Raw genomic sequence first — 121,896 nt, 5'->3', positions numbered from 1 at the left:
ACTAGGCAATAGCATAGGAATAGCCAACACTTGTACAAAATATTACTGTGTCAGGAACTTTTCTCACTTAATTCTTAAAACCTGTGCCCCCAACCACTGTGCTTTATTTCTCTCTACACCAGCTACTGATCTAAAAAATCAGATATGTAGCCTTCCTAACCTTAACTCATTGTGGGATAAAAAGTATCCTTTGACTCCAGTTCACCTAAATCTATAAACTACTCTTAATTTTGAGTCACCTGATTTTATTTTGCCATTTCCCCAACCTACACTTTGCCATTATGTTGCTGCATTTAATCTCTGCTTAGAATAGTCAAAATGAAATAAATTATTCAAATTTGTTTGTTCAAAATAAGGAGTTAAACACTTTCCCTAACTCTATTCTTATTAAGCTTTCTTTTTTCTATATATATATTTATTTTTTAGTTATAAGTGGACACAATATCTTTATTTTATTTGTATGTGGTGCTGGGGATCGAACACCAGTGCCTCACGCATGGTAGGCGAGTGCTCTACCTCTAAGCCACAGCCCCAACCCTCTTATTAAGCTTTCAAAGACTTGCTCAGCAAAGTATTGCTGATGGCTGATAATCAGAGCATACTATAGGAGCACACTGTGCACTGGGCTGCAGTACTCTCAAACAATGCCTTCCAGTCTCTACTGTATAGACAATGCAGAGCTAGTGGTACAGGGGGTTTTGGAGTGTAGAAATTATGGTGGTAAATGTGTAATATATTTTCTAGAAGCATTTCCACTTCATGGAAATACAATATTAAGACCATAGCAAGCCACATATGGAAAGTGAGAAAGTTTTATTTATCCAAAAAAGCCTACACTATACAGAAAATTGAAAACCATATATAAAGAAATTTCTAAAACAAAGTTTTATTTGTAAGATTATTTACATATTTGAGGTCCATATTTAAAAAGCATGGCCCCCCAGGTCTAATATAGACAAAAAAAAAAAAAAAAAAAGAGTCTATGTTAACATACTTGGGAAGAGGTCTACTGTGGTATTTCCCAGTACATGACATAAACCAACTGAGGAAACCCCTAGAAGATAACTTCGTTGTGCAGAGGTTTTATAATCTTGGTTTTGATGATTTTTGAAGGTAAGAAATAAAATCAAACTGACTTCTATTGGGATACAATATGGCCTGTAGTTAGTAATTACAATCATAATGCTTCTGCTCCATGTGGGGACAGAATAATTTGCACACATGCTGTTTCCTATATCAATATAATTACTACATTTTGTTTTTTTCTTTTTTTAATGCTGGAAATGGAGTCCAGGACTTTCCTTTTGCTAGGAAAGTGCTCTACCACTGAGCTAACACCCCACTATCTTATAAAGAAAAACAGTTGTCTTTAAACTTTTAAAATATATAATAATCCATTTCCTAAATATTAAAAAAAGTTCATATTTAAAGACGAGCAAAAAAATCCATAAGGTCACTTTCTTCCTTTACTCCTACTTAAATGCAAATGCTGACAGCTTCTGATTTGTAGAAAGATCTAAGGGTTTTTGCTTTTTAGGCAAATTCAGATTCTCCTTTGCTGCTTCCTTCTGGTTTTCTGCTTCAAGACTTTCATCAGCTGCATGTTTTCGCTTCTTTCCTTCCGTTTCATCACTTGGAGTTCCTCCCTTGGCCTTGTTAGTCCATGCCTTTGGAAAATATTGGGGGAGACGAGAAAAGACTTTTTAACAATAACAAGGAAATAGGATGGGAGTTATTACTTTTCTAGGAACACTTATATATATGTATATGTATATACACATATATATAAAAAAACAGTTGTCACTTGAATTGTTAAGTCAATCATTAAAGCTTCTAATTGTTAACAAATCTTTTATTCTCTGGGAGAAAATATTTGCAAACTGTCCACCTGACAAGGTGTGATATTCAGAATACTTAAAAGAACTTAGAAAACTCAATAGCAAAAAACCCATTAAAAAATGGGCAATAGATTCTAAATAGACATTTCTCAAAAGAAGACATATAAATGGCAAACAGGCATATGAAAAAATGTTCGACATCACTAATCAGGAAAATTTAAATTAAAACTACAATGAGATATCACTTTACCCTAGGAAGAATGGCTATTATCAAAAAGACCAAGAATAACAAATGCTGGAGAGGCAGTGGAGATAAAGGAAAGCTTTTACACTGTTGGTGGGAATTTAAATTAGCACAGTCACTATTGAAAACAGTATGGAGGTTTAAAAATAGAATTGCCACATGATCCAGTCATCCTACTACTCAGTATATAAAGGAAATGAAATCAGTATATTGAAGAGATATCTGTACTCTCATGTTCACTAAAGCATGATTCATAATAGCTAAGAAATAAAAACAAGTGAAGTGTCTATCTGTGGATAAATAAAGAAAATGTGGTACATATACATACACAATGGAATACTACTCAACCATAAGAAAGAATAATAGCTGTCACTTGTGGCGACATGGTTGGAACTGAAGATCTTTTTTTCTCTTTGGTACTATGGATTCAACCTAGGGGGTGCTTAACCACTGAGCCACATCCCAGCCCTTTTTGTTTTTATTTTGAGACAGGGTCTCGTTAAGTTGCTTACGGCCTCACTAAGTTGCTGAAGCTGGCTTTGAACTTGTGATCTACCTGCCTCAGACTCCTGAATCAGCTGGGATTACAGGCATCTGACACCATGCCCAGCTGGGCACAGAAAGACAGGTACTGCAGAATATCATTCATATATGGAATTTAGAAAAGCTAGAAATGTATATCAGTGGTAGAATGCTTGCCTAAAATTCACAAGGTCCTGGGTTTGATGCCCTGCACCACACAAACAAACAAATATATAAATACATTAAAATTTTAAAAAGCTGATCTCATAGAAGTTGAAAATGGAATGCTGATTACTGGAGGCCAGGAAGATTAGGGGCTGGGGAAAGAATAGGAAAATGTTTATCAATTGGTACTAAACTATAGATGGCTAGGACAAAGGAGTACTCTTGAACAGGAGAGTAACTAGATATAATAATAATGTATTGTACATTTCAAAAAGCTCAATGTAAGGATTTTGAAAGTTTTCTTCATAATTGATAAAAGAGATAAATGCTTAACCTGGTTTAAACACTACACAAGGCTTATATGTATTGAATCATCATGTCATCCCATTAATATATATGATTTTTGTTTTCATGCATCCCTTAAAAATCAATTTTATTTAAAAATTTAAAAACAAAACTCGATGGACATCATTACCCTAGGTAGACGTATGACTGCATGTGGTGCAACGCTACATCGTGTACAACCAGAGAAACGAAAAGTTGTGCTTCAATTGTATAAAATGAATCAAAATTCATTCTGCTCTTATATACCTAATTAAAATAAATATTTTTAAAAAAAATTTTAATTGGAGAACACATTAAAAATTTTGCATTCTATTTGTTATTTCAATCTAAATTCTTCTTCTATTCAATCATATTAAGTGCAAATAATAAAACTGCAGGAACTTTTTGAGATAATTGTGATTTACTTGGGATTATAGGAAAGATCCCAAGTAGCCTTTACCTAGTTTTCCCAAGTGGTAACATCTTGCAAAACTACAGCACAATTAGCACAATCAGGGTGTTGACATTGATACAATCATCAGTTTTACTTCTACTTATTTGTTTGTATGGGTATATCCATTTAATTTTACTGTAGGAATGTGCATTTTCAAAGTCAAAATACAGAAGAGTTCCATTGCCAAAGATCCCTCGTTTCCCACCCCACCAAATTTCTACCCAGGTTCCAGCCCCAGGCAACCATTATTCTGTTATTCATCCCTATCACATTGCCAATTTACAAATGTTAAATAAATGTGTTATATAGTATGTATTATTTTATGATTGATTTTATTCACTCTGAAAAAGTCAAATAACATCCACATCTATGAAGTCTCATTTAATCTATAATAGTTCCTTTCATCTTACTGTATTTTTCTGGCCATTTATTTCTTTGAATATAAAGGAGACATTTGACCTGTAGAATTTGCTACATTAATAAACTGGATTAAAGAGAACATTTAGTATTTACCTTAAAAATATTGACTACACCATGATCAAAATGGTTCAAGAAGAAAAAAAATGTTGACTTCATTTTTAAACATTCAAAAACATAATCACAGGTAGGGATACAGCTCAGTGGCAGAGTATCTGTCTAGCATGTACAAGGCCCTGATCTCTGGCACTACAAAACACCCCACAAAAAAAACAGAACTGATCACAACTTTTGCCCCATCTCTTCCCCTTTTGCAATATAAGGTCTTATACTTTCATCTGCTAATTTATCTAATCCTTGAGAATTTTAATCCCTTTATAATAATTAACAAAAATAAGACACACAAAACTACTAAAGAAGTTCTAAATGAGGTTAGAAGTGATTAGACCAGTTTCTAGTTTCCTCATTATACAATACCTTCATTCATAAAACCCAATTCATTAAAGCAAGTATCTGTCAGTAGGTGCCTATGTGGCACAATGCCTCCCTAGGGAAGTGAAGCTTGAGGATTATTGGTATACCAGACACATTCCTTTCCTCCTTTCTTCACAGTGCAGCAATTCACAGGAGGTGTAAGCCACCAGACTTAATTTACAATGAAATGTATTTTCCCCCCATCAAAAGGAGAATACTTATGTGTAAGTAGATAGTATTTGTCAAAATTCTACTTGCAAGGACCCTGAGGTAGTAGTCTGAAAGTATGAGTTAACTTTGTATTCAATTTTCCAAACATAGAAAAAGGCATTTCTATAAGAATTTTTTAAGCCTGGAAAATTCAGTAAGATCTCAATCTCCGGGGTCTGGGATTATGGCTCAGTGGTGGAGCACTTGCCTAACACTCGTGAGGCACTGGATTTCCAAGCATCACATAACAAACTAAATAAAATAAAGGTATTGTGTCCATCTACAAGTAAAAAAATATTAAAAAAAAAAAAATCTCAATCTCAGCACAATTTTCCTTACCTTTCTTTCTTCAGTTGACAGTACTCTAAACCGAATCATTCCTTCTTTTATTATGTCTGCTTCATCTGAAAAGTCAGGATTGTCAGATAAAATATTACTTCTGTTTTCTTCCAGCCACATTTGGAACCCAGTCTTTGGCCTAAAATAGTAATTATGAAATAAATTTATGCTTGATATACAGTTTAAAGTACTTTATGGGTTTTTAAATTAGCAATTAATTCGTTTTTTGCAAGCCTATATAAAGGGAGACAATTATCTCTGTTAATATTCATATTACTTCAAATTGACTGGAGACTGCTGGATTAATTAAATGACAAAATCTACCGCAAGGCCAATTCAAAAGGATTACCCACATTTGTACTTTCTAAGTGCAGCAACAACCTTAATGTCATACTTGGAAATTTTTATGAATGCTGACAGGCTCAAGGTCTCCAAGCTCACTTAGCCCCTCTGGTATGGTAAAACCCTTCCAACTGTCCTTAGAAGGCTCTTTCTCCATTTCCAACACCAGCTATTTGAAATCTTTCTGATTTCTCTCAAGCCCCTTTCCCATTGTCTCACCCTTATGCTCACAGCTGACCTGGGTCCTCCCCTATATTATCTTTATGTAAAGCATGGACAAAAAACACACTTGTAAATTTTACTAGATTCTGCTCGTGACACAGATTGTCTTTAGGTCTTAAATAAAAGCTTAATATAGCCATTTAATAATTTCTGAGCACTTATTTCTGCCAGTCATTGTTCTAAATGCTTTATGTGCACATTACCTCATTGGTATAGCAACAACCTTATGAATATTTGGGAACAATTAGTTATTTCCATTCCACAGATGAGGAAATTGAGGCTTAGAGAGATGAAATAACTTACCCCACATTAGAGATAGTAAAAGTTTCTGAAAATATAGATCCCAAGTAATCTTTTAATGTAATTCTTTTTCCAGAAAAATAATACAAACAAAAATCAATGCTAAAATAATTGCTGAACAAAGATTCTTGAATTTGCAGAAAATAGTAAAGACTTATTTTAATTAAATTTGGGGAAATGTCACAAGTCTAATAATATACAATCATCTGCCTCTAAATAGAAGTTTTAAATTTTTTTAAAAAATATTTCTCTTCTGATTTATTTTTTCAATATCTGTGACAGAATATTTCGTTAAAAATGGTAATGCCTTGGGGCTGGGGTTGTAGCTCAGTGGTAGTGATTGCCTCTAATGCATGAGGCCCTGAGTTTGATCCTCACCACCATATAAAAATAAATAAAAAAAAAGATACTGCATCCATCTACAACATAAAAAAACATATTCTTTAAAAAATGGTAATGGCCTTAATGATATTCCAAAAGATATGTTTTCTGTGTAATCAGTTAATATGAAAAGATGAATTATTGGGGCTGGGGTTGTGGCTCAGTGGTAGAGCATTTGCCTATCATGTGTGAGGCCCTGGGTTCAATTCTCAGCACCACATTAAAAAAATAAATACAATAAAGGTATTGTGTCAACTACAACTAAGAAATATTAAAAAAAAAAGATGAATTATCAAATTTTTTTTTTTGTGGTACAGAGGATTGAACCCAGTTATCCTTTATATTAGGTACACATTCCACCACTGAGCTACATCCTCAACCCTGTCTCAATTTCCTTAAATAATAAAACTTTCACTGTTTAAGATCTAAATCAAATTCAGAACAAAACGGGAAATAATCATGAATTAAAACCACAGGTACTATAAGACCCAATTATCCCAATACACTGAGGAGTATTTATCCAAAATAATTAAAATCAGCATACTATAGTGATATATCCACATCAATGCTTACAGCAGCAAAATTCACAACAGCCAAGTTATGGGACCAGCTCAGATGTCTGTCATTAGATGAATGGATTAAGAAAATGTAGTGTGTATGTATGTATGTATATATATACACACACACAATGGAATTATGCTCAGCCTTAAAGAAGAATGCAATTATGGCATTTGCTGGTAAATGAATGGAAAAGGAGAACATCAAGCTAAGTGAAATAAGCCAGACTCAAGGTCAAATGTTTCTCTCATATGTGGAAGCTAGAGCAAAACAAGGGGTAAGGGGAGGAGGTGATCAGATATCATAAAGATATAGAAAAGATCAGTGGAACAGGAGATCAAGAGGGAGGGAGGAGAAAAGAAGGGTGAGAAAGGGGAGGAAATATGTAATAAATTTAACAAAATTATCTTATGTGCAAGTATAAATATACTAAGTGAATTCCACTTTTATGTAGGTCTATAAAGCACCAATCAAAAATAAACAAGTGAAAGGAAGACCAGTAGACTAAAGGAAGGAGAATATGGGGAGGCAAAAGAAGGAGACACCAGGGATTGAAATGGAATTCCATGCACGTATGATTTTGTCCAAATGAACCCAACTATTATTTATAATGATAATGTACTAATAAAAGAAGGGAAAAAAAAAGAATTATCCCTAAAAAATACAAAACCAAGCTATTCCCTTTGTTAAACTGGTTAATATAAAGTCATTAGAAAAATTAGATATTCAATGCTGACCTTTTAAATTTAATCAATGCATTTAAAACAAATCGAGAAAGCAGAGATCAAAATATTTAGTAAGCCATGTGTCATGGTTTATGCCTGTAGTCCCCACTATTTGGGAGGCTGAGATAAGAGGATCACTTGGGTCCAAGAGTTTGAGACCAGACTGAACAACATGGTGAGATCCCCTCTCAAAAAAAAAAAAAAAAAAAAAAAAAATTTAGTAACACACTGTGTTGATGAGTAAAGAAGATATGGGCAAACAGAAACTCTTACATTAATAGTGGTATATAATAAGACATCATTGTAGAACAATTTTGCATTATCTATAAAATTATCAATATTAGTGCATATTAATTTGAACCGTATTTTTTGCAGTACTATTCATACTAGCAAAAGTCTTAACAACCACTTTTCTGTCCACATGAAGAGATCTAAATGAATTAGGACTTATCTATTCAATGGATGCTAAAAATTAAAGTTGTTCTTTATGATCTGTAAAAGCTATTAAGTAAAAAAAAGTAAGGTCTGTTATCATTTGTGTAAACATTTTAAAAAACAAACAAATGTATTTGCACATGCAAAGAATAATTTTGGAAAGCTACATAAGAAATGTGTTACAATGATTGTTTTTGGAAAGAGAAATGGGTGACTAGGAAAGAGATTTATTTTCCATAATTTATCTTTTTGTATCTTTTGCTGTCTACCTTCCAGTATAACTACATTATTAAAAAACAAATAAAACATGAATTATAAAATAGTGTCCCAATAAAATGAATGTGCAATTTAGAACTTAGAAGTTTATTAAGGCAAATTCTAATAAGTAATGTAAACAGCCATTAGTCAATGTTTACTTATGTCACAAGTATTTAAATACCCACTATCAGTGATTATAAGAATAACAGAGTTGTAAAAATTTGTATTTTGAATAATGGGTGCCTACTGTATGCTTTTTTCTGGGATACTTAGAATACAAGTCTCCCTATTACTGACCTTTGATTTTCAGTGTTTTGGGGACAGATAGCTGGGGTTTCAGATGATTCATTTTTAGGATTTTCTTCTTTCACTTCCTCAGTCTTACTGGCTTGAGAAGTTCTTTTCTGGAAATAGGATGCTGCAGATGCCTATAAAAAACCAACCATCTTAAGTATCACATGTAGCATTTTATGTTACAAGAAAGTTCTGAAATATGTGAAGAAACATTTATAATTATTTATTATTTAGAAGTATTATACCAACAAATAAATCTTGAGTTCTCAGTTGAAATTAACATTTACACACATAAAATCAAGAATAAAGAAGTACTTTATTTCATGTTCTGTTTTTCAAATTACATGAAATGGAAAAGAAAAATAATGAATGTATTTAACTGATAAGAATTTTGGGGTGAAACACATATGAGAGTGGATAGAATCAGAATACAGAAGAAAGATTAGGTCCGTATACTAGAATAGTCATTAATAAACAGGGATATGCATCAGAACCACCTGGGAGGTATTTTTAAAGTATAGGTAGATAGCTAAATCCCTGGGGATAGGGGTGTGTGTGTGTGTGTGTGTGTGTGAGAGAGAGAGAGAGAGAGAGAAAGAGAAAGAGAGAGAGAGAAACACACACACACACGATTCTGGAAAAAAACCATAATTAAATCCATTTCCATACTAGAATGATGAAATACTGGTTCCTCCAATCCTATACCTGAAACAGCAAACAACGGTGAAGACAAACAGTTCACATGCTCTTCATTGAAGATATGGGGAGATGAAACACTACCTGCTTAGACTTTGGCTTTGGAATCAGAGGTTTTATAACTGGAGACCTTTCATTATTTGCTGCCCGATTAAGTGCAGAAGATTTCTTGGATGATTTGTTCATACTGTCCAAAATATTAGTTGAACGTGTTGAATTCAATGACACAGCTGGCTCTTTGGAACTGGCTAATACCTAAGAGCAAACTAATGTTAGCACTTTATGTTTAAAGAAGAAAACAAAAATTCTAAGAGGTTTATTTTTCCTTTAAATTTCTGTTAAGTTTACATTGTGGTCTCATCTTTGGAAATGAATACATATAATATGATTCAAATTAAGATTGATGCATATATTCTCAAATAACATCTCAAAGAAAAACATGGAGTATCTTTTAAAACCATTGGTATATAATTAGAACATATAATTGTTTCAGATGTGAACCAGGGCTGCTTTCTTCTTTGTTTTCATAAAGGTAAGGCTTCTGTGCTTCTAAGGAGGGTCATCTGATCATTTGGAAATATTTCTTTCATGTATTTAACAGAAAATAATGCTGGAAAAAAATTTACCTTGAAGGGGTTTACTCGTCCTTGGTTGCTAGAGATAACTGCACCTTTCACAAGAAAGAAACCCTCACTTAATCATGGCAAAAACTAGATGACTTATGACTTTTAATACTAGAAGAAATATTTAAATCTGTATTATATGAAAGCAAAGGCACTTTGTAACTTTAAAACTTAGTAACAAATATGGATGACTTTTGTCCTACTTCCCCAGGCAAAATAATCTCAGATGGGAACTAACCTAACTTGCCACTGTGAAATATACCTGATATGTACAGACCTATCCTTTTCTCCCATTACTATTACCTTATTTTAACTAAGGTTAGTAATCCCTTTACTCTGGATTCCACCCCCTCCTGCTTTGTCAAGAAACTTGACCTATCAACCCATTTTTCATCTTTGGCTTTTTCCTGTTATAGTATCCTCAAGTCTCTCAACAAACAAATAAAGATACCCCACATTCCTTCCAGCCACCACTTTCTCTTACCACCCTATCCAACCAAATTTTTCAAAAGTTGTCAGCACTGCTATTCCCATTTCCTCCCTGCTCATACAACCTACCATATAATAATGTAGCTTTCAGCCCTATAACCATACAGAATTTCTTCTTGCTAAGGCTCCCAATAATCTCTGTATGATCAAATATGGTAGATACTTTTCAATCATCTTATTTGACCTCTCAGTGGTATTCCATAATTGTGAATATTCCTTTCTTCTTCATACTTCCCTTGACTTCTGAGATATGGCAACCCCTGAGTTACCTCCTTTCTCCTTGGAACAATGTGCTCATTCTCTTTCAACAGTTCCCCCTACTCCTCTATTTGATGCTTACATGCTGCGGTTTTCCTAGGCCTAAGTTCATTTTTCTTCTTGCTTCATATACTCTCCCAAAGTGTGCTCACCCATGTCCTGGTTTAAACTGCTTTGCTACTCCCAGTGATTTTAATGTACTTTCCTAAATTTCTGATCCAAATATCCAACTGTCTTTGTAACATTTTATGTATCTCATAATTCATCATCATACTATCTAAATCTGATTTTTCCTCATGTTTCCTGACTCAGTAAGTGGTATTCACTCAACTATTCAAGAAACAAGTCACCAGCTACAGGGGCTCAGGCTGTGATCCCAGCAATCTGGGAGGCTGAGGTAGGAAGATTGTGAGTTTGAGGTTAGTCTCAGTAACGTAGTGAGACCCTGTCTTAAAGGACTAGAGATGTTGCTCAGTGGTAAAGTAGTCCTGGGTTCAATCCCCAGTACCAGAAAAAACAAAATAAAAACAAAAATACCTAAGAGTCTTTCTTACACTCTGAACTCCTGTACTCTCTACATCAGAAACACCTCTATACTCTACCCATTCTTTCAACCAACAGCATCACCACCCTAGTCCAAGCCACTATTCAATCTCACTTGGACTGCTTCAGCAGTTTTCTTATAAACCCATTCCTCCTCCTCAGCAGTGTGCCAGGCTATGCCCCTGCTTAAAACCTCCAACAGCCTCCCAGTGACCTTACAATGAATATAAAAATCCTTAATATGGCCTACTATGCCTGCAGAATTTCTCTCCTGCCCAAACCCCTTCAGCACCACTTTCTCCTTGCTCCCTGCGCTCTTTGTAACTTCCTCTACTCCTGCTCCTGTTCACCTTTGCCTGGCTGACATTCATCCCTCCAGTTTCTGCTTTAAACACTCCTTGAGGCCTTCTTTGGGATCTCTACCATGGACTGGATTATGGTCAACTGCTATATGTTCTTTTAATAATATATACATGTTTTTAAAGTTAATATTTTTACATAAGTTAATATATGTACACAATTTTAAAAGCATGAAATGTAAATAGTTTTAAAAGTCATATGGCAGTAGAAGTTTTTTTTTTTTTTTTGGGGGGGGGGTACTGGGGATTGAACTCAGGGGCGCCTGACCACTGAGACATATGACATATCCCCAATCCTATTTTATATTTTATTTAGAGACTGGGTCTCACTGAGTTGCTAGGGCCTTGCTTTTGCAGAGGCTGGCCTTGAATTCGCAATCCTCCTGCCTTTGCCTCCCCAGCCACTGGGAGTATAGGCATCAGTATAAGTTTTAGATTAAAAAAAAAAAACCAGCAGTCCCCTATTCCAACCTTCCCTATCTCCCAGTCCCACTTCTCAAAGTCAACTACTTTCAACTGTTTCTCCAGCATCCTCAATGTCTCCTTAGTGATTTGCACATCTGTCTTCAACATGTTGTGCCAGCTGATCTGGAAAAGCATTAAGGCAGGGATCAACCATGCATGTCTGCTTGAGTCCTGTACCATTTAGCAAAATATCTAGCACACAACAGACATTTTAATAAATGTGTTCAATGATCAGTTTCACAAACATCTCTGATAAAAACAAAAACAAAGCAAGTTCTGAAAGGGAAGGTGTTTTTGATTTAAAAAAAACCCTTTAAAAAACTATCTGTAAAATTTCCTTGACATTACAAATTTACAAATATTTCTCACCTGACTTAATAGCTGACACATCAGAGGAATTTGAACTTTTGGCAAATGAGTTCTGCACTATAATTAAGATAAAAAAATACAATATAAATGAGGAAAATAATCATACTTGATAGTCAACAATCACACAGCAAAGATGCCTTGAAAAAGTATGGGAATTCAATTTTTAGCCTAGAAAATATATCTCACCATGCTTATGTAGTTCTGGTTTTTCTTTTGTATCATCAGCTTCTTCCTTATCCTCAGCATCTTGTTCAATTTGATTTCTAGGCCTTGGCTGGCTCCACTCTGTAGCAGTATTACTGTAACTAAAGGCAACAATATTATTCAATAACAAGCTAGTCAGAGACCAACTTAATATTCAGAATGGTAAAGGAAAATTCAAATGATTAAGTAGATTTTACCCAGCATTCAGCTTTTCCCTGAAATCTTCTTCTTCCTCCTCTTCTGCCTGGATTGCTGCCAATTCAGCTGCCTTCTCTACAGCAAGTTCGCTAAGTTTTTGGGCCAATAGTAATTTCCGAGAACGAGAAGCATATTTAATGGCTAAATTCACAGCATTTTGAGTCATTAGATCAGCAAGTTCCACACAACGAAATTCTCGCTCCAGTTTACAAGAAAGCTAACCCAAAAGGGGGAAAATCATATTAGATTAAGCAGAACTTTTAAAACACACTGATACTACTAGCAAAACAGAGAAAAGAGTTTTCTAGATACCTTATCTCACTGATGTAAGATGCATACTTTTACATATTTTAACACCTCTAAAATTGGAAAGCATTTTACAATAAATGGCTGCATTTCCCCTTTCTTTCTCAGCGGCTAAATGAAGAAAATAATGTGAAAAAAATTTACAATTAAAAGCTTAGGTTTGATGAAATATAATTTTAAGTTGTGAATTGCAAGGAAAGTAAAAAAATTGATTAAAATTTAAATGTGGCTCTCTTAAATTTATTTTCCATCAGCCACCCACCTAAATAGGGTAATAAATTCAAAGAAAAAATAACTGTAAAAAGAATCCATCATCATTTGCTCAGAACTAGCAAATAAATAATAGTAAGCATATTTGGTGGGGAGAAGTTCTATGATCTTCAACGATCAGAAACAATTATATAGCTTCTAAATTAACATTATTTCATTTTGTTCTATTTTTCATGCTTACAATATTAAACAAAGAATATTCATGTAAAATGTCTTTAGAAAACATTGACTCTTCTCCATTTTTTTGAATTTTCAAAATTTAAAGTGGGACAACTCTAGTTCAAAGTGAAGCACACTCTTGATACTTTGAAGACCCCCAAGGGTCCTGTAATTAGAAGAAATTTATTACTTAGATATCCCACATCTGACCTATTAGCATAGAAGCTTTAGAATGTCCTCAAGATTTCTGATATCATTTGTCTGCAAAAAGTAATTCCTTTTTCTTCTCCCTTTTGTTTCTTTTGTACTGGGGATTGAACCCAGGAACGCTTTACCACTGAACTAGTTCCCAGCCCTTTTTATTTTGAGACAGGGAAACTATTTAAGTTTCTTAGGACCTCACTAAATTGCTGAGGCTGGTTTTGAATTTGTAATCCTCCTGCCTCAGCCTCCCAAGTTACAAACATGCGTCACTGCATCCAGATGTATGCAGTAATTCTTAAACAGAGTGGAATTCTGCCTCACAGTATTTGGAAAAGAAAGGAAGACATGGTTACTGCCCTCAAAGGCTGACAGTCTAGCCAAGTCCAGAAGAGGAAAAATATTATATTCTTTCCCATAAACCAACATGGAGGACATAATCATATGAACTTTAAGATACTTACACCAAAAACAAATATACTTAAAGTATACAATGCACAAACCTGGCCACTGGCTATAGCAAACTTTTACTACATGTAGGTAACTCAAAGATAGTAATGGGCATAGCCAAAATACCACCCAACCCTGCAGATCTAAAACCAGCTCAAACCCAAACTGAAATATGGTTTGTACAGGAGCCAGAGCACAGGTTCTCAAACTTTATTAAGCTTCACAGTTACCTGGAGAGCCTGCTATAAAACACAGGTTGGTAGGTAAAAGCAAAAGGGATGTAGCATGAGCTACATCCAAAGTCTAGGTCAGCCTGTGATCTCAGCCACAAAGTAATGTTTTAAAATATTTTAACTGAAACATCAAGTGGAAAACAGAATTTGTAAGGGAGAAAAACACCACCAGATAAAATTTGAGAATTCCTCTTAAGAAATTCAACATATAGAAAAGCATTAACTTTCATTTTTTCAATATATTTATTGAACTCACCGCAAGCATTTTCATTAAAAGTTCCTGTTGCTCTTTTATTGCTTGATTTTTAGTGCTTTCTTCATATTCATAACCATTTTTAGCTAAGTACTCAAGGTGGTTGTGAAATAAAACTGAACGCCAAAATTGTTCCTACAAAAATGGATAAAATTACTTAAAGCCAAACATTACTTTAACATCAGGCAAATGTTAAATACTTATCTCAAGATACCAGTTTTTGAATAAAATATTTTCTGAAATTCTTTCTTTATTTTATAATTCAAATTCCAATGTAATATTACAGCTTGACTTTATCTTTGGTTCTTAAAAATGGAGGATATATGTATATATATGGTACAGTACAGTGTTCCCAGTGCCTCACACGTGCCAGGCAAGTGTTCTCCCAATGAGCCACACCCCAGCCCTAATTGCAAGATTTTATTTTTTTTTTTTTTTAAATATTTATTTATTTTAGTTTTCGGCGGATACAACGTCTTTGTTTGTATGTGGTGCTGAGGATCGAACCCGGGCCGCACGCATGGCAGGCGAGCGCGCTACCGCTTGAGCCACATCCCCAGCCCCTTGCAAGATTTTAAATGGCATTTAATGGCACAGCGCTAGGACCAAGGTGGGGCAAACCAGGTGTTTATTGCACAAAATGTATGGAGGACTTGCCTAATCCTGAGAGGGAGGGCCTTACAATAGTGATCCTGATGGTTATAACCATTTATCTTGTAGATAAAGTCCCTAAAAGCAAATTGAAGAGTACTAAATACTGAACACTAGACATCATAATAATTTTAAATTGTCTGTGTCACATAGATAGTGCACTGTCAAATTCAGAGTGACAAGGTAAGGCTTCCACATACCTCCATTTGTCCTTTCTCGGTTGCCATCTGACAGTATGGAATCTTAAAGGATAATATAGCTATAGCAGGGCGTGGAAGGGTGGGAGGAAACCGAGAACCTTTACAAGGGATGCACCTGTCAGTAAAGAAAAATTTCTATCATAAAAAACTTCTAAAATGTCGCAAAAGCTGCTAGAGATACATAATTTTCAAAAGTCAGCAACTCACTTTAGCTTTATTAAATAACAATGACTCAAAATGAAATCAGCCCTCTTTATAGTTTCCTTAGCAAACCACCCATTTTTAAAAATCTATGAACTGTGCCATAAATACATGTCATAGGGCTCATGTAATCAGCACTTTATCTTGGATATTCACCTGATCTCATTCATCTGTTACCCATGGCAGAAAAGGTCAAATAAGAGAAGATGATGATGAAATGTCCAAATACAGGTGTTTATTAGATATTGGTGAGAGTGGCACAGGAAATGCAATATCATAAAGTTTTAATCTAGACCCAACTCTGCTAAATCAAAGGTTGCCTTTAGATGGTAACACACTTTGCCTAGTTTTTTTCTGACAAGGCTACTTATAAGACATTTGAAGACACTCATTAGAGTAAGACGACTAAGGTTATGTAATTAAAAAGAATTCAATACACAGAATAATGTGTATATATGTATGACAATCTAACTTATGCACTCAAAATGATTTCATAAAGAATACCATGATTGTATACTCTACCACACACACATTTTCTATTTTCATAAAGTCATTTTAAAAAATAGTACTTTGGTCAATGCTTACAAATAGTCATCCACTTAAATTATAGTAGAGTTTTTTTTGGTCAGAGCTTTAAGTCAAGGAATTCCTGAAGGCATTTAAATGCAAAATAGAAATTAGGCCCCTGGGTTTAAGACTGCTTTCATAAACATCTCCTACTATTATTAAATGCCCAGTAAAGTAATTAAAAAATTAAGCAGCAGCTGAGTGTGGCGAGGCACACCTACAAACCCAATAATTAGAGGCTGAGGCAGGAGGATCACAAGTTCAAGGCCAGTCTCAGCAGCTTAGTGAGACCCTGTATCAAAAAATATATTAAACTGGGCACAGTGGCGCACACCTATAATCCCAGTGGCTAGGGAGGCTGAGACAGGAGGACTGCAAGTTCAAAGCCAGCCTCAGGAACAGCAAGGCACTAAGCAACTCAGTTAGACCCTGTCTCTAAATAAAATACAAAATAGGGCTGGGGATGTGGCTCAGTGGTTGAATGCCCCTGAGTTCAATCCCCAGTACCTCCCAAAATAAATGAATGAATGAATGAATGAATATTAAAAAGGCCAGAGATACAACTCAGTAGAAGAATGCCACTGAGTTCAATCTCTGGTATCTCACCTAAAAAAAGAAAAGAAAAGAAAAGGAAAAATAAAGCAAGCTCCAGGTGGGCATGGTGGCACGTGCCCATAATTCCAGCAGCTTGGGAGGCTGAGGCCTTAAGTAACTCAGTGAAACCCTATCTCAAAAAGAAATGATGAAATGTCCAAATACAGGTGTTTATTAGATATTGGTGAGAGTGGCACAGGAAATGCAATATCATAAAGTTTTAATCTAGACCCAACTCTGCTAAATCAAAGGTATAAAGTATAAAGAAGGGTTAGGGATGTGACTCTGTGGTTAAGCACCCCTGGGTTCAATATCCGATACCAAAAAACAAAAAACCAAAAACAAAAACAAAAAAGTAAGCTCCAGTACCCAGAATTTTTTTTTTTTTTTAAATATTCACTTTTTTAAAGTTTTCGGCGGACACAACATCTTTGTATGTGGTGCTGAGGATCGAACCCGGGCTGCAAGCATGCCAGGCGAGCGCGCTACCGCTTGAGCCACATCCCCAACCCTCCAGGAATGTTTTTGAAACTACACTGGAACTTCTTCTCATGAGACTTGAATACTTTTCCTTTTTTTATGAGACTATACAATAAAAATACAAATGTTTTCAAGGTTCCAATTTTTTTTGACATATAATCTTATTTTCTTTCTACTTTCCTCCCTCTTATGATTTTATAGAAACCAGTGATTTTCAGAACAGAGTATAAGGTGGCAGCACAAACACCTTGATTTTGAAAAATTTCTGTAGCAACTGCCATGCAACTATCCACAACAACACAACCACCACGGACTTAATGCTTGGGCCAAATATAGAAGAACATGTGCATTCACAAATGTAAGTATAATTACATATATACATATACATTAACAAAATTAAAAAGGTTGCTAATTTTTGTCTACACACTCTTTTTTTCTATAACATGATATATTTTGTTTTAAAACATTTTATAGCTCAAATACTCCATTAATTTATACACAGCAAACAATGATTACAAAAGATGCTGAGATTTTATTAACACTTTAACCCACATTTACATTAAAGCAGAGTACCAATTCATATTTCTTATAATTTTCTTAGCTTTAAAGACTTGAACTAAAGACTTTTTCTTCATTAAAAATCCCTCTGATGGAGAAAACAGAGGGGAAAATAAAACATATTTTGATTGTTAATTTGATGGGTTTTGCCTACTATGAATGAATTTCTTAGAAACCATGAGCCTAAACCATTTGGAAGAGGAAATGTGAAAAAATAAACCACTGTTACTAAGGAGACAAAATTACTTCAATTTCTTTGCAAAATAATCACCAAATCTGTTTTCTTATTATATTAAAGGGAGAGTTAAAAAACAAAACAAAACAACAACAACAACAACAAAAACACAGCAGATTACAGAAAATTGGGGCTAATGTCCAAACCAATCTTCCCTAGTCAGAAAGTTTTGCTTTCTATTCTGTGTTACAAAGGACTTTCTTCACAACTTTTTTTTTTTTTTTTCCTGACAGTACTGGGGATTGAACCCAGGGAAGCTCCACCAGTGAGCTATAACCCCAGCTCTTTAATTTTCATTGAGACATAGAGTCTCATGAAGTTGCTGAGGCTTGTGATCCTCCTGCCTCAGCCTCCCCACTTACAGGCGTGCACCACCACCCCAGGCTGTTCACACCTCTTTTAAAGCACTTCGTTCAGGATTAGCATAATGATTTTACAAACCTACCTCTTCAGGGTTGCAAAATTAATTTTTGTGTAGTATAATACATATAGTCAGTACTATACTATAACAAAAGCTTGTTAAATGAACACAACTAAAAAAATCTGATATTCATGTTCAGAGTTTCTAAAAAGAAGAAAGGAAGGTGGCTGTTTATACAGACCAAGTAAGACTGTAGCACAGCAAAATCAGTTACCTCTGTTATATATTAACCAGTTGCGATCATGACACAAGAAATGCAGTTTTCCTAAACTGAAATTCAAGTAAAAGTGGGTAGAGGCGACAGATCTATAGATCAATAATTTCTTATTTCATAATTAGAGAGAAATTTTTTGCACCGGCAAATGAATTTTTAAAAAATTACTTTTAACTAATTATACTCCCTTTTAAAAGATCCTGAACAAAAAGAAAAATTATGAATTGGGTTAGAAAATGCATGTAAAATGAAAAAACTAAAGAAACAAGTATCATTAACATGAACTACAAAGCTAACTGCCTTTTAGGAAGAAAACCACTGTTAAATTAATAGCTATCATTCAATGAACATTCACTAAGGGTGAGTGTTATACAACTTCATCTTCATAGCAATTCTTTGAGAGGAACACATTTTGATATTAGAAATGAGGAAAAGAGGCTCAAAGAATGTAACCAGCATGGCCACGTCAAATAAAGAACAGAACAGCAGAGCAGTCACACCATATTGCGACTTGGAGTCTGAACTTGGGACTACTAGGACATCTTGCTTTCCAGAGAAACACCAACACTAACAAACAGAAGCATCAGAAATTTAAATAAACAGAATAAATTTCTTGATAACAAGAACAGGTAAACACAGGACTAGACTACTGATGGTGGGTGTAGAAACCCTAGACTTTCATGTATCCCTTTCCACAGGAAGGAAATCAATCATCTCTGAGTGTCTCTAAATATAAGACAGCTGGTATGAAAAGTGCAATAGACCATACTGAGTAGTATAATTTCCAACCTTTGAAAAATATGCAAGCCTATTTTTCCAGAATAAACCTGGAAAAAATGAAAACACCCTGAAATAAATCAATTTATTACAGTAGATAAAATTAAATACATTTTCATAAGCAGACTTTTTAGGACATCTTCTTGGTGTTTCAAATGTCTGCTTTATAACACTCTCCTAAGAAATTCAACTATAATAGACGGATTCTTAAGGAAGAAGTAATGTACATATCAACTCAACTGCTATTGTACCTTTATTTTGATACAAAACGATGTGTTTTTTTTTTGCCATTAACTGTGTGATCTCAAATAAGTTACTTCATCTTTTTTGAACCCCAGTTTTGTCATATATAAAAACTGGGGTAAATGCAAAGATAAAGGCAGGGGGTGCAGGACCTGGACCAAAAGAAAACAGTAGTTGGGGCTAGGGTTCTGGCTCAGTGGTAGAGCGCTTGCCTACCATGTGTGACGTGCTGAGTTTGAGTCTCAGCACCACATACAAATAAATAAAGGTCCATTGACAACTAAAAAAAAAAAAAATCCATGAAGGGCAATTGAGTTATTCATACAGGAATCATGAATTATTCATAGACTCAACACAAAACATTTTCCACGTTATGTACTGGAATTTTCATATGCATATAAATGATGTGATTTATAAATACAAATTTATATTAACATACAACTTTGAGCTGGATATGGTGATACACGCCTGTAATACCAGCAACCTGGGAAGCTGTGGCAGGAGGATCAAAAGTTCCCGGCCAGTCTTGGCAATTTAGCGAAAGTCTGCCTAAAAAAATAAAAACAAAGGGCTGGGGTGTAGCTTGGTGGTTGAGCACCCCTGGGTTCAAGCCCCAGTACCAAATATTAATTAATTAATATAGCACTTCTATAGGTCTATAGAAGCTGCTATTATTATGAATTATCTACCAGCTGATTGTAGAACTACTCTACCATTTGGAGGTCAAGAATGTCCAATATTTAAAAATGGCTCCTATATTTGAAAATGTCAGGAACCATTGGCACAGACAATTTCTAAAATCTTCCCAAGTCTAAAAGCTATAATTTAAAGTCCATTATTTCTTTATCTCATGTTAAATTTAACAGTTAAATGTTACCAGCTGTAATTACCATGGATTCTAATGACAGTTAAACTCTTTAAAATCTTAAGAGAAAAGCAGGCAAGAAAAGGCTTGTTGTATAAATACTAGGGGTTTAAAAATTGAGCTAAAAACAACAACAAAAAAACCTTGATAATTTATAATATTAAATTAAATGAAAAACCAAAATTACTCATGGCAATTGAATAATTTCACATACCTCCTTAAGATAATAACATTTGGGCTGGGATTATGGCTTAGTGGTAGAGTGCTTAACTAGCATGCGTGAAACACTGGGTTCGATCCCTGGTACCACATAAAAATAAAAACAAATAAAATAAAGGTATGGTGTCCATCTACAATGAAAAAATATTTTTAAAAAAATCTTTCTTAAAAAAAGATAATGAAATTCACTAACAAAATAACTTAAGGATGAGGAAGGATAGTAAAAATCCTCATAGGTTCAAACCTTAACTCTCTAATAAGATAGCACATAAGTTCTTTAATTCAAATTCTAAGCAATATGATTCCTAGAAATGAACATGCAAAAAACTCCTAAGACCAAGCTATAGCCTAAGACTATTAACTAATATAATCTTTCCTTATTTTTTGTACAGTACTGGGAATTGAACCCAAGGGTACTCTACTACAGAGCTATGTCCCAGACCTTTTTGTTTATGCTTTTTGAGACAGTCTTGCTGAGTTGCCCAGGCTGGTCTTGAATTTGTGATTCTCCTGAGTCACTGGAATTACAGGTGCCAGGATCTTTATAATGCTAAATATGTCAATAATGTAATATCTGGAGACTCTGTAAAGACAAAACATTCATAAAGAACAATTCCTCTATAGTTCTCTATGAAGTTTTGCATTTGTGCCTATCTTTTTCCCTCTCATTACAAGTGATAAGATGTCTATCATTTAGATAGGTAGTCTAAAATCTATCACCTTTCTTTTTCTTTATTAAAGATTTCATTCCTTTGGCTTTCTCATGTTCTTACATTGTCAATCTCACCTTCTTTATTAAATTCCATGGCAAAAGATCATAAAAATGCTGTAAAGCTGGACACAGTGGTACATAGCTGTAATCCCAGCAACTCAGAAAGGTCCTAAGCAACTTGGTGAGACCCCACCTACAAAATAAAAAGACTGGAGATATGGCTCACTGGGGATGTAAAAAGTCCGTGGGTTCAATCTTCAGTATTCCTCAAAAAGAAAAAAAAAGAAGGTAGGCAGACCTGCGACCGACCGGCGGAACAGGCCCAGCGGCCTGCCGGCAAGGTAGACACGTCACCCCAATTGGAGTAGGGGCAGAGCAGAGCCGCCACCCGCACCCGGAACAGGCCAAGAGACCCGCCAGCGTGGTAGTCACGTCACCCCAATTGGAGTAGGGGCCGAGCAGAGCCGCCGCCCACACACGGAATAGGCCCAGCGACCCGCTGGCATGGTAGTCACATCACCCCAACTGGAGTAGGAGCAGAGCAGAGCCGACGCCCGCACCCGCAAGGTAGGCAGACCTGCAACCGACCGGCGGAACAGGCCCAGCCGCCTGCCGGTGTGGTAGACACGTCACCCCAATTGGAGTAGGGGCAGAGCAGAGCCTTCGCCCGCGCCGGGAACAGGACCAGCGACCCACCAGCGTGGTAGTCACGTCACCCCAATTGGAGTACGGGCAGAGCAGAGCCGCCGCCTGCGCCTGCAAGGTAGGCAGACCTGCGACTGACTGGCAGAACAGGCACAGTGGTCCGCGGGCGTGGTAGACACGTCACATCAATTGGAGGAGGGGCAGAGCAGAGCCACCGCCCGCGCCTGCAAGGTAGGCAGACCTGCGACCAACCTGCAGAACAGGCCCAGCGGCCTGTCAGCGTGGTAGACAGATCACCCCAATTGGAGCAGGAGCACAGCCGCAGCCCGCACCTGCAAGGAAGACTTTTCAACTATACAAGAGCAATATAAATATATAGGGGGAAAATTCCAATAACACAACAGTTTCACCAAGCAGAAAGAAACGCGAGCAGTATGAAAAGACAAGGAAAGAAAGGACCACAAGCAATGCAGGTCAACTCAACTTTAGAAGAGGTAATAGCTGCAGCAGATGGAATGTCAGATAAAGAATTCAGGATATACATGCTTCAGATGATCTGGAGTCTCAAGGAAGACATTAGACAGCAAAATCAGACAATGAAAGATCACTTCGACAATGAATTACATAAACAAATCCAAGAAGCAAAAGATCAACTATACAGGGAGATAGAGGTTATAAAAAACAAACAAACAGAAATCCTAGAAATGCAGGAAGCAATAAACCATCTTAAAAACTCAATTGAGAATACTACCAGCAGAGTAGAACACTTAGAAGATAGAACATCAGACAATGAAGACAAAGTATTTCAACTTGAAAAGAACACAGACAGCTCAGCAAGACTGTTAAGAAACCATGAGTAGAACATCCAAGAAATATGGGATAACATAAAGAGACCAAACTTAAGTCATTGGGATACAGGAAGGTATAGAGGTACAAACCAAAGGAATGAGCAATCTATTCAATGAAATAATACGAGAAAACTTCCCAGACTTGAAGAATGAGACAGAATCCCAAATCCTAGAAGCCTACAGGACGCCGAATGTGCAAAATCATAAGAGATCCACACCTAGACACATTATAATGAAGATGCCCAACATACAGAATAAGGAGAGAATTTTAAAAGCTACAAGAGAAAGGAAGCAGATTACATTTAGGGGTAAATCAATCAGGATAACAGCTGATCTTTCAACACAGACTCTGAAAGCTAGAAGATCCTGGAATAACATATTTCAAACACTGAAAGAAGAGGGGTTCCAACCAAGAATTGTGTATCCAGCGAAATTAAGCTTCAGGATGGAAGATGAAATTAAAACCTTCCACGATAAACAAAAGTTAAAAGAATTTGCAGCTAGAAAACCATCTCTTCAAAATATCCTCGGCAAAACATTACAGGAAGAGGAAATGGAAAATAACAATGAAAACCAACAGTGGGAGGTAGGACAGTAAAGGGGGGGAAAATAATCAAAGAGGAAAACAAACCATATTTACTAACATAAATAAACAAATATGGCTGGAAGAACAACCCATATCTCAATAATAACCCTAAATGTTAATGGCTTAAACTCACCAATTAAGAGACATAGGCTAGTAGAATGGATCACAAAACAAGACCCAACAATATGCTGCCCACAGGAGACGCATTTGATAGGAAAAGACATACATACACTGAAGGTGAAAGGTTGGGAAAAATCATATCACTCATATGGACTTCGGAAACAAGCAGAAGTGTCCATACTCATATCAAATAAAATAGATTTCAAGCCAAAGTTAATCCAAAGGGATAAAGAGGGACACTACATACTGCTCAAGGGAACCATACACCAACAAGACATAACAATCATAAATATATATGCCCCAAACAATGGTGCAGCTATGTTCATCAGACAAACTCTTCTCAAGTTCAAGAGTCTAACAGACCACCATACAATAATCATGGGAGACTTCAACACACCTCTCTCACCACTGGACAGATCTTCCAAACAAAAGTTGAATAAGGAAACTACAGAACTCAATAACACAATTAATAACCTAGACTTAATTGACATATATAGAATATACCACCCAACATCAAGCAGTTACATTTTTTTCTCAGCAGCACATGGATCCTTCTCAAAAATAGATCATATATTATGTCACAGGGCAACTCTTAGACAATATAAAGGAGTAGAGATAATACCATGCATCTTATCTGATCATAATGGAATGAAACTGAAAATCAACGATAAAAGAAGGAAGGAAAAATCATGCATCACTTGGAGAATGAACAATAGGTTACTGAATGATCAATGGGTTATAGAAGACATCAAGGAGGAAATTAAAAAATTCTTAGAGATAAATGAAAACACAGACACAACATATCGGAATCTATGGGACACATTGAAAGCAGTTCTAAGAGGAAAATTCATTGCTTGGAGTTCATTCCTTAAAAAAAGAAAAAAACCAACAAACAAATGATCTCATACTTCATCTCAAAATCCTAGAAAAAGAAGAGCAAAACAACAGCAAAAGAAGTAGAAGGCAAGAAATAATTAAAATCAGAGCTGAAATTAATGAAATCGAAACAAAAGAAACAATTGAAAAAATTGACAAAACTAAAAGTTGGTTCTTTGAAAAAATAAATAAAATCGACAGACCCTTAGCCATGCTAACGAAGAGAAGAAGAGAGAGAACTCAAATTACTAGCATACGGGATGAAAAAGGCAATATCACAACAGACACTTCAGAAATACAGAAGATAATCAGAAATTATTTTGAATCCTTATACTCCAATAAAATAGAAGATAGTGAAGGCATTGATAAATTTCTTAAGTTATATGATCTGCCCAGATTGAGTCAGGAGGATATAGACAACCTAAACAGACCAATATCAATTGAGGAAATAGAAGAAACCATCAAAAGACTACCAACTAAGAAAAGCCCAGCACCGGATGGGTATACAGCAGAGTTTTACAAAACCTTTAAAGAGGAACTAATACCAATACTTTTCAAGCTATTTCAGGAAATAGAAAAAGAGGGAGAACTTCCAAATTCATTCTATGAGGCCAACATCACCCTGATACCTAAACCAGACAAAGACACTTCAAAGAAAGAAAACTACAGACCAATATCTCTAATGAACCTAGATGCAAAAATCCTCAATAAAATTCTGGTGAATCGGATACAAAAACTTATCAAAAAAATTGTGCACCATGATCAAGTAGGATTCATCCCTGGGATGCAAGGCTGGTTCAATATACGGAAATCAATAAATGTTATTCACCACATCAATAGACTTAAAAATAAGAACCATATGATCATCTCGATAGATGCGGAAAAAGCATTCGACAAAGTACAGCATCCCTTTATGTTCAAAACTCTAGAAACACTAGGGATAACAGGAACATACCTCAATATTGTAAAAGCAATCTATGCTAAGCCTCAGGCTAGCATCATTCTGAATGGAGAAAAATTGAAGGCATTCCCTCTAAAATCTGGAACAAGACAGGGATGCCCTCTCTCACCACTTCTGTTCAACATAGTTCTCGAAACACTGGCCAGAGCAATTAGACAGACGAAAGAAATTAAAGGCATAAAAATAGGAAAAGAAGAACTTAAATTATCACTATTTGCAGGTGACATGATTCTATACCTAGCAGACCCAAAAGGGTCTACAAAGAAACTATTAGAGCTAATAAATGAATTCAGCAAAGTGGCAGGATATAAAATCAACACGCATAAATCAAAGGCATTCCTGTATATCAGTGACAAATCCTCTGAAATGGAAATGAGGACAACCACTCCATTCACAATATCTTCAAAAAAAATAAAATACTTGGGAATCAACCTAACAAAAGAGGTGAAAGACTTATACAATGAAAACTACAGAACCCTAAAGAGAGAAATAGAAGAAGATCTTAGAAGATGGAAAAATATACCCTGTTCATGGATAGGCAGAACTAACATCATCAAAATGGCGATATTACCAAAAGTTCTCTATAGGTTTAATGCAATGCCAATCAAAATCCCAACGGCATTTCTTGTAGAAATAGAGAAAGCAATCATGAAATTCATATGGAAAAATAAAAGACCCAGAATAGCAAAAACAATGCTAAGCAGGAAGTGTGAATCAGGCGGTATAGCGATACCAGACTTCAAACTATACTACAGAGCAATAGTAACAAAAACAGCATGGTACTGGTACCAAAACAGGCGGGTGGACCAATGGTACAGAATAGAGGACACAGAAACCAATCCACAAAACTACAACTATCTTATATTTGATAAAGGGGCTAAAAGCATGCAATGGAGGAAGGATAGCATCTTCAACAAATGGTGCTGGGAAAACTGGAAATCCATATGCAACAAAATGAAACTGAATCCCTTTCTCTTGCCATGCACAAAAGTTAACTCAAAATGGATCAAGGAGCTTGATATCAAATCAGAGACATGGAGTCTGATAGAAGAAAAAGTTGGCTACGATCTATATACTGTGGAGTCGGGCTCCAAATTCCTCAATAGGACACCTATAGCACAAGAGTTAATAACTAGAATCAACAAATGGGACTTACTCAAACTAAAAAGTTTTTTCTCAGCAAAAGAAACAGTAAGAGAGGTAAATAGGGAGCCTACATCCTGGGAACAAATCTTTACTCCTCACACTTCAGATAGAGCCCTAATATCCAGAGTATACAAAGAACTCAAAAAATTAGATAATAAGATAACAAACAACCCAATCAACAAATGGGCCAAGGACCTGAACAGACACTTCTCAGAGGAGGACATACAATCAATCAACAAGTACATGAAAAAATGCTCACCATCTCTAGCAGTCAGAGAAATGCAAATCAAAACCACCCTAAGATACCATTTCATTCCAGTAAGATTGGCAGCCATTATGAAGTCAAACAACAACAAGTGCTGGTGAGGATGTGGGGAAAAGGGTACACTTGTACATTGCTGGTGGGACTGCAAATTGGTGCAGCCAATTTGGAAAGCAGTACGGAGATTTCTTGGAAAGCTGGGAATGGAGCCACCATTTGACCCAGCTATTCCCCTTCTCAGTCTATTCCCTAAAGACCTAAAAAGAGCATGCTACAGGGACACTGCTACATCGATGTTCATAGCAGCACAATTCACAATAGCAAGACTGTGGAACCAACCTAGATGTCCTTCAATAGATGAATGGATAAAAAAAATGTGGCATTTATACACAATGGAGTATTACTCTGCATTAAAAAATGACAAAAATCATAGAATTTGCAGGGAAATGGATGGCGTTAGAGCAGATTATGCTAAGTGAAGCTAGCCAATCCCTAAAAAACAAATGCCAAATGTCTTCTTTGATATAAGGAGAGTAACTAAGAACAGAGTAGGGACAAAGAGCATGAGAAGAAGATTAACATTAAACAGGGATGAGAGGTGGGAGGGAAAGGGAGAGAGAAGGGAAATTGCATGGAAATGGAAGGAGACCCTCAGGGTTATACAAAAGTACATACAAGAGGAAGTGAGGGGAAAGGGAAAAAAAATACAAGGGGGAGAAATGAATGACAGTAGAGGGGGTAGAGAGAGAAGAGAGGAGGGGAGGGGAGGGGGGATAGTAGAGGATAGGAAAGGCAGCAGAATACAACAGACACTAGTATGGCAATATGTAAATCAATGGATGTGTAACTGATGTGATTCTGCAATCTGTATACGGGGTAAAAATGGGAGTTCATAACCCACTTGAATCAAAGTGTGAAATATGATATATCAAGAACTATGTAATGTTTTGAACAACCAACAATAAAAATTAAAAAAAAAAAAAAGAAGAAGAAGCTATAGAATCACTCAAGCTAAAGAATCCCCTGCTTGACTTCTTATCCCCTTTTAGGTACCAAAATGTACTCTTCTTCACAGCCAAACTTCTTGAAAAGAGTTGTTTACATATTCTACTTTCATTTCCTTACATCTCATGCCTTTCCTAATCTGGAATTTAACATTTTATTATGCCACTAAGACCAATTTTATGAGTCAACAATAACCTCCATGTAGCCAAAATGAGAAGTTTTTTTGAATTTGACTTCTAGCCTATGTGATTCAGCTTATTGAATTGTTGCTTTCATTTTTTAAAAGTTCAATTTATTTAACTTTTGAATAAGAATACATTTATATGTTGAAAGAGTATAAAAGGAATATAGGTCCAGCACAGTGACACACGTCTGTAATCCCAGGTGCTCGGGAGGTGAGGCAAGAGGATGCCAGATTCAAAGCCAGCCTCAGCAATTTAGCAAGGTCCTAAGCAATTTAGTGAAACCCTGTTTTAAAACTGGAAAAAATTAAAAATTTAAAAAAATAAAATAAAAGGGCTGAAGATATGGCTCAAGTGATTAAGTGCCCCTGGTTTCAACCCATAGTACCAAAAAAATAAAAAAAAAAGAAAGAAGAAAAAATACAGAAGTTCTCTTCTATATATTATCCCATTGAACTTTTCTCTACCAATTAACTACTTTCCTTTCTAGAATTTCCAGAAATTCTTCAGCATATATAATCAAATAAAATTATGTATTCTTATGCACTCCTCCCTTTCAAACAAAAGGTATTAATTTCACTGCAACACATCTTGCAGATCCTTCCACATCACCACATAGTGTCCTTATCTTTTTCGTAAGTTTTACTGAGACATAATTCACACATTAGAGTTCACATCAAATGTACCTTAGTTGTGTCACACCACAGAGCATACAGGTCAGTAGTTTCCAGTAGATTCACAGAGTTGTGCATCAATTATCACTAAATATAAAATATTTTCATCATCCCCAAAAGAAATCTCATACCCATTAAGTTACTCCCTATTCTGTGCTCCACTCTTCCTCCCAACCCTCTACCCTTTGGTAACCACTAATATATTTGTTTCTGGATGGCCTATTCTGGATACTTCATCTAAATGAAATCAAACAGTATATAGCCCTTTGTGTCTAGTTTCTTTTACTTAGCATAGTTTTCAAGGTTCATCTGTTGTAGTATTTATTTTTACTTTATCTTTTATAGTCCAATAATAGATTCACTTTTTATTTATCTATTCATCAGTTGATGGACATTTGCATTGTTTTTTCAGCTATTATGAATAAATCTACTATGAACATTTACATGCAAGTTTTTGTATGAATGTGCATACACATTCTCTTAGTTACATACCCAGGAGTGAGTAGCTGGGTCATATGGTAACTCTACATTTAACCTTTTGAGGAACTACCAAACTATCATTTTGTATCCTACCAGTAGTGCCAGTGGGTTCTGATTCTCCCACACTCTCATCAACACTTATTATTGTGCCTTTTCTGATTACAATTATCCTAGTGGATATGTAGTAATATTTCTTGGCAGTTTTATTTTCATTTCCTTAATGACTGACAACAATGGATTTATTTTCATGAATATATTTGCATTCTTATCTGCCAGTGAATAGCTTTTCTGGAGAAATAACTCCTCAAATCCTTTGCCTATTTTTAAATTGGGTCTCTTTTTCTGAGTTATAAGAGTTCTTCACATATTCTGGGTACAAGTTCCTTATTACATATATGATTTGCTTTATTTTTCTGAGTTATAAGAGTTCTTCACATATTCTGGGTACAAGTTCCTTATTACATGTATGATTTGCTTTACTTCTTTAAAAAGCGGTAGTATTCTAGGAATCAGATATACAGAATGTATTTGGAAATTTAGGTTTCCAGTCTTCTGCTAATAACAACCCTACCTGTAGGATACCATTTTTGTGAATCACACCTCAGATATGTTAATAGTAGTAGGTTCCCAAACTTTCGTGTGTACATGAATCACCTTGGATCTTTTTAAAGTACAGCTTCTGATTCAGTAGGTCTGACACAATCCCTCATATGCAGCATTTCTAACAAGCTCCCTGGTTAAGTTGATGCTGCTAGTCTGTGGATCACACTTTAACTAGCAAGTACTACTACATGTGTAGGACAAATTCTAAAAGCAGAATTGATGGGTCAAGGAGCGTGTGCATTTCTAATTCTGGCAAATTGTCCTCCATGGGGATTATACCAACTTATATTACCATCAGGAATGTATGAACACGGTTACTTCCCCCAAATATTTACCAATGAAGAATATTACCAGGGGCTGGGGTTGTGGCTTAGTGGTAGAGGACTTGTCTGGCATGTGTGAGGCCTTGGGTTCGAGCCTCAGCACTGCATATAAATAAATAAAATAAAAAGATCCATTAACAACTAAAAAAAAAAAGAATATTACCAAACTTTCAGATCTCTCTGATAAATGTTTAAAAATTCTTTAGTTTTATATTTATATTCAATGATATTAATCATCTTTTCATATATTTGAAAGCCATTTGTATTTTTCTTCCTGACTACTGTGTCTATTTCTTGAATTTGTCTCCCCTACAGCTTCTATGATTTGACTCCTTTTAAGTAATTTTTTCCTTACTTCTTGGTATCTCAATTTGGATATTTCTCAGGCATTTCAAACTTTTAACATCAAGAAAGAATTCCTTTCCATCTTAAATGGAAAATGGTTTGACATCCAGCTGCTAAAACAAAATCATTATTAATTCTTCTTTCCTATTTCTAACCCTTAATCTACTATCAAGTCTGATGTTTCCAGCTCAAATCTGCTTCTCTTCATTTCCACTACATTCTAAATTATAGTCACAGGAGTTGGGGTTTTGACTCAGCAGTAGAGCACTTGCCTAGCATGTGTGAGGCACTGGTTCGATTCTCAACACTGCATATAAATAAATAAACAAAATAAAGGCCCATCAACGTCTAAAAATATTTTAAAATATAAAAAATAAATTATAGTCAAGAGTTAGATGATTGCAAAAATCGCCCTCAGTGTTTCTCGGTGAAGGCCCACACAACATTTGGGGAGGGACAAACTCTAGCATGGAGCTGTTCTGAATACTACAGCATGTTTAACAACTCTGGCACCACAGCTCCAAATGCTAGGGTGGCCCCTGGTCACCACTAAAAGAGTTAAAAATAATACCCCACATTTCCAAATATTCTTGAAGGAGGGGCTAAATCCCCTCATTGAAAACCATCTCTCCAATTCCAGTCTTTTTTGTTTTTGTACTGGGAATTGGACCCAGAGATGTTCTAACATTAAGCTATGTCCCCAGCCCCCCTTTTTAAAAAAAATTTGAGACAGAGTATCCCTAAGTTGCTGGGGCTGACCTTGAACTTGCAATCCTCCTGCCTCAGTCTCCTGAGTAGCTGGAATTGCAGGTGTATGCCACCATGTCCATCTGCAATTCCAGTCTTAACCCTTTCAATCCATTTACTACACATATAGTTTTCATTTTGTACCATAAATCAGATTACACGATTTCCCTGGATAAAGTCCTTGATTGTTTTCTGGAAAAATGACATAAAATACAAACTACTTAAGTATGACCTATAATACAGCCTCTAACTTTCTGATATCACCTTGGATTTATGACTCCATTATCCCTTGTTTCTTGTATCATAGCCACATTTAAATCTTTTCAATCCTTTTCTAACTTCAGAGCCTTTGTCCATGTTGCTTACTCTGCATGGACTACTTTTACTTTATTCCACAAATAATGTAGTCTCCTATAAAGACTCGTACTGCTGGCCATAGTTTTTCATAATCACCCTTCCTGGAATATACCTTTTTATTAATTCTCCATCATGGGTCTGGGGTCTGGTCAGATTAATTAGTGGAATGTATCCAAAGCAGTAATAAATATTTTACTTATTTCTGTTATCTGTCTCTCCAAACAAACTATAAGCTCCATGAAAACAAAGATCTCTTAAGTCACCAAATACCTATAAAATGTCAACTGACATTCTTTGAGACTAAGACATCAAATGTCAAAAAAAGAGGACAATCTTCAATACAATACTGAGTTGAGTCTATATGAACTGAGAATTCTACATTTATAATAAACAAATTTCTACTAGCCCTATCCCCTACATATGATAATTAAGCAAACAACAACAACAACAAAAACATATATATCTCAAAAAGGAATAGAATTATACAAATTCCCAATTTAATGACTATGTGTTATGGTTTGGATGTGAGGAATCCCCCCAAAGCTCATGTGTGAGAGAGTGCAAGAAGGTTTAGAGGAGAAATAATTGGGTCATGAGAGCCTTAACCCAATCAGTGAATTAATCATGATGGGATTAACTGGATGGTAACTGAAAACAGATAGGGTATGGCTGGAGCAGATAGGTCACTGGGGGCATGGCTTTGGGGTATATATTTTGTCTCCAGCAGTGGAGCCTCTCTGAATGGAGCCTGCTGTCTATGGATTGAGACCTCTGAAACTGTGAGCCACCAAATTAACTTTTCTTCCTCCTTAATTGTTCTGGGGTCTTTTAGTTGCAGCAGCCAAAAAGCTGACCAAAACACTATGGAAAACAAGTAAATTCACTAAGATGAAAGATAAAGAGCCTTTAAGAAAGAATTCAAAGCACTTTTTAAATAATGGCCTACCTTAGCTGCTGGGGATTTTCATGGATACCAATCACCCAGTAGTGATCAGACTTTCCTTTGCAGTGTTCTCTTGTGTTACACACAGGAGTCCATGTATTACCAAGCCCTCTGTTAAGCATTCGAACATAGCCTTCAGAATCCACGTAGCAGGGGGTACCTATATTCCAACAAAAAAGAAATTACTTGGAGATACAGCACATATTTGTTAAATAAACCCTGTTTCAAAAAAATACATACCAAGGATTTAACTTTTTTAAAATATCTTTATTTTATTTATTTATTTTTATGTGGTACTGAGGATCAAACCCAGGGCCTCCCATGTGCTAGGCAAGCACTCTACTACTGAGCCACAATCCCAGCCCCACCAGGATTTAACTTTTATTTCAAAAAGCAAAGTGAAAAAAGGAAAATAACCCAAGACTGCCCTCTGTGAAATTTCATGAACCACACAGACTATGACCTAACAGAAGAAAAAAACTGCATGCGATATGAGTGAAATTTACCCAAATGAAGAGAAAAAAAACACAGTTCAAATGAAAACTCTGCCATCTGCTGGAATGTAACAGTAACTACTTTAAGCCAATTACAGGGAAAAACAAGAAAAACATTAACGACAACAAAAAAACCTAACATCTGAAGGCTCCTTCCAGGTAAGAGAGATTTGATAAAATGATTAGAAACTGATAGAAGGTAATGATATAAACAAATGCCTTTATTACTCTTTTCTTTCATAGCAAAAATGTTACCTACTTACTATGCTACTTACCTCAGGAAGTGCATGACAAATTATCTAATTAACCCTTTTCATACCTGTAGCTTCATACCTCTCTCACTCTGAAAACATTAATTTCCTCAGGGATTACATATGATTGGAACTTGGGAAAAGAAAAAGCTATATAAATGGGAACTATTATTATTAAAGCATAAATGACTAATAATATCCCAATAGAAAACAAATCCAAAAATGGTCAACACTTTAAAGACATATAAACCGGGTATAGTAGGGCATGCCTGTAATCCCAGGTACTTGGGAGGCTAAGGTAGGCCAGGTTTGAGGCCAGTCTGGGCAACTTAGCAAACCCCCGTCTCAAATAAAAAAATGAAAAGGGTTAGGTTTGAAGATAAGTAGAGCACTTCTGGGTTCCATCTCTGATACAGCAAAACAAACAAACAAACAAAATTGATGTTTTCAGTGATGTAAACAAAGACCATACATTGCTAATAACAAAAATATTTAAGCCTCTAAGAGAAGGATAACAAATGCTTTAAAATATGGTATTCTTCCCTGTCTTTCAAATCATATCATAAGCCACTATAAATGGGTCTAAAATACACCATCCAACAGAAACACGTTGAGTCACAAATGTAATGTATATAACAAATACATACATATGTTACAAATATATGTGTGTAAACACATTGCAAATTTATTATTTGCAGTACTAGTCCAGGGCAATCACTGCCCATGCTAGGCAATTGCTCTACCACTAAGCTACTTCCTCAGCCCTACACAAATATGAATTTTTAATTCATAATGCCTCTTTTAAAAAAGGAGGGATAGTTAATTTTAATGTCTTATTTAATCCAACATATCCAAAATATTACCACTTAAAAATGTAACAACAGAAAAAAGATTAGAGTTTTTTACATTCTTCTCTAATACTAAATTTGGAGAATATACTTACAGAACATTAGCCACATTTTAAGTGTTCAATAGCCACATGTGGCCAGTAGTTAATTGCAATGGACAGGACAGTTCCAGAAAATTCTTAATTTTGTGTACAATCTGCTAGGAAAGATCCTATTTTACTGTTGATTTGTATTTCCACCTTGCTGTCTAATAAATAAATATTAGGAAACCATTTCCATTAGTAAGTTTCTAATGTGAATTCTCATAAAAAGAAATCTTGTTCTTTACACATATTACTTTACCTAACAAGTGCAGTTTCCAATTCTACCAACATGTTAAAATACAGAAATTAAATGTAAAATATAGACAACTTATCTTTAAGGAAATTAATTAAATTCATTAATGATTTTCTTCTTGAAAAGTGAGCTTAATATAAAGAAAAAATTAGCTTGCCTTCAGCTGAAAAACCAACCCAGACAAGGTAGGATTTCCTTGTAAGAGGAAGAGGATCACCATGTAAAATTTGTTTTTTCTTTTTCCCCAGCTCTAATAGTTGAACTCCAAGGCACTGATCTCCATCAAATCCTGTACCTAGTGAGAAAATGTAAATATAAATCAAGCATTGAAGGTTATTTAGCAATAATGCAAAAATTATTTTCTTGATTGATTTTATGTTTCTATTTTAGAATAACTAGTACTATTTTTATAGACAACCCATGTGAGGCACCATTCAGGTATTAGAAATAGAATAACATGTTACATGGACTATTTATATAAAATGATTATAAATGATATTCACTTAATTAAGATTTATTTATAAAGAACTTATCATGTAACCCTAGGCACTGGTCTAGACAATGAAGCTACAATGGTAAACAGTTTTTTGGGTTTTTTTTCCCCATGAAATTCATACTCAGGTTGAAAAAGAAATTTAAAAGATTCAAGAAGAGCAAAAAACGCTACCAAAGATTTGAAGCAAATATGTGTTAGAATGAACTGAGAGATTAGTTTAGATTATAGTTAGAGGTGGCCTTTATGAGAAAGTAAAATTTAATCTGAGATATGAATTGCAAGTTGGGGCAAGCCATGCAAATGTTAAGGAAAGGAATACTACAGGAGAAAGAGGGAATCACTGATGGCAGGTCCTCTGGCAGGGGCAAGCTCACGCTGTTCAAAGTACACAAAGTAGCAAGTATGGCCAGAACATGGCAAAAAGAGAAAGTGGCAAGAGATGAGGCTACAGAGGGCAAAGTTCAGCTCGTGTAGGATCAGATCACCTTACCAGCTACAATAAGAAGTCTGGCTAAAAGCGAAAGAACCTCAGAGAGATTTGAGTAGAAGAGGGAGATGATCTGATTTTCATACTGCTGTGTGAAAAACAGACCTTGAAAGGCCAAGAATGAGAGCTGGAAGAATAGATAGGCTATTATGGCAGTCTGACATGACATACCAGTTGGTCCAGGGTATGAGTGGAGAAAATGAAGAGACAGATTTGGAATCTGTTACTCCATAGAACTGACACGACAATATAGCTTTTCTAATGGGAAGTGAGGGAAAGAGAAGAATTGAGATGCCTACATAGAGGTTTCAAGTGAGCATACTATAAAAGATATAACTTTATTTTATTAACATTTTGTTTTTAATTTCAATAATATATGAAAATCTAGACATGCAATAAGGTACTACTAGTGATATCAATTTAGAAGTCACAAACATACAGGAACTTCAGAGAAGCCAAGAAAGTATATCTGATGGAATTGTTAAAAAAAAAAAAAAAAAAGTGCAAATATATCAGTGGTAATCTTGGTAAGACCAGTTTTAAGACCACATAGTGGTGGGGACTGAAGACAACATGAAGTGAGGAAAAGGTGTCAGCAGCTTTTGAAAAGTCACATTCAAAGTTGTTTTCGTCCTTTACACTAGAAGTGAGTTAATTTTTGAGTTTTTTTTTTTTTTTTAATTATGAAAGTTCACTGACACGCTTGGCCAAAGATGCGATTTATTTATTTTTATTTTTAAAAAGAGAGAGAGAGAGTGAGGAGAGAGATAGAGAATTTTTTAATATTTATCTTTTAGTTTTTGGCGGACACAACATCTTTGTATGTGGTGCTGAGGATCGAACCCGGGCCGCACGCATGCCAGGCAAGCGCGCTACCGCTTGACCCACATCCCCAGCCCCCAAAGATGCGATTTAGACATGTAAGTAATCAATCAGACTTGGAATTCTCTTGACAATACCACGTAAGTTCTATAAAGTTCTCATTTTCTTTGCTATTAGTACATACAACAAAATTCTCCACATTCAAAGATTACACTGATGCAATATTAAATAAATGCAAAAGCAAGCCCAAAAGTACCAACAAAAAGCTCAATAATTTCCATATTACTGCAGGTCATAATTTAATTTATGAAAGACTGAAAAATCTACCTCTGTGATAAATAATGAAAAGCTGTTCTCCATGTCCTGCCATTGACACCACAGGTCCAGGAAGGCTGAAGACCTCTTTTTGAACACCTCCAATAGTAAATAATCGAAGGAGCAAGGCACTAGTGGCAGCAGCAGCCCATCCCTGACCCAAACATATGGCTTCAATATCCTCATTCTGAGGCATGTCTACTATCCACTCTTTGCTTGAATCCCAAGAACTAAAGTGCAGGCAGTGAAGCTTGCTAAAAAATAAAAAAAAAAGAGAGACAACCCAACTTTTATGAGATGTTTTATATATACAACTAATCATGAAACCCAATAACAAAAGTTTATTTTTCTAGTATATACTTCAGTATAAAAACTGTTTTAAGAAAATAATTATGAAATATCCTGAAAATGAATTATACTAAAACTATTAAACCATATTTTTTATGAATATTCAAAGATATAGGAAAATGCTCTATAATATAATGTTAATTAACTAAAAAGGCAAGCTAAAACCATTAAATGTGATTCTATGTTGCAAATGTAAACAAAAAAAAACACAACTAAGATTTTTTTTTATATTGATTTTTAGTTGTAGTTGGACACAATACCCTCATTTATTTTTTATTTATTTATATGTGGTGCTGAGGATCGAACTCAGGGCCCTGCACATGCTAGGCAAGTGCTCTACCGCTGAGCCACAACCCCAGGCCCACAACTAAGATTTTTAAAGATAGTAAGTATGAAAATATTAAGCAACAGTTCTCTTACTGAAAAAAGTAACCAAAAGGGAAAAAAGAAAAAATTATTACACATAGTAGAATCAGAGACTACCAATCACTGCCAAAAATTTCACGTTTCAGTTTTTTTCCTTTGAGCATACATATATAAATGTAAGTTCTTCTTTTTTATTTTTTTTTAAAGAGAGAGAGAGAGAGAGAGAGAGAGAGAGAGAGAGAGAGAATTTTAATATTTATTTTTTAGTTCTTGGCAGACACAACATCTTTGTTTGTATGTGGTGCTGAGGATCGAACCCGGGCCGCCCGTATGCCAGGCAAGCGCGCTACCGCTTGGGCCACATCCCCAGCCCAAATGTAAGTTATTCTTTAAGCTTCAGAATACAGATACCATAAGTATTTGGAATCACAAACAGCAGTGACATTCTGAACAGTAATTTTAATATCTAATCTTATAAAAAAGGTAACATTGTCTAGGGCTGTGAAATATATTTAAGGAGAACAAAAAGGATATCTAAAATCAAAACTGCACATGGAAATATATGTTCTAATTATGCAAGACATTCTGTGTTGGAGTCACTTACTCAACAGTATTTTTGTATTATTGTGGTTATTTTTGTGGTGCTAGGGATAAAATCCAGGGCCTTGTGCATGCTAGCCAAGTGTTCTACCACTGAGCTATATCCCAGGCCTGTGATTATTTGAATAACCTGATTTAACTCAGTAATAAATGCAGTATTGAATTGATTTTATAATGTGTAAATTAGCACACTAATCAAAATGTTAAAATGACCTAATATAGCATTCACTGGATTTTAATTAATGTATTCAGTCCCATGAGGATCTCATTAAAATGCAGATTCTGATTCAGAGGGTCTGGGTGAGATCTGAGATTCTGGGTTTTCAACAAATTCCAGGTGACCCACAATGCTAGGTTGTGAGCTATACTTTGAGCACAATAAGCAATTATGTATCATTAGATGCATTTTAATTTCAAATCACCTAGGAGAAGTAAAATCCATCCATCAAGTATATCAAGAGTATCAATAAAAGAGATCAAGAAAGACTAATCTGGCTATAATATTAAAAAAAAGAGAAAGAAAAAAAATTTTTCCTTAAAAATGAAAAAAACCTCAAAAACATAGCTGCATCTAAGGCCTTATCATGATTTTTTCCTAGCTACCTACGTATTAACTACTATCAAAACATATAAAGTCCAAAATATATTAAAAACAGCAAATTAATAAACAGTACTTTTGTTTTTCCTTATTCATACTTTTTTTCCCCAAGGAGTAGATTTCAAATCTAATCCATAGCAACCGCAAAAGAAAAGAAGCCGGGCTTGGTAGTGCCCTCCTGTAATCCCAGCAACTCCAGAGGCTGAGGCAGGAAGATCTTGTGTTCAAGGCCAGCCCCAGCAACTCAGTGAGACCCTCTCTCTAAATAAAATACAAAATAGGGCTCGGAATGTAGCTCAGTGGTCGAGTGCCCGAGTTCAATCCCTGGTACCAAAAAAAAAAAAAAAAAAAAAGAAAGAAAAATAAAACAAACAACAACAAAAAAAAAACATGTATAAATAGTTGTAGTAGTAGTTACACATTTGTCAAACCATCAAATCATATACCTAAAATAGGAACACTTACTGTACGTAAATTACACTTCAACAAGGTAAATTTTAAAAGGAGGGTTCATACTGATAGATACTTTCATTTTCTAAAAATTCTGTTACTTTTTTTCCTAATGAATATGTTACCCTTATAACAACACTAACAACGTAAAAATTAATCCCATCTTTATTAAGCTACAAATTTTGTCGTGTCATTTTGTTTGATATGTAGTTAAGAGAATGTAATTCGGAGATAATTAGAGCAAAATCAGACACATGTTCTGAGGTATTATGTGTAAGCCAGTACTTGTACCAAATGCTTTTTATCTGAAATTTCATACTATAAAAGATATAACTTTATTTGATTAACTTTTTGTTTTTAATTTCAATAATATATCTAGCAGCTCACCAGTGCCAAATTCTTCCTAATAATCTTGAATTTACCTTGCTAGTTCATCAGTGCTTTCACATGCCAACAAAATAGCTTCATGGGATAGATCTGCTACTGTATAATTCAAAGCATTTGACAAGTGTGTTGCATGGTGTATTGAGGTATCGTGGAACTCCACATCTATGGCATTGTCATGTTCATCATTATAGCAGCGAATAATTCCAATTGAGTTCCACACCTACAAATATGTAAGATAAAATACAAGTCTGAGGAAAATTGAAAATAATAAAATCAGTAGGCTACAGGAGTATGAATTAACAATACTGTAACTCAATCTGTATCAAGGTTTAAGTTATAGAAGCTATCACATCTCATCTAACTCTAGTTTCAGGTAGCAGTAGCAGTATCAGAACTACAATTACTAATTATTCTTTTCTTCCTGAATTATAAGCATATTTATTAACAAGTTGAGTATTTAATGTTTAAAAATAAATTACATGACTTTTTAAAAACCTCAAAAGAAACATTTCAAAACTTTAATTTATTTATGCTATGTATACAAACAAGAATTTTTTTTTTCTGTTCCAACTAACTGGTTTACATTATAGGATAAATAATATATTTTAAGGCAACATAAATTGACAGCATTTGGAAAACTAATCTTCCACTAATGTCACTACAGGCTCACACTATGCCCTAGTATTTCTAATAAAATTATCGCCAATACTTAATTTAATTATATAGTCATTTTGAATATACCTATGTATTTATAACTATAAATACTTAACTAAATAATTATACATAAAGTATCGACACTAGTAAGATGTTACTTGATGATTACTGATGGCAGCAGTTTTGTGAATATTAAACATCACCATTTTTATCTACAAAAAAAAATTATGCCAGGTCTTTATCTTTCAAAAAGACAATAGGTAAAATTCCTCAGAGAATAAAACCTCAAATATTCAATAAACAGGATACTAAACTTCTTAAGCTCTCAAACTTGAAGCAAAAAATAATAGTTCATCAATTCAAAAAGCATATATTTAATGCCTACTGTGCAATATCTTGTTTTAAATGCTATCAGTTTAAAAAAACAAGGTTGGGGGTATAGTGCAGTGGAGAGCACTTACCCAGCATGCTAGAGGATCTGTGTCCAATCCCCCACCACCACCACCACCACACACACACATACACACACACACACACACACAGAGAAACAAAAACCAGAAAAATCTCTATCCTTGCAGAGCTTACATTCCAGGAAAGTAGGGTGAGGAAAAGGGGCAGATTCCCCATCTCCATTAGTACTTATCACTCTTTAATACATTACTAGGAGTCACCATCTAAAAAGTATCTTCTAACTAATAAATACACGAGAAACAAGGTTTGGACATCCAGCCATGAAGTATTTCAAGATATATAGTCATATTTACTTAGGTTCATTATGTCATTTTGCAAAACAGAATTTTTTAACATAATTTTCAATAATGTTGAAATAAGAGTAAAACTGAGTTAATCATAAAATAAATCAACCACAAAATTATAATCAACCAAAGTGTTCCAATCCATTTAATCAAGGTTTTGAAAAAAAATGTTTTTTTTTTTTTTTTAAATCCAACACAATAAATTATCATTAGAAAAAATGCTGAGAAATTATTTTAAAAGTTAAGTGTAGATCCAAGGCTTACCATGAATCTGTGAGTGAGATGTAAGGGTGTAGAGCCTGACTGGAATGGCTTTTGCCGGGGAGTTGGAATGGGCCCATCATAAAATGGCCTTTGGGATGTTACAAGTGGTAGATTGTGAATGCTACCTGCCTGATCTTCCTCCTCCTCTTTGAGAAGACCAGTTTTTAGCATTGTAACATCTGCAATACAAAGAATATAATGAAAAGAATCATAAATACCAATAACCTTGGAAAAGAAAAGCATTATGGAATCTAATAACCTTTCTATTCATACTTAATGAAAACTGACACATTTGTCTCTCTCATTATTGAAGAGATGTAGAGATGATGCAAAAATACTGTTGGGATAAGACTGCTGTCTGCCTTAGTGTAAATCAAGACAGTGATACCAAAATATGTTAGTAGTTACTGCATTATTAACTACCACTCACAGTAATAAAACACTAATTTTATTAAATATTGATCCTTGCATAGTTTGTTTTAAAAAAACAAAAAAGTTCTGGCACAAAAATGGTTAATGTGCATAAAAGAAGTATGATGGTTGCCTTAAAGTTTTTTGGAAACTATTTAATGTTTAAAAATAAATGATAAACATCAGCTAACATATGGTTATGCAGACATGGATATGTGGCAAACATTTTCTTGGAAAGAATGAAGTGAGACTGTCATTTAAGAAAAATAACTGACAGAATTTGTTGCCAGTGATTAAAACTGAGAAAATCAAAATATTGGAAAACTTGTATTTGCTACTATAAGCTTGACAACTTCCTAATATTTAAAAACTTCTGATGAGGATTGGGGATAGCTCATTGGTAAAATGCTTGCCTAGCATGCATGAGGCCCTAAGTAGACCTAGTACTACAAAACACAAACAAAAACTTCTGATGAGATTGGTTATGATAGTAACAAATATATTTTATTTATTTATTTATTTATTTTTTGGTGCCAGGGATTGAACTCAGGGGCACTCAGCCACTGAGCCACACCCCCAGTCCTAATTTGGATTTTTTTAAATTTAAATTTAGGTTTCACTGAGTTGCTTTTCCTCGCTTTTGCTAAGACTGGCTTTGAACTCGGGATCCTCCTGCCTCAGCCTCTCTAGCCTCTGGGATTACAGGTGTGCACCACATGCCCAGCTATATAATTTTTAATGTGCCAATGAGGAAGGTCTATAAACTTCAGTGAACCATTATTTTCCAAATTACAAAGCATGTGTTAAAAGTTAAATATGGTTTAAAAAACAAACAAACCATTCAAAGTTCAAGTTAAACTAACGATTTTATTTTTTAATATTTATTTTTAAATATTTATTTTTTAGTTATAGGTGGACACATATTCGTATGTGGTGCTGGAGATCAAACCCAGTGCCTCACGCATGGTAGGCGAGCACTCTACCTCTGAGCCACAGCCCCAACCCTAACTAATGGATTTTAATAATAACAGAGCTGAAAATCAGTTCACTGAAGCTTCCAGATTCCACACTGAAAATAATCTTAAAGACTATCATGTAGGCTGGGGATGGAGCTCAGTGGTAGAGCACATGAGGTTCTGGGTTTGATCTACAGCACTACAAATAAATAAATCACACACACACACACACAGTATCAAAAACTATCTATAACTCTTTCAACAGGCTATTAAAATACTTCTCCCTTCACGTATTACATCTTTTGAGTGAGGTAAAATTTTCTTCATCCCACATACTTCAAGCACAAGCAATACATGGCAATAAATTTAGTCCAAGAGCAGATGAGAGAATCTCTCTTCTACATTAGATACCACAAACATTGTGATGCCACCATTCTTTCTCTATTTTTTTAATTAACAAAAATTTCTTCACAGGGGGGCTGGGGATGTAGTACCATGCTTGGTACAATGCTTGCCTTCCATGCACAAAGCCCTGGGTTCAATCCCTAGCTTTGTCTCCCCACCATTCCCCCCACCCCACAGGGCACAGTGGCACATGCCTATAATCCCAATGACTCAAGAAGCTGAGGCAGGAGGATCATGAGTTCAAAGCCAGCCTCAGCAACTTCATAAGATCCTATGTCTAAATAAAATATAAAAAAAGGATGGGGATATGGCTCAGTAGGAAAGTGCACCTGGGTTCAATCCCTAGTACCCGCCCCACATGTTTACACTTAATAAATTTATTAATGCTATTTTAAAATTTGTTTTTATGTCCAATATGGTAAATAAAAATAGACATAACCCCATAAACAAATGTTCTTTAGAGATCTTCAAGATTTTTTTAGAATGTAAAGTGCTCCTGAGACCAAAACTTATAAAGACTGCTATTCTATAAATATTATATGACTTAAATGCAGGAAAATTCGCCACTGTACATTGGCATTTTACTAGTTATGTTCAAATGTATTATTTTAATATATAAGTTGTTGCAACAGGCACTTTATTTGAAGGTGATAAATTATAATCTCAACTTATTTAACAGACATAATAGTATTCAGTTTAGCTACTTGAATTAGCTTAGTAGTTTGCATCTTTCAAAAAACTTATTTATCTAAGTTGTGGAATTTATGAGCACAAAGTTTCATACTATCTTCAAAATCTTATTTGGTTGTATTTTATACTTTTAATGAACCTCAATTTGAACAAGCCATATTTTGAGACTGGGGATATAGCTCAGTAGTAGAGCAATTACCTAGCATGCATGAAGCTCTCAGATCAATCCTCAGCCACACACACACACACACACACACACACACACACATAACGCTAGCCATATTTTAAGTGCTCAACAGCCACACATGGCTAGCATCTACCATAGTGGGTAGTATAAGACTATAGATACTATCTTTGGTAACTATTCCTTGTTCATTTTTTATATTAATAATTTGTGTCTTCTCTTTCTTGATCAGTCATGATATACAGTTTTCTATTTTATTGACCATTTCAAAGAAGTAGGTCTTAGTTTCAGTAATTTTATGTTTTTTTTGTTCTGTTTCACTGGATTCTGCTCATTATTTCCTCCCTTCCTCTTTGGGGTTTAATTTCTTCTTTTTCTAGTTCACTAAAGCAGAGGCTTAGATCACTAATTTGAAACACTTTTTTTAACATAAGGATTTGTTGCCCTACATTCCACAAATTTACTTTATCGGCTTTAATAAAAAACTGAAAAATTAAACAAGGTAGATTATCACATGCATACCAACTGAATTTTCATCATCTTCTAGAACATGACTTCGTTGCCTAGCATGACTGGAAGCCAGCATGAGGTCATCATCGTCGTCATCATTTATAGCCCCTCTTGAAAAAGAGGGCATCTCAACTGCATTATCATTTAGAAAATCACCAGCATTACTTGTATTATCACCATCAAAAAGATCGTTGTATTCCTCTTCCACTCTGCTAGATACCTTGAATAAATTAATATAAATTAGAATGCATTAGTGAATTATTTGGGGAAAATTACTCAAAAGGCATTTTTTTTTTTTTTTTTTTTTTAGTGCTGGGGATTGAACCCAGAGCCTCATTCACACTAGGCAAGTACTCTACCACTGAACTATATCCCTATTCCTCCCTTCATCCAATGCTGCTCAACTGTACTCAGTATTCCTGAACGAAGGAACTTCTCTGTTACTTTTTCCAAAGAACAAACACATCTCTAACATTCTGCCAGAATATATGTGGGGAGGGCAGTTACCCAGCTGTGCACAATGATTCCAATATGTACTTATAAACCATGGTAACTAAGCAAATGCCTGAAATATAAGCATATTATACTCCTTAGATAAGATATATTTGCTTTAAACCACCTCAACTAAAGTGGTAAAATTAAAGAAAAACAAAGGAGGCAAAGATATTCAACATATTTAATCATATTTCCTAGAATTATGAACATACCATTGCAGGAATTGGATGCCACTGTAAACAAGTTTTTACATCATTTTACACAAAGTAAAATAACAAGCAGATTCGTGGCAAGAGTTTACAAGTTACTCCTACAGGATAAAAGAAACTGCACAAGTACTTCTAAATATATGTAATCATATAATTTGATGAGTAATTAATAACTAAATGTTATATTTAACCATTCCAGCTACAGTCTTAAAAGTTTATGTACTAAAGTTGGCCAAAAACTTTTTAAAAAAATTTTCTTATTGGAAATTGAGAGTTGTGCCTTATATTTATGATGAAGGCTATAAAATATTAACAGGTGTTGTGACAGAAATATGTGAAGAGTGAAAGCAAAAAGGAGAGAGTGGTCAATTCTAGATAGCAGGATTTAAACATTTTATAAGAGGTAACCTTGGAATTAAAAAATTTTTCTTAATTAACATTTTGTTTTATTAATGTTATACATGCTTATGTACTAGTCAGTTTTATAGTTTAATAAATAATATCCTAGTATTATTTTTAATTTTTAATCATATATAATAGATCCTATTAATTTCCTTCTACAGAAAATGAAGATTTGGTGGCCTTTTACAATCACCAAGTTCATTCATGTACATTATTTTCCTATCCTAATCCTTCCAATACAGATAGGTTCTCATCTTCATGTAATCGATGCACAGTATTTACATTATTAAAATCATGCAAGTGAATAGAAGGAAGACTAATAGAGTATGGGAAGGGAATCAGAGAGAGGGAGAACAGGAAAGAAAGAGGACATGATGGGGATTAAAATAAAGAAAACTATATTCATTTATGACTATGTCAAAGTGAACTCCACTATTATGTATAACTACAATGGATGAATAAAAACTAAATAAATTTTTAAAAATTATATAAATGCTATTCATGGCTGAATAATAATAGCCAATTCTTACAAAGTCTTCTAGATACTCTTCTAACCTACATATTCATTTCATCCTCTTAATAATGCTAAAAGGTAGGCACTATTCCTATCTTCCTTTTAGAGATGTAATATATTAGGATTGCTTTTCCTTTCTTTTACAACTTGTTGTCTTCCCTGTAATTAAGAATCTCTTGCCAGGTGCACTAGTACATGCCTGTAATCCCAGAAACTTGGGAGACTGAGGCAGGAGGATTGCGAGTTCAAAGCCAGTCTCAGCAAAATCAAGATGCTAAGCAACTTATGAGACCCTGTGTCTAAATATAATACAAAATAGGGCTAGGGATGTGGCTCAGTGGCTGAGTGCCCCTGAGTTCAATTCCCCATTACCTGCTCCCCCCAAATCCCTTGTCTCTTTCGGTATTTTTTTCTCATTTTTTGTGTACAGATTTTTTGGTACAGATTTCCAAAGAAGATTCTTCCAATCTCCTGCCTCAAAAGCATAAGACTGGCTGACAATATTTTGAGAGTCAATTAGAAGTGATCAGGGAATTTCAGCATTCAAGTACCTACACTTTGATTTAAGTCTGTGTTTTCAGTACAGTATTCCCTATTCCTCCCTTCATCCAATGCTGCTCAACTGTACTCAGTATTCCTGAACCAAGGAACTTCTCTGTTACTTTTTCCAAAGAACAAACACATCTCTAACATTCTGCCAGAATATATGTGGGGAGGGCAGTTACCCAGCTGTGCAGAATGATATTGAGGCTGAAAGGATCTTTTTGCTTATTAAATTAACCCTGTTGTCAGTCCCACTTTTAGAAGTCCCTATTGCTACCAAGATATGCCAGGGGATTTAGTCAGGCACTCCAAAAGTTTCACCTCATTTTCTACCCATTGAGGTCTTAGAATCGAACTTTTTGAGAACCTAAAGGTAGTTTCTTCAGAGATCAGACGAGATCAGACGCGTTCCCGGTGGTATGACAGTAGACATAAAGGTAGTTTCTAATCATCCTTCTATCTTATAGTTTCCCAAATTCTGTTTAACTGTTTTTTGTTTGTTTGTTGTTTTTTAAACTTCAAGAGATTATTCATTTCAAAAGCATTTTTTTTCACCCAGGTCAAGAACTTTGTATGTTCTGGCTATACTAAATACACTCACCTACCTTGTAGATCAAGACATCACCTCCTTCAACTCAGTATGGACCAAAAGAGTGACCAGAACACAACATTCTTTAAACAAATAGCAGTCAGGGGTACAAGATGTATTTCAGCAACCATCTACCAAGAAGTGGAAAACTACCTAGGGTCCAACTACTTATTCCAACTGTGGGACATAAGGGGAAGTTTCAGCATCTGGTTCTTGATTTTCTTGTACCATTATTTACATGGTCTCTGTATCTAGCCTATGGGACTTACTGCTATACATGTGTTATTGGGTGGCCCAGTCTTAAAAGGTGCTTTGTGAAGTTTGGACTCATACTAAGAAACCCACAGAAAAGCACTATCCATGTAGGATTAGAAATTTCCTACTCAAGACTGTTTCAGAGAAATCTTAGGTTTTTCTGCTAAGGCTTCCTATATTTACTTGGGACTGTTCAAAGTGTCTTTTCTATCCTTTTAGCTTGGGTCAGATTGTGGTCATATATGTGCAAAATGCACTCCTTCTACCTTGGGGTTAAGAGTAGTATACCAGGAAATTTAAGCTAATAATTTTATATAATTTGAAACTAAATTACTATTTTATTACTAAAGTCAAAATTTTATATTCCCAGTCTACATTATTTCTAATTATATTTGACATAGAAATGACAAGACAAGTTTGCTTATTTTTTAATGTTTTGCATTTCTGGTTGGAGTCAACTTTTCTAAATGAAAATACTTTTTGATCCATTTATGTGTGTGCGTCAAGAAATTAGGGAAACACACATCAGAATTTTTAGCAAAATACTAGATAATAAAATATGAAAGCTGAAAAAATTTTTCTTTATTGTAGTTTTAAAGAAGGCTTCAGGAGAAGCAGAGATAAATGGATGCATTTAGTCTGCAACTAACTGGAGGTCTAAATTAAGACTTGAAATATGAAAAGGTATATTTGTCACATGGGGTGAATAATGAATAAAGGCAAGGAAATATAAAATAAGGTGGCTTATTTAAAGCACTGTAGCAAAGCTATATGACTAAGCAGAAGAGTTGTAGAGGGAACTGTAATAGCTTAGGCTAATTCAGAGCAGAAAAAGTTTACAAACCAAAATGAGACCTGTTACAACTATTAACTCTTAAGTTTTAGCTATAAAACATTTACCTAACAATCCTCAGAATACAGGATACTAAAATAGTATTTAACAAAGAAAATTCCTTGGGAAGACATACAGAGGGAAACAATTTCTAATACATTTGGAAAACACTAGGTTACACAAGTTGAAATGGTTACATAAGCTTAATTATTATTAAACACTAATAAATAATGTTATTACTGAGCATCTAAGTTAGTAACATGAATGGTACTTTTATAATAAAGTAAGATAATTTGTGATGTCTTCCAAAGACCCAAAAACACTCTGAAGAAACTGTTTGACCATATTACTTATTACCTTCCTGCTTGACATCTTTCCACTGGAGTCACATACATTTTCCAGGAGTCCAAGGTTTCCCTCTGCATCAGTATAAGATATCTGACCACAAGTAGGATGCCAGGCCAGGCCACAGATTGCATAACCTTTCTCATGTTTCACCCTAAAAACAAATAAAGTGGGCTCTTAAAAACTGTCAAGAAAACATAAACTATACAGTTATTTAGATAATTTTAATTAGAAAGGGTGAAATGACTTTTTACAATCTAAAAGCTACTATCTTCATTCTCATTAATAATTAAAACTTTAAAATGTTTCAAAATAAAACAAAATATAGAAATGAATAAAAGCAACATGTACTGAATCATACCTTTCCATGCAGTCTTTGGTTTCCACATTCCAAACTATAATTAAACCATTAATACTACCTGCAGCTAAGTATTGCCCACAGGGAGACCAGGTTACTATATTGAGGGTCTATAAAAAAAAGAGTTAATAAATAAATAACAATTGTATATAACTTGAAACTAAATTATTACTTTATTACCAAATTTAAATTTTTATATTCCTATTCAATATTATTTCTAATTTGACACAGGAATGACAATACCAAGTTTGCTTTTTTTGGTGGGGGGCATCGTGGATTAAACTTAGGGGCACTTAGCCACTGAGCCATATCCCCAGCCCTATTTAGAGACAGGGTCTCAGTGAGTTGCTTAGCACCTCACCATTGCCGAGGCTAGCTTTGAACTCGAGATCCTCCTATCTCATCCTCCAGAGCCACTGGGATTACAGATGTGCTCCACAGCACCCAGCTTCAAGTTTGTTTATTTTCAAACTTTCTTTTTCAATAATATTCAACTATTGCTAGCAGGTATTACTTTGTTTATCATGAACAAACTATACTACAACAATTTTAAAAGTAAAATCTAAAAAATTATTACATTAAAAAAACAAAATACCAAGTATCTTCTTAGCATTCACCATCAAGATAAGGAAACTAGTACCTGAAGTAAATCTTATAAGCCATTGCTGAACTATTGGGGCCTATGCTTCCTTCATTGCAAAATATTTGTATGCATGCATGTAAGAGAGAGCGAGAGAGAATATAGATCAATAACCTTCCTTGCTCTAAAATTTCAGAGACTATGATCACAAGTCTCAATGAAACTCACTTAACAATAAAAGCCAATCAATGATAATTCAAGAATAACTTGTTATAATTCTCTGCTAGCATTAAATTTAACTTCTTATAAATTAAAAGATTTTCTTATCAAATCTCACAAAGGATAAAGGTAAGATAAGACCTATATATATCCAGTTATTGATAGAATGAAAAAAGTTCAGGGGATAGAAGGTAGACATAAGACACAGCAGACTGTAGCTGTTCTTCACTTCCAATATTTAACTGCTACTGTATTTTGTGAAGTTTTCATTAAAAACTCTCTGTAGCCTACTTAGAATGTCATTTACAAAACCTACCTGAGAGATGAAACTGTCTGAAAGATCAAATTGATTATTCCAAGTGTCTCTTCTATATAATTTTACAGATTTTTCCACAGGAACTGCCAATAACTATTAGAAAAGATAATTTAAACAAAAGTTTGTATTAAATTCAATGTGAAGGGGAGAAAAAAAGGCATATAATTCATCCAGATAAATTTATAAGGTGTATAAGCAAATTTATTCAACCCCAGTACCAGGGGTAAAGTTCTTGGGACACCAAAGGGTATGCTAAAAGTCTCCCTCCTGTCCCTAAATTCTATTTCTACACCTCAATGGCAATTAAGCATAGATTACACAAGAATGTGTACATATATTTAAGTATATATATAAACATTTAAATATATACACACACTCCCACTCTTTTTAGTTAGTAAACATTTAAATATATACACACACTCCCACTCTTTTTAGTTAGTAAACATTTAAATATATACACACACTCCCACTCTTTTTAGTTAGTAAACATTTAAATATATACACACACTCCCACTCTTTTTAGTTAGTAAACAGTAGCATCATACATATACCTACTATTCTACAGCTTGATGTGTTTTACTTAATATATCTTAAAGATTATTCCATTCAAGGACATAAAGATATACCTCATTCTTTTTTTTTTTAAATTTTAATATTTATTTATTTTTTAGATTTCGGGGGACACAACATCTTTGTTTGTATGTGGTGCTGAGGATCGAACCCGGGCCGCATGCATGCCAGGCAAGCACGCTACCACTTGAGCCACATCCCCAGCCCCAAGATATACCTCATTCTAACAATTAGAGAAACTCACTTTCAGAACTACCATAATTGATTTTACCAATTCTTGTAAATAAACATTCAGAATGTTTCCAATCTTCTATTATTAACAACAGTGGTGCAACATTTTTTTCATACATATTTTTAGTGCATGCTATGAACATGCTCATAATATATACACTTAGAATTATTAAGTCATCTATTCTGATAAAAACTACTGAATCTTCTTCCACACTGTATCCAATTAAATTTTTCACTTTTGACCATCTCTGATAAATAAAAATAATGTAACCCATTATTTTAATTAGTACTTCTGATAGTATTAAAGGCTGCATATATTTTTAACTTTAAAACCTATCTGTGGGCTGGGGTTTTGGCTCAGAGGTAGAGCATTTGCCTCACATGTGTGAGGCACTGGGATCAATTCTCAGCACCACATGTAAATAAATAAATAAAATAAAGGTCCATCAACAACTAAAAAAATATTAAAAAACAAAACAAAACAAAAAACTATCTGTATGGGGTTGGGAGTGTAGCTCAGTGGTACAGTGCTTGCCTAGCCAACCTGAGGTCCTGGGTTCAATCCCTAGTACCCATCTTTACTAAACACTAAATTCTCACATATACTTTTGTCTATTTCTGTTTAATAGGTATGCGACTACTCATGAGTCAATAATGAATTTCTAATTCTCATAGTATGTTTTAATATCTGATTGGTTTAGAAGCTTTCATCACTTTTCTTTTCAATGATTTACTTTCCACATGGACTTGAAAATAAACTGTCTTATCCTGCCAAACACCTGACTGATATTTTATATTTGAATGCTGTCAAAATTGTGAATTAATTTAGGGAGGAACTGACATCTTTATGTATATAAAGAATTCCCTTCTAAGAATAGGATTTGTTTTCTCTGCTCTTAAAAGCATGTCGAAGTTTTCTTTACATACATCTTTCACATTTCATGGTATTTTAACCTGGCTACTTTATCATTTTTGGTTTAACAGTAAAGGAACTATTTACTTTCATTATGTTTTCTAAGTGGCTACTGTTTGTATAAAAGACAGCTATTGGTTTTTATATTAATTATGCTTCCAGTTACCTTACTGAATTTTCCTTCTTCTTCCTCTTTCTTTTTTTCCCACCAGTGCTGACGACTGAACCCAGGGCTCCTTGTACACACCAGGGAAGTGCTCTACCACTGAATTGTCCCTGGCCCCTGAATCTTATTGTTAGAAAGTTTTCACTCTCAGTTGATTTTTCTTGGGATTTCCTCATACACAAGCATCTCATTTAAAAAAAACAAACACTGTCTTTCTTTCTTTCAAACTTCTCTTAACATTTTGTTGTCTGTGTCAGTATCTCCAAAACATTAAATACTACCAATAAGAGTGGACATAACAAGACTGTTTCTGTAGTTCTTCCATTAAACAGAATGTAAAGAAAAATATGCAATTAATTCAGGCAAAACATATACTTCAAAAACAAGCTCCAAAAAATTTAAATATTTCTTAAAGTATTTCAATATTTTTTGACATATGGCTCAAAAATCTACAATCTAAATGAAACAGTTGAAATTTAAAAAACTATTCTTACATTGAAAGTTGACAAGGATCAAAAGAAATGATTCAAAAACTGAAAAATAAAAGTAATTTACCTTCCCATTTTTTGGCTGCCAAGCAAGTCTGCAGATGGATTTTGCATTTATCATATCGTTGCATTTTTGTAGGAGTGGCCAACTAATAGCACATGTCTGAGTTTAGAAAAAAGAAAATTTATTTCCCCAAAATATATGCAGAACTGAGTATAACTAATAGGTGGCTTCTTCAAATTGATATATATTTCAAAAAACAAAGCAACTTAATGAACTTTAATTCAATTATAATGCCTCATTAACCTATACTGTTTTAAGATCTTCAGAGGTATGAAGAGTACAAATTTTTTAAATTAGTATTTTCTATGTCTAATGAGTAAATAACATACTGAATGAATAAACACACATACACAAGTCCTCAGTATGCTAAAATCTTAATGTGTCTCAAAGAATAAATAAAATTTGAAATGTCTACCCTAAAATATCAAGGTGTTAAAGTCAGACCAATGGGAAGAAACTAAGGCATACCTATTGGGAATATTTTTCCCATTAGCCATATGTTATTTCTAGAAATGTCAAGTCCACTTTGATTGTTTAAGGAAAACTTAACTGTTCCTTCTGCCAATTTGGAAAGCATTTTTCATAAGGCCTTTAAAGCCTTTATCAGGCTAAGTTGGAATAAGTTGTACATGTGACTCTTCAAATCAAGCATAGCCCATGCATTATTTATTTTTGTCTCCCCAACTTCTAATACTAGGCGCAACACATGGTATTATCTATAAAAATATGATGATTAAATCTTTTTTATTTACAAAGCTTTAAAGTGAAATTAAACTGTAATTCCCCTTGTGATTGACAACAAAACAATAAATCTTTAACATATATATTCATTTTACATTAGAATATTCTGAAACTTGATCACAAAAACAATACTTAATGCTACTTAAAGAAACAACTACAGGAGCTGGGGTTGTGGTAGAACACTTGCCTAGCCCATGAGAGGCACTGGGTTCAATCCTCAGCACCACATAAAAACAAACAAACAAACAAATAAATAAAGGTACTGTGTCCATTAAAAAAGAAACAAACAAACAAACAGTCGAGCCGGGGTTGTGGCTCAGTGGTAGGGTACTTGCCTAGCATGTGTGAGGCACTGGGTTTGAATCTCAGCACCACATATTAAGTAAATAAAAGGTCCATAGGCAACCAAAAGAAAATTTTTTTTAAAAAGAAATAACTACAGTTGGCTGTGGTGGTACATGCCTCTAATCCAGCAACTTAAGAGGCTGTAAATTTGAGGTCTCAACAACTTAGCATAACCCTGCCTCAAAACGTTGGGGCAGGAGACAAACAATAAAGAAAAATAACTACTAATTTGGCCCAACAATACAATATGTAATACCCACATTATAGAAATGGTCCAAAAGTTTTAAATTCAAATTGATGAGTTTACCTGATCTGAAATTTCCCAAACTCTGACAGATCCATCACAACTAGCTGATGCCTGCAAGGATAAACAAGATTTCTTGTTGTAGCCAGAATATTACATGAAACTGATTCAACTCATTCACTCAAATGACTTTTTTGCCAACTGGGTGAAATTTTCCACTAATTTTAAACACATTCAAGAAAGCCACAAAAAGAGAGGAAGGAAAATTAATTACCAGGAAGACACCCTTAGGGTCAAAAGAAAGACTTAAGACAGGGGCATCATGTCCTCGAAATGTCTTCTGTTGGCTGCTATCCATCACATCCACAATTTTGATGAGAAAATCACTATACACAATAGAATAATGCACATGAGTAAATGCCAATACAAACCCTCTCCTAAAAGTTATACTCAAATATTTCAAAATCACAAGAGTGAATGCTGTATTTTCTGTACTGCAACTTGCAAAATCTGACAGCCAAATATAATTTACCTTTTAGTTTTGCTCTATAAAGATATCAAGATTTGGGGCTGGGGATGTGGCTCAAGCAGTAGCGCGCTCGCCTGGCATGCGTGGGGCGCTGGGTTTGATCCTTAGCACAACATAAAAATAAAAAATAAAGATGTTGTGCCCACCGAAAACTAAAAAACAAATATTAAAAAATTCTCTCTCAAAAAAAAAAAGATATCAAGATTTCCCATTATGTTAAAATACAAACACTTCCTAAATGGCTCCTTTGTTACATCCTAAGTTTTCATTATTTGCTAATAACAGCCACATGCGTTTTAGAAGGTACGATACCTTTACTAAATCTCACAAGTGTAACAATTACATGTTTTCCCTGTGACAAATAAACTTCAAGAGATCTACAGAATTCTGGTTAAAACAGTCCCATTTATACCTAAAATAATTTTTTAAAATTTGTTTGAAGCTATCTCCTTTCTCCAGTCTTTTGCACCATTTACTCAATAGGCTATCTGCAAAGCAATATATGTCAATTCACAAAATACTACAAGTTTGTCTTCAAAAACCTCCACTAAATAGAAGACTTGCATATAAAAGTAAAATAACAATAAAAAACAATAAGCTAACAGGGTCCTGGAAATATCAGCCTAAAACAAATGAGGTTTTTCTTCTAACATTATTTCCTTTCTCTGATGTCAAAGAGTCTTACCTTGATCCAGCAGCAATTTTAGTGCCATCCTCATTAAAGACCACATGATTTGCATTTGTAGTGAAGCGAGTCAATATACCATCTGGAACTCCTTCAGGAAATGTGTGAACTTGAACAGTATTATTAGAAACTGCAGTGACCAATTTTCCATTCTGAAAAAAAAAATAAAGGTAAGAAACACCGACATAACAAATTCAAATCAGTTGGGAATGTCTTCATAGATAAAAATCCTGTGAAAGGCAAAAACTTAATAATTATAGTTTACATCAAGAGAAAAATTACCACTCAATGTTCAACTTCCCTGAAATGTATATTAGTAAATTTTGTATTCTGTAAGAAACATTTCAGTAGTATTTTTATGGACCCCAAATGTCATAAAAATGAAGGAGACTCCAGAACTTTTTGGAAAATACACAATTTCAATGAGGAAAGAGCACATCAGAAGGCACAGCCACAATGGCCACTATAGAGGTGCCCTATGTTTCCATAATAAATTCATTGTATCTTTCTGGAGTGGGATAAAATCTAAATGCTGAATCCATCGGAGAGATTAGAATGATGTGTCTACAAGTCAGAGAACACCAAGGACTATCACAATCTTCGGAACAGAAGACAAGCATGGAATGGATACTCCCTTGGAGCCTGGGAAGAACCAAGCCTACTGACATGACACCTTGATTTCAGTCATCTTGCTTCCAGAACTGTTGGGCAATAATGTCCTAATGTTTTAAGACAGTAAGTTTGTGGCAATTTGTTACAACGCACTACAAACTAATACAAAAGTTCTTACTTTTTTCTTCCTTACAGTCTTTTTCATACACAAAAGCAACACATGCTTACTATAGGAGAAAAAAATATGAAGGTGACATGAGGAAAGAACGAGTTTCCTTACTCTTTTAAAGTAATTGCCACTAACATCCTGGTGTTTTAGTATTTTTCTATACTCATGAAAATACAGTAATAATAATATATGTGTGTATATATGTGTGCATATACATATAATTTTAGCAAACAACACTATACTATAAAATGTTCTGCAACTTTCTCATTTTCAACTTCTAGCAAAATCTTTTTCAGATGGGGGCATATAAAACTATATCTTTTCTTTCTTTAGTGGTTGCACTATATTCCATTGTATAGCTTTATCAAATGTATTAACCAACTTCTTGATTAATGGAAATATTAATTTTTTATCTGTTGCTATTTTGAAAGTTGATATTTCAAAAATAACAAGTGTTTTTTACTAATCCTTGTCCACATAAACTAGAAAGTATATATTTTCCTAGAAAACTAATCAGAAATGACTGTGAATATTTTAATTTTAATATAGTGTCAATTTAAGTATTCTAATTTTGATACAGTGTTATCAATTTCTGTTTTTAAAAAGTGTCTTATTGCCAGCTCCCTGGCTCATGACTGTAATCCCAGTAGCTAGGGAGATTTAGGCAGGAGGATTGCAAATTCAAAGCCAGGTTTGGCAACCTGAGCAACTCAGTGAGGTCCTGTCTCAAAATAAAAAATAAACCTATAATCCCAATGGCTTGAGAGGCTGAGGAAAGAGGATTGCAAGTTCAAAGCCAGCCTCAGCAACTCAGTAAGGCCCTAAACAATTTAGTGAAACCCTGTCCCTAAATAAAACATGAAAAAGGGCCCAATGGTTAAGTGCCCCTGAGTTCAATTCCCAATACCAAACAAACCAACTAACTGGCTGGGGGGGTTGAGTACCCAAGGGTTCAATCTCCAGTACCAAAAAAAAAAAAAAAAAGCCAGTCCTGATGGCACATGCCTGTAATCCCAATGACTTAGGATACTGAGACAGCATCAACCCAAGTTCAACATCAGCCTTTCAGCAACTTAATGAAAACCTGTTTGTATGGGGATACAAAGAGGGCATGGGAGGTACCAGGGATTGTAGCTCAAGGGTAAAGCATTCCCAGATTCTATCACCTTTAAAAGTACTGCAAAAATTTTTAAAATTGAACAATTAAAGTTTTTTACTTATATTTCCAGAAACTAAATATAGTCATACTTCTTTAAGCCTTCACTGTTACTGGGGATTAGCAATATATTTTATCCTTGCCAATCTTTTCTTTTTTTGGGGCACCAGATATTGAATCCAGAGGGACTTAAACACTAAGCCTCATCCCTAACACTTTTTATTTCAGTTTTTTATTTGGAGATATGGTCTCACTAAGCTGCTTAGGGCCTCACTAAGTTTCTGAGGCTGGCTTTGAGCTTGTGATACTGCTGCCTCAGCCTCCCAAATTGCTGCTTTTACAGGCATGCACCACCACGCCCAGCTTCCTTGCTGATCTTATAGGCGGGGGAAAAACCTGACTGTTTAATGTACATTGGTCATTTATATTTATTCTTATGGAATGTATCTTCTATTATATATGACCTATTAAAAAGAATATATAAAATGTCTTAAGACCATCTCCTCTACTTTAATGAGCCTGAGTTTGGAAAGATATTTTTCTTTTACCCAAACACAATACACCCAAATTAAAATTCATCACAATAAAAATTTTAGTGGTTTTTAGATTCTTAATTTTCTGAAAACATGTCTTCACTCTCTTAGTAATCTATATCACATTCTCTTATTTATCTCACACAAGACATTGGAAACATGTGAAATGTGCATATATTGAAAGTTAGTGAAACATTACTATTTTCTTTAATAACTTCTTAAGTTATCTGAGTTAGTGTCTGAATCCATTTTGTGCTGCTATAACAATATCACAGACTGGTAATTTATAATGAACAGAAATTCACTGGCTCATAATTTTGGAAGCTGAGAAGTCCAAAATCAAGAGATTTGCATCTAGTCAAATTATATTATTACACTGTGTGCATGTATGAACATGTAACAATTCCCATCATTATGTACAACCATAGTGCACTAATAAAAAATGTGGGGGAAAAAAAAAGAGAGATTCGCATTCAGTGAGTGCCTTCTTGATGTGTCATCCCATGACAGAAGAGCAAAGAGAGAGCAAGTAAGAGGACTCAACTCACCTTTTAAAATTAACTCAGTTCTGCAATGACAAATTCACTCCCACAGTAATAGTATTGAACTATTCATGAGGGCAGAGTCCTTGTATCCTAATCATCTTTCATTAGGCCCCACAACCAACTAATGTGGTGTTGGGGAGTAAGCTTGCAACATAAGCTTTCTGAGGGACAATCAAATCATAGCGGTAAGCCAAAAATCCCATTGATGTTCCTCTCAAATAATAAAAGGGAACACTTTAACTTTTCTTAAAAGCGCAATTCTCTTGTAAATATCTTAATTTGTTCATCATTAATACCCATTAATCACCTTCAAAAAACCATTCCCATTTTACCCTTAAAATTTTGGGGCATTTTGTGGCATTATTATGCATCTTTAAACATAACTTCATAAGAGAAAAAAACAAAAAGGCTCATCAGAGAAAAAAACAAAAAGGTTCATCTACATTTAAAACTTCTATAAAAAAGATTTTCACTCAAGCAGAACTATCACATGCCAGTATCATTCACATCAGTTGATGTGACTGTTTACTACCTTCAAAGCACATGAATATGCCTTTTCTCCAACATTAATGGACTTAGGATCATCATCATCCAAGTCTTCCCAAATTCTCACATCACCGTCACTTCCACAAGTCACAATACAACTGTAAAGGAAACACATAGTAAAAAGTCACCCAGTTTCAGGCATATTAATTTTTTTTAATGGTACCTTTCTATGTAATTTAAATAAAATTAAGGTATTAGCCAATATTTCCCCCCATTTTATACAAACAAACCTCAATAATAAACATTGATAACTTCCCATTCTATAAAAGGAAGGTGAGTTTAATATTCTCCACAGTTCTTCCTTGGCATAAAATTATTCCTTTTGCCATAACATTAAAAAAAAAAAAAAAAAAAAAAAAGATGAGTGTACAATCTCTGCAACAACAGGGACCATTTATCTTGTTCATTATTGTATCTCCAGCACCAAGCAGTCTCTGACACAAAGAATCTTTAATAATAAATGTTTACTGAATGAATAAATGGATTAATATATGAGTTGTTATCCAAAGGTGATTATCCCAATGGCTACCTGTATCTTGTTTTTTGTTTGTCTTTGCAGTGCTGGAAATGGAATTTGAGGTTTTACACATGCTAGGCAAGCACTACACAGCTGAAGTACACCCCTGCCTCATAAGTCATTTTAAATCTCTAATCTTCCCAGTGCTTTTATTTTTCCAATGTATGTCCTACCTGGAAATACAAAAAGTAAACAAAATTAAAGTAGATATAATTTTGATTATAAAATTAATATGTGGCAAAAAAAGAAGCCATATAAAAAACTGCAAATTTCAGAAGATCAATTCCTACAGAAAAATGGTGTTGAGGAGTCTAATATCACGTGATTTAGGCAAGTAATAAATTTTCTGTTCTTTTTCCCAGAGAGAGAGACAGAGAAGAGGCAATTATATTGGAAAGTCAAAAGGACAAGTAGGTTACCCAAAAGGGAGTGCTCCTGTATATCCTGTCTGCCCCTTATTTTTTACTCAATGAAACAACCTGGAAAACACTCCACATATGCAAAAATCTTAACTTTCAATGGTGTAGATAGACCAAAGTTGGAACTAATCAAATGATGGACATTCAGGCTATTTCTGAACTTCATTTCTTAACAATATTCCTGTATTGAATAGCTCTGGGAATCTATTTTATATTCTTGCAAATGTACATTCAATGTTCAGTCCTGCAAGAAATATTGCTTTATCAATGGCTATTTTTTTCATAATTTCAAATAATAAAGCCCAATTCACTGGGGGAAAAAAAAAGGAGGATGTTAAACCAAAAAGAAGTGCGGACTACTGAATTTGGCAAGCTAGCAATATCAAGTGATCTGACAAAATTCACAATGTGAGATGCTGAGAAAATGAAAGAATACGGGCTAGCATCTTTCCAACTCCTTTGGAAATAAGATTTTAATTTTTCTCATGGACTAAAAAGTAAAGTCCTAATATCTACACCTAAAAACGTTCTTTTTCTCCAAGAAGCTTACCTTCCAGTATCATCAAAACAGACGTCTGTGTGTCCTTCGGTATGTCCATATCTCATCGGCTTCTGTGTTGCAGGCATGTTTTCTTTTCCCTACCCGAAAATGTCTTATAACGATGGTCTATTTTCAAGGCGAGGAAAGCGGGGAGTGGGAGGGAGAAAGAAAGGTTAGTCTCCTCCCGAGCACGCTCTCCACAGCCCCGATTCCTCCACCCAAGCGACGCAAGTGGGTGCAGCAGAAGGTCTGTCACACAACAAGCCGGGAAGGGGACACGCTTCTCTGCTGGCGCTAGCAAGGCGGGCGAGGACTCACTGTGGCGATGGAGGCTCCGCGCCTGAACCAAGAAAACCCAGCGCCCGCGCAGACCGGCTTCCCGCGCTCTGGCGCGCTCCGCACGCTGCGCCTGCGCGGCCCGCCCACGCCCAGCGCAGGTCTCGACCGAGGTCGCTGATGGTGGCGTCAGCTGCGCGCCGGCCGCGAGGCAAAGAACCGGCTGCTGGGGCAGTGAGCGTGGAAAAGAGGGAGCTGAACGCGGAAGTGGTGCAGCGCCCGGGTAGCCGGCGGAGGCGGTGACCGCGAAGTCTGAGACGGGAACCGGTCCTCGAGGGGAGGGGCACGGGATTGGCAGGAAGGCAACCGCCTGGTAGGATCTACAGGAGGTGCGAGGAGTGGCTGGGCCTTCTTTTTCCACTTGAACGCGCGCTGAGAGCCACGGCTGTGGTGATGGCGGCAATTACTCGGTCAGCCCCAGTTAAGCTGCCCTTTGGGAGGTGAGTGGGGGAAGGGTGGCCGCTGCCGGGCTTTGCAGCCGGGGTCGTGCTCGTTCCTTCTTGGCTGTCCTCCCATGCGACGGATCCAGCCCTTCCTTGGAACACAGTTAGAGCCAGATCTTTGAATTTCTTCTCTAGAAAAGAATAAAGCGAGACCTTGTCGGTCCTTTAATCTTGGCATATTTCGTATCCTCAGCGTGTCACTTCTGTAGAGATGAAGAATTAATACTTAATTTCTTGAGACTCTATCCAGGTATCCCTTTTAAAAAGTATCTTGTGTTTCCCGATTCATATCCCACTAAAGTTCACTGAAGTGTATGTTTAGATCCAAAAGAAGAGTTAAAATTAAACCACCTATTGTTGTAGGCTTCATTTGATCTTGACCATCAAGTTTATGCTTTTCTTGTCTTCACGTTTTCCGTATTGATAGACTGGTCTGTGATGAATATCTTCACAATGACAATCTCTCGTTAGTATTTATCTTTGAGAATTTTTCTGTTTTTTTTTTGGTACCCACCTTTCAATTTCAGTCAGACCAATTTTTTTGTTTACCTCAGTGAGACGTCTTTTCGTTGCAGAGATTTCCCTCTTTTCCAATATATCTTTTGTGAAAAGTTGAAAGCGCAGTTAGACAAATTGGTGTTCTTGCCTTGGTGGAATCATAAGAGGGGTTGTTTTTAGTACTAGGGCTCCAAATAGGCTTGCTAGACACCGAGGTTTGTGTATGAATGAAAAGGATGAGTGATTGGCTCAAATACAACTTGGGATTTTCATTCATTTTTTAGGTAGACTGATTCATAATTTTTTGTCCAAGTAATTTAATATCATTGGATAGATTGGATGGTTCAAGATGAACTCATAATATTCATCTCTATATTGAATAAATCATGAGATTTCAGAGTAGTACTGTTCAGAGCTCAGCATAAGAAGAATCTGCAAATTGAAACAAGAGTTATAGCTATAAAATGTTTTAAATGGAGTATCTATAAATCTGTCCATTTTTTTGTGCCTTAGCAATCAAGCCATTTGATTCACAGATTAAAGAAAATTCTCCTTTGTAGATTTCACGTGTATGAATGAGATTCAGCTTTAGGATTGAACAATCCAAGGTTTTAATTTTACTCTTGACACATTGTGTGACCTTGAGTATGGTTCTCTTCCCGAATGTCAAATTCCTAGTCTCTGAAATGGAGATGGTACTTAGTAGCACCCAATTAGAGTACATAGGAGATACTAATGGATATATAAAATTCATTATTATTAATGTCTTGTGTTATTAGTGGGATACTTTGGGTGAGTGTGTAGTAGTTTTGTTTAAAGTGGGTTTAAATCATTATCCAGTAAAATGTTTTAAATATTAAAAGATTTGTTCCTGCTTTTGATAGTATGTTTTCATAATTCCATTTGCTTAAGTCAGTGCCTTTAGTGAGTTCATGATTCTTTTGAGGGAAATAGATAACTGAAACAACATATACAAGATGATAGTGCATTTATGAAACCTATGTAAATTAAATACTGTATTAGTAAAATTGTCTGGTAATTTGAGATAATATAGCTGTTTAAAAAGAAACCAATTTAGCTGTGTCACTGATATAGGTGTCAAAATTTTCCAAAGGAATGTGTTCATCCTTATTAACATGCATATCTCATAGGAGTAGGTAACTGAATGAACTGGCTGAAAATTAAGCCAAGGTCAAAAATTCATTTGCCGTGAAGGTTAGTTTGCTATGTTGTCAGGACTTTAGTACCCTTAGGCTTACAGATATTGTTGGTCTCAAGGGCAGTAGGGTGAGAAAACTGATGTATCACCATTCTACCAATGGTAATATTATCTAAATCTTACAATTTATCCAAGAGGATATATTGGTATTGCCTTATGGAAGGAGTTTTAAAAATGCCTTTTCAATAAAATATGTACTCCATGTAAAAATTAGTAATCCTTTGAAAGATAAGACTAGAAGAGAGGATAACCAGAGCTCAGGAGAAGAAAGTATTGAAAAAATAACATTGAAGGCAGATTAGAAGTCTGAAAATTTCTATCTCTGAATGTATCCTGAAAATTACTAACCTACTTATTTTGGTGGTAGATATTATTGCACATGTATAATCTTAGTAAGGTGTAAAATGGTATGATACAGTAAAAGTCACCTTATTCCAAATACCCAATTCTGGCAAAAAAAAAAAAAAACCCCACAAACAAACAGTATTTAAATCTCATGTTGACATTACTAGATTGATTTTTACCACTGCAAGACAGATATAATAAATATTTCATAAATGAAAAACTTAAGAGTTGGAAAGATCATGGTTTATTTAAAATCACACACCTAATAGGGGTGGTGGTACATGCCTGTAATTCCAGCATCTAAGGAAGTTGAGGCAGGAAGATTGCAAGTTCAAAGCCAGCCTCAGCAACTTAAAAAAGGCCCTAGCAACTTAAGGAGACCCTTTCTCAAAAATAAAACATAAAAAGGGTTGGGGATGTGGCTCAGCCCCTGGGTTCAATGCCCTGTCAGAGCATAGGTCTTTTATCTAATCCAAGATATTCTACCACAGTCTCTCCAAATAATAGTTATTGCCATAAAACTTAGAATTTAAAAACATCAGGACATAAAAACAAATTTTATTTAAATCTAGAATTCCCTTTTACTAGTTTGTAGGTGAAACTTGTTACTCAACCTTAAATGTAAGTAAGCATATGTAATTGTAAAGTAGTGAAAAGAATAATCTATAATCAGTTAAAAAAACAAAAAACAACTTGCTTGTTATTTCAGTACCACTACTATTAGTACTATTAGTTAGCTTACGTGAAACTACAAATTTTGGGTCATTAAAAGCTTGTGATTTTCACCCATGTTATTTTTAAGTAATTTAAAAGTGTAAAACTTTTTTAATGGACTATAATATTAGGAGTAATAGAAAAGGTTTTATGACATTTCAGAAATTCTGGAATCTCCTAAATTCAGATTTTTAAGTATGTTTTTGTTCAGATTTTCTGCCTTATATATAGCCTTTATTTCCTCTCTTTCCTTTTTCCTTGATTTTGGCACTTTTATCATGTCATTTTTAGAAAACTTCTGAGTAATAACATTTTCATTAATCTCAGTATGTTTTTTTCATATGTTTTAATCCTGGCAGTTAAAACATGTCCAGATTTTACAATGAGAAAAGTGAAGCCAAATGAGGCAGAGGTTTTTTGTTTGTTTGTTTGTTTCCCCTTCCTGCTAGGGATTAAACCCAGGGCTTCACACGTGCCAGGCAAATATCTTACCACTAAATATATTCCCAGCGCTAAATGAGATTTTTTTAAAGGAGGTAACATATTTATGAATGGCAAGGTCTGAGTTTACCTACCATTTTACAATTTAGCAACTCATGCTGTTTCATCTGCACTGTGGTGATTTTAAATATGGGATAGTGAATAACTGTAGGTTCTTAATTTTTATGGGTTTTTAATTTTTTTAAATTTCCTTTTTAGACTAAATTGGTCTTATAGAAAGAAAGAGTTCAGGGAAATAGGCCAAAATGTCAGAATTGCTTACTTCCAGGTACTTGAATTATAACCTTTTTTGCACCTTCTCAACTTCTTTCTGAACATTTCTGGGTTTTTTTGTAGATGGAAACAATACCCTTTGTTTTATTTATTTATTTATTTTTATGTGGTGCTGAGGATTAAACCCAGTGCCTCACACATTAAGCAAGTGCTCTCTACCACTGAGCTACAACCCCAGCCCTGAACATTGATTTACTACTTACTGAGTATATGTCATTTTTATAATTAAAAATTACAAATTTTTAAGGGAAAAAATACATCTTTCCAATTTATTCCATAAAATGTTTTAATAGTACAACTTTTATATTCGGCTTTCTAAGATACTATTGTCCTTCTACTTTTAGAAGTCCATGTACTGCCAGCTCTTAGTTTTCTACTTTCTTCATTCCACATTAACCTTGTTTAACAATAGGTTACTAGACATTTCAACTTATTCTTAGTAAGCTCGGGAAACATACATTCGTTTTAATAATTTCCCCAAAATTTGTTCTACAAAAAATGTTTTGGGAGAGTTAAATATAGGAAACCTTGGCATAAACAGGTTTCTTTACTGAAGTACCTCTTAGACCTTTTTGTTAAGTATGTATTGTAATCTTGCAGAGGAGAAGCATTTTCCAAATGTATTTGAAAGGGTACCTCTTTTTCCCCAGAATATGAATTTTTTTTAGTGTCAATCATTAATTATTTGTTTGGTTTTTAAAAATATTTTTTTAGTTGTAGATGGACACAATACCTTTATTTTATTTGTTTATTTTTATATAGTGCTGGGGATCAAACCCAGTGCCTCACATATGCTAGGCAAGCACTCTGCCACTGAGCCACAACCCTGGCCCTTAATTATTTGTTTTTAATGGACAAATAATTATATGTAATTATGTGATACAGTGTGACTTTTTAATTTTTATTTTTTAATTTTATGTTTTTGGTGGTGCTGGGGACTGAACACAGTGGCTCTCTACCACTCAACTACATCCCCAGCTTTTTTTAATTTTTATTTTGAGACAGTGGCTCACTAAGTTGTCCAGACTGGCTTCAAACTTTGTGATCCTCCTGCTGAGCTCAGCCTCTCTAGTAGCTAGAATTCATGTACACCACTGCTCCTGGCTCAATGTGATGTTTTAATCAAAGTATTTTTTAATAGAATGTTTCAGTTAAGCTGATTAGCATATCTTTTACCTCACTGATGTAGTTTTTGTGGTGACAACATTAAAAATTTTAGCAATTTTGAAATATACACTTTTTTTTTATTAACTGGTTACCATGCAATGTGAAAAAGCACTGAAACCTACTTCTCTGCAGAATATGTATTAGCATCTTTCAGAAATAGTGTTTACTAGAATAGATTTAGAAACACTGGCATAATCAAACTGTAATTGGGAAAGAAAGTAGAAGAGGTAGAAGGCCAGGCACAGTGGTGCATGCCTGTGATCCCAGCAACTCAGAAGGTTGAGACAGAAGGATCCCAAGTTCAAAGTCAGCCTCAGCAACTTATCAAGACCCTGTCTCTGTCTCAATGGAAAAAACAAAACATGGGCTGGGGATGTGGCTCAGTGTTTAAGCTCCCCTGGATTCAATCCCTGGCACTAAAGAAAAGGGGGAAAGAGGTAAGGGAGGGTATAAAGGTACTAAACCAATGATTACTTTTTTTTTTTTTTTAATTACCATCCAGTAAAGTCTCTTGAGACCTAGGTATCTCTTTAAAGGGAGATACTTCAAAATATTTATGGGAAAATTAATCTGTATTGCTTTTGTAATGAGAAACATTTTTTTAGTTCATATTTTTCTCATGTGAACAAACTCATTTTCATATTTTTTTTCTGTAAAAAATATTTCAAGGAATTCATCTGTTGTCTGCTATCCAATAAATTCCGTAAATTCTATTTGCGGAGCCTAAATATTTCTCCAGTATTTAATGCAAATATTACAGACTATGATCAGAATGCTTTCAAGGAGTTTTTGGGCACATGATAGCAGGTAAACTTGGAATCATGAATTTAGTAGGCAAAGTCCCAGGCTGAAATACTACCCTGAATTTATGAATTCTTTATGTAGTATACTGAATTATTCTTTATAGGATCAAGTTTATTTCAATTTAGTATTTATGGGAATTCTGATCTTAGATGTAGATCAGCATTTTAGATATAGGTAGTTAAGTGAAAAAAATTAATACATAATTTTGTTATCCAGTATTCTAAAGAATACAGAATAATTTTCCAGAGAAGGTTTAACTTCTTAATTATTATATTTTAATAGTTTTCTATAGAAATCTTTAACTAAAATCACTTTCCTAGTCTTATTGAGTAGAACTAAATATTATTTAATTTATTAATGAAAGTGCCACAGTGGGCTTTGATTTGTTATCCCTGTCATTGCAGTTGGTGGTAGAACCTGGGACCAAATGGAGAGTGAACTTGCTTTTTTTTTAAAAAAAAAAAAAAGAATTTATTTTTTACTTTTTTAGTTGTAGATGGACACAATAGCTTTATTTTATTCATTTATTTTTATGTGGTGCTCAGGATCGAACCTAGTACCTCACATTTGCTAGGCAAGTGCTCTACCACTGAGCCACAACCCCCTCCCCGGAACTTGCTTTCTTGACAGAGCATTTATTATATAAACTCTCTCTTTAAACATGTGCCTCTTGCTCACTAAGAAATAATGATTTTTTAAAATGTCACAGTTTACTCCCCAGGGCAGTGTAAAATATCTCCCTCATAAAAAATTAATTATTGAATGAGGAGCCTCTCCCAAGTGATTCTTTTTCCTTCATTAAAAAAACAAACAAACAAAAAACGCTGGGATTACAGACATGTAATCTCAGTGACTCATGATACTGAGACCAGAGAATCTCAAGTTCAAAGCCAGCCTCAGCAAAAGCAAGGCACAAAGCAACTTGGTGAGACCCTGTCTCTAAATAAAATACAAAATAGGACTGGGGATATGGCTCAGTGGTTCAGGAATGAACATGTAACAACGAGTATGAATATGTAACAACAAATCCCCTGAGTTCAATCCCTGGTACCAAAAAAAGAAAAAAGAAACAAACAAAAAAAAAAGGTCTTTGCAACCATTAACAAAGATCTTCGATTTCAGTATGCCTACTTACCTGGGTTTAGTTCTCAGCACTGCAAAAAGTACATAGACAATTTGTCAGACTCTTTCAAGCTATTATCTTTGATGTCTGTATCACAAATTGGTAGTAAAGCCATCATTTCGAAATATATCATTTTGATCCCCTACTTCGTTTATGCAGAGATTATTAAAATTCTAAGAATTGGGCTCAGGATGTAGTTTAGTAGTAGAGCACTTGCCTGACATACAAGAGGCCCAGGTTCAATCCCCAGCACCATAAAAAATGTAATTAAAATAAAATCTCAAGAATTAATCTCATTTCGATTCAGAATTCTACACTTTCTTTTTACATTTGGAATTTATATATATATAGGCAAACACAAAAGCACCTCTCTTAAAAATTTTTTGGTCTTTGTAATAAATAAAAATAATTTTATCTTTATTGAGCAGTATGATTGGATTTTGTATTTTTAAGAATTTTGAGTTAGTGAAACTTCTGCAAGAGGTTAGAAAATTTTCTTTCCCCATAGGCAAGTGTAAAGATATAAGAGTTTCATTATTGTTATGACTTTTTGTAACAAAATCAAATAACAAAGAAGGAAATTCTTTTTTTTTATGTTTTTTTAATTTTATTTATTTTTTAGGTGTAGATGGACACAACACAATGCCTTTATTTATTTATTTATTTGAGAGAGAGAGAGAGAATTTTAATATTTATTTTTTAGTTTTTGGTGGACACAACATCTTTGTTTGTATGTGGTGCTAAGGATTGAACCCGGGCCACACACATGCCAGGCAAGCGCGCTACCACTTGAGCCACATCCCCAGTCCCAAAGAAGGAAATTCTGAGTATCTTTTTTCCTAATAAGATGTCTTCATAGCAAATGTTGGTTTTTTTTGTTTGTTTTGGTTTGGTTTTGGTACTGAGGATTGAATCCAGGGGTGCTTTACCACTGAGTTACATCCTCAGCCCTTTTTATTTTGACACAGGGCCTAATAAGTTGCTGAGGCTATTCTTGAACTTGTGATCCTCCTGCCTCAGTCTCCCAAGTTGCTAGGATTACAGATGTGACCACTGCATTTGGCACATAAATGCAGAAAAGTTACTGCCTCAGTAATTGTTAAGAGGTTACCTATAAATAGCACAATTCACAATAACCAAACTATGGAACCGGCTTAGGTGTCCATCAACAAATGAACTGATAAAGAAAATGTGATATATATACACAATGGAATTTTATTCAGCCATAAAGAAAAATGAAATTATGGCATTTGCAGAAAGATGGATGGAACCAAATACCATGATGTTAAGCGAAATAGGACAAACTCAGAGGGTTATATTTTCTTTCCTATGCAGAAGCTGGAGAAGAAAAAGAAAAACAATGGTGGGGCTTAATCTCCTAAAAATCAAAGGGAAATCAATAGAAAAAAAAGGACCAAGGGTTGAGAGGGAGGGAGGGAAATGCCGAAGAGTGATATTGACTAAGTTATATTGTTACATTGAGTACTAGTATGAATATGTAACAACAAATCCCATCAATATGTACAACTATAATGTACCACTAAAAAGTGTGGGGGAAAAAATAAAAATGAAGTGCTTTGCTCAGCTCCTGGTGCTGCTGATATTCTGTATCCGTGGTGAGTCCAGAGGAAGATGAGAAAGGAGAATAGGGAGGGAGGTGAGCTCTGGGGCCCCACATCTGCCACTGGTATGTTTGGTTCGCATGTGATAAGTGCAGGTCTTGGTCTCTAAAATGAAGCAGATGAGGTTGAGCTCTGTGAAAGTGACAAAGATTCCAGAAGGAGCAAGGATATATTCTCTGGTAAAGACTCATACACAGAAAGAGAAGTATTGCATGGATGAATTCTAGAATTATTGCTTGCTAATGCAGAGTTCGTTTTTAATATTGAAAAATTTTGGAATATAAATTGAAAACATACCCTGAAGTAATCAGTCACAGAAAAACTATGAAGAGTTTACTTATATTATGACATTACTGATGAAATGCATGGATGTTTTCAAAATATACCTATTTGCTAAATACCTTCTGAGAATCTTAGTAAAGGTCATAAAATTTGGAGCACTTGTCATTTTGTGGAAGAAAAATGCTTAACTCCTCTTAAAAGCTCAACAAGTTATGTAAGTACTTTGCCTTGAATTAACTAGCAAGTTTTGTGTGTAGTAAGATTTCTATGGTTATATCTTATTACAAAGTATTATAAAGTTTCTTTTAAAATAATACAGTCCTAGGCTGGGGTTGAGGCTCAGTGGTAGCACACTTGCCTGGCATGTGTGAGGCACTGGGTTCAATTCACAGCACCACATATAAATAAATAATATAAAGGTCTATCAACAACTAAAAAAAATTTAAACAATAATACAGTCCACAAATCCAATCTAGCATCATGTGCAGCAGTTGCAGTACTCTGATAGTGAGTAAAGTAAGGAGGACTGCCTTAACTTGTCAGCCCTTGGGACTCCTACTCTTCCCTCTAGAGCAGCATACCATCAGATAAGTGAACATATGACAATGAGGGATGGTAACATTGTCAGCCATATATTCAATTTAATCTTAATTTTTTTTTACTTTTTAGACAAATATAATTAGAAATTAAATTTTCTTCCTACTTTGAAAACTATAATAATTCAATGACATTCTGGACTGTCGTGTCTCACGACTAAACAGTCAAGGTCACTCCAGGTGAACTGGGCTGCACAAAATAATCACACAAGAAACAGAGATACCTTTTTCTTTGGGTCCTCTGATGGCTTCTCTGATCTTAGGGGTCCGTGGAAAGAGAGAGAACACGTGCTGAACCCTTTTATTGGGGAGAAGCCATTCAAATGAGGCAAGAGGTCAGGTTTGGGGGGGCTTGAGTCTAACTTCATGATGTCTGCTGTCTGCAGATTGACTGACATCTGGGAAGGCCACACCCAAAGGCAGAGCAAGAGAAGGGGACACACAAAGGGAGTTTCCATGGAACATTCTATCCCAAATAGGGCAAAGGGGTAGGATTACAAAAGAATAGATGAGTGTAGCTCAACCACAGGGGTACCTATTCGGAAGACTGGCCTTGCTATCCTAGTGGGGAAAAAAACTTGAGTCAGGAATCATGGCACTATCCCGCCAGATTATAGTGATCTTACAGTTCCCTGTGGTGCATCAGGACTGGAAGGCATGGTAACTCAATGTAGCTCCCCACACTGGACCATATATAAGATAAGGGAGAACAACATTTTACAAAAGAGATTTTGAGCATGAACTCATAGTTTTCTAGCAAAATAATAGCTACGAAAATTTTATGTGGAACTCTAATAATTTTTTTTAGTACTCAGGATCAAACTCAGAGGCCTCACTTTTTTTTTCCTCCGTTTTTTTTTCCCCTTGTTTCCATGTTTGTTGCATTTATTTTATCTGCATTGCTTTATGAAGTGATAACAAACCAAAGGAATATGTCTTAATACTGAAGGCTGTCAATCTTGACAATTTTCAAAGTAGGGCCAGCCTATTATTAATGGTCCTAGTTCAGAGCACTTGACAATCCAATTTAGAATTATATTGTTACTTTATAAATAAAAATATTTATAGATTTATAGCATACACAAGATCATGCAACATGGTTGCCATCATTAGTTCTATTTCTACTACCAAGATAGATGAGTTATTGTTATAAGTTTTGAATCATCAAAGTCACTTTAAACATAATAACCAACAATGCCTAACTCAAGTCCTGTGAAACTTATTAAAGGTTTATCCTTTGAGATCTGAACAGATTTTTATACACTTTAAGTGAAGTTTCTTTTTAAAGGGAATATTTTAAATACTTGTGGCATAGCAAAATTTAATCTGTTTTTCTCTATTTTCAAGTTACATTTTCATTTTCAACCAAGTATCTGAAAAGCTAAGCAGAATATGTAACCTGAGACAGACAGATGCTGCTACTGGGATTAAATTAGAGATTTTTAAAATTTGTTCTTTTTATATATACATGATAGAAGAGTGTATTTTGACATGTTATACATACATAGAATATAACTTATTTTAATTAAGATCTCATTCTTGTGGTTGTATAAGATGTGGAATTATACTGGTCGTGTATTAGGGGCCTCACTTTCAAGGCTATAATTCTGAGATGAATACAAAACAGAAGAAAATTTTCACTCTGAAGTGTGTGAAAATGTTTGGAAAACTCAGCCTAAAACAATGGTATTTTTCACTTTCTTTTATGGACATCTGCAGCATTAGCACAGGTAAGAAGTTCACCTAAAACCCATAGATAGTCCATCAATTGGTACCTATTACTTAAAATTTGGTAAGCCTACCAAAGTAAACCTGTTTTGTTAGCATGTAAACTTGTATAGAGAAAGTCTGGAGATTAGTTCTCTGGGGGTAAATGACAAATTTTCCCATAGCTTTGTGGTCTATTGAATTTCAGCTGTTATCTGGCATGTTGGTCTTTCACTTTAAAACACTGGGTTTTCTCCTCAAAATTATACTTATAAGAATTTTTTTTATAATTAAGTATTGGAATAGAGATATTCTGTGATTTCTCATTATGAACTTTCTCTGACTTAGTTACTTTAACAAAACAATATCTGTTTTATAAATACATGAAAGTATTTTTTTTAAGTATTTATTTTTTAATTGTATTTGGAGACAATACCTTTATTTATTTTTATGCGGTGCTGAGGATCGAACCAAGAGCCCGCACATGCTAGGCGAGTGCTCTACCGCTGAGCCACAACCCCAGCTCCAAAAAAGTATATTTTAACATTTATTTAACTTAATGCATTTCCATGGTTAAGCTGATTACTTTATGTAAATTATTTCATCCCCAATAGCCCGGTGAAATAGCATCCATTTTGCAGTTGGATGCATTGAGGTGTCTAGATCATACACATAGTACAAAACAGGATTGGACTCAAACCATGTTTCTAATACCTGCCATCTCTGTGCTATGAAACTACATTCTTGCCATATATGTATATAAAGATACTGAAAATGTTAAAACAGATACTGCCAGTTGATGAGATTATGATAGTTGTCACTTGGTTCTACTTTCAAATATTTTAACTCTTTGATTTTTTTACCTTCATCTTTCTAAATAGTATATTTATGCTTTTTTGTGATTCAGCAATTTTTACACATTGTGTTGAATTCCTCTTTTGGTGAATAGGAATTTACTTCTATCCTCTCTCTCTTTGCATCCTCACATTAGTTATATCACAATTTTGATGAATATTTAAATAACATTAACTGCTGAGCAGGTGGTTTTTATGTTTCTTCTTTTTTCCCCCCTTATTGGTGATGCTGGATATCTAATCCAGAGCTTTACACTTGCTTGCCAAGCCCTCTACCACAGAGCTATACCTGCAGCTCCTATTTTCTTGGGTAACTTTCTTATTTTTCTGTAATGATTTGTTACATAGTCATTTTTCCATTTGCTTTTGCACTCTCAATTTTCTAAAAGTCAATCTATTTTCTCCTCAAGATCCTTCACCTTGGAGCCTTTGTCCTTGTGTGGTTATTTGGGCTGATTACCCTCTAGCAGCTCTAAACCCTCCCCTATACACACCCCCTCTCAAGAGATTCCCTTCTTGCTCCCCAGAACTCACATTTCTTCTTCCCTATCACACATCTTCCTTGGGTTAGAGTTTACAGGAAGAATATATTATCTAATATGGGTTAAAATTTGCATGTCTGACAATTTATTTTAACCTCATATTTTACTGATAGTTAGACTGGTTATCTCTTCAAGGTAGGAAACTAATTTCTAGCTTCCAATGTTGTTGAGAAACCAAATACCATTTTATTTGTAGTCCTTTGATTATAACTCTTTCCTTCTCAGGAAGTCTTCAGCACAGGTTCAGTGTTCCCTAGGATGAGAATTATTTCCCATTTCAGATTTTGGAATATTTGCATATACATAATGAAATATCTTTGGGATGGGGTTTAAGTCTAAACATATAAACTTTATACATATAACTTGAAGGTAATTTTACACAGTATTTTTATGGGCCTGTATTTTGACTGTGATGTTATCACATGAAGTCAGGTGTGGAATTTTCTACTTGTGGCATCATGTTTATGCTCAAAAAGTTTCCGATTTTGGAGCATTTCAGATTTTCATATTAGGACTACTCAGTCTGTGTACTTAGATGCTCAGTAGGCTCTTTCATTATGGAAGCTCATGTCTTTTAGGTATGAGTTTTTTTTTGGGGGGGGGGGGGGCGGTCTTCCAGATCTTAATTGGTTTAATACAATCTAGAATTGAGCAGCAACCATAGTGGTTCAGTATGTTCACTAGGAAAATTTCCAGTATTATTTCTTTGGTAATTTCACCTCTCCATTTTATTATTGTTTTCTCTGAAATACCTATATTGATCCTCTAATTTTTTCATGCCTATTTAACCATTATTTTTTCTATTTCTTCAACTTATCCTCCAAATTTTTCTCAGCAATCATTTTTAATTTCCAGTTTGCCCTCACCTCCTTCTTATGTCTTATTCATAGTTGTAATAATTTCTCTTAACTTGGAAGAAACCAGTATTTGTTTGTTTGTTTTTGTGGTGCTGTGGATGGAACACGGGCCTCCCTCCTGCAAAGTGCCACTTTATCACTGAGGCTCAGAAATCTATTTTTATTGTCTAATCCTTCCACAGTTTAGTGTTTTTTTCAAACTTTATGTTTTGGTCTGTCATTTATGTTAGAAGTTTTCCTAAAAACTGATCATCTGTGAGTAGAGCACAACTATGCTTCCTGGATTGTGTGTGTGTGTGTGTGTGTGTGTGTGTGTGTGTGTGTGTGTGTGTAGGCAGGGCTGTGTAGAGGTGAGCTTCAGGGCATGCTTGTGTGGCCTTCTGGCTTTTTATTAGTGGTTTCCCAGCTCTCAGCATCTGTGTCTTTTCTCTTTGACCACTTTGTTTCCTAGCAAAGTATGTTCTCCTGGGCTGGGATTGTAGCTCAGTAGTAGAGTGCTTGCCCAGCACAGGTGAGGCCCTGAGTTCAATCCTTAGCACCACATAAAACAAATAACTAAAGGTTAGATTCTTAAAAAATAGAAAAGAAAAGAAAAAAGTATGTTCTCCTGTTCTAGTAGGGAAGTGTAAGCTTGCCCACCAGAGTTCTGGGAGCTACGTGGAAGAAGGGACTAAAAAACTTTTGATTTAGTCCTTCTATTTTTAGTCCCCAGCCTCCCCTCTGCACTTTCCTATGTCTGGTATCCAAAGTCCTGAACCTCTGGTTTAGTTTGTCAAATAGTAAATGTCTCTAAGTATGGGATTAAAAATCTAAGAAATCCAACAGTTCTTAGACAAATTTTCAACATACCTTTCCATTTTCCTTCCTTTTCTTTGCCCACACTTTCTGTAGCACTTCGTGCCTAAAGGTCCTGAACTTTGCCTGCTCTGTTGGCTTCCTTTTTATCCATGTCACCTCTACACCCAGCTCTCTGCCACTGAGTCAGTTATTGCTCCTCTGTTTTCTCAGGTTATAGATTATCTGATAGTTTGTTGGAGATGAGGTTTGTGGACTTTTTTCCCTTGGCAACCAGAGCCTTGCACTTGCTAAGTGAGCTTTCTACCGCCGAGCTACACCTCTAGCCCTAGGTTTGTGATTTTACTTTTTATTTTCTCTTATTGTTTTGGGCTGACTTCTGAGGAAAGAATAATTCACTCAGCCATTTTCAAACTGAACAATTATTTTTTGTATAATTGGGGAAAAAACAAAAAACTATTTTCATTTTGAGGGGAAATCCAATTTCCTACTCATTAGGAAATTTCTAAGGAAGCATTAAAATCAAGATTTTATAAGGAGACTTTGGTGAATTTTGAAGACAATGAAGAATTAAGAGAGAAATACTGAAGCAGGACCCTGGTAAAAGTGGGAATATTATCAAGAATAGAGGATATAAAAAAAGAATTGTCATAATTAAGAAGCAGCAAGGAGGCAAGATTAAGAAATTCACCCAGTCCAGTAAAGTTGATCATACAGCCAATAAACTGCTATTCTGATACAAACCTTAGTGAATTTTCATATTCTATAGCTAGCTTTGTTGCTTTTGCTTATTGTTTGTTCAGTGGAATTTAGTCAATAAATAAGCAAAGTTATTGTTGAATATAATTTTGGCTCTGCTAAGTGATGGTGTATCTTTGAAAATTCGATTAGAAACATTTTTCCCTAAGGATTTTAAATTATTACATATCAGTGGGCTCATTATATAAAAATAATAAGTCTAATCACCAAAAGAGGAATACTCTATTTGGAAAGTCTGTATCATTTATTCACACTTTTAAAAAAGCACTTATAAATTATTTTGTTTGCCAGTATGTACAATCATATAATATGATTGTTTCAAAACCTACTTTAAAAGTGGATTCAAGGGCTGGGGATGTAGCTCAGTTGGTAGAATACTTGCCTCCCATGCACAGGTCCCTGGGTTTAATCCCTAGTGCCATTAAAAAAAAAAGAAAGAAAGAAAAAGAATTCAAGTGCCTGGGAGTACTTGACTTGGAATTTTTAATGTTCTTGCATTGTCAGAAACATAATCATAATCAGAATGTTGCGTAACTGTTTTTCCCAGTCTCAAAATTCATCTGCAATATATTTGGGATTATAGAACTTCTTCCCTTAGTTTCTGACTTAAAATCTTATTTCACTGAAAAATACTTTAATTCTACTTATGACCAATCATTGCCATGAGTCTTTGTGAAACTCAGTATTTTACAATGTAAATTCTATCCTGTCTACCCAACTTCATAAGAGAGGTAATATCCTATAGAAATCTACTTGTTTTCAAGAAATGTTCAAGAATAAAAGTCTAATTCCATATTTCTAGAAAGCTGCATAAGTTAGTAGTAAAGTTGAAATGTATTGACAAAACTACATTCCTACTGCTTGGTGGTAATTATTTATTTAATACTTTCTTAACTTTGCAGCTTAAAATTGTTCATATTTTAATCAGTAGGAACAGAAACAAAAAGAAGGAAGTAAAGGAACAGTATAGGGTAGACAGCATATAAGATTTGTAGTTCTTACAATTCACTGGTCTAGGGCTGGGGATGTGGCTCAGTGGTAGAGTATCTGCCTAGCATTCATAAGACCCTGGGTTCGATCCCCAGCACCACAAAAACAAACAAACAAAAAAGAATTCACTGGTCTGTTGTGAAATTTTAAAATAAAATGAAAAGAGAGAGGCAGGAAATACACTTCAAGACTAGAAATTATTCAGATTTAAGCCTATGTTATAGCTGAGAGAGCAGACATGGCTTTTTTTGATACACATTGGAAATGAGCTATGGAACAGAACCTTAGACTCTTGACTGTGGAATTCCAAGATTACATTTAGTGGGAACAAAACACTTGGGACTGCTTTCAACATAGCCAGTACTCATCTTTTTCATGTACTAATTATGTTTTCATCTGTGTCTAATTGGGGCTTTATATTATAAATAAAAGGTGGATAACACATCGCTAATGACTTTTTTCCCCCCCTTTAGATACATCTGGAAAGTGCTCAGAAGAAACATCCTGTCAGAAAAACTGAAAAAGCAGTATTTATAACACTGGAATCTGTGGATAAATTTGTTAAAATGGCAGAAAGTAGTGAAAATAATAGTAAAAATATAGATGTAAGACCCAAAACTAGTCGAAGTAGAAGTGCTGACAGAAAGGATGGTTATGTGTGGAGTGGAAAGAAGTTGTCTTGGTCGAAAAAGAGTGAGAGTTGTTCAGATGCTGAAACAGTGGATACTATAGAGAAAACTGAAGTTCCTTTAAGGAGCCAAGAAAGAAATCACAGCTGTTCATCTATTGAGTTGGACTTAGATCATTCCTGTGGTCATAGATTTTTAGGCCGATCTCTGAAACAAAAATTGCAAGATGCTGTGGGGCAGTGTTTTCCAATAAAGAATTGTAGTAGTCGGCACTCTTCCGGGCTTCCATCTAGAAGAAAAATTCATATCAGTGAACTAATGTTAGATAAGTGTCCTTTCCCACCTCGATCAGATTTAGCCTTCAGATGGCATTTTATTAAACGACACACTGCTCCTATAAGTCCCAAATCAGATGAATGGGTAAGCACAGACTTGTCTCAGAGTGAATTGAGGGATGGTCAGCTAAAACGAAGAAACATGGAAGATGTAAACTGTTTCTCTCATACCAATGTTCAACCTTGTGTCATAACTACCAACAATGCTTCATGTAGAGGTGGTCCCATGACTGACTCTATGATGAACCTAGGTCCAAATAACAGTATAGAAGATAGTGATATGGATTCAGATGATGAAATTATAACACTTTGCACAAGTTCCAGAAAAAGAAACAAACCCAAATGGGAAATGGATGATGATATCCTACAGTTGGAAACACCTCCTAAGTACCACACCCAGATTGATTATGTTCACTGTCTTGTACCAGACCTCCTTCAGATCAATAACAATCCATGTTACTGGGGAGTTATGGATAAATATGCAGCTGAAGCTCTACTAGAAGGAAAACCAGAAGGTACCTTTTTACTTCGAGACTCAGCACAGGAAGACTATTTATTCTCTGTTAGTTTTAGACGCTATAGTCGTTCTCTCCATGCTAGAATTGAACAATGGAATCACAACTTTAGCTTTGATGCACATGATCCTTGTGTCTTCCATTCTCCTGACATTACTGGGCTCCTGGAACATTATAAGGACCCAAGTGCCTGTATGTTCTTTGAACCACTTTTATCCACTCCTTTAATTCGGACTTTCCCCTTTTCCCTGCAGCATATTTGCAGAACAGTTATTTGTAATTGTACAACTTACGATGGTATTGATGCCCTTCCAATTCCTCCTTCTATGAAATTATATTTGAAGGAGTATCATTATAAATCAAAAGTTAGAGTACTCAGGATTGATGCGCCAGAACAACAATGCTAGGAAAAGGGAAGTAACATGGGAATAATTGCATATGTATTTTCATTTAACATTTTATTTTTCTTGTTACTCCTCTTTGAATTTTTCTACAAAGGCAGTTGGAATCGAAAATAAGCCTCTGCTGGATCTGTTTATTTTTCTTATGCTACACTAATTGTTGGATGTTAACATATATTTTTAACCATGTATGTTCACTTTGGGTTTTTATTGTGTAAATTGTATACTTAAAATTTTCTTTCCTTAACTTATAGATGGTCCAGGCATATTTGAAATTGGGTAGGCATTACAAATACATTTGGATATTCTGTATTTTTCTTTAATAATAAACTTATGTTCTTTTCTACATGTAAAATATTTTTAACCTATGCTATCAGTGTTCCTATACATAAAATATAGTTTCCTCATCCCCTTTTTGTTGAGCTTTAAAATTCTTCAGTAAAGATGAGTGCTACGATTCATCCATACTAGTGTAATTGACCTTTATAATTTACTATAGGAATGTTACAGGTAACAAAATGGCTTAAAGTCAAACTTTCTGTGTTTTTAATTTAAATATTAACTGTAAAACAGGATTAATCCAAATCAATGAGCATCAAATGAAAACATGACATTCTGGAGGTGCATTTATGCTACAATATGGCATGGTCATTTGCTATTCCTAAATAGGTGGTCTTCTCTACCTGGAAAAGTTAAATCATCCTTATGTGTACGTGCGTGCACACATATGCAAACCTTGGCCCTCACCCATGATAGTCATGTGCTATACCACTGAACTAAAACCCCCACCTGAGTTAAACCATCTTTAAAACATAAACTTTATTTCTCAATGAAAACTTTAAAAATAATAACCATATTAATACTTAGTAATTAAAGCAACTAGGGTTTTTCTGTATTCATTTATGAACTGTTGATTCTACTTAGCTGTTTTTTAGAAGCTCTGAGCCTGTTACTTTCAGGAATTTCCATAGATTATAAACAACCACAAATTTCTACTGGTTAACCAAAGAGGAGACCTAAGTAGTTTTTCATTATTTTCAGTTGACTTGAATAAAGATTCAAGAAGTATACATGGAGATCAATATTCAGGAAGCTTTGTGTTACTTTTTGATCTTCAAGTTCCAAATAATTATTATCTTCAGAATTAACTTTGGTTTTTAATGTGACTTCAAAAAAGGAAAGCTATCTGGCATACTAAAATTATACTGAACAGAACAAAAAAATGATCATGTTTCAAATTTACTATCCCAAGAAGAGGGCAGCATTTTTAGAAACATTAGCCCAGTGTAACTAATAAAATGAAATGATATCCTATTCTTCTTTTTTAAAAGAGTGACTAATAAATCTAGAAAGATTCCACAGTTTTCCTTTTGGTGAACTGTCTGCCCCTTTGTACAAATTGGCATTTTTTTAATATAGCCATTGATACCTTGATGCTAGTTTAGCTGTATTAGGAAACTTCTATTTGGATTGAATTTTGTTTTGACCTACAAAATGTCCAAGGTAGAGCAAATGTTTTATTTATTGTTGCTTTTATGTTGAAATACCATTTCCTATCTTGCAGTTCTGCTATTAACATAAAAATAGCATTTTCCAATAATAGCTTTAAAGTAAACTTTTAGCAATTACAAAATTAAACCAGGAAAATCTGTTACCATTATCTTCTAGCATTTTCTTCTCAGTGGTCTCAAGATTGTCTTGATCTCCACAAAAGGTAGCTACTCAAGTGGCACCTCTTATAGAAGTGATGAGACTCAGGATTATCATAACATCAGTGTCAGGATAAATATCACTTCTAAAGATGATATTTACCTTTTACAAAGGTAGAAAAGTCTCATACTACCTCATCTTTATTGTGGCACTTTTATAGATCACTGAGAAGCTTATCTTATTAATATAACACTTCCTAAATAACCATCTTTGGTGAAAGAAAGTAGCGTGGTAAGACTCTACCCATGATTATAGTTTTTTATCAGAATTTGATAAGACTTTCTGTTTCTGTGAAACAATTATTTTAAATATTTTTCTTTTAAAAATAACTTTTTATCAGTACTGAAAACCTAAGGAATGACTAGCCTATGAATATTCTGTTAAAGGGTAGTTTTATAAAGAAAAATGAAATATAATTATGTTATCTTTTATAGTGGTAAAAATTAGTGTTTCTATGAAAGTCAAGATCTAAATAGCTTTTCATATAATTCAAACTGATTACTTGTGGTATATTTTCTCTGGGCTTTTTTATTTTTTTCAATTCAAGGTATTAATAGCTCTTAACATTTTGAAAATACTGCCATATGTGCATCATTGAAGTATCTACTACATGAGAACAGCCAGGCAATTCATTTACTCTGAAATGATTTGTATTTTCCCTTTGGTATTTGCTACAATTAAAAGAAATTTGGAAAGTAGACATACATAAAGACTTGAGGAGGGAATTATTTATCATGAATGGAAAAGAGTAAAAACTTAATTTTCTAAAAATTAAGTGATTAGAATATTAAAAGATTATCCCCTTTATGTTTTTGTGAGAGTACACATGGAACAACATCAGTATTATATAAGTCATCAAAAATGTATTTATTGGGCTGTAACTAAAATGAGTAAATTTTGAACTAGGCATGGTGGCTGCTGTAAGTTTAGCTATTTGGGTGGCTGAGACAGGAGGTTTGCAAGGTCAAGACCAACCTGGCAACTTAGCAAGAAGGTCTCAAAATAAGGACTGGTGATGTAGCTCAGAAGTAGAGTTCTTGCCTCATGTGAGCAAGGCCCTAGTACTACAGAAACAAAACAAAATAATAAAATGAGTAAATTTTGAGAATAAAAATGTGAAGATACAAAATTTCTAAGATACATTTATAGCACTAGACTAAACATTATGAACATTTGAAAAGTAGAAACTCCAGAGTTGAGAAAGAATTCAGCATGGTGGAAATATGTAGAGCTTACTGGTGAAAGAGAATGCATCTAAAAGAAAATAAGATATTAAGAATTTAGGCATTACCTCAGGGAAAAGACTTGACAGTGAAAGGGAACTACTTAATAGCTAATAGCTTGTCTGGACCAGGCACTTAGCTGTGCTTTGGGAATTATCTTGTGCTAATCAGGAAATAAACTTCACTTTTCTATTTTTCTCTCAAGCTTTTCAGGATATATATCCTCTCCTCGCACACGTTCCCCCCCACCACCACCACCACCTTTTTAATCTATAGCATCTTAATTCATGCTGTAATTCTTGGAATATGCTGAATGGGGTTTTCTCTTTTTTTAGGTTCCTTAGCATTTTGTATGAAAAGTCATATGTAATCTTTCTATAACCATGCATTCACCTAAATAATTCATAGAGGGAATGGTTTAATTTAAAGGAAGACCTAATAGGAAGATTAAAGGAAGCTTTTAGTCAGCCTGTGGCTAGATTTATTGATTTGGTGATCAAACTTGTGTTCTTTCCTGAATTTCAGCTAATGGCCAACTGTGGTCAAAAAAACAGCTTTCAGTTAAAGTTTTGACTTCTTATAAATAATATAAAGAATGCTTTAGTAATTAAAAATCCTTTAAAAAGAAGAACAAATGTGGCAATAGGACTCATATAAATTATACTTCTTTTGATAAGAAAACAAAATTTTATCATTTATTCATGAGCCAAAGCCATTAAGATAAATCAAGTTATCAACTTCCTGTGTCTGAAGTTTGGATCATTTTATAGATCCATGTATTAGAGCACTTATTTCCTATGAAACAAAAACCTTGAGATCTAACTCTTGTTTTCATTAAAAATATTTCTCATCACATTTAGCTATATTCAGAATCCAATAGTCATGTCATATTTTATATTTTGACTTTTGTAGAGCAAATTTTACAGGAAAGTAGACTTAGTTATAATACATTCCTACAGACAACAAAATAATGTAAAATAGCCTACTATATAATGTTAAGTAATTTATTTTATTTTAGAAATGTTAAGTAATGCCCACATAAGTAAAAGATTTTTTAAGTCAAGGAATCTTGTTTCTACTTTGGGAAAAAAATATTTTAACCATTTTTGTTTTAGCATAATCAGTTTTACATTCACTTGTATTTCTAAAGAAAGAACAAAGCACAAGAGTTTTTCTTTATTGATGACCTACTAGAAACAAGCAGCACTATAAATCTTTACTAACACATTGAACACAAAAAAAAAATGAGGTAACTTTTAAAAATACATTGGCTTGTAAGCAACATATAGACTGCTTATAATACAATGGAAAGAGGGTTAGCTCATAAATCCTATCTCAAAGCTATTCTTTGTAATTTTGAATAGCTTACTCAATCTTAACATCTTCCTTTGCCTTCATTTCCTATAAAGTGTAGGTAATAATACTTTTCACTTCATTTCCTGAAGGTTAATCCTTTGGTAAGAAGTGACCCATGGAGCATACTTGAAAATAATTGCTGTACACCCATAAAGTAATAATGTGATGGTAGGTTTTCAAAATATTTCTTTAGTAGACCCTGCAGAGTCACATTCACTTTTTGTAGTCTGTAATAGGCTTTCTTAGCTTGATGCGACAATAGAAAACAGTACAATTTGAATTTATGGTTTAGACTGCAATTAAATGAACAATTGCAATTTCCTCTTGCCCTTCATAAGGTCAGATTGATGTTTGTCTTTTTAAGTTGATTACATTTGCAATAAAAATGATAATCACTTTGCCATGGTTATGATCAAATCTAAGCTTTCAGCCTTGAGAGCCATGGTGTGAAACTTAAGGAAATTACTCAAATTATGCTGATTTTGCTAGAATTGAATAAAATCTGTATTAGCCAAGTACAAACAATATATACTTGAATATTCAGAGTTTTAAATAGTAATTTCACAAAACTACTCTTGTCAATCAGGCTTGTATGATCCACACCATACCCCCCAAAGTAGTCTATTTCCACTTTTATTTCTAATTTTGATGTTGACTGTTTGTTCTTGGATGTGAGTTTAAACAATTTGATCTGAACAGTTTTTCACTTAATTAAATCTTCACATGTGAAATCCAAAGACTTTGTGTTTTGTTTTTAAAATGTCCTTACCTCACACATTCACCTCGGAATTTGAAAAGGAACACTTTTGAAAAGTCCGCATCCTTACACACCGTCCGTTTGTATACACTTTTAGTTTTTATCAGTTTGGGGGCTTCCAGAAACAGAGGCCAGGATGCAATTATACCTGCAAGATTTATTTGTGGTGAAACTAAGGTTAAAAGGGAAGGGAACATAAGGTAGAAAGTCTTCCTATCACATTGCAGATCTGACAACTGTAAAGAATTGAAAGAACTGGACAGATCAGTTGAAAAAGTGTTAGATGGGGAGTTTGTAACTAAGCAAATGTTTCCTGTAGACATGTCATTCCTATAGAACCTCCAGAGTGCTCCGTTACTGGTCCTTGGCAGGCAAGGAAAAGCTTTCAATACCCAAGGTCCAGGACTAAGGTGAGGTGAGGGAGGTACACCAATTGGGTATATATATTTTTTTTAATCAAAAGAAGGTAACATTATGATGCAGATATTTTAGATTTGATTCAAAAAATGAGAGCAAGATATCAAAATTTGCATTTAAGACCAGACCATATTATTTTCTGTTACGCCAGGCTTTAATGACTCCATAAATCACTGCTGATTCGCTGCCTCTTTTGAGGACAGGATAGGTCCTCCATATTGGTAGTGTAATTTTCCGAAACTGCCTTCATCCCAACTAGGACTACCCCAAGTCTTAGGCATCCAAATTTCCTGTTACTCCTTTTCCGTTAAAAACTGTACTGGAGAGTAGGTCCACTTGGTGTCTTTAAAGAGGTTTTTAGTCACCCACTAACCCACTAATGGCTTACATACACGTAACTACATACATTTTTATATAAAAATAATGTATGTTCCGGTATTTGTTTTTATACCCACATCACTCTTACAACATCATTACTACCCAGCAGATTCCTTGGCTGGGTCCATGTGTCCACCTCCTGGGCCCCACTATATGGTACCTAATGTTTATTCAAAAATGAACATGTGAGGAGAGGTGTGAATTGGGAGAAGTCTGCAGACAACCTTTAGCAAATACTGGTCAAACCATTTACACACATTTGTTTCCTACAATGACCTTTTAGTCAGCTCTCTTCAATTCTGTCCGGAGGGTCCGGGCCTTCGGTCTGGCCAGACCGCGTCCCACACCCAAAATGCTTGGAGTCGAGAGTGGGGATCCAGAATCTGCCCTCAAGTCAAAGTCAACAAGTGGCAATTTCCATGAGGCTACCTTGAACACTGCCGACTACAGGCGATGCTCTGAGTCCTTGGGAGGTAGGAAAATTCGGAAGCTTTCCCGCGGTCCTCAAAGAGAAAACGGCAGCCCGCGGCCGGCGCCTAGGCGCAGTCCCGCCGGCGCCCAGCAGGGGCGAACGCGGCCCGGTCAAGGGGCGGGGGCGGTGCGCTCGGCGCTTCCTGTTCCGGCGCCAGGAGGAGCCGCGCGCTGCTGCCTCTGCTGTTGCTGCTGGTGCTGCCTCCGCTGCCGTCAGTCAGGCTCCGCCTGGTTCTTCATCGCCCATTTCCCTCTAAACCATCGCCGCTGCTACATCCTGCTGCGGGCTCGGATCTTGCCAGGTAAGGCTGCTTCGGCGCTCCTGAGGGTTGCGGAGGGGGCTGGGAGCTGCGATTGCGCGGTTGGCGGGCGCGGCAACCGGGAGACGGGCGCGGTAACCGAGGTGTCTTGAGTCATCTCCACTGCTTGGGCCGTGAGCACCCTGGGGAGCCGGAGCCAGGCGTTCTGTTCCCCTCCCCTCGCGCCGCGGGCCCCCTCCCCCCGCCGCCCCCAGGGAGAAGGCGTAGGGGAACGCTGACGTCGCGCTCCGTGGGCTTCTCGGCGCTTGACGTCAGGTCTGGCTGGGGGCGGGGCGGAGCGGGAGCTGGCCGACCCGACCCCCTCCCCCCCTTCCCGGGCGGCGCGACCCGCTCCGTGGCCGGTTCGCTCCGGTTGATCCCGGACTCCCTTTGTTCGCTTGGCCCTTCAGGGCTTCCGGCCCTGTGCCCCTTTGCCATGACCCCCACCACCCCATTCATTAATTTCTGATGAAAAGGGAGAGAAAGGCCGGAATCGATTCTTAACTAGAGTCTCTGAGCTCATGATCAACCGCTCAACTAGAGTTGCTTACAGATGCTTTAGATGCTTCCCCTGACAAACTACAAGTGCAAAGTTCTGTTAACATTCGTTTTAGGATTTAGAAGCACGTATTATGCATGGTCTCCTGTAAATGCCTGAACCGTTTTTTCTTTTTACCTTGAAAACGGCGTGCTTTTAATAGATGATGCTTCTAATGTCGAAGCATCAAATCAAATTGAACCAAAAAAATATTACAGCCTTACTACTGGAGAAATACTTGTACACCTGAAGGTTGTAAAGGCCTGTGTTGAAACCGAATCCTCATTGTGGGCATAGCCCTCCGAAGTTTTTCATAAGTTCTTTGTTCAATAGTACTCTTTGGGCAGGAATAATAGAAATATTTCTAGTTATTGGTGTCTTTGAGCCTCCTATGCAAAACTTAACTTGCTTTAGAAACTTATGAGTTGTATATGTTGGAATATTAGTTTTCTTTCCAGGAGGAATGGTAAATGCCTATCTCCAGTCTGCCAGTATATTTTGGGATCCAGAAATTCTTATTTTATATTTTAGAACGACTGGTCTATATAAATGAGGTAACCCCCCCAGCAGAATCGGGGTAGCACCCCATAATCTAACATTAATATTTATGCAGGGTCTGGGACCGCACCTCAGTGGCAGAGTGTTTGCCTGGCATGTGCAGAGTCCTAGATTCTATCCTGGGCTCTGAAAATAGATTGTACAGCAGTGGGTGTGAATATTCAATCTAAGTGGGAATTAGTAAAAACTATGAATAGCTTCAAGTCAGATTTTGCCATCGAATAAGTTTTGTGCCAAACTTGGGAAAATTATTTTCAAATGTTTCTGGATTGAGAACAACAGATAAAGGTTTATGGAAGACAGAAGTTGTAAAAGCTAGTTTTGTTAATTTATTTTATATAAATCACATAGCAAATCTGTGAGATGAATGCTATTCCTGTTTCCCTTTACCTTTGAAATTGGGAAAGTTGTACTTGGCCAGAGTCCAGCCAACTAGGGAAGAGCAGGCAATGTACTCTTCTAATTTCATGCCATATTGTTCATATACAAAGGAAGACAAGAGAATTTGATATTTGTTTTCTACCCACTATTTTCCAAGCATGATTTTAGGACTTGATCCAAGAGTCCCATTTAGTCTCCATATAATTTTATTGGTTCATTTTATATTAATGAAGAAACAAGTCCATTCAGGTAAACTGACTGTTAAGTGAAATGATTCAAACACTTGTCTAAGAATTTTCTGCTAAAATTTTCTCCTTTTTTTTTGCTTTCTATAGTCTAGCTAAACTGCAGAAACACCACTTCTCAGGAATATTCATTCCATAGTACTAATTTTCCCACAGCCCAACAGTGCCTATCACATATTTTCCAGAAAGTAACTAAATAAATGTAAATGGTATTACTGGGAATTTTAAGTGCTCAAAACTTTTTCATCACAATTTCTTGAATTATCCAGTGTAAAAAATGGAATATAATTTCATAAATTTGCTAATAAAAAATTAGTACATATTCTAATTCAAATTTTGTTTTCAATACAATACTCACAGTCTTGCCCATACTAAACAAATGAACACAAAAATTCTGATTCACCTTAGCTCCTTTTTTTTAAGTACTGGGAATTGAACCCTGGAGTGTCCTGCCATTGAGCTACATCCCCAGCCCTTTTTTGATTTTAAGAGACAGGTGTTGCTTAGTTGCATGCTGGCCTTGAACTTGTGATCTTTTTGCCTCAGCCTCTGGAGTGTCTGGGATTATAGTCATGTGCCAACACACTTGGTTTAGCTTCTCTGAATAAATATTGTATGGCACTTTATATAAATAATTATTTTTTAATTATGTATGAGGTAGCTAGGTGTCAGGAGTGGCTCTGGAAATATAGACCCTTAAGTCCTTTAGGAATTCTGTGTTTTATAGATAAGAAAATGATCTCTTGTTTGAAAATTTGCATTTGTTAAAAGGATTGATATCCAGGTCTCCTAGGAGGTACATTTCATACTATTTATCACTCCATCACAATTTGATTTTTTTTAATTATTACTTGTCCGATGTTGCTAGGAATTCAGCTTTCTTAACTTCTTATAATTAAATTGTCATTCCCTCTAAAGGCCTTAGGTGTCAGTGAAATGTTTTTACTTTTCTAGTGTATGTTAAAGACATTTTGTACTCTGTTTGAAATTGCTATTCTTGCTGCTCAGAAATTAAGTGTTTTTCAGGTAATGGGTAGATTGTGTCATAAAGTTGTAATGGAAATTGTTGAAAGTAATAGCTTTAAATTAGACCAAAAAGGAAGAATGAAAACATTTATTGATTATAAGCTTTTTTTTGACAAATTCAAGTTTACACTGGCCTCATCTTAATAATTATTGTAGTTCAACTCTTTTATTAGAATAGCTGTTTAGAAAATTTCTGTAAATTTACTCATGTTGATTTACTAATGTCCCAACTCTTTTTTTCAATCAATTTTTGCATGAAAATATAGCCTAAAGAGCAAGTTGGAATGTTTCCAATTAACATGGACAATGTTTATTTTAAGCATGGAGAGCAGGTCTATTTACTAAGGCAGTGAGGAAGAACAGGAAGTGACCTATTCCTAATTCCTTTGGTCAGGGCTTCATTATTTCAACACTTGATTTAAAAACTTTAAAGCCAGAGTTGTGTATTAGTTTGAGTTTGTTATATAATTTATATTCATGAAATTCTTTAACTAGTCAATGGATATCATGTTTTTCAAAAACTAAGAGTGAAGGAAAAATTCTGAAAACCTGACCAACAAGACCATATGAAATTGAATGGGTCACTTTAATAAGATTCTTTGCTCCAGAATTAATGTGAATCTTTGGGGGGGAAGGTATACTGATGATTGAACTCAGAGGCACTTAATCACTGATCCCTTTTTTGAATTTTATTTAGAGACAGGGTCTCATTGAATTTTGCTTAGCACCTTGCTTTTGCTGAAGCTGGCTTTGAACTCTCCATCCTCCTGCTTCAGCCTCCTGAGCCATTGGGATTAAAGGCATGAGCCACCACATCCAGCAATGTGAATCTTGGTGTAGAAGTATTTTCTATATTTGAACAGTATGCCAGTCTTATATAGACTTCAAACATATCGTACATTGACAGTTTCATCTAACATTGATCCTTATGAGTATTATTGTATAATGTGATTTTAGTGGAACACAGACCTTAATGTTTAAATGAATGGATAATTATGTTTGCAATACATTCAAGGTGTGGTTTTGATATTTTGAATAAAAAGCAAGATTATTCCTCATGATGAATGCAAGATGGCTCAATACTAATAAGTATTCATGTGCTTAAAATAGGAATAAATAAGTATAGTAACAGGCATAAGTAAAATCTCACTGTAATTTTTTAAAATCTAAAACTAAAAATGAAACTCATACTTAATCATTTCCAGGAGAGTTGGAAACAAGATCACTGTGTTCCTGTCATCATTTGACATTTCATTGTTTAAATCCTAACTGCGGCAAAAGAGAAAGGAGCTGTAAATATTGGAAAGAGAATATAAAATTATTATCTGGAAACCCCAAAGAGTCAACTGAAAAATATTTAGGAATAAGATAATTCAGTGATGTCACTGCTTATGAAAATAATATACTAAAAATTTAAAAGCCTTTCCCATTTATATAATTAACCAATTAGAAAATATAATGGAGGAGAGCCTATTTACAACCACAAAAAAAGGGCTTGCAGAAATCTCTTTTGTAAGAAATATGTAAGAGATATGATCAAGAAAACGAACTAAACCAGGTTAGCTGGCACATGCATGTAGTCCCAGCTAATGGAGGCTGAGACAGGTGAGCACACTAGTTCAGGACCAGCCTTGACAACATAGGAAGACCCTGTCTCAAAGAGAAAAGAAAAAATGGCATATTTTGAAAGAAAGACACATTTTGTTCTCAAATAAGGTTTGACATTTTAAATCTCATATGTCCCTTTGATTAATCTGTAAATTTAATGCATTTCCAATGAGAACACCAACAATTTCTTTAATTTTTTACAAAATAACATGGAAAAAATAAACATGAGAATATTCAGGAACACCTGGGAAAAATAGTAGGGTAGCTGACACTAAAATTTGTTTTAAAAATGCTAAGTACAGGGCTGGGGTTGTGGCTCAGTGGTAGAGTGCTCGCCTTGCACATGTGAGGCCCTGGGTTCAATCCTTGGCGCCACATTAAAAATTAATTAATTAATTAATTAATTAATTAAAGGTTTAAAAAAAAGCTAAGTACAAATCAGTAGAAAATAATAGAGTCCACCAGATCTGTAGCCTGCTTGAGGCTCTGAGGTCAGATTGTATATGTGGGTTTGAACCCTTGCTCTACTTGTCATTAGCTCTAAGACTTTAAAAAAAGTAACTTGCTAAGCTTCCTTTTCTCCAGCTGTAAACTGGGGATGACAATTGAATTTGCATTAAAGAAGTAGAGACCTTGAGCATTCAGTGATAACCATTCCACAAATAATAGTTGTAGCAGCAATGAAGTCTTGAAGGTAGTTTAATTGCTTGATAAACCTAGGTTATTTGATAATAATTTCTTGGAAGAATTTAAATTTTTAAACAATTTAAACCATCAACATATAATTTTCTTTTTAATCTTGAAGTGGAGAAGGCCTTCATACAGACATCACACAATCCAGAAGTCATACATAGGGAAAAAATTAAAATTTTTATACCAAAAAATACCATTTAAGGGATCTATAGTTGAAAAGATCTAAGTAGAAAAAAAAAAAAGTCTCATAAATGACAGCTGATTTCTTAGTATCTTGCAAAGCAGAGGGGAGAGGAGAATGATGGTACTACTAAGTAATGAAATTCTCAAAGGCACAAAGAGAACCTGCTATCTTATTCTATTCATACAAAGTTAAAGAACAAGCAAAAGTAACTCAGAAGTGATGATAGGGAATAGGTGATTGGGAAAAGAACACGAATAAATTTCCTGTAGTGATAGAAAACATTCTATATCTTATTTGGGTTGGTTACAGGGAATATACAATGGTTAGGTCTTGTTAACCTGAATACTGAAGATGTTTGTATTTTATTGAGTGTTAATTGTATTTCAGTTCTAAAATGGTGGGGCTAGAGTGTATATTTAGGTGATGGAATTCTTGCCTAGAAGCCCCGGATTCAATCCCTAGCACTGCAAAAAGGTTTTAAAAATTTAAAAACGGCTAAATGTGGTCCAAGATGGCAGTAAATTCACAGAAAAAGAAATGTAAATTAAGTATTAAAAAGTTATTCTTACAGGGCATTGTGGCACTCACCTATAATCCTAGCTGCCCAGCAAGGATTGCAAGTTCAAAGCCAGCCTCAACAACTTAGCAAGACGCTGTCTCAAACACAATAAAAAGGGCTGGGGATGTGGCTCCATGGTTAAGTGCCCCTGGGTTCAAGCTCTAGTACCAAAAAAAGTTATTCTACCTTCCACTTATGTAAATTAAAATGTGATGCCAATTGTTAATCTGTCATGATTTTAAATGATTTATAGCCAGGTGTGGTGTTAATCCAAGGGATTCGGGAGGCTGAGGCAGGAGGATCACAAGTTCAGTGTCAGCCTCAGCAAAGTAGTGAGACTCTGTCAAAAAATAAAAAGGACTGGGAAAGTTCTAGTGGAACAACCCTGAGTTTAATCCCCAGTACCACACAAAATGAAATAAAATGACATAAAAATTTAATAATATCCAGAAAAAAAAAGGGTGACAATGTAAATTGATATGTGTTTCTCAAATAGTTAGCAGTAGACTCTGTGAATTCCACTCATGGTACTTTTTCACACATGAGCAGAGTTAAGTATTCAGAGATGTTCACTACACCATTGTTACAACCTAAACTGCCACAGAAATCAGAACTTTAAAGTGTGGATCAGGCTGGGCTTTGTGGTATGTGCTTGTTGTCCCAGCTACTTGGGAGGCAGACCTGGAGGGCTGCTTGGGTCTGAGAGTTGGAGGAGAACAGCCTGGGCAACACAGGGAAACTACTTTGCTATATAGTCATTATTACATGGTGTTTAGCCATTAAAAGGGATGAAGTTGATAGAGCTATATGAACTCCTGTCGAAAAATTTTCCTATAAAGAAAAACACAAAATAAAATGATAATTCCCTTTAAGTAAAAATAATACATTTATAAAATTTCCATTGAGTTTATAAAAGAAATAATAAATACTGATTTTGAAATTTTCTTTCTTTCTTTAGGAAAATGTCTGATGAATTTTCGGTAAGTTGATGTTTATCCTTGATGAGTTATTTTTGGTTCTTAAGGAAAACATGGTCCTGTCTAAAAAGATGTTTTTTGTGATGCTTGGATTTTTTGGCATGTGATTTTAATAGGTGATTTACCTTATTTACATAGATAACTGCATGTTTGAAAATGTATCCAGAAGTGTTTATGAATCTCTAAATGAAGTTTTTTGTGTTGCTTCTCTTGCTCTTTTTCACACTTTATAGTAGTGATAATCCCAACATTTTCTGAAACTTATTTTATAGCAGGCACTATGTTTATTCTATTACATATAGTATCTTAAGTTAACTGTACCTCAAGTTAACTGTTTTTGAAAATGAGAAATCTATGGGAGTTCATAACCCACTTGAATCAAATGTATGAAATATGATATGTCAAGAGCTTTGTAATGTTTTGAACAACTAATAATTTAAAAAAAAGTTAAAAAAAAAGAAAATGAGAAATCTCATCAGTTGTATTTAGAGAAGTTGAGCTTCTGAAAAAAATTGCACTGATAATCAAGGTAACAACTCAAGTTTTATATTAAATACATATTAGCTTTTGAAGATGCTATTGAGGTTTGTAATCCCTCACTCTGATGGTTTACTGGTCTATTTGAGTTTATAATCATGTTGACTTTTCCTGGATAAGACAAATAAGACATGTCTGTTTTGTATTCCAGTTGGCAGATGCACTACCTGAACACTCCCCTGCCAAAACCCCTGCTGTGAGCAATACCAAACCTGGTCAACCTCCTCAAGGCTGGCCAGGTTCCAACCCTTGGAATAACCCAAGTGCTCCACCTTCTGTGCCATCTGGACTCCCACCAAGTGCAACACCCTCCACTGTGCCTTTTGGACCAGCACCAACAGGAATGTATCCCTCCGTGCCTCCCACCGGACCACCTCCAGGACCCCCAGCACCCTTTCCTCCTTCTGGACCATCATGTCCCCCACCTGGTGGTCCTTATCCAGCCCCATCTGTGCCAGGCCCTGGCCCCACAGGGCCCTATCCTACACCAAATATGCCCTTTCCAGAGCTACCTAGACCATATGGTGCACCCACAGATCCATCTGCAGCTGGTCCTTTAGGTCCATGGGGATCCATGTCTTCTGGACCTTGGGCACCAGGAATGGGAGGGCAGTATCCTACTCCTAATATGCCATATCCATCTCCAGGGCCATATCCCACTCCTCCTCCTCCCCAGGCACCAGGGGCAGCACCACCTGTTCCATGGGGCACTGTGCCACCAGGAGCCTGGGGACCACCAGCACCATATCCTGCCCCTGCAGGATCATATCCCACACCAGGACTCTATCCTACTCCCAATAATCCTTTTCAAGTGCCTTCAGGACCTTCTGGTGCTCCGCCAATGCCTGGTGGCCCCCATGTGAGTGTTCAATTTGTTACTTCACATGCACTAATAGTTACATAAGCACAACTGAAAAATTGCTTCTTCCCAGTTCTGGATGGAAGATTATAGAGTCTTTGAAATCTTTTTTAAGGTTCGCAAATACATAAAATGAGTAAATTTGAAAATTTAGATACAGCATTTAAAAAGATAAGAGCAAAAGTATTCCGGGTACTAATAATAGAAAAAATTTCCCAGAGATCTCTAAAGGTTTTATAACAGTGAATAATGTTCTCAACAGCATCCTTTGTAGACTCTTGAGATGCAATTAATTGGACTGTTTTGTTGTGTTTTTTTTTAATGTCTCTCAATATTATTTTTATAGCATCACACTAAAGCATAGTTTAATAAAAGCAATTTCTTCCTATCTGACTTGATACGGAGGGAGAATTTTTGAGAACTTAAGACAATGAGTATGTTGCTCATCTTTCAGGCAACTCCCCCTAGTGCTTCTCAGCCAAAGTTTTGTTCAATTCTTAGTAGCGTTGAGCTTGAGATTATACTTCTATTCCTGATTATGAGTTAAATGTAATTTTTCTTGCTTTACTGTCAAGTCAGACTAGAATAGGGCTGATATTTTAGTTGAGGAGTCTATTAGGTATATGACTGGGGGGAAAAAAAAAGTACGCAATATCCCCCACAAGATAAGCCAAGTGAGTATCCAGAGTCAAGATTCTCCTTACAGGAAAGGAAAAGAAAAAAGATTTGTTAATCTACAAGATAAACTAACCAGAACTCCAGCTAATAAATGCCCATCTCGGCTATATCTGCTATATATATATTCTCTAAAAAAATTTTTTTTCTTTCTTTTTTTTTTTTTTTTTTTCTGCTAGCTGTATGCCAGAGTAAATGAGTTGACTTGCTGTTTGGGTTTATTAAACAATAAATTTATTTTAAGCCACAGCAAGGAGTTAAAAAACTCCATTTATAAAATCTAGAAGTTGACTTTTTCTTTTTTCTATTGCAGTCTTACCATTAAGTTAACAGTGGATGAAGAGATGGCGCTTTGCTTTTTGAAGTACATATATATGCAAATGAATGCATATATAAAAATTGCTGGTTTCACTATTCTTAGAGGGCATTCATGAAAGAACAACTCTTGCACCTCTCAGAAGATATCTGCCTCTTGGATGTGTAGTACAAAACATAGAAGATAAAAACATAGAAGTAAATCATTCAGGTGTGATTTTATTTGGTTTTCATGGGGGGAAAACGATTAAATTGAATAGCTCTTTGATACAATTTGTTTAAATTATGAAACTACACATTTAAAAATCTAAGATGATATGGATTATTGTTAAAATATTTTGCCAATGAAGTTGCAGATTTTAAGTATTTTTCTATAATCACTCCCCTCCCCCAAATAAACTTCAAAAACAATCACATTATAATTTAAACAAATGATGCCTCTGAACATTTTGAGCTGCTCTCCTATGTGATAAATAAACCTGGTCCTCTTATGGTTTTATTTTGGATACACCTTTTTTTAAACTAATTACTATCAGATGTTCATTATCCAGCCAGTGTTCATTTTTATTCTCAGATTTTTAGTAAAAAACTTAGATTTGTTTTATTTTTGCCATATGGATTATATAGCTCAGCTCTAAAATCTGCCATTTATGAAAAATTAGTCTTATTTTGCAGTGCTGGGAATAGAACCTAGGGCCTCACACATGCTAGATTGCCACTAAGCTACACCCATAGCCCTAACTTTTTTCTTTTTAATCCATTCAGAGAACGGATATCTGTTTGTATTACTTTAGAATGGATTATAAGATATGCATATTGCTTTGGGAAGAGCTCAAGGAAAGAATTGTTTTGTTTTAAACCTCAAACTAGATAAACCCTAGAAATTGCTTCATTTCCATGAAACCAGAGGTTTATTTTCTGCCCAGACCATTCCCTGAAGTCACCCTCCACCCCCCAGTTCTTTAGAGGGAACACATCTTTTGATGACTCCCTTATATAGAAGACTAGCACACAATGTGGGATTTGTTATCAGAACATACAGAATATACAGCAGTTATGTTTGGAGAACTTTATAAGTCGTACAGACATGACTGTTCTCTTTGTACAAGTGTGAATCAAAAATGTTTCTGTCTTTCAGAGTCTGGTTAAGCTATGTCATTGTCTCCTGCATAGTTTCCTGAATCTGTAAAGTATTTATGGCTGTTAAGTTCTGTATTTGTTGACAGGCAGATAAGTGGAATTGAGTACCATCTTTGAAAACATTATCTTCTACAGTGAAAATAATAAATTGTAGCTCTCTGCAACTGAGTTTAAAGCAGTGTGACTATGTTGTTAAATATTGAGTATTGTTTATAACTACCAAAACAGCTTTGGTTGCTTTTTGGCACCTTGCCTTTAAATCAGTCTTAGATTTGGGGTAGATCTGATCTTATTTATCAATAATGATTTGAAAATTTGAATGTATCCATTGGGTTACTAAAATGTGTTGTGGATTTCTCAGATGATTATAGAAAACATTTATGCTGGAGCTGTTTTTTCTTTGAAATAAAATATTCAGGAGTTTATTTCTCCAGTAATTAAAATGTCAAGAATGCCTAGTGCTGCCAGTTTAATGATTTGATAGCTACCTCCTTTTAAGAAAAGAATATGGTCACCTTTGAGAGGAACATCAGCATTTAAACGTCCCTTATTTTAAGCAGGTGATAGATTCAAGCTTTCAGAATTGGTAAAGGTAGAAACTAATTTATTTAAGTATCTTCAGACTGGGAAAGGTTCTTAGCTCTTACATAGTGGCAAAAGTATTCTTTTGTTGTTGTTCTTTCAGTTCTTTTTAAGAACAGGTAGTAACTGTATCTACCATACTCTAAGGACTCTAGTCAAAGTAGTCTCCAGTCTGCAAAACAGGTAACTTTATGTATCATAGTTTAAATTTATCAGTATTAAGCTGTCATTTAACTGGAAGGATAAGATAGGAAAATGAGAAAGCAAAGATACCTCTATTTATAGTTATTGTGACTGTCCTAAATTGAGATAACTCTAGCTTTAGATGAAATATTTAACATAACACCACTAAAAGAGGTAGCAAGTGTGGAGATCTATAATTGTGGAGTCCATTTATTATGGGAAAAAATATTTTACTAAACAATTTGAAGGGCTATAAGGCCAAGATTTGAAATTATTCCTCCTAAAAGTATTTAATACTCCTAAAAGTATTTGCCAGTGACCCAGACTGCCATTTTAACTTTTTTTTCCCCAAGAACCTTACGACTGATACTTGTATCTTTGTAGAGCTCATTTCTCTAATTGTCTAGGGTTTGCAGTGGGGATGTCTCAATTCTTATGAGTACTCTGGGCTAAAAGATACTAGGTTTAGGGTGGAAATAAGAAAAGCAAAAGTTTCAGTGAACAGATGAGGAAAAGCATATGGGAAGGGTTTTACTCTTTGTAGGGGAGTAATGCTTTTCAAACAAGTTATGCCAAGTGTGATGGCACATAACTGTAACCCCAGTGACTCAGGAGGCTGAGGCAGGGCATCACAAGTTTGAAGCCAGCCTCAGCAACTTATCTCAAAAAGGGCTGGGGATGTAGCTCAATGGTCAAGGACCCTGGGTTCAATCCTCAGTACCAAAAATAAATAAAACAAGTCAGGCTAGGCTGAGGTTGGTTTATGGAAGGACATTGCCAAGCATATTTGGTCTTAAGGGATACACACTATCAAATATGCTTACATTTGGGCTTCAAACAAGAATTTCTAAATAAATTTGATAAAAATAATTACAATATGTTCAGAAACAATGGTGTTCTAGAGTTGGAATCTTTTTCAAGTTTTAAAATGCCAAACCCACAAATAATGAAAAATGGAAACTTAGACCGTAGATCCTTATTCACAGAGTTGTTAAAAATTCAGTGCTCCTTAAAGGAGGACTTCATCCAGGCATGGTGTCACATTCCTGTAGTAGGAGAATCACAAGTTCAAAGCCATCCTAAGCAAAACATAAAAGGGGCAGGGGATATGGCTCAGTGGTTAAGTGCCCCTGGATTCAGTCCCCAGTACCTAATAATAAATAAAGGACGACTTACAAATACTTGGGCTTCTCCAGGTCTTACCTGCCACCTTTTCATGCTTTTGAATATGCTATTTACAGCTCTCATTTATTGTGTAAAGTAATATATTGGTTATTCAGGAATAAACATTTTTTAATTAACCAAGGACCATCTTCCTTATTTCTCCATTTTGCTATTGTTTGTTTTCAGTAGAGAATAATAGTTCAGAAAAGAAAAGGGCCTGAGTCACAACTACAATGAAATATTTTCTAGAAATCATTTGCCCATGATATATATTACCTCAAAAATAATTAATTAGGGCTGCCTTTTGACTTCAAATATACAGTTTTTAAACTTGGTATAGGTGAAAATAGCTCTACTTAAAGTTTCCATTAAAAGACTGGTTTGCATATTAGTCCTTGCCTGCACTTCTAACAGTTAGTGCCACTGTTTTCCTCACCCCGAGTGAGGTAGAACCAGCTTCATGAAATGCCAGGTTATAAATTCCAGAAGTTAAGCACAGACTTTCAAGTATTACCATTAATTTGAAAAGCATAAGGCTAAACTCAGAAGAATCATTAATAAAATGCTTAGAAAATGGTGGGCATCCTTCAAGGGAAGACTATAATCTTAGTAAAGCAATATTATCAAAAGACACTGTTCTTTTTATTTTCAGAATTCTGTCAAGGGAAACACTGCCAATAAAATAATCAGTATTAAAATGCCATGCAGACTTCTGGCTATAGAAAACATGTGAGGTCTGTGTTCATTCAATAATCACATATTGTGATCAGGTGCTATGCCAGAGGTCAGAGAAAGCAAATCCCTATCCTTGAGGGGCTCCTAGTCTAGGGATGACTTTACATAATTCATTAGTACACCTATATTAGTTACCCATTATATTTTAGAAGAGCTGCTAGTAGAAATTACAAACCAGTTTTGGAGCATTTTAAAGGGCGGTGTGTGATGCCCTTTTTTCTTTCTTATTTTTTTTTTTTTTAAGTAAGAAAATATGTTTCAAGAAGTTAGTGTTGATCAGTGCAGCTATTCAAGTGTACAAAGTAATAGGGTGTTTTTCCCTCTCACACTGCCCCTGGTTAAAGGTACTTTGACTGCCCATCATTGATAAGCAGGTACAGATTTGTTGCCATTAAGCAAACTTGATTTATGTGTGCTCTACAAAGGTTTTTTGTAACTTCTTAAAATTGTGATTTTTCTTCATTGACTTAATGACAAACTTAATGTATGTAATTGTCTATGCATTTTAAGTTAAACTGCCTAAAATGTGATTTAAGACATATACATTTGTTTGTATTATGAACTGTAAGCAATCTGAGATGTTAGGTTTTATCACCTGCTGCTGTATCTGTAAACAAAGAAATGTTGCTTTAAGAAGTAATTATAATTAGGAATAGGCTATGGATGTGATACTTGATATTTTTTAAGATAAACTTGTTTGCTTTTGTGTATTATACCTGAAAGCTTTTTTTAAAAAATGTATTTTCATGGTTTTGCAGTTTTCCCATGTATTTATTCTCCAGGCCCAATTCTGGGCTTCCCTGAAAAGTCTTGAGTTTAATTAACTGCATATTTATTGTCAAAGAAAACAAGGCTTTTAGATGCCTGTGTGTGTGACCTGCGTTCACTTAGGAATTTAGATTGTCTGTCTTGGAAAGAGCCCTTCCTCCAAAAACCCCTTTTAGAAACAGTGTCCACATAACAGTACCTTTCCTCCCTTCGAGGCTTGGCCGTTCTTTGTAACCAGATTGTCTGTGCAAAGTCATGTGACCTTCCCACTCTGCCCCAGTTGCTACTACCCTGCTTGCTGTTAAAAACAAGAGCTACTATGGCTACAACTTCTGCACATTTAGTGAAGGTCATATTAAGCCTGGAATAGTTGGCCATTTCCCACAAGAGTTTCTTGGAACTCCAGTGTGAGGATTAACAAATAATTTGTAGTCCATTCTACTATTAGCAGAGATTTCTTTTTGTCTTGTAACTGAACAAAAAGGCTATCCTGTATGACCTGACCCAGGCAGGTCCATTTTTACTACCATATAATACTCCTAGTATCAGGCCTCTTGCAACATGTCTAAATTAGAATTGAATCCCATTAGCTACCTATTTCAAAAAAGACATGCAATAGAATTCTAGTGCCAGAATAGAATTAGGGCTGTCCCATGGAGTTTATTCCTGTGGCATTTAAACCTTTTCCCTCATTTGGACAAATTCAGTAATCTCTTTTCACACTTGGAGAGCTCTGGGGTTCCAGAACCGAGGAGAATACCAAATGATTAAAGCTTAGTCTCTCCCCCTGCATTTGCTAGAACAATTCCACTTTTATGTATTTTACTCACTGATAAATTGTTTGGAGTGGAAGTAAAATCAAAAACTGCTATTGAAGATGACCATGGCTTCTAGTTGAGGTTTGCTTAAATAATTTATAGTCACAGGTTCCCAAGTATAGTAGAATCTGAGGCCATCTTGGATTCTAAGCCATATTTAAGTGTTAGTGACTCGCAAGAAAAAAATTTTTTTAATTTAAGCTCTTTCTATGGTGGTTTTATGTCAGACCTCATTTTATTTAATGGTTATTTTTATAGTAATTTTAAAATAGCCTCTTTAGAGATAAGAAACCAACTTTAAAAGAGGCAAAGTAAATTCCCAATGTCATATCATGTAATATGACATTAGGAATAATAGAGCAATAGAGCCAGCCTCTTTGTCATTGAGAACATGTCCACTACATTAATATTATGCTCAGGCATGCAGTACCTATTTGTGCAGTTCCTGGGTAATCAGTCTAGGCCCTTCCCTTTTCTCTTCCACAAGACATCCTGACTTGTTTCTTGTCCTCTTATAAGGTACCACTGAGCAGGTATCAAAGCTGTGGGAAAACTTCTCCAAGGTAACACTGGTTAACTTTCTAGATGAGGAAGCTAAAATCAATTGAGCTTCATAAATTGTCCTACTTCTCAACTGGCTTCATATCCTGGAAGCTAAGTATAACTCCTCTGTAGGCAATTTGTACTACTGCTCATGTTGCTCAACGCCCTAGGACAAATACCTACCAGTTTACACACACTATCCCATTTAAGCCTCACAACAAAAGAGCAAGTATGATTCTTATCCTCATTTTATAGGTGATGTATCCAAGAGGTTGTAGAGATCACATAGTTCCTGTGTGGAATTGGCATTAAAGTCCTGGATGTGACTTTTATCAAAGCTTTTTCCCTAACAGGAGGAAACTATTCCTGAGAACAGTTTCCCATATAGTGTGCCGTAGTGTGACGCTTCCAAAACTGTACCCAGAAAGTCAGATCCATAACATTGAAGGTTATATATAGCACACCTTCCATGTATTTTGTCTCAAGTTTTATTGGCTATTCACTGAAAAAAAAAAAAAAAAAAAGCTGGTGTTTGAAATGCACAGTGAATAATCACAATTCTTAAAAGCACCAATTTAGTACTTTAAAAATGTATTTTTATAAAAGAAAATAATGTTCAAAGGTGTAGCAGTTAGGAGATTTAAGATACAGATATGAGAATTTTAAAAGGTAGCAAATGGTCAAACCACTAGCTCCCATAAGTCGGCAGTCACTGGAGACATGAGCATCCAGCTGTGGTAAAGACTAGACCACGGGTGGCATAGTGGTGAACAGAAGAGGGTTCTGTTAGCAGCAGCTGTGCAGCCAAGATGCACATGAACTAGACAGGGTGGGAGAGTCAGAGGGAGGTTCTGCCAACTGTGGCTTGACAGTCCTTTTTTTAAACTTGCCAATGCAGGACAGGCTGAGTTAAACCATCTTCACTGTTGCTTGGTTACTGCAACATACAAAATCCCAAGTATTAAATGAATACCTGGATCCTTTCTTGAAGGTCCAAAGAAATCTGTACCAAAAGAGAAAAACCACTGAACTATTTAACTTAAAAATGATTAGGATTGACTTGAGCTGGTTTCCCCTACCCCTTAATAGATGTAAGATGAAGAAGGTACATTAACTAGGAAACTTCACAGATTTCTTATCAGAAAAGTGGTGATAGGTCTCCATGTCTGGTGGATCTATAATTTAAAAAAAAAAAGAGATGAAATTCTACAAGGCAGATCATTATGGTTCAGTGAAAAAAAGTGTTGGGAATGCACAGAGTAGTTTTATTTTGAGCTTTGAGTTGAGTTCTGGACTGTGAGTTGGGATAGTTGGCTAGCTTCCTGTGCTCATTTGCCTTGTTTGTAAAACAAATACTAGTGCTCACAGAACCATTAGAGGAAGAAGTGGAACATTGTTTGCTCTAACCTAAGAGATCTATGTGGTCTATCAGTATAGCTGAAAGAATGTACATCTAATATGGTGCCTATATTAACTTACCATTTTAAAATCAGCTTTAAACTTGAGGGTTAAAAGTGACATGGCGAAGGGCTGGGATTGTGGCTCAGTGATAGAGTGCTCGCCTACCATGCATGAGGCACTGGGTTTGATCCTCAGCGCCACATAGACGTAAAATAAAGATATTGTGTCCACCTAAAACTAAAAAAAATATATTTTAAAAAAGTGACATGGCGAAGCAGGGCACGGTGGTACACACCTATAATCCCAGCAATTCGGGAGGCTGAGGCAGGAGGATTGCAAGTTTGAGAACATCCTCAGCGATTTAGCAAGACCCTGTCTCAAAATTTAAAAAAAAAATGTCTGGGGTTTGTGGCTTAGTGGTTAGGTGCCCCTGGGTTCAATTCCCAATACCAAAAACAGAAAGTGACATAGTGAGATGAAGATATTTTTGAACACCAAGATTGCACTATAAATAGTCAGGCTTCCCAGTTTGTCCAGGACAATTCTGGTTCGTTTTTCAGGCATAATTATTCATAATATTCCCTTACATTTTAAAAATGCCCTGGTTTTCAAGAATAAGTTATGTCGTTATCTTAAATATTGCAAAAATTGGGGCTGGGGTTATATATAGCTCAATGGTAGAGAGTACTTGCCTTCCATGTGTGAGGCCCTGGATTCAATCCTCAGCACAATGTAAAACTAACAAAGTTATTGTGTTCATCTACAACTAAGAATATTTAATATATGTGTATACATACAATACGTAGCAAAAATAATAAGTTCCAGTGAAGAGTGTCTATTTCCTTAGAGAAAAAACTTGTCCTAAAAAACAGGTTTTAGCATAGAAGCTAACCTTCAATTCATATGCATTATTTAGGGTATTACTTATTCTGACTCTTATGAAAGTAAAGAAAAATATCCAAGTCATTTAATTACAAACACATTATCTTCAGTAAATCTCAATGGCAAGTTTTGAGAGCCCCTTACTGTCTTAGATCCGGAAGCCAGGTATTTCTAGGACAGAGAAGCTAGAGAAGGATGGGAACAAGGTTTCCAAATTTTCTGGGCATCCCTCCAAGATTGTGCCTTATGGCCTCAATTGTGTCTTTTTCTCCAAAGTCAAATTACCCCTAACAGCTCCAAGTTTTTTTCTCAACTTAATCCCCACACAAACTGAGTAACTCCTAAAATTATGTCCAATTTTCCTGGTCTCAGTGGCTGCTGCATACACGAACATTACCAAACCCATGGTAGAAGTGCAGTTCATTTCCTCCATCCCTGTGTGAGTTTCTAATTCACAGTAAGGACGAAAAAAGGAGAGCAGCAAAGTTATTATTTTGTAGGGTGTTTCAACAGCAGGGAATAAATGGCAAAAACTTGTTAAACCACTTAAATATCAATTGGCTGGACTCATCATTGTCAACTTTTTGGTGTTGGAGAGGTTCTTGTTTTGAAACCAGGTGTTGCTGTATTGCCCAGGCTGGTCTCAAACTCTTGGGCTCAAGCAATCCTCCTGCCTCAGCTTTTGATTATCTGGGACTTCAGGCAACACTGTTGGAGGCACATTTTTGTGTACTAGAGTATGTGACCCTCTTGAGCCAGGCACAGTGGCACACACTTGTAATCCCAGCAGCTCGGGAAGCTGAGGCAGGAGGATCGAGAGTTCAAAACCAGTCTCAGCAACTTAGTGAGGCCCTAAGCAACTCATTGAAACTGTCTTAAGTAAAATATTTTAAAAGGGATGGGGATGTAGCTCAGTAGTCTAGCATCCCTGGGTTCAATTCCCAGTACCAAATAATAATAATTTGTGACCCTCCTATAAGTATTAAATGCCTCAGGGATTATCAAACTAGTTTTTTAATCATCAGGCAGTTTGGGGTGGAATATCTACTGCCCTGACCAGATTCTCTCAAATAATGGCAAAGTTCTTGCAAGTTGCAAGCAATAGTCTTGTCTTTGCTTCCAACCTAATATGACAGTCCCCTCTTTACTCCTGCTATTTGCATTTGGCTCTTCTCCACATGCAGCAACCACTCATGGAGGAGGATGCATTTGGGGAAGGATACATGGGAGTCCATCTCCATAAGGTGCTGTTATGGGGAGGAAGGGCAGTGGCAATACATGAGCACTCCTTCTATTTATTTAACTTCAAAGATATGTAATACTCATTTGTAGGTACAATTGATGTGGTTTTTTTTTTTAAGCGTATGGGAACTGAGCACCAAATATTGAAAGGAAATCCCAGTTTCACTCAGATTCTTGAAGAAAAGAGGCATAACTTCAGTGGTGACTGATCCTAAGGCATGGAATAGGGACACAAGGCTATGCCTCATGTGGTTTTTGTTTTTGTTTTCCTTTTAGAATAATTACTTAAAATCTCAATTACTTTATGAAACAGTTTCCCGTAAGAACACCAAAATAGCTGGGCACTGTGGCGCACACCTGTAATCCCAGCAATTTGGGAAGCTGAGATACGATTGCAAGTTCCAGGCCAGCCTCAGCAATTTAGTCCCTAAGCAACTTAGGGAGATCCTGTCTCAAAATAAAAAATTTTAAAAATGTCTGAGAATTTTAACTCAGTGGTAAAGTACCCTTGTGTTCCATTCCCAATACAAAACAAAAAACATACAGGGTCTTTCCAGCAGTCCACTTGGCCTCATGTCCAGTCAGACAATGGCACCAAGAGATATGTTGTGAAAGAGCATAATCAGGTCATAAACCCAGCACTAGACAAATGAAGAGGCGATTGTTAAAGAGATTCTGTTCTGTAAGCCATTGTGTTGATCCTGTCTAAAGAGAATTGCAGAATAAACAGAACCCCACAATCACAAGGGACAATAGGGGTGGTATTTCTCATTGTGATATTAGGGTAAATGGAGAAAAAATTAATGAGCACAGGTTCTGAAACCTGGTTAGCTATGTTTAAATCCCACTGCTTTCCTAGACATAGCACATTGGATGAGTTACTTAACCTCTCAGTGCGTTCATTTATTTAACTATAAAACAAGAATTGCAGTTAATACCTAACTCCATAAGGTTGGGAGAATTAGTGAAGTAATCCATGCAATGCACTGAGTGCCTGGCATCATATGTGAGCTTATCATGGGATCTGGAAGATGTTTTCTAGGTATTTGGTTTTGTAAGAGTGTTAAGAGTCTAGCAGAGAAAACAAAAGCAAGCATCATTGTGAAATTACTGATGCAGGAGACACAGATTACTCTGTGATGCCCAAGGTGCACCTAACAGGTAAACAGCTACCATTTATGGAACACTAAGATGTATCAACAGAATCCCAAGGGCATTAATCACATTCTCACCTGTTCCTGACAATAGCATCAAACGGGTAAAATTCAAGGTCTGCCCAGTGGCTCCAGAGGCAAGTGGATTGGGAGTTCAAAGCCAGCCTCAGCAAAAGCGAGGCACTAAACAACCCAGTGAGTCCCTATCTCTAAATAAAATACAAAATAGAGCTGGGGATGTGGCTCAGTGGCTGGGTGCTCCTGATTTCAATCCTAAAAAAAAATTCAAGGTCTGTAGAGTGCAAAGGTCTTTTCCATCTATGATACAGGACCCTGTTAGTGCTTCAAGGCAATTCAGAAAAACCTGTCTTAGAGGAAGGGATTCCAAGAGGAATTCTGTCCTCATCTCAAGCTACATAGTCCCTGACCATATTTTCTGAACCAAATCCATACCCTGTTTGAAAATAGCTCATTTGTAGGCTTTCAGGTATGTGCATTTATGGAAGAGATGAGGGACAGGCAAGTTCTCTGTTCAGGGAGGAACCAAGTCCAGAGAAGTAATTTGACCTTTGAGTAGGAGTGTTCCCAACATTCCAGAGAATTGCTCCACCCTGGAACAGCTTTCCATACGTTATCCCCAAGTTATCCCCAATGACGTCTGCCATGTCCCAACAAACAGAACTTGCTTCTTGGCTGCCTGCAGCTGTACCATTCCTTCTTGCTGGGCTTGGGAGTACACATGAGCTATTCATTAGTCTCAGGCTCTGAACACCTCATATTTAAAAGAACACTACTTTCCCCAGGCACATTTGCTCCAGATTCCTTGAGACTGTTCAGTGATGTCAGCTATTACTCTAATGCAGGTATAGATAGGAGGCATTTATTGGCATGAGCAGAGGACGATCTCAGCCACGGACAAAGGAAATTGAGAAGATTCTGATTTAAGACAAAAGAAGGCAGAACAGCCCTAAGATAAATTAACAACAGTCTCTAAACCATTTGTGGATGAATCAGTGTCAGCACTGTGCTGTTTAATTGAAAAATCGGATCGGCTCCTATCCCCTAGTAACTTGAATTTCCCTATTTGTCTTTTTTGGGGGGTTGGGGGGGATTATACCCAGGACCTCAGACATGCTAGGCAAATGCTCTACCACTGACTCAGCCCCAGCTGTCTATCTTGCTTCTTGTTTTAGTTTGTTTTTTTTTCCCCCTTTATCCCAAACCAGGAGAATGGAATGTTTATATCTTATTAAAGATACACAAGGGAATTTCAGTTCAGCTGCTCAGTCTAGCTGCCATAGTAAACATCTACACTTCCCAGCTCCCTTTCAGTCTTTGCACAGAGCTGTTCCCATGGCAGCACTTCCTACAATGTGATCTGTAGAACACTGTTCCTGGGGATGCACTTTGAGTGCAGCGTTCCATGGGTCAACCCACTTTTGAGGACTTGGGTGCTATCCACCTAGGAAGAGATGCTACCACAGTAGTGTATGAAGGTTTTTGCAAGCTCTAAAAGTAAAGAAACCAAACAGGATCCCTTGTTTGAGTAACTGTATTTGTATGTCAAGATTATCTAAGGGCTTTACTTATTTTTTATTTAACATTTATTCAGTACTATGTGCAAAGTGTGTCTCACAGATGAAGGAGAGTTTAACATGCATTGGATATATAGTTTCACAATATTCAATTCTGCTATAAAAGAAATGAGATGGATTAACTGATTAAGAGTCATCAAGCACAGATCAATGGTTAGTATGTAGAGCATACATAGGTGGGTTAAACATAGGCAAAAAGAGATGGAAGAACCAATAGTATGTGTGACAATAAACATGCATAAGGGGCACCTAGGCACTGACTATTCGATGGTGCATTAAATATCAAAAACCACAAGTCTTTAATCAGGCCACCCATTGGCTCCACACTCTGCCTAAGGAACAAAAACCCATGGGTTTTCAACAGACTAATTGAAAAACTACAACTATGACAAACTGCATCTGTCTGGTAGAGCAAGTGTGTATCATTGACCCAGGACTCCCTTGCTTGAACCTCGCTCTTGGCCTGGCAGTCCCTTAAAAGGTTAAACAAAATTAGATAGCCAGCAATTGTACTCCTAGGTGAATAGCCAAAAGAAATGAAAGTATATCCACTTAAACACTTGTACACGAATGTTGTAGCAGCTTTACTCATAACAGCCAAAAAGTGGAAATACAACTGTCCATCAACTGATGAAAGGATAAACAGAATGTCATATGTCCATTTAATGGAATATTATTCAACCACAAAAGGGAATGAAATTCTGGGGCTAGGATTGTGGCTCAGTGGTAGACTGCTTGCTTAGCATGTGTGAGGCACTGGGTTGAATTCTTAGCACCACATAAATAAATAAAGGTCCGTCAACATCTAATAAAATAGTTTTTAAAAAAGGAATGAAATTCTGATACATGATAAGACATCTATGTCCTTGAAAATATTATGCTAAGTGAAAGAAGATAGTCACAAAATACTGAAAAAAGTACAATACTATTTATATATAAAATGCTCAGAATAGGTAAACCCATAGAGGTAGATTTGTAGTCGCTGGCCTAGAAAGAAGGGGAAATGGGGAATGACTCCTAATGAGTAACAGGGTTTCTTTTCAGGTTAGTGAAACTGTTAATGAGATTTGACAGGGGTGACAGGTGCATAACTCTGAATGTTGTAAAAACCACTGAAATGTACACTTTAAGAGGTGAATTTTATGCTACATGAATTCTACTTAATAAAGTTGTTTTAAACTAGCAATTCATATTATAGACTAAAAAAGAAAATAATAATGTCAGTACATGTGGAAAACATTTGAAAAAATCCAATGACAATTCTTGATTTAAATTCTTAGCAAACTAGGGAATAGAAGGACACTTTTTTAGACTGTGAGAGAGCATTTGTAGCTAGCATCATACTAAATTACAGACTGAACGCTTTCATTCTAAAATCAGGAATAAGGCAAAGTTGTCTGTTTTCCCCCTTCTATTAGCGAGTGCTGTACTGGCTTGAGTCAGTACAATAAACAAAGAAAAAGAAAAAAGACAACCATATTAGAAAGGAAGTAGTAATGGAAGTAGTCATGTTCATAGTTGACATGATTATCTATGCAGAGAAACCCCATGACAACTACAGAAATAGTTAACTAGAATTAATACATGAGTACCTGGCATGGTGGTGCACACCTGTAATCCCAGCGGCTTGGAAGGCTGAGGCAGGATTGCAAGTTCAAAACCAGCCTCAGCAACAAGGCACTAATCAACTCAGTGAGACCCTGCCTCTAAGTAAAATACAAAATAGGGCTGGAGATGTGGCTCAGTGCCCCTAAGTTCAATCCCCAGTACCCACCCCCAGAAAAGAACTAATACATGAGTTTAGCAAATTTGTTATATATAAATTGATATACAAAAGTTAATTGTATTTTTGGGGGGTACTGGGAATTAAACCCAGGGGCACTTAACCAAAAGCCACATACCAGTCCCCCTCCCTTTTTTTTTTTTTTTTCCTTTTTGTGGTGCTGGGGATTGCATTCAGGTCCTTGTGCATGCGAGGCAAGCACTCTACCAACTGAGCTATATCCCAGCCCTTTGTTTTGAGACAGGGTCTCACTAAGCTGCTTAGGGTCTTGCCAAATTGCTGAGGCTGGCTTTGCACTCAGATCCCCTTGCCTCAGCCTCCCAAATCTCTGGGATTACAGGTGTGCATTACTACACCTAGCAGTTAATTGTATTTCTAAGGGCTATAGCTATAGTTTGGTGGTAGAGCACTTGCCTAGCATATGTGAGGAGGTTCTGAGTTCAATCCCCATTACTACAAAAAAAAAAAAAAATGTAGTTCTATATACTAGCCAATATCTGGAAATTGAAATGTTTTAAAATGCCATTTACACTAATACCAAAAATGTCAAATGAATAGCAATGAAACTAACAAGATGTACAAATTCTATACACTGAGAAATATAAAACAGCTGTGAGAAATTAAAGAAGACCTCAAAAATGAAGAGATATTCCATATTTATGGATCAGAAGATTCAACATTGTTAAAATGGCAATTCCCCTCCAACTTACATATGAATTCGATGCTATCCTAATCAAAACCTCAGTTCTGCTGTCATGTATGACTAAAAATTCTGCTGTCATGTATGACTAAAAATAAATAAATAAATAAAACCTCAGGAAATTGTTGTGTGTGTGTGTGTGTGTGTGTGAGAGAGAGAGAGAGAGAGAGAGAGAATCAACAAGCTAATTCTAAAATTCATTGAAAATGCAAAAAAAGGAGCTGAGGTGGCTCAGTGATAGCGCGCTTGCCTAACATATGTGACTCACTGGGTTCGATTCTCAGCACCATATACAAATAAATAAAATAAAGGTCCATCAAAAACTAAAAAATATTTTTTTAAAAAACTAGAATAGCTAGACACCTTTGGAAAAGAATAGCTTTAATACGATCTACATACTCTGGGGTCGGGCTCCAAATTCCTCAATAGGACACCTATAGCACAAGAGTTAATAACTAGAATCAACAAATGGGACTTACTCAAACTAAAAAGTTTTTTCTCAGCAAAAGAAACAATAAGAGAGGTAAATAGGGAGCCTACATCCTGGGAACAAATCTTTACTCCTCACACTTCAGATAGAACCCTAATATCCAGAGTATACAAAGAACTCAAAAAATTAGACAATAAGATAACAAATAACCCAATCAACAAATGGGCCAAGGACCTGAACAGACACTTCTCAGAGGGGGACATACAATCAATCAACAAGTACATGAAAAAATGCTCACCATCTCTAGCAGTCAGAGAAATGCAAATCAAAACCACCCTAAGATACCATCTCACTCCAGTAAGATTGGCAGCCATTATGAAGTCAAACAACAACAAGTGCTGGCGAGGATGTGGGGAAAAGGGTACACTTGTACATTGCTGGTGGGACTGCAAATTGGTGCAGCCAATTTGGAAAGCAGTACGGAGATTTCTTGGAAAGCTGGGAATGGAACCACCATTTGACCCAGCTATTCCCCTTCTCAGTCTATTCCCTAAAGACCCAAAAAGAGCATGCTACAGGGACACTGCTACATCGATGTTCATAGCAGCACAATTCACAATAGCAAGACTGTGGAACCAACCTAGATGCCCTTCAATAGACGAATGGATTAAAAAAAATGTGGCATTTATACACAATGGAGTATTACTCTGCATTAAAAAATGACAAAATCATAGAATTTGCAGGGAAATGGATGGCATTAGAGCAGATTATGCTAAGTGAAGCTAGCCAATCCCTAAAAAACAAATGCCAAATGTCTTCTTTGATATAAGGAGAGTAACTAAGAATAGAGTAGGGACGAAGAGCAGGAGAAGAAGATTAACATTAAACAGGGATGAGAGGTGGAAGGGAAAGGGAGAGAGAAGGAAAATTGCATGGAAATGGAAGGAGACCCTCAGGGTTATACAAAAGTACATACAAGAGGAAGTGAGGGGAAAGGGAAAAATAATACAAGGGGGAGAAATGAATGACAGTAGACGGGGTAGAGAGAGAAGAGGGGAGGGGAGGGGAGGGGAGGGGGGATAGTAGAGGATAGGAAAGGCAGCAGAATACAACAGACACTAGCATGGCAATATGTAAATCAATGGATGTGTAACTGATGTGATTCTGCAATCTGTATACGGGGTAAAAATGGGAGTTCATAACCCACTTGAATCAAAGTGTGAAATATGATATATCAAGAACTATGTAATGTTTTGAACAACCAACAATAAAAATTTTAAAAAAAGAAATAGCTTTAAATACTTTAAAAAATGTTTTGAATTCAGGAAATATAAGTTATCGAGACAATGTGGTATTGGCATAAAGATAGACAAATAAATCTAGAAAAAGAGTATGGAAATAGACCTATAAATATGATAGATTGATTTTCTACAAAAGTGTAAAAGTAATTTTGTAGAGAAAAGATAGGATTGTTTTTAATATTTATTTTTAGGTTTTTTTAGGAGGACACAATATCTTTATTTTATTTTTATGTGGTGCTGAGAATCGAACCCAGTGCCTCACGCATGCTAGGCAAACGTGCTACCACTTGAGCCACATCCCCAGCCCGATAGGATTTTTTATACCTTTATTTATTTTATTTATCTTTATGTGGTGCTGAGGATCAAACTCAGTGCCTCATATGTGCTAGGCCAGCACTCTATCACTGAACCACAACTCCAGCCCAGTTTTTTAAATAATGTTAAAGCACTGGCTATCCATAAGTAAGAAAAACACCTTTGATTTATGCCATATGCGAAAACTAAAAGTAGATTATAGACCTAAAAGTAAAACCTAAAACTTCTGGAAGAAAACTTAAGAAACTCTTTGTGATCTTAGAACACCAAAATCACACTCCATAAAAGAAAGTTGATGATGAATTGAACTTCATTGTAATTAAGAAAGTTCTATTCTGTGAAAGATATTGTCAACAGAATAAGAAAGTTTACAAAGTGGGAAAAAGTATTTGTAAATCACATATCTAATAAAGGACTTGTTCAGAATAAAGAAGTCTTAAAACTCAACAAGAAAAAAAATGCTCCAGTTTTAAAAAGGGACAAGTGGTTTAAACAGACATTTCTTCAAAAATATATATGGATGGCAAAGAAGCACATTACAAATGCTCATCATTAGTTATGAGGGAAATTAAAATTAAAATCATAAAGAGACACTATTACACACTTAATAGAATGCCTAAAATCAAAAACTCTGACCATATCCACACTGACTGGAATTGTCAGGGAACACTAGTGGAAATGTAAAATGTACAACCACTGGGAAAATAATTCAGCAGTTTCTTAAAAAGTTTGAAAACATACCTTACATCCTATCCATTCTCCCAGGAGAAATACAGGTCCATACAAATACTCATAACACAAATGTTCATGTAGGTTTTATTTCTAACTTCCCCAAACTGGAAACAGGCCAAATGCTCACCAATAGGGAAATGGATAAACAAATTGTGGTATGTCCATACAGTGGAATGCTGCTTAGCAATCGATACACTCAACATCATGATGACTCTCATAATAATGCTAAATGAAAGAAGCCACAGAATGCTTATGATAGGACTCCAGATATATAGAATTCTAGAAAATACAAGCTTTTCTGTAAGAGGTAGGTAGTAATTACCTGAGAACAAGGAAAGGGATTAAAAGAGTATGAGAAATCTTTGAGGGTTGTGGTATGATCACAAATGTGATTACAGTGATGTTTCATGGGTATATACATGTCAAAATGTATTATATTATATACTTTAAACATGTTCAGGCCAGGTGTGGTGGTGCATGCCTGTAATCGCAGCAGCTAGGGAGGCTAACGCAAGGAGGATCACAAGTTCAAAGCCAGCCTCAGCAACTTACCAAAGCCCTGTCTCAAAATAAAGCATAAAAGGGGTGGGGATGTAGCTCATTGGTTAAGCACCCTTGGGTTCAATCTCTGGTGCCCCCCAAAAAAAGTTCAGTTTATAGTGTATGCCAATTACTTTAAATTTCTTTTTTGAAAATCAGAAGTTTCCCCAAATAAATAGAGCACCTAAGTTTTACCATATGTCAAGACCTATGCTTGTTGAGAGTTATTGCTTCCTTTCATCTTCCTACTAATCTTATGAAGAGAGTGTTTCCATTAAATAACTCACCCAAGAACGCACTCAAACCACACAGGCCAATGAGATACAAAGCCAAAAATTAAGCCTAGGATGGTTTGATTTCACTACCCATAATCAAAACCATGATATAACCTCGTTTCATTAGGCTTTCAAGGAAGTTGCAGTCCCAGCAGAGACAGACAAAAGAATAATGGAGGTGAGAGGGGAAAATGTAGTGAAGATGAACCCAATCTCTCACTTGCTCTCAAGCTGGGACATTGACCCAAAGCAAGGATAATGTTTCAGACAAAGTTCTGGTGCTGCCATCAGGAAACTAGACAAGGAGAAACAAGGGAAGTTCTACCTAAAAAGTATCATAATAACTCTATATGTCTAATAAGAATTGTAATGCATTCTGCTGTCATATATAAATAAAAAAATAATTTTAAAATAAATAAATAAATAAATAAATATCCCTGAAAGTGCACCTCACGTCTGGGGGTGGGGGGAAGTATCATAATGAGCATACCTATTTCAGGTAACCCCATCATTTAGGGCTCCTCCCTTTTCTGTCCAAGGTATAGACATTCAGAAGCAACCTAGAAAACATTTCATACTTCCAAGGGAGTTTTTAATAGAAGAGTCTAAGGTTTGGAAACTGAAGTGAGTCATTTTGCTGCTTGGTGTTCTATTTCCTCATCTCTTCGATGGAGAATGTGAAGTAGTCATTGCTGTGCTTCCTCCCACGTTGCACATGCTCTGTCTTGCTGATGTTGATGGTTTTCCCAAAGGGTACTTTACAACTTTGGTGAGCAATGGGAAACATCTAGAAGGGTGGCTTAACTTCTCTCAGCAGCTCTGCTGACGACAAGGAAATGTGCAGATGTTACAAAGCAGCATCATTAAATAACTAAAAAAGAAAATTGTTAACTGGATGCCTTTATGTTAAGAGTTATTTTTTATTATAAAGTTAATGCAGATTAATTATAGACAGTTTAGGAAATGCAGACTCTGAGGAAAGAGTTAACACAGCAGGTTGGGTTGCTTACACATTCCATGACTCTAAGGGCTCCATGAGTAACCCTTGGCTACCCACTGGGAATTGTTTTAGAGTGTTCTTTATCTCAGTGATTGATGACTTTATTATAGACACCTGGAGCAATGGACCATGTCGTGCTGGTTTGTCAGGTTGCTTTCCACAAACATCAAGTTTGATGATGTGCACCTGGTTTCATATGTTAGTTCTGAATTTGGGTTGTCATGGCTGGGTACTTAGCAGACTATACCTATGAAACAGTGCCCCATAAAAGCCTTAGACTCTGAGACTTGAACAGGCTCCATGGGCAAGGACATTCCACAACTGTACCTGGAGTCAATTGCTAGAGAGTTCTCCTGTGTGGCTTCACACAAGGTAGGGCATTGGAAGCCTGTATTAAACCTCCCTGGCCCCAAGGGATGTGTTAACTTTTTCCTGCTGTTTTGGCTACACATACATTACTATAATAAGTCTTAGAAGTGAGTATATAACCTGTGATTAAGACTTGTAGGTATTTCTAGAAAATCACTGAATGAAATATAAATATAAATATAAACATAAATATAAATATATATGAAACAAAATCTCTCCATCTAGAGATAACCATTAGGCTAGCTTTAAAAACATGATTTGCTCAACCTAATTGTCTTGAAAAATTCTTCTAAATCCTTCTTAATTAAAATGGTAATTAAGTTTGTAAAAAGTTGTATTATGGAATAAGATTAAATTTTATAGAAGTCCTATTTTATTTTAATTTTCTCATAGGTTCTACATTTTTTAAACATTTTTTACTTGTTCTTTATATATATATATATATAAAAACAGTAGAGTGTATTTTGACATATTATACCTACTTGGAGTATAACTTCCTATTCTTGTGGTTGTAAAAGACGTGGCATTTCACTGGTGGCATATTCATACATGAACACAGGAAAGTTAAATCCCATTCATTCTACTGTCTTTCCTCTTCCCATCCTCCCTCTCTTCATTCTGTTTTGTCTGATTCAATTGATTTCTATTCTTCCCTATCCCCTTCCACTGCCTTATTGTGTGTTAGCATCCACATATCAGAAAGAACATTCGGCCTTCGTTTTTTGGGGGATTGGTTTATTTCACATAGCATGATAATCTCCAGTTCCATCCATTTACTAGCAAATGTCATAATTCCATTCTTTTTTATGGCTGAGTAATATCCCATTGTGTATATATATCACATTTTCTTTATCCATTCATCTGTTGAAGGGCACCAAGTTTGGCTCCATAGCTTAGCTATTACAAATTGAGCTGCTATTAACATGGATATGGCCACATCACTGTAGTATGCTGATTTTAAGTCCTTTCGGTATATGCTGAGGAATGAGATAACTGGGTCAAATGATGGTTCCATTCCAAGTTTTCTGAGGAATCCCACACTGCTTATGGAAGTCATATTTTAAGACTTAAGGAAAATATTTACTACTTTAAACAACTTACTGAATTTTACTTTTATGACATCTGCAATTTGATCCTTAATTTGGAACCTAACTTAATGTTGATCAGTTCCTATGGAAAGAGGCAAGACACACACATTTTTTAATGAATTCACTTTCTCAGTTGTGGGGGCTGGTAAATTTGGAATCTGTAGGGCAGGCCAGCATGCTGGAAATTCAGAGAAGAGTTCACATTGCCACTGTGAGCCTCAAAGCTAAGCCTGGAAACAGGTAGGGTTTCTATATTGCAATCCTAAGAGTGAATTGATGCTCTTCAGGAAGCCTTGACCTTTGTTCCTTAAGGCCTTCAACTTATTGAACAAAGTCAACCCACATTATGGAGGGTAATCTTCTTTACTTGAAGTTTATAGATTTAAATGTTAATCACATCTAAAAGAGAACCTTTGTTTTCTTTTAATAAATGTTACTTTTTATTTCAACTTTTAAGTATGCATTTATAGTGGAAGTTCTTCTTTATCATAAGGAAATAAACTATTTGATAGTAGATTAATATTCTGAAAGGGAGTAGAAAAAATTTATGATTAGACACTTAGACTGGCTGCTGCTTGATCCAATAGCTGGGCATCTTAACACATAAATAGACTAGCCACATTAACACATAAAATTAACCTCCACAGGCTTGCTTTTTCTTTTTTAAAGAGGGAAGGGCAGACAGAACCCTAAAACCGATTCATTAGAGATGATAATAACCCCCAAATGGGCTTGCCCCAAGTGAACACACAGTGCCATGAGTTGGCAGTCCCCTTGGCTACGTGCAAGTGTGGCATTGGCCAGGAGAGGGCACTGCCTTCCACCTGTACAGCTATCTACATGGGAACCAACACGATGGATGAGATTTTGACACTACTTTCAATTATTTTTTAAAGTCCCTGATTTAGCTTAGCGCAACCTTTAGTAGCATGTTTGTGAACTTTTAATCTTGATGGGACCAAAGTACTTCATTGACAATACTCAGGCTTCAGGTTCAAGAATGCAAGAAGAAGCCAGGCATGGTGGCACACGCCTGTAATCCCAGCGACTAGGGAGGCTGAGGTAGGAGGATTGTGAGGCCAGCCTTAGCAACTCAGTGAGGCACTTGCAATTCAGTGGGACTCTATTTCTAAATAAAATATTAAAAAGGAATGGGTAGGGATGTGTCTCAGTACTTAACCACCCCTGTACCAAAATTCCCAGTACCAAAAAAAAAAAAAAAAAAAAAAAAAGAATGCAAGAAGGTATGGAATGATTTTGTCCTTTTCCTTTTCTAGTGAGTCACAGCTAGTCCAACCAGGCAGAGCCCAACCAGACAATTTTTCCAGAAGAGGCAAACTCAAGCTGATTCTGAAGGGTAGGGTGTGGGGAGAAGGAGGCTGGGATATTTGGCAAGTGAGAGAAGAAACTGGGAGGAACCCTGGACCTCCAGGCAGCTGAGGAATCTTCTAGCAAAATACAGAAGATAAATGTGGGAAGTTGTTCATCGTACCTGGGTTTGAATACTGCAGGCCCCTCTGGCAGTACAACTCTGCCTAGCAGAGCAGTCAAATCTAATCTGGATTCATAATTAGAAATGGAAACTCACCTAAGTATAGTTATTCTTTATTATTCATTAATAATTAAAAGCTCCCTCCCTCTCCTTCCATTTTAATGACAGCTTACATTTGTGCAGTGTGAGTCTTTTCAGAAGGCTTTCCCATCCCACAGTAATAGAGAAGGTACTAATTATTTCCAATTTACAGTTGAGGAAACATGGAGAGTAAGTGGTTAGCTTTGGCTTCCCTCTAAACCAAGTCTGGAAGGAGGGGCCTGACTAGAAGCCTGGGACCTGATTTTAGCTCTGTGTTCTTACACTTATCAAAAATAAATTCTCCTCATATACTGCTATTTCCAAATCCATTAAAGCTGAATGTAGGCATACATTGTGAAATTCCACTTATAGTCGTGTACCCAAAAGTAATGCAGGCATACAAGCCACCAAAGACATGCACAACAAGATGGCTCAGAGTAGCATAATGAGTGAAAGCCAAAGCCAAAAACAAGCCAGAATTCCATCAACATAGAATGGTAATTGTGGTACATCTGTATAGAGGCATACCATATAGTAATGAGAATAAATGAACAAGATCAACACATGATGTAAATAAACTTAACAAATACCAAATTCAAAAACAGGCAAAATGAATATCAGTTGTTGGAAGTCAGGTTAGTGGTTATACCCCCACAGCGTTAGTAGCTGGGAGGGGATGACAGGGTCTTCTGGGGTGCCACTAATGTTCTACTTCTCAACCTAGGGAGTGGTTACCTGGGCAACATAGATGTGCTCACTTCATGTAAAATTCACCAAGCTGTAACCCTTGTGGTGTATGCAGATTTCTGCACACATGTTATACTTAAAAAAAAAAGTTTATTTAATCCTGATTTGTGTAATTTCTTACATGAGTAAACTATACTACTGCCCAAACTTAGCTCATCCCTGATTAAAGGAGATTTGTTTATTGTTCTGTTCTGACAGAGCCCACACCGCCATTCCCCAGAGTTTCTAAAGGGTTGAGAGAGCAGGTCACCATCTGCCTTCGCATCTGTGAGTGCAAGAATACATTTCAGGAAAGCTGCCACACAGGAAGTTCCTCTCCAATCAGCAATAATACAAACATATGCTCTTTTTGTGTATCCAGAAAGTAAGGAAGAAGGAAACACCCAAGTGGCCTAGGCCAAAAGCAGCAAACATCACAACCAAATGGCAAAACTCCCCTGCCTGCCTCATTTTTAACAGACTTGATGAAACTAGTACTGTCTTGCAAGAAAATAAGAAACCCAACTCTTTCACTCCAAGCATACAGATGGCACCTCCAGACAAGAGAGAGGTGAGGCATGGAGCAACAAACTGATACTGCCCAAATTTGCATGGCGTGGTCCTCACAAAGTCATAAATGGAAACAGATTCCCAATTTCCCGGAGTACACCTGTTCCTCATTAGTTCTTATTACTTATTGCAGGACCAGGGTGTTGGAAAAATCTTAAAGGACAACAGTACATGTGAGATCAAGTGTTGGCTATCCCCATAGGCCAAAAACACTTGGTCTAGAACCTCTCTCTCTCTCTCTCTCTCTCTCTCTCTCTCTCTCTCTTGGTGCTGGGGATTAAAACCAGGGGTGCTTTATCACTGAGCTACATTCTCAGCCCTTTTTATTTTTATATTTTCAAAGTTTGAGATAGGGTCTAAGCTGCTTAGGGCCTTACTAAATTGCTGAGGCTGGCCTCAAAATTGCAACCCTCCTGCCTCTTCCTCCAGAATCACTGGGATTACAGGTGTGGCCCCCACCACCCCCACCACCCCTACCACTCCCACCACCTCCACCACCTCCACCACCCCCTGCCCTGCTTTCTCTTTCTCTCTCTTAAAAGAAAAGTTTCTTAAACAAATTAAACTTAGTAGAGTTTATTTGAGTAGAGCAAAAAAAAAAGTGATTTCAAATCAGGCAGCTCCAAGATTCAGAGCAGGTTCTAAGAACTCCAACCAACAACATGATCAGACATCATTTACAGAAAAACAGGGGGAGGCATAGAAAACAACTAAACTGGCTCCAGCCTAGTCAATCAGCCAATTGGTTACAGCTTAACAAGTTAGTTATTTATAGCTCACATGGGTACAGGGCCTCCTGCAACCACACAAAGCTCGGCTGCTGTGATTAAACTCTAGGTTGGTTTGGTCTCCTGGACTCAGTGCAGGTGCCCAGTTCAAAACCATGCCTCCTGCAACTTTTATTTAACAACAGACACACTTCTTGATTCCCTCTGCTGCTTTTGAGAGCTTCTTCCATCATACCATACAGCTTGAGCCCTTATGTCTTCTGTATCAGTGATTCTCTGGGGCTTCAGTTCCAAATTCCAACCCTCAGGCAAAAGAAGTGAGAACTCTGAAAAACACTTTGCATAGATATCTACTTTCATGCTTTCTCCAGCTAGATCATAGTTGGAGGAGTCAGCCCTCTTTCTTTCCTCCCAATGGTCAGAGGGGCATGGGAGTACATGACTGCACATTTTGCTCCTTTCCATGATGTGATGGGGTTGGCAGAACTCTGGCCGGCTACAGTCACACAGAGTGGAAGCAATGGCCTGGACTGAGTCACGAGGTTGTTCCTCCAGCCTCTAAAGGAATCCTGGCAGCAACAGAGGTACTTCAGGATCTGATTGAATAGTTGGAGCCAACCTCAAAAGTTTTCCAGCAGTGGAAATCTCAAAGCCAGGTAGATGGTACAGATATACACACAAAGATGGTCATTATGGCATTGTAGTTATAGAGAAAAACAGGAAACAACTGAAGCTTCCAGCAACAGGAAGAGTTAAGTTATGGATTACTGCACAGCTAGGAAAAAGAATGAGGCAGCTCTGTATTAACTAACATGAAGAGAGGTCCACGTTGCATTATTAAGTGATAAAGGCAAGTTTGGAGGAAATTATATATGGCCTAATTCAACCTATGGATTAAAACATCTGTACACACACACACACACACACACACACAGTCCCAACTGCTAGAGTTCATAAACTGATAGTGAGAAACTGACTTCATTTTTGAAAATAGCTTCTACCTGAAGGCCTGTCCAGAGGGAGGGGGCATGACCCTTGTCCTTGGAAAAACCCACAGAGCACTCCTAAGCAGATAGCCACCCTGCTGAGTTGTTTGTGTGTAAATAACTGGAGAGATCTGTGGCACCAGGTGGCCCTGACTCAATTAGGCTAGGTGAGGACCCATAGCAGTCCCCTAGCAACCACCAATCAGCATGAGACAAGGAAAATACCTGGGATGCCAGATGACCCCCCAGTAGTCTGGGTGTTTGATAACATGTTAGGAAACCATGTAGTTTAGCACGTACACCCCTCATGGATTAAACAAATCAGTTCAAAGAAATCCCTCTCTTGTACTAACCAATCACCCCTACCCAACTTGTTCCCGCCAGTGAATGTGCTAATCAATGTTAAGAGCTGTTGTTTGACTTTCCCGCGGTATGAAAGGATCTGCTGTGTGATGTTGTGATGCATAGAGTATCCCCCCAAAACCTATAAAATCTCACTGAACAAAGGACTCACTCCCTGGGACTGATGCGACGGAAATGATTGTGAGTCCTGGTTGAAGCTTGCAATAAAGACTCTTGTATGCTTGCATTGGATTCGGCTCCTGGAGGTCTATTGGGGTCCCACAAATCTGGCATTACAATAGGAGAAGGTCTAGAAGGATACAGACTAAACTTTTGTCAAGTTATCTTTGGGCAAGGCAGTGGAGGTGTGGGGGCTGCTAAGGGGGAACTTCCCAATTGTGCCATAGTTGTGTCTATATTATTTACAAGGCACCAGTATTTCTTCCCCACAAGGGCTGTGGGGGTGGTGGGTGGGGGAGGCTCATTCCTGGAGAAGTATCAGCATAGCCAGAGGCTCCGGGTGAGTCAGGACCACAGGCTGGAAGGAGACTCTGTGAGAATTGGCAGAGAAGCTCCTGATTATGCACAACTGGTCCCTTTTCCCTCTTTGGAATCCTGTGCTCTCAGTCCCCCTTGGGTGACTTCCAATCTCAGGAAACTAGAGAAAAAGAGTCCCTACCTAGCAAAGTCCCAGGAGGATGGCTGGGGTCAGCTTGGCTCTAGACCTTGGGAAGAAACCTCTTCTTCTCCTTGGTGCTTTCCTTGAGATTCTTTTCCAGGGCTTTTTTCTTCTATAAGAGCAAAAGTCCCTCAGGGGCTGGAGAAGGGAGGTCAGCAAGATTGATTGACTTTGGGGGAAGCCTACTACTAGTCTTCATCCAGCTTCCCCTTAGAGTAGCCTAGAAAGCTTTTCAAAACCTTAAATAGATAAATCCAAGTTAAGTATATAGATGTTGTGTTAGCAAATATCCATTGCTGGACAAATACAAATTTTCATTTATTCTAGAACAAGTGTAAATGGATTAAGAACCTTTTGAAAAGCAATTTGATAATATCAAAAGTCTACAATATTTTAGTATCTTTTTATTCAGCAATAAAACTTCTGGGAACTTCTCTGAATAAAATATAAAAACCTTCAATAAGGAAAACTTGTGTGACAACTGCTGTCTGTGGCACCTTTTAGAATAGCTAAAAATCCAAACGTTCAAATGGCCAGTGAATGGTTAAATGTGTGTGCTCACTCCGTGGAACATTTTGCAACAATTAAAATTGTAATAGAATTTTGTAATAATATGTAAAAATGTGCTGATGCTGAATTTATAACTTTTTTGGACTTAAGTACTTTTATACTTACATAAAACTCATTTCAGAAGAAAGAATAAATATGCTTAGGCCTTATCCCAGTCTGGTTAAGTCAGAAACTCAGGGGATAGGGACTGTTTTTTTTTTAAGTTTCCCAGATGCGGTAACTGAGGCCAAGGTTGAGAAAGAACCATTAGCCTTGGATTCAAATGAGACTTCCCAGATCCACTGTGGCTCAGTCCAGCTCCTTTGGATTGAGTTCTACAAGGGGTCTAAGTTGTCTGTTTCCTTCATCTTGCCCTCTGCATATCTCTCTCAGAGACTATTGGATCAGGTGGTGGCTCCAGAAGGAGTGTAATCATAAATTTGGGATAGTGGCCAAATAGCTTTACATGTTACCACAGCCAGCAGCAGGTGGACTCATTAGGAGAGAGATGGTTAAAATAATCTTGGTAGGACTGAGTAAGGGCTGGAAACTGGGTCAGGATAGCAGTGGGAGACAGGCAGAGACAGAGCCTATACACCTCAGAACTTGTGCCAAGGATCTAAGGAGCAGAAACCAAATCCTGGGATGTATCTGGCTTATTGTGGAGAGGATCCAGTCCTGCAGAGCCCCAGTTACCTGACTGTTGATGTCTCCAGTCTTGCTAGGGGGATGGGAGCATCATGCTGCAAGGGTTTGCTGTTAGCAGTCGTGGTGAGAGATCTATGGGGCACCTTAGAAGAAAGGCAGGCCAGCCAATTTGCCCTCTGGCCAAAGTAAACAAATGAAAACTGAATAGGTGGAGAAAAGTTAAGAAAGGCAGAGAGAAAAAGAGATCCATAAGGGGGAATACAGCAATCCCCTAAGGCCCAACATTCTGGGACCTCAAGGGAGAGGGCAAAGGTGATGTAGTATGAAAGGTAGTCAGTCACCAAAGAGCCCCTTGCTCATAACTGT

The 121,896-nt window shown here is 35.9% G+C and overlaps 3 protein-coding genes and 1 non-coding gene across 6 annotated transcripts; 3 read left to right on the top strand and 1 right to left on the bottom strand.

Moving 5' to 3' along the window:
* Positions 1-794: 794 nt before the first annotated feature.
* Positions 795-60,312, bottom strand: Wdhd1 (WD repeat and HMG-box DNA binding protein 1). Of its 3 annotated transcripts, none has more exons than XM_071608035.1 (26): positions 60,235-60,312; positions 59,926-60,042; positions 58,426-58,537; positions 54,879-55,030; positions 53,939-54,050; positions 53,728-53,778; positions 52,338-52,433; positions 49,903-49,995; positions 48,791-48,897; positions 48,442-48,583; positions 44,258-44,465; positions 41,090-41,268; positions 39,452-39,636; positions 36,680-36,921; positions 34,705-34,842; positions 32,622-32,778; positions 15,430-15,544; positions 14,582-14,713; positions 12,706-12,923; positions 12,491-12,609; positions 12,305-12,361; positions 9,825-9,868; positions 9,283-9,453; positions 8,506-8,636; positions 4,988-5,126; positions 795-1,667 (listed from the first exon to the last, which is right to left on the bottom strand). In XM_071608035.1, the coding sequence occupies exons 2-26, from the start codon at positions 60,000-60,002 to the stop codon at positions 1,473-1,475; spliced, it is 3,372 nt and encodes a 1,123-aa protein (XP_071464136.1). In that variant the 5' UTR covers positions 60,003-60,042; positions 60,235-60,312; the 3' UTR covers positions 795-1,472. The 3 variants fall into 3 exon arrangements, with proteins under 3 accessions (XP_071464136.1, XP_071464137.1, XP_027785371.2); XM_071608036.1 differs by having other exon boundaries at positions 9,825-9,862; XM_027929570.2 differs by lacking the exon at positions 60,235-60,312 and having other exon boundaries at positions 59,926-60,207.
* A 14,561-nt stretch (positions 60,313-74,873) lies between these two features.
* On the top strand, positions 74,874-83,249 carry Socs4 (suppressor of cytokine signaling 4). The gene is made up of 2 exons (XM_071608034.1): positions 74,874-74,926; positions 76,817-83,249. Exon 2 carries the CDS (start codon positions 76,910-76,912, stop codon positions 78,227-78,229), a length of 1,320 nt encoding a protein of 439 aa, XP_071464135.1. The 5' UTR covers positions 74,874-74,926; positions 76,817-76,909; the 3' UTR covers positions 78,230-83,249.
* On the top strand, positions 76,374-76,446 carry Trnaa-agc (transfer RNA alanine (anticodon AGC)). Its single transcript has one exon. It is a non-coding gene; the product is annotated as a tRNA-Ala (tRNA).
* A 1,437-nt stretch (positions 83,250-84,686) lies between the features above and the next one.
* On the top strand, positions 84,687-98,550 carry Mapk1ip1l (mitogen-activated protein kinase 1 interacting protein 1 like). Its single transcript, XM_027929509.2, has 4 exons — positions 84,687-84,837; positions 91,585-91,606; positions 92,292-92,999; positions 93,988-98,550. The coding sequence occupies exons 2-4, from the start codon at positions 91,589-91,591 to the stop codon at positions 93,997-93,999; spliced, it is 738 nt and encodes a 245-aa protein (XP_027785310.1). The 5' UTR covers positions 84,687-84,837; positions 91,585-91,588; the 3' UTR covers positions 94,000-98,550.
* Positions 98,551-121,896: the final 23,346 nt, after the last annotated feature.

This window comes from Marmota flaviventris, chromosome 2, assembly GCF_047511675.1.
Source record: "Marmota flaviventris isolate mMarFla1 chromosome 2, mMarFla1.hap1, whole genome shotgun sequence".
NCBI classification, from domain to species: Eukaryota; Metazoa; Chordata; class Mammalia; order Rodentia; family Sciuridae; genus Marmota; species Marmota flaviventris.
This window is presented reverse-complemented; position numbering and strand designations above follow the sequence as displayed.

What these genes read in the sequence shown, in the direction of transcription:
- Socs4 (XM_071608034.1), top strand. Translation starts at nt 76,910, where the DNA reads ATGGCAGAAAGTAGTGAAAATAATAGTAAAAATATAGATGTAAGACCC.
- Wdhd1 (XM_071608035.1), bottom strand. Translation starts at nt 60,002, where the DNA reads ATGCCTGCAACACAGAAGCCGATGAGATATGGACATACCGAAGGACAC. An exon ending in GGTTGGTTTTTCAGCTGAAG is followed by an intron (nt 32,779 to 34,704) that starts GCAAGCTAATTT and finishes GTTGGAATATAG; the next exon opens with GTACCCCCTGCTACGTGGAT. An exon ending in TGTGTCAGCTATTAAGTCAG is followed by an intron (nt 9,869 to 12,304) that starts GTGAGAAATATT and finishes TTCTTGTGAAAG; the next exon opens with GTGCAGTTATCTCTAGCAAC.